Source organism: Carassius auratus, chromosome 31, assembly GCF_003368295.1.
Source record: "Carassius auratus strain Wakin chromosome 31, ASM336829v1, whole genome shotgun sequence".
In the NCBI taxonomy this organism is placed as follows: domain Eukaryota; kingdom Metazoa; phylum Chordata; class Actinopteri; order Cypriniformes; family Cyprinidae; genus Carassius; species Carassius auratus.
In genome coordinates, this window is record NC_039273.1 from 1,495,348 (window position 1) to 1,639,526 (window position 144,179).

The 144,179-nt window shown below is 35.8% G+C and overlaps 9 protein-coding genes and 1 pseudogene across 12 annotated transcripts; 4 read left to right on the top strand and 6 right to left on the bottom strand.

Annotated features, from left to right (window-relative positions):
* Nucleotides 1-39,308: 39,308 nt before the first annotated feature.
* On the bottom strand, nt 39,309-43,862 carry LOC113050167 (hyaluronidase-1-like). The gene is made up of 4 exons (XM_026212900.1): nt 43,711-43,862; nt 41,816-42,752; nt 41,207-41,296; nt 39,309-40,038 (listed from the first exon to the last, which is right to left on the bottom strand). The coding sequence occupies exons 2-4, from the start codon at nt 42,725-42,727 to the stop codon at nt 39,682-39,684; spliced, it is 1,359 nt and encodes a 452-aa protein (XP_026068685.1). The 5' UTR covers nt 42,728-42,752; nt 43,711-43,862; the 3' UTR covers nt 39,309-39,681.
* A 1,418-nt stretch (nt 43,863-45,280) lies between these two features.
* Nucleotides 45,281-50,893, bottom strand: LOC113050165 (hyaluronidase-2-like). 2 transcript variants are annotated; one of them, XM_026212899.1, is made up of 4 exons: nt 50,641-50,893; nt 48,645-49,607; nt 47,538-47,627; nt 45,281-46,315 (listed from the first exon to the last, which is right to left on the bottom strand). In XM_026212899.1, the coding sequence occupies exons 2-4, from the start codon at nt 49,572-49,574 to the stop codon at nt 45,926-45,928; spliced, it is 1,410 nt and encodes a 469-aa protein (XP_026068684.1). In that variant the 5' UTR covers nt 49,575-49,607; nt 50,641-50,893; the 3' UTR covers nt 45,281-45,925. The 2 variants fall into 2 exon arrangements, with proteins under 2 accessions (XP_026068684.1, XP_026068683.1); XM_026212898.1 differs by having other exon boundaries at nt 48,645-49,610.
* A 2,315-nt stretch (nt 50,894-53,208) lies between these two features.
* Nucleotides 53,209-60,352, bottom strand: LOC113050168 (tumor suppressor candidate 2-like). 2 transcript variants are annotated; one of them, XM_026212902.1, is made up of 4 exons: nt 60,333-60,352; nt 56,117-56,328; nt 55,538-55,658; nt 53,209-53,991 (listed from the first exon to the last, which is right to left on the bottom strand). In XM_026212902.1, exons 2-4 carry the CDS (start codon nt 56,263-56,265, stop codon nt 53,926-53,928), a joined length of 336 nt encoding a protein of 111 aa, XP_026068687.1. In that variant the 5' UTR covers nt 56,266-56,328; nt 60,333-60,352; the 3' UTR covers nt 53,209-53,925. The 2 variants fall into 2 exon arrangements, with proteins under 2 accessions (XP_026068687.1, XP_026068686.1); XM_026212901.1 differs by lacking the exon at nt 60,333-60,352 and adding an exon at nt 57,252-57,341.
* LOC113050169 (high mobility group protein HMG-I/HMG-Y-like) lies at nt 58,844-62,105 on the top strand. 2 transcript variants are annotated; one of them, XM_026212905.1, is made up of 5 exons: nt 58,844-59,230; nt 59,719-59,817; nt 60,043-60,120; nt 60,636-60,683; nt 61,453-62,105. In XM_026212905.1, exons 2-5 carry the CDS (start codon nt 59,728-59,730, stop codon nt 61,519-61,521), a joined length of 285 nt encoding a protein of 94 aa, XP_026068690.1. In that variant the 5' UTR covers nt 58,844-59,230; nt 59,719-59,727; the 3' UTR covers nt 61,522-62,105. The 2 variants fall into 2 exon arrangements, with proteins under 2 accessions (XP_026068690.1, XP_026068689.1); XM_026212904.1 differs by having other exon boundaries at nt 58,847-59,240.
* Nucleotides 62,106-64,766: 2,661 nt separating this feature from the next.
* On the top strand, nt 64,767-73,411 carry LOC113050170 (diphosphoinositol polyphosphate phosphohydrolase 1-like). Its single transcript, XM_026212906.1, has 5 exons — nt 64,767-65,059; nt 67,629-67,739; nt 69,355-69,399; nt 69,498-69,582; nt 70,334-73,411. Exons 1-5 carry the CDS (start codon nt 64,961-64,963, stop codon nt 70,504-70,506), a joined length of 513 nt encoding a protein of 170 aa, XP_026068691.1. The 5' UTR covers nt 64,767-64,960; the 3' UTR covers nt 70,507-73,411.
* A 950-nt stretch (nt 73,412-74,361) lies between these two features.
* Nucleotides 74,362-77,196, bottom strand: LOC113050171 (40S ribosomal protein S10). Its single transcript, XM_026212907.1, has 6 exons — nt 77,117-77,196; nt 75,897-76,046; nt 75,639-75,813; nt 74,693-74,770; nt 74,552-74,607; nt 74,362-74,439 (listed from the first exon to the last, which is right to left on the bottom strand). The coding sequence occupies exons 2-6, from the start codon at nt 76,044-76,046 to the stop codon at nt 74,398-74,400; spliced, it is 501 nt and encodes a 166-aa protein (XP_026068692.1). The 5' UTR covers nt 77,117-77,196; the 3' UTR covers nt 74,362-74,397.
* A 2,858-nt stretch (nt 77,197-80,054) lies between these two features.
* On the top strand, nt 80,055-84,270 carry LOC113050172 (uncharacterized). The gene is made up of 2 exons (XM_026212908.1): nt 80,055-80,734; nt 82,340-84,270. The coding sequence occupies exons 1-2, from the start codon at nt 80,107-80,109 to the stop codon at nt 83,683-83,685; spliced, it is 1,974 nt and encodes a 657-aa protein (XP_026068693.1). The 5' UTR covers nt 80,055-80,106; the 3' UTR covers nt 83,686-84,270.
* A 13,906-nt stretch (nt 84,271-98,176) lies between these two features.
* On the top strand, nt 98,177-104,850 carry LOC113050173 (protein kinase C and casein kinase substrate in neurons protein 1-like). The gene is made up of 9 exons (XM_026212909.1): nt 98,177-98,236; nt 99,325-99,481; nt 99,633-99,868; nt 100,364-100,519; nt 101,696-101,871; nt 102,673-102,793; nt 102,878-103,008; nt 103,079-103,257; nt 104,139-104,850. The coding sequence occupies exons 1-9, from the start codon at nt 98,177-98,179 to the stop codon at nt 104,246-104,248; spliced, it is 1,326 nt and encodes a 441-aa protein (XP_026068694.1). The 3' UTR covers nt 104,249-104,850.
* A 12,796-nt stretch (nt 104,851-117,646) lies between these two features.
* Nucleotides 117,647-121,214, bottom strand: LOC113051156 (SAM pointed domain-containing Ets transcription factor-like). The gene is made up of 4 exons (XM_026214749.1): nt 120,770-121,214; nt 118,789-118,986; nt 118,061-118,108; nt 117,647-117,831 (listed from the first exon to the last, which is right to left on the bottom strand). Exons 1-4 carry the CDS (start codon nt 121,212-121,214, stop codon nt 117,647-117,649), a joined length of 876 nt encoding a protein of 291 aa, XP_026070534.1.
* A 16,164-nt stretch (nt 121,215-137,378) lies between these two features.
* Nucleotides 137,379-144,179, bottom strand: part of LOC113050174 (uncharacterized protein C6orf106 homolog) — a 7,019-nt pseudogene continuing 218 nt past the window's right edge.

A 144,179-nucleotide genomic window follows, 5' to 3' on the forward strand; every position in this document is an offset into this window, starting at 1 on the left:
AAGTGCTGAACTTTAAATAAATACAGATTATGGTTATTAGTTAAAGTGAGTAAATCTCACTTTTCCCTGCCAAACTAAAAATTAATAAAATATGGGAATATGTTTCTACATTATGTGAACTAATCAAAAAAAATTTTTTTTTTTTAAGTACCATTTTGTCAATGGTTTGGTTTGTATTTCTGCGGCTCAGTTAGTCCCTGTTCATATGAGATCTCGAAATTTTATGGCAGTTGGGCAGACAAGGCTTATGAATTAGTATTTTAGATAATGAGGGAGAAAGACAGAGTATATACATTTCATAAATCTGAAATCTGCGGATGTAAGACGGCTGCCCTGCAGTCTTTCTGTCATCTCTCTCTCCTCACTGACCTCTGCTGTTTGAGGTTAATCTGGGGTTAATAGCCGAGCCATAATATGCCATAAGGTTAAATAATAGTGACCTCAAATCACACGCAACGAGCACACACATAAAACAAACACACAAACACATAAACAAAGAGATAAAGAACAAAGACAAACACACACACAATTCTCTCTCATCATAAACTTAGTAAATTTCACAACCAATAACAAAGAAACGGCAAGAAACATTTAATTAAACATGAAATGTTAAATATATATATATATATATATATATATATATTTATATAATGGTATAGAAAAAAAATTAATGGTTAGAGATTATATTTAAAACAAAAAAATTGAATTTTACTGAAAAAATATGAATTTATCACACTCGCTGATGGGAGATAAAGTGCACGATGCATGAGTTAACTAATACACAGTCTTTAATAATAATCCACAGAAGAGCAGACAGGAAATCCAGGAAGACAACGCAGTGTACACTGAAACAAACAATAACCGGCCAGAACTGAACAGAAACATGGAGGACTTATACAAAAGCAAGAGGGGGACTAATGACTAAATGAACAGGACACAGGTGAACAGAATAAACTAATCAAGGGAACTAATGAAAACTAGGTCAAAGAACAAAACTAAACAGGAGTCCAGGAAATTAAAGAAACACAAACAAAGTCCATGTATGGAACATAACTTTGACAGAATTATTAATGGTTATTAAAAAAATCTGCAGAATAATAAATACATAAATGACTTAAATTACTAAAAAGATGGCAAAATATAAATGTATACAAATATATGCAATAGTGTAATATTTGTATAAATGTAAGGTGAAATGATATGTTTGTACAGTTATGTTTTAAGTATGAATCACCTTATAATTCATGCAGAAATGGGCATTCAAGTTATTGATTTTGAAATATATTCAAATGGAAATATTACTAGATTTTTGATCATATAGTGGCAGCCTTGGTGAACAGAAGTTTGAAGTATGGATCACCTTATAATTTATGTAGAAATTCAAGTTACTGAATGACATCATATTTAAAAAATAAAATAAAAAGCTTGCATTATGTAGTTCAAGTACATTGGTACGTTCATATTACATCAGTTAATGAGGAATACAGTTATGAACTGTGCACAATGTAGTAATCTCAAATTTAGCATCCCATTCAGTGATGCCTGAAAGTTTAATATAACATTCCGGCAATCACAAGTTCCAGTTTTACAATGAAGGAAAAAAAAAATGTTATACTAATGATTCACATTTAATTTTGTTCTAAACATTTCAAGTCCATCTTTGCTTATGGGAAAAAGAGATAACTCACACACACACATCCAGTCCTTATCATAAAGAAACACACAGCACCTCAACAGCAGCCAAATGAATTGCCCTGTACATGTGTGAACATAACATTCCCTTTTACAAAATATGCATTTATTACCTAGTTTGATGCATTATAATTTTAGAAACTGATATTTGAATCTATACAATCTGGGCAGGTTAGATTACAAACTAAAGTAAATCTCATGAATGAATGCTGTATAATTTGTAGTCAATGTGTATGTCCACACTTAAATGCATGCACAAACATTCAGTAACAAAGCAAAATCAATCCTGTGTTATTGTTGCATGAACTTGTTCTATTAACTGTTTGCAAAAGCTCATTGTCATTTCAGTTCTATAGACACGACTGGAGCCATTAATGAACAGACACACACATTAACACATTCACAGACACATGCACACCAAGTACACAACCTGTAATTTTTTTTGAAAAGAGAGTAGGAGATGCTGGACAGAGTGCAATGGGGTTGAAAATGTTGATTGTTTACACAAAATGATGTTGCAACAAGCAACGCAGTGAAATTCGTACTGTAATGAAAGCCGTCATTGTAAGGTGGAGAACACTAGATACAACGTTTGAATATCTGATGTTCTAGAGATGAATTACGATTCTGCATTCAAAGTAGCTGTTGATATATTCAGTGCAATTTTTAGAGGTCAAACTGTACTAAGCTATACTGAATTTTTAATATATGAATTCTTGAAAGACCTGACAGCAGAGTGTATGGAAGATTTTTGGGCAGCGCTTTGTCTTTTACAGTGATGAAGGAGCCATTATTACATTTCACAAGTGATGAGGAAAGGGGAAGGAAGAAAGAAAAAAAAGGGAAAAAATGAAGCAAGAAAGGAACAATGAATGGACGGTGGATGAATGGATGGAACAAAAGATTGTGGATGGATTGATAGATGGATAGATGCAACAACAGATTGTGGAATGATGGATGGATGGATTAACAGATCATGGTTGGTTGGTTGGTTGGTTGGTTGGTTGGTTGGTTGGATGGATGGATGGATGGATGGATGAAACAACAGATTGTGGATGGATGGATGGATGGAACAACATATCATGGTAGGATGGATGGATGGATGTAAGGAACAACAGATCATGGTTGGATGGATTGATGGAACAACAGATCATGGATGGATGGATGAATTGACAGATTGAACAACAGATAATTGGATAGATGATTGATAGACGGAACAACAGATCAATGGTTGGATGAATGGATGGAACAACAGATCATAGTTGGATGGATGGATTGATAGATGGAACAACAGATCAATGGTTGGATGAATGAATGGAACAACAGATCATGGTTGGATGGATGGATTGATATATGGAGCAGCAGATCATGGTTGGATAGATGGATGGATGTATGGATGTAACAACAGATCATGGTTGGATAGATGGATGGATGTATGGATGTAACAACAGATCATGGTTGGATAGATGGATGGATGGAACAACAGATCATGGTTGGATAGATGGATGGATAGATGGAGCAACAGATCATGATTGCATAGATGGAACAACAGATCATGGATGGATGGAACAACAGATCATGGATGGATGGATGGATGGTTGGAACAACAGATCATGATTGCATAGATGGAACAACAGATCATGGATGGATAGATGGATGGATGGAACAACAGATCATGATTGCATAGATGGAACAACAGATCATGGATGGATAGATGGATGGATGGAACAACAGATCATGATTGCATAGATGGAACAACAGATCATGGATGGATGGATGGATGGAACAACAGATCATGATTGCATAGATGGAACAACAGATCATGGATGGATGGATGGATGGAACAACAGATCATGATTGCATAGATGGAACAACAGATCATGGATGGATGGATGGATGGAACAACAGATCATGGATGGATGGATGGATGGAACAACAGATCATGATTGCATAGATGGAACAACAGATCATGGATGGATGGATGGATGGAACAACAGATCATGAATGGATGGATGGATGGAACAACAGATCAAGGTTGGTTGGATGGATGGATGGAGACGGGCAGATTAATGGAACGTCATATAATGGTTGTTTGGATGTATTGAAAGAGAGACGGACGGATGGATGCATATATAGATAGAGATGGTCGAATGGATAGATAGAATGTCAGATAACATTTGGATGGATGGATGGAAAAAAAGCTCATGGATGGATAGAGACAGATGGATGATGGATGGATGAATTGATGGATGAATGGATGGAACAACAGATTGTGGATGGATGAATAAAAAAACATTGTATAATGATATTACTTTCCAAATCCCCTTAATTATTTTTAAACAAAGAAAATACAAGATACATTTAAACATTCAGTGTTCTTTTTTGCAAACATACTTTGCAAAAAAAATGTCTTTGCAGATATTCTTTACAACTTAAAAGGCTACATAAAGCTCAATCCTGCCCAAACATAAAATACAAAAATACAAAAGAAAACAAATAGACATTCTGAATGTGTGGAAACTCAGCAATCTGAAAGCAGCTCGACGTCATCAGTGAAAAGTTATTCTGTAAGAACATGTACTCTTGTCTGTGTTTGGAGAGTCTGATGCCCATTTGTAAACACCAGTGATCCTCACAAACTTCTCCAAAACTCGGTTCTATGGTGAATGGTAAATGGTAAATGGTAAATGGACTGCATTTATATAGCGCTTTCAACAGACCACATGGCCATCCATGGTGAGCATCCATTATAAAACTGTACACTAATTTTGACCACAATTAGAATTTACTGAACTGTGTTCAAGCAGAAGTATGATGTTATAGTAATCAATGTGCCAAGAGTGCAGACAGACCACACAGTTTATTTGCACATCAATAATAAAAGCCGAGAGCTGTAGTTTGCGTATCACATGCAGCAGTAAGATGTTCTGAGCCGCCGTTCAGTCTGTATATCACACAGCACAAAGAGAAATGCCACTGCGCCCCAGGTTGAGAACCACTGATCAAAATTGGATTAGTTTTCACAAAATGTAACTTAAATACCTTGATATCACATCAAATACTTAAAAAATGAAAAAAAATTCAATGAAATTAAACAAGATATTATTAAAGAAATTAGACAAAAATGATGAATAAAAATATGAATATGCATCTTGAATGTAAGAATTCTATGAGCATTAGTGTGAATTCTGCAGGACTTGCTGTGAACATAAGATCAGTTTCCTCCTTGTGTTTTCTCATTGCCTGAATTGAATTTTTTTTTTTATGAAAATATATATAAAGAAGTAATTTTAAATCAGTTTAACTACGCAAACCCAATTTGATGTAAATGTTTTATGGGATACGTCAATGCAATTCATAAGTCAACTCAAATGTGCATACATTATCATTGTCATTATCATTATTGTCTTCTTCGTTCAAGTTAACTACAGATTGAAAAGAATCTTGCCAAGCAGATTAGTTCAAATTAATTCAACTGTAGGTATGTTTATAGCTAGGTTTACAGCTGTTAACATCAAAACAATGCATACTAAAAACACTAACGAGCTCACTACTTTTCTTGTTCATTTGAAGCTAATTTCTCTCTAATGTTACACAAAGACTATTTGATCAAATGGGAACAGTCAACTGCACAATAGACTAGCATGTGACACAATTTCCCCCCTCCATTCTCTCCTCCCTGGTGTTTGTGTGTTGTAGGTGTGATTGGATTGAATTGCACACATATTTGCTTTTGCAGATGGTTAAAAGGAGAAATTTGATTGCGGTTTTAATTAACAAACATAACAAGCCTTTTCTTTGGCTCTGAGGATTACAGTTACGGCCCACAATGCGGCAGCATCCCTGCTGGTGATTCGGCCGTTTGCTTCGAGACCCAGTGGGACTCTGTGACGGCGAACTGATCTAGAACCAGTTTAACTCAACTCAAGACACAAGCAACTCTTATATAGTGTTTCGTGCGTGTGGTGTTTTTAGGTAGCTTTAATATTCAACCCCAATTCTGGGTTAGTACAACCATTTACTTAAGTTTAAGTGTACTTTTTACATAGCCTGTAAAATGTGCATTTACTACCAATTGCTTATTTGTCCATTTTGAAATTTCAAATTAAAAATGTTATAATTCTGTTTTTTTTATATATACTTTCACCTTTGTGCCATGCAAAATTAAACCCAAAATATGCTTTCAACATGTAGGCATATCAAACTCTTTAGATGAGCTCTTGGACTGATCACTTTTTAAGACTCTACAGCTCCACCTAACTGCAATCTCGTACTGCATCCCACCATTAGAGGCATCCATACTGATAATTCAGCCAAATGAACAAATCTACTTTCTATCATCAGCAGCATTTATTGTATTACAATGCCTGCCAGCTCAAGAGAAATAAATAACCGCTTAGTGCAGACATTTCATCAGCTTTGTGTTTTAAAACTACATATTAGCGTTAATGATACCCTCCGTGATCGCGCTCAAGTGCCGGCACAATAACAACAACAAACAACACTTAATCGCTCGTATGTTTTTAAAATTGAAAGATTTCTGTTTTTGCCCCCACGGGTTATTTCTGGGGTGGGAGTGTAATAATTGTTTCCTCTGACACCAGAGGCAGCAACAAATTGCTGTACAACCCGCGCTTTATCAAACACAGATGCACGCCATCGTCATGCCACCTCACACTAGAGCCGCAGCGTTTATCGGGAACAACACGGTGGTCCTGGGCGGCCGCTATGGGTGGGACTGGGTGGATGTGAGGGGGCAGTTGAGCAGTAACCGTGTCGACAACCTCCTGAGCATAAGATTCATGTTAACTAGGCCTTTCCGTGCCTCTGTCTTATCACCTCTGAGCCGTCGATGCAATTCAATACAAGCCAGCCAAGCATCTGTACGCCTCTCTCTCTTTCTCTATTTGTACCATGCACTCTCTATCTATTGTCCATTTGTTCCTCCACCCATGTTGCACGATCTCTCTTATCTTGCTCTAGGGGTATGGGATGGATGGAGGGAGGGGGTGATGACTTAAGAAAATGGGCCGTGCTGATAAGAGCAGCGTCCGCCTGCTGCACTGTAAAGACAGAGACAGTTGTGATTATCACATCCCTGTGATTAATCTCTCATTATCTCCGTCTGATCCATCACCACTGCTCACTGTATTCACACACACACACGCGCTGCAGGTACGAACTGCTGACAGGTTCAATCATGCACATACTGTACAGTACATTTATTCAAAACATACCATGCAGAGATAAATCAGTCAAAAAATAAAATGTGTTGCCAATATGTCACTACAAAGACATGAGCTCAAAAGGAGATGTTCTGATGAACGTTCACTGCTGCTCTTTTCCATTTTATGAAAGTAGGTGATGGTGATCTGTGGGAATACTTTAAATTATGTCTGCACGATTTGAGGAGTTTCTGATGAGATTTAAAATAAGAAAAAGAATACAATCTTAAATAATTTTATTTTAAATTATAACTGTAAAATTAGAATACTAATTATTATTGTTAATAATAAAATCATGGACAAAATATGCAATATTAAAACATTATTATACAAATTGTATTTATTTTTTTATTTTATTGTTATAGATATTGTTAATACAATCTAATATTAATATTTTATTTTGCACTACAACTGTAGAATTCTATTTAAAATATGATATAATAAATAATGCAATATTATTATAAGCTAAAAATGTCAAGACAGATAATATAATATAAATATTTTTTTTGTGCTTTACAATTTAAATTCTAATTAATTTAATGATTGCAAAAATGTTAAATTTTCACTGTAAAATAAAAAGCTTACTATTAAATTACTATATATTATCTTAATTTTTCTTGACTTTCATTTTGACAAAGAAAAAAAAAAATGTCCTTAAAGAACAACAGCACATATATTCTGAACACCAAAGGTGATGTTAGGGGTTTGCTCCAATCTCTAATTCAGAATATGAGCACTAGCAAGGGTCAAATCTGGTGTCATTTTTCTACACCAAACCCTCAGTTCAACTCCAGGGGACTCTTTCTTTAGTCATTAGCCTCCCTTTTGCTGTCGAATATAAATATTTCAGTATAATTTACATACAGTAGGACAGCAGAGGTCGAAATCAAAGCTGTACAAGGGCATTTATATGAATTATGAGACATGCGTGACATGCAGTGCACATAACTTTCACAGCAATGTGATAATGCACATGGCATGAATGCAGAACACATTCAATTTACAATCTGCACAATATTTTGCATCTGGTATGGATCATGGCCATGATTTAGCGAAAAAGGGAAAATGTATCATTGAAAATAAATTTAGACATTTACAATCACATTAAAAAATATATTTTATGAGACATTTTTATTAAAAACTAGAAATGATGACAAAAAAACTGCATTTATTTATTATTGCAATTGTAAAAAAAATGTCATTTATAATGAATAAACTAAAACAGGTTTATTTTATATAACACAATATGGGGGGGGGGGGGAACTAATAAAATAAATAAAAAAATAATAAAACAACAATTTTTAACAGTTAAAAATTATAAACCCTATACCCATAAAAGATAATGTTAACACAATAAATGTTAACTAGCTTTCTTAGAGTGACTTTTCACACTTGCAGAGTAATATTTAGCAAATATGTATAAATATAACATGCATTTAGTGATTTTAAGATGCATAATAAAATAATATTTAAAAATAAATTTGAATACATTAACAAAAACTACAATAGTATGTCAATAATATCTCAAATAGCCTAACCCTAACATTATCAAACTTTATACAACAATTTGAGATTTAAGAGCTGCACAAATAAATAAATTAAAATTTGTTTCTCATACAAAGCTATCATATGACTTCAGTGCACATGTTGTAAGGACTACTTCTCACCCGCCTTGTTTCTGAGACTGTCAGACGTGTGTATGGTGTGTGTGTGTCTGTGTTTCAGAGGCCCTGGCGTGCGCGCGGGTGTAACGCTGTCACTTATGAGGTCACCCGGAGAGGGGAGGTGGGTTAATTGGGAGGTGCTTGGCAAATCTCAGGATGAATTACGATAACTAAGTCTTCAAGTGTTCAAAATGATAAATATAGCTGTGAGCTGCTCCCAAACCACTCTGCTGCAGATGAAAGAGATTCACCTGCAAGACTGGATCTTACAAAATAAGGTTATGATAGCAGATCTGGTGCAGGATGATAATCTGGACTGAGAACGATAGCTAGCACATGAGAGAGAGTGAATTTAATACACACACTATAACAGATAAGATGTTTTTTCCACTGTTAAAGACAATGTTTCTAAGATGACATGACAGGTTTATAGAAGATGAACAATAATCCAGACTGGAGAGTGATGACAAATACAATCTCAATCCAAACATCATAGACTCTGTTAAAAGAACCATATCATCGCTTATTTTCCTGATTGAATACATAGTTAAATTAGATCAATTTGGAAATACTTTGTTCCTAAACTACCAGACATGCACTAAAAAAAATATACAACTTCAAGAATACTTCAACTTATTTCATTATTGCAATTTATAGTAACATTTAATAATATATATATATATATATATATATATATATATATATATATATATATATATGTATATGTGTGTGTGTTTATATTATATATTATTGTGATTTTAGAATCAGTACGGAGAAAGATTGGAATAACTAACATTTTGCAGAATATAAATTTAATAAATTCAGCAAATTCTCAGTAAAAAAAAAAAAAAAAAAGAAAAACACACAATTATATATAAAAAAAAATAATTACAATAAATAATCCTTGTCACAAAAATGTGATACAAAATAGAAAAAAAAGATAGCAAAAAATTCATGCCATATCCTGTAAAAGAGGAACATTAATTTTAGATTTCCTAAAAGTGCTTTTATCTTTTGAGTACAAATCAATTCAGCCTGTCAGACTCCACAGTACAGTCTCCACTAATGGAACTATTTCAAACAAATATATACACACAGCCCACACAGGCACAAACCTCACTCAAGGTTTTTCCTATTTCAGACACTCTTTGTTGAGTATCTGTTGCTGGTTTGACACCCCAGTACATGTCCCCAGAAAATGGGAAATGTTTACCAAACATTTAGGAAAAGTCATGAATCAAAACAGCGTGCACTGCATACTAGGAACATTTTGAACCATGTTTCTTTAGCATGCATTATAAATTTGGAAAAAATCTGGATTTTTTTTAGTGTGCACTTATTTAGGAACACTTATGGTGCATACAAAGAATGTTTAGCACACACACATTATATACACTAGAAACATTTAGCCAATGCCTTTTATTGCAATGCATTTACCCAACATTCAAATAATTTTTGTTTAGTGTACAGTACATACTATAAACTTTAAGCCAGTGTTCAAAGCATGCATGTCGAGCTTGCACTGCAGGATTAGAATATTTACGGAAAGTATATAGAAAGTTTGCATCACATGCACTATATATACTAATACCAGGAACATTTAGCCAGTGTTTAATATCTTTAATATGCACTGCATTTGAGGAACAATAACTGAACATTCAAAGAATGTTTGTTTAGAATGTAGTATATACTAGGAAAATTCAGCCAGTGTTCAAAGCTTGTCTATGCACTACATGTTTGGAACATTTACACAGACCAGGTATTTATTTCACATGCACAGCATACTAGAGAAAAAAAGTTTTGCTACTGTACAAATACAAGATTATTTGGTGTGTGCTCTATTTACTAGAAAATATAACTTAGTATGCAATGCATGCTAGGAACATTCATACACAACATTGAAAAAAAAAATGTTTTCGCTTGGACTTTATACTGAAATCATGTATCTAAATGTTCAAAGCGTGTATTTTTAGTTTGCACAAATTTTTTTGGAACACAACAGCAAAAGAATAATTTATTTGACATGCAATACACAGTAACATTTAGCCAATGCTCAACGCATGCCTCTTTAGTATGCATCGACTGCTAGGAACATTAACAGTTTAGTGTGCACTACACTATGTACTAGCAACATACAGCCAATGTTCAAATCAGGATCCTTTAGGAAGCATTTCAGTACAGGAACATTTATGAAACATTCAAAAAATGTTTGTTTAGCATGGAATATATACAAATACATATTGCCAACTTTCAGCACACGTCCCTTTAAATTTAAATACAATTTTACATTTTAATTAAATGTATGCATTTAGCAGACGCTTTTATCCTAAGCGACTTACAGTACATGCAGTGCTCTACCAATTGAGCTACAGGAACACTAACCTTTAGTATGCACTGCATGCTTAGAACATTTACAGAAAAATCAAACAGTATTTAAGTGCACCAGCCTATATAACATTTAGCCAATGTCCAAAGCATGTCTCTTTAGTATGCACCGGATGCTAGGAATCTTTACAGAACATTCAAAGAATGTTTTTTTAGTGACCACTACAGTATATACTGGCAACATTTATTTTCAAATCAGGATTTAGTATGCACTGCATGCTCGGAACAATCTAGCATATTTCTCCAGTATGCACTGAATCAAACACCAGTGACCATGTGGCAGCAGATTGCGGTCACTCAAGGTTAAACCCATCTCAATCAGAATTTGAGACAAGGGCTACTTGCACTCCTCTTTCCTCCCTACCAAAAAAAAAAAAAAAAATACTGCATTAAGTTGCTTTAACATAAACTGCTTAAAACACAGATACAACCTTGATCACACAAGCAGACAGAATATGAAAGACAAAGTCACAGCTGTGAAGCACTCACCATATGGCAAAGACTGCTGCTATTACTTTCTACAAAGAGAATAACAGCAACCCACTTTCACAAACATCCAGGCACAATACACATGTATTACCTTCATGCACATTTTTAGGTAAAAAAACAAACAAACCCGCCATTAAAGCTCTCAGCGAGCCAGGAAGATAAGGAGCGCAGAACTCTTGAAAGTAAAAACATACAAAGCATTTGGCCTTGACAATAAATATTGCACATCCTGAAAACATGGATAGATGACTCTTCCATTCAGGATATTTTCAACCTTTTGCTCTCAATGTTTAGAGTGCCAATTTTCCTTGAATCACATTCCCAGTCGAGGAGTCATACCTGAATGATAAGCATGCAGTGACATTTCCATGGTTGAAGCGGTAATAAAGTGTAGACGTGTGATTTTACATAGTTATGGAAAGACTGGCACTTTCTTTCATCTGTGACATGGCTTGTCTAACACAAACCGTATGATACCGTCGTTGTGGTTCTACACTCTCTATTGGAAAGAGCACGAGTTTGGGGGCGGGACTGTGATTGGCTCACCAATGGCAGAAAGACACCTGTTTGAAAAACCATATATATATTATACATATACACACACACACAACACAGAAAATAACATGCAAAATATAAATATATATTTATTGAGGTTAAAATACATGGATTATCCAAATAAAACATCCAATCTTCTTTTCAAATAAAATATTGTCCATGCAAGATAATTTCTTAAAAAGCATTTGCAGTGAATCGTTGAAATCAGATTAAATCTGAACGCTGGTGCTTTTAAATGCTGCTCTCTTACCAGTACCTGTTTGCTTTACCCACTTATGAGTGTTTCCCAGCATGCTGCAACAGCAACCAGACCAAATTCATGATGAAGGCAGGATAATTGAGCTAATCAATCACAATGATGAGAAGGCAGGAGGTGGCGGAACTGACAAAGTAGTGGCACAATAACAATCTGCTGCTGATTGTCAACAAAAACCAATGAGCGCACACAACATTTGAGATGACAGACCTGCTCACTTTAGCATTAGCGCTGATAGTTTACAGTAAAAACTGTTAATGATCTCGAGTTATATCATAAAGCAATAAGCCATGAGAGGTTGTGCAACAGTGATTTTACTACAAATATAATGGGTGTGGATGCTAATATATATTAACTGACCATCTTGTGAATATCATTGGTTTTGTTAAAATAATTGACAATATTCTGTGAAATTGTTGTTTGCATAATGTGTCATTAAGCAATCAATAGTAGAGTAGAAAACAATCACTAACTGTAACTTCAGATGTGTTGTATTTTGCTCCCATAACAGTGAAAGTTTTTGCTACTGCATTAACTCTCTGATTAGCATGAAATGATGTTTAAGGAAGCATGAGATTATTGGCTGGTGTTTAAAATGTAAAATGGTGTTTAAAAATGTAATTTGTGATTAATTCAGCTGACATACCTCCAGTGGATCCAGACAACAAATGTTTTCAAACTAAATTCAGCCCTTTAGATTCTGTAGAGTGACTCCGGTCGTGTGCTTCACTGTGACTGTGAAGTCTGACACAACATGCAGATCATGTGAGCAAACCGTACTAACCAGATTAGAAAAAAAAATCTGATGGCAGAACACACTCACATTTATTTATATAGTGCTTTTAACAAACACAGATTGTGTCAAAGCAGCTTTACAGTATCAAAAATGGGAAATAGTGTGTAAATGCGAAAAGAACAATAGTAGAAAAGTACAATAGAACAATAGAAAAGAACAATAGAAAAGAACAATAGTAAACACTCAATTTTCAGTTAAAGGCAGTTCATCATTGTTATTCAGTGATGTCATTGTACCAGTTTAGTTCAGTTTATCTGTGCGATCACGTCGACGATATCGTTGGAAATGAAGTGTCCCCAACTAAGCAAGACAGAGGCGACAGCGGCAAGGAACCAAAACGCCACTGATGAAAGAATGGAGAGAAAAAAGAAACTTGGGAGAAACCAGGCTCAGTCGGGGGTCCAGTTCTCCTCCGGCCAGACGAGTGTGTTGTTAAGTTGTCCTGAGCAATTTTTGACTGGGCTGCTATCTATTGATAAGATGTTATTGGTACTGCTATTTACATAGTTGCATAGTGTTTTTATTTTGTGTGTGTGTGTTGCTACACAGTGTCTTGCTTCTGGTCTAAGATCTCCTCTTTAATGTAAATCTGGGGGAATTATACACCCCATTACTTGATGTTATAAAAATGGTGTGTAGTGTCATGATTGTGTGATTGGGTCTTTGTAGTTTGGGCTTGACTTTGGGCAGTTCATGATCACTACCTCTCAGATTTGGGCTCCAAATGAATGACTACTAGACAGTTTCGGGCACTGAATGAATCACTTCTTCACCAACTCTGGCTCCAGATGAATCACTACTGTGCAGTTTGAGCTCCAGATTGAGTCAGGATGACAGCAGCCATTTCTGGGATGTTTTGGCTCAACTTTTCTGTAGTTGAATAAAGTACAGTCTCTGGGCAGTGTTGTGCATATGTCAAACGCATCTGTCCATGCTAATCTGCAGTTGAGTACACTTTGTGTATACTTAGCTAACACCACTAATTAAAGGGATAGTTCTCTTTCAGTTGCCATTGACTTGTCTAGAGTTTTTATTTATTTATTTCATACTATGGAAGTCAATGGAGACCAGCAACTAAATGTGAACTATCCCTTTAATACTATTTGGTTAGTAGTTTAATAGTTTTCCTGGACCATTTTAAGAGCAGCCAAGAGTCAATGGCTTTTGTCTCTCATTCCATTCCATCGTCAATACAAACTATTTCTCAAAAACACACAAATGAAGGTCCCCTACCCTCTCCAGCACTCGCCGATAGTGGCACATGTATAATTGCATTGTGCAACAGTGTGCTCCTTAGAGGAAATAATTACCATCATAAAAAGAGCAATTACTAACCTGGCAGAGAGCAGCCGTAAATTTTAATGCATCTGCTCTATGACGGCAGCTCATACAAATCTGTTTGTTTATTTGTCTGAGTTACGGCATTGACAGACATAAAAAAACAAGACAAAAAAAAAAAAAAAACACTTCAAGTCACGCCAAGCAGATGCACCGAATCAAACCAAATGTTTCAAGATGTGCAACGAAGGCACTTCTCTCTCCACGTTTCACTCGTGCTTATAAAGATTTTATTCCAGTGTCAAAAATAGAACTCGTGCACAATGGGAACTATCCATTTTCGATTGAGTCGAGGTCGTTCAATTCATCTCACTGTACTAAAGCTTCTACAAATTGGAAGTCATTGTCACAGGGTAATTCGTTTTCATCTTAAAAACCCCAGCTCGTAATAAAGAATCATTTAAATGATATGAACGCACGACTGAATGGTTTTCAGTAATTTGCATAACAAGCAGAGGCATGGGCCTCGGGTGCCGTGACACAAGCAAATGAAAAGATGCATTAAAGAGAGCGTTAAAGAGAGCACAGAGAGCTCCAGCGCCCGCATCCGGTCAACGACACCCGTTTTGGGGAGGATGATTCTAGCAGATTCTCACTGTCAGAAAATGAATCACAATCTGCTAGCTGTCACTGTCTGAGAAAAAACTCATCAATCACAGTCCTACTCACATTATGATGGCTGGAATACGACTGTCTGCGATTCCAACTCTTTTGAGGATGAAAAATTAAAAACTGATTGAATGTAAGAGGCGGTTATTAAAGGTCATCGTTTGTAATATTCTCAGAGAGCATTAGCATGGTGTCGTCTTTCAGTTGGAATAACAGTTGAGAGGCTGACAAGCTCAAAGAAGAAGTGTTCATTTATTAGGTTTCGCTTTGGAAAAGTAACAGCACTTTTTACAACCTGCCAGTTAATAACAGAAGGGTGGATGGTTTTTTACTTGTCGGGGTGTTTTTTTATTACACAGCTACAGTATGTGTAAAAAAAAAAAAAATATATATATATATATATATATATATATATATGTTTTTTTTTTTTTTTTTTTTCAAGTATATGCTAAATATGTGAACAGCAATTAATTAAAAAATATTTTATTTTAAACTTCAAATGGCAAAATATATTACAAAATAACTGATTAAATATTATTCAAATCGTAAAATTCATTTTGGCTAAACGTTAAATGTTTTTTCTAAAATATTATTCAGACTAAATTATGTGATTTTTTATAAAAATAATTTATTACTGACAATATGTTTATGTATATAATTATGTATGTGTTTATGTTAATATAAACAGTAAAATAGTAAGATAGTAACAGTAAAATAACTGTTACATAATATATAAATAAAAATAAAATATATTTATATAAATATATTGTGTGTGTCTGTGTGTGTGTGTGCATACGTATATATATTAAATCAAATCTAATCAAATCTAGATCTATATTATAATAAACAAATGTATAGCACTGCATTAAACAATGCAGAAACTGCATATCATCGTGGTGTTTTACCTGTTATCCAAAGAATCTGTATTTTTAACTCTTCTTCTTGTACATTTCTTTCTCAGTACAATTCTGTCTGTCTGCCACTGTCAGTCTGTGTTCTCAGGCCACTTTAAATTCACTGCAGCCTCCATCAAATCAAAGCAAACTCCAAAAATGCCTTAGCACAAGCAACACTGTCAATGTAGATTATACTGTTGATTGATGACTGTAAAATATGCTTACAAAACGTGTTACGGCCACGGTGTCGAAAAGAAAACTTGTGCTGTTGAACACAGCTAGATGCACCGAATGCTTTCCCCTTTACAGGGCAACAGCTGTCAATCCCAGCATTCACCGCAGTGAATGCCACTATTGTGTTGCCAATGAGACTGAACTTGATCTGGCACACACTTGCTAACAGCAATGTTTCAATATCATTTATCACTCTCAGCAAAGCAAGCACCGGTGCCTTTATTTGCTTAGATTTACCACACTGTATTAACATCAGTTCCATTATCTTCACATTTAATCTTTGTAAACAGTATAAACAGTCATTTCTTACATCAAAATGTAATTTTGAGTTCACAGTATTAAGCAATTTACAAGTCCAATCACAGGTGTCAGAATAGTATGGTTAGTATATTCGAGTTCTGCTGCAAAAAAAAAAAGCTTTCTCAAGTGACTGCCATTCAAAGTATTAATAAATATTAATATTAATAAAATAGAAAATACTTTGACATCCCCGCTAAGGATAGTCGCTAGTAAAGGACAACTAGCAGGGTCTAACTGATCTAACCAACTAAACATGATACATAGATCCATAAACCAGCAAACCATAAACCAGTCAAATCACTTGTACTTTCCCATCATTAATGTAATGTATACTTTCAGTGCATAGTAATTTGAAATGTTTAACTATTCACCATACAAAGCTTTCGTAGGAAAAAAACTAAAATAATAATAATAACAATAATTAATTAATTTTAAAAATAAAGTATTATGGACTATTTTAATTGCTTTACAGCAACTGGTCTCCCACCCGCTTCTATTGCGTGGACAAGAGCTGCCTGAAATTCATCAATAAAACTATTTTCTTAAGTTGACAGAACGTCATAAAGCATAAATAATGAATCATTTAAAACTATTCCTTTACCATGATTTTGCAATATCACATAAAAATCATTGCAATTAATTAAAAGAAGTTGTTTTACAAGTGAAGGTCACAATTTCAGACACGTCAAACCCATTCTAACAGAGACAGCTGCTGCTCCGCTTTCTTACAGGCTAAGGTCAAACCGCCACAGAAACCAAACAAAAACAAACAAATAATCCCACAGCTATGTCTGCGGTCGGCTGCCATACCCTAAAAGCCTGAGATCTGACAGACTGCAGACAGGTTATGGAGCCATCAGCGTCTCTGGTACTGGCTGGTGTAAGTAACACAATCTGGTGTCTAATTTCCACCAGCTGTTCACCACGCCACCAGAGAGGAGCAGCTAGCGACCGGGGCAGAACACCTTGATGATCCGCGGCCAATGTGATGACAATGAATATTTCATACTGAGCAGATCGCATTAAAGAGAGACATGAGAGCGCTTAGCATGAGGAGGAGAGGAACCCAAACAGATGGATGAGGACAAATACACACAGCCATGGAAATACACACTGCTGGGTGCTGATACATACAGTCACAAACAAACAGCTAAAGAACAAGAGACGTATGAAGGGGCAAACACTTTCAGGCCATTTGAGAAGAAACTGATGGAGTTGTTCCTAGAAGCTTCAGAAATGCATACAGAACTATTGAAAACACTTTAGCAGCACAAACCACCCAAACACCCCAGAAACGGTAAGAGCTGCTGAAATGTTTAGCGAATGATTTGCAGTCGCGTTTGGTACTGCAAGCAGAGAAATTACACACTGCAGTTTTAATAAAAGAAAAGTTTTCTTTCTCCCTCTATTTTCTAAGTGCTGGCACATTAAATGCAGATTGAAAAAGTCAAATGCTGTGTCAGTAGCACAGGTCTGAGTGATTGCTTGTGGAATTGCAGCAGGAGGAAATTGTTTAATGCCCAAGCAAGATTGATAATGAAGCTGTGTGGGTCTGTGCCCTTAAATACTAAGCAGAAGTAATACTGTAGACAGAAAGTGCTCTGTGAAGCTCATCTGAATGTGATATTAGTATGGCAGGAACCTCAGAAACATACTAAAAATAAAAGCCGATTGCGTGTGGCGTACCCAAGTGAGAGTGTTTGTGTGGCTGGGTCCCTTGTTAAGTGTATTTTTCTAAGGGTAAATTGAGTGTATGACACTGTATAATTCAGTCGCTGAGCGGTGGGCCGCCTGCTTGGTCACACCAATTCACTGAAACAGTGACTGCACCAAATCCACTCCGATAAATTTTCCATTTATACAGCAACATATCCCATAAGACCGCATTACCTAGCAACAGTGACAAAATGCACTTATAATAACATTAACATCACGTCGTCTATAAATTGCATACTATAGAATAACGAATTAACACTGTAATTGCAGTAAGAATGTGCAATAGAATACATATATATATATATTTTTATACATTTTTTTTTTTTTTTTTTTTTTTACAAATAAAATGGAAGCAGGACAGTTTGAATAAAAAATAAAGAATTTTAATTGTGTATTATAGTAGAGGTCAGAGATTTAATTCTAGAAATAAATACAAATATGTAAAAATGAATTAAAAAATGAATAAAACTGTGTTCTTAAAAGGTAAAATATTGAAGAGATAAATATTGCTAAGCCACGGCTAGAGGACAGCAGAAAATAGCCAGGAACTAGTGTTCACAATTTAATATATATAATCAGTAATAATAGTTAAAAAATGTATAATGACTAATAATAGCCAATGAAGAAGGCCATGATGTATTATACTGACTAACCTTGCCATATTCACAGCTGGAATATAATATCAAACCCACACAATAACCATGATATCCATTCATATTATGACAAAGGAGGTCTCAGGTCAAAAAACATTAAATGTAATTTGAGAATATTATTTATGGAGGAATAGATAATGCAAACCTCTCATAATCAAATCAAATAGATACAATACCTTTGAATCAAGTAGCCTACATTTGCAGAGTCTTAAACACCTCAATAAATAATCTGTCATTATTGAACAGTTTTTATATTTTCCCATCAATACCTTGAAGGATTCTGAATAACTAATGAGGTTTGAGGGGTCAAAGGTCACCACTAACAGCCACTCTAATGAGTGACAGTGGGATGCCACCTGCAAACCATCTCTCAAACATAAAAAACAGTCTTCACACCATTAAACTGCCCACGGTTTACTGCAGCTGATATCGATTTTGTAAAGGCTACTTAAGCAAAGCAGGAGACTGATGCGCTGTATCACTCTAAATCATGGGGAGATCTGGACGCTTATGAAATTACATGTAGTTATGTTTTACGGATACATGAATATTATATGAACTTATTAATAATTATGTAACATAACATAGGCCTATGTATATTTCATTACATGGTATATCATTGCATTACACAGTTCTGTGGAATACTTGTTTCTGATTGGTCAATCACACCGTCCAGCGGTAAGTTATTCCCAGATAACAACCGCCAAATTGAATAACACACTGCTTATCTGGGTACTACAAGTTATCTTGACCGGTAGGGTTAGTTCGCCCAATTTGCTAAATTATGTCATTAATAACTCACCCTCATGTTGTTCCAAACCCGTAATACCTCAGTTTATTTTTGGAACACAATATATTTTAGATTGACACATCCTTCATAAGATATCAATATTTCTCCAAGTATGCACACTTTTATATTATCAGCCCTAATGAGTGTAGTTCAGTGCAGCTATTGTGAAAACAAATAAACCCCAGCAGACATGACTGAATAAGAATAGGTGCTGTTATTCTATTCAAAATATCATACATTACCGATTGATTCTGCACTCCTGACATAAATTAAGAACTTACTGTCACTGCAATCGAGTTATATCATAACAGTGGTCAAATATCGAAGCAGGAGTCTTTAATCTCTTGAAGTAAGAGTGTGATGTTTTAACGTGCTGTGAAAGTGAAACAGCAATAATCTGAAGCTGCCAGCTAGTGTTTGCAGGTTAAGTTAACAGTTAACGCTCAGTTCATGATGCAGTCTTTAAAATTCATACTGGTTACGTAATTCAAGCTGGTTAATTGTTTGAACCAGTATATCAACCAGCACTTAAGTATATATATATGTCCTGTATACACACACGTACATGCAAACATTTGTCACCACAGAATATTTGCTTTTGCTTGACTGTTTAAAGGTCAACTGTATCATTTACAGTAGTTCTCACCTGAATTTGGTTTACTTGTCATAGATATTATTATTTAAATTATTAGCTAAAAATGTTAAACATGAATAACCGACAATGTTATGGTTTATGGATCAAATACAGTAATTCACGGCACAAAAAACACAACTGACTTGGAGCATTACCTCTGACATCAACAGACATGAGAAGCCTATTTAAAGCTGTGCACAAGTATATGGTTAGATGCATTTTATTATTTACATTAAATGTTGTAGACATACACCCCATGGGTCACTACCCAGCAATTGAAAACCACTTTATTCAATCACCAGATATGACGTGATGGAGCTTTAAATGCCCATCTGAAACCAGTCAGTTAAGTCGGTGTTGCAGCTACTTTGGGTTAGGGCAGAGTCTGCATCTGTGACACACCAGAAAGCTCTGTGTGTGAACAGGTGTATGAGTGGACAAATGACACACATGCTCTATCATCGAGTTTCAAGAGCACTTTTATGCACCAACATCTCTCTGGAGCATATGCCCGGATCCTGTTGCTGCAGATGGATTTACGTGTTTGTTAGCTGACTAATGTCATGGCGAGGACTGTATTGTTTGCTGCGTAGGGTCTAATGACAGGTAATTTGTCACACGCTGACTGAAACTGTCAACTGCGGTCAGGTAGAACGATGTCATGAGGACAATGTTCTTTTTCACCATGGTTACCACTCCCCTCAGTGCATAACACGGGGGTCTGGCAACACAAAGTGTGCTGAAAGTGTTCTCAGATGCTTCAGTAGCTTGGTAAAAAGTCACTTTGGCTGTCTATATTCTGATCACTGAATGTGCAGAAAGCAGAATAAGCAAGCTCAATCCATGCGAAGCAATGCCAAAAATTAACAATTAAGAAAAAACACTTTCAACACAAACAAATTCTGCCTTGTGTCAGAAATGAAAGTCAGAAAATAATCACATTTAATAACATTACAACTACTCTGAAACAACCAAACTATACTATTAACATAAATAGAACAAAATCCAATAAATTCTCTGAAAACAATCACAAAATACTATAAACATAATAAACACTTAAAAATCCAATAAATACTGTGAAAACAATCAATTATACCATACTATAAAAATATTGCTCAGGCTCAGATATAGAAGTCAGAAACATAATTAAACTCCACATTAATAACATTAAAATGACTCTGAAAGCAATCAAATAATTCTAAGCATAAATACACACTCCAAAACGAGCAAAATCGAACAATATTACAAACATAATACTTAAAGGTGCTGTAGGGAACTTTTGTAAAAAAATTTTTTTTTACATATTTATTAAACCTGTCATTATGTCCTGATAGTAGAATATGAGACAGATAATCTGTGAAAAAAATCAAGCTCCTCTGGCTCCTCCCAGTGTCCTATTGCCATTTGCAGAAACTCCATCGCTCCAGGTAAAAAATAACCAATCAGAGCTGCGGTCCGTAACTTTGTTTGTGTTCAAAATGTAGAAAAATGTATATAATAAGCGAGTACACCATGAATCCATTTTACAAACCGTGTTTTTGGCTTGTCCTGAATCACTAGGGTGCACCTATAATAAGTGTTTATATTCGGACTATTTTAGATTGCTTCGGGGGTACCGCGGCGGAGTAACCCAGTACCTTTGTGATTCTTCATAGACATAAACAGAGAGAAGTAGTTCCGGCTACGATGTTCTTCTGCAAGACGCAAGCAGTTCTGTTTATTAACCGCTAGAGCGTCAAAAGTTACCTACCGCAGCTTTAAAAATCACACGCTGAAAGCAATAAATCAATCAATACTATAAACATAATAAATATTCCACAGCTAAAAAATACTACGAAAACTAACAATCAAATGACAGTATAAATACTCTGGAAACAATCAAACAATATTATAAATATAATAAACACTCCAACATGCAGTAAATACTCTGAAAACAACCAAATAGGATAAATACTGTTCCCTACACAGGGGTCACTGTCAGTGTGAGCAGATCAAGGACATTAGGAATGTTTCCACAGAAACATTTCAATCATGGTCTCAACTCTGACTTGTTTTTCCAAGCATGTTAATCTCTACTCTGATTTGTGGGACATTTGGTATCAAATTGAGACAGTAATTAAAAGGGAATGAGTTTAATTGTGTGGAAATGGAGTCACACCTAGTCAGTTCTGAAATATATCACTGCCAGAAATGATGCAGGTATATCTGTAATTCAGAGCGACAGGTGTGTGTGTGTGTGTGTGTGTGTGTATGTTTGAGAGAGAGACCTGACCAAGCCTGACCTTCATCTCTGCATGTACTGTATGTTCATTTTAATTTAGCAAGGATGCGTTAAATTGATCAAAAGTGACAGTAAAGACATTTATAATGTATCGAAAGATTTGTATTTCAAATAAATGCTGTTCTTTTGAGTTCATGATATCTGTGAACAGTACTTCTTTAAGAGCCGATATATTAATGCCAGAACAGTCAACACATTCTGAATACTATACTTTATAATATATAATAATACTTTATTCTGTGCTAAAATATATATATATATATATATATATATATATATATATATTATGAAAAAGTTATCGATTTTTATATAGCACACATAATTCTTTAAATGAAACTTATGAATGCTCTATAACAAAAACACAACAATGGCTCAGAAAAGATGTACTAAGACCTGAAACATCAGAACAATTCAATTGAAAACAAACAACAACAAATGTCAAATTTCAATTGAGATTCTGCAGCAGGATTGTTCATAATGGAATTTTAAAAGGAGAAATGAAAAGAGGCAGATGAATGACAAGGATAATCTCTATTGTCAATGCTTGTTGTCTGTACGGTTGGTTTCTCTTATGTAAAGACACGGCATGACCATCTGTCTCCTTACAGTGAACTCTGTACCACAGATAATGAGAGTTAGCCATGCAGTCAGAGATTATCAATCTGTGTTACATTAAATCATTCCACATTCATCTGAAGCTCTGCTGGGATGTGCTGAAGGGGCAAGAAGGCATTGATGTTAAATTGTAAATGTTAGAAAGAAATGCCAATAACATATTCATATCTTAACTTACATTAGTATGGAGGCAGAATACTATAGTATTATCACACTATTATAATTAGTGTTTTTTTTTTTAATCTATATTAAATACACTTTAAATATATTGATTAATACAATAATAATACAACTACTGTATAATGTCTAAAAAATATATAAAAATATAAAAACATGCCCAAAAGTATAGTACTCTAATGTATTCAAGGTATGCCATGGTAATAGTACTTACTGAACTTACAAAAAAACTACCTAAAGTTAGCATGGTAATAGAGGAATGTACTATAAAATAAACCTAAAGCTAAATAGAAATATATCAAAAAGGAAAAAACTAAAACTTATAAAAATGAAAAAAGCACAAAATTATACTAAAATAACGCTGCACGGCACATGTTCAAAAACATGGTACTATAATGTATTTTAAGCAATTCCTTGGTATAACCATCAAGATAGTGTCTAAAACATGGTATTACCATGGTACTTTTATTTAATGAAAATAAAATTTAAAAAAAAGGTACCAAGTCACTAGAGGTGTGTACCATAGTAGTACCATGGTTTTCTTGGAAGTACATTGGAATTTTTAAGGTACAAGAATTTCAGTAACATGGCATATTTTAAGGTTCCACAGTATGGCCATCTGATACCATCACTATATCTTGGGCGTGTAATGATACCATGTTAGTTTTATGGCATAGCATGGTATTTACATGATGCATATTTAAAAGGACTACCATGGTATTAGCACAGTGCATGTTAAAGATGTAAAGCATAAACTGAAGATGCACCCGTCTGCTGTGTGAGAAGGTATGTGCTGTTGTTGCTCTCCTCTCAGATGGACAGAGCCGTGTCATTAGTCACAAGCCCTCTCCCTCTCATTAACTCGGCCCGTCGCTATGGCAGCCACACAAAGGCCGTCCCCTCCCTGCCTGCACATGGAGGGTGACAGGCCAATTAGAACAGGGCACACTGACACACTGTGATTACCTCTCCACAAGCTGGGGAGAAGCAGACTGCGAAAAACAGGGGTGGCAGAAGGTAGAGGAAGAGGTGGAGGCCGTGAAAGACCAGACACATCTCTCATGTCATCGAGCTTTCGAGTTTGAACACATAAGCTCTGCTTCGAACCCTAGTGAGCGGCCTACCTAGACAGCATTTTAAGGCATCATATGTGAGCTAACCAGGTGCTGTAATGTATCTGTCCACACTCAAAGCTGTCTGTGGTGAACACAAGCTCAATATATTTTCACATTTTATTCTACAAAATAAAATACATCAGCAGTGCAAAGCTTTTGCATGTCTTGTAAAAGGCGTTGCTAACAAGGGTCTACATATAAGACTATAGTGTTTAAATGTTTGTCAGAAGCAACACCATGTCATGTGACCATGGTGTAGTTCGTTTATAGCCCATGTTTAGCTTTATACTTCTAACGACTGTATTTAGGCTCAAGATTCATAAATGTTGTATTCATTCATAATAAACAAAACATGTAAGAAGCATAACGTTTGGGGGTCAAAGAGCTTATTTTCTGCGATAATCCAAATGAAAAATTACATTTGGTGTCGAGTGATACCAGGGTGATGCTCACTTCTGGGTTGGCCTGCAAAAATAACCCTAAAAGAATCCCATAACTCAATGAAACTAGCTAAAATATGTCCAGAATTACACAATATAATATAATTAATTCAGTACCTAGAAGTATTTATTAAATTTGTTCACCCTCATTGAAATCTTTTTTTACTTTATCCTCTTAATAATTGTGCATGCATGCTGTGTATTTTCAATTACCCAAACTATATAATTAATGCAAATTAACAATGATGATTATTCTAATGCATCCTGGACAAAGGGAAAGCACTACCTACTCAACTATAATTAAACTGTTGTGGTATAAAAAGGGTTTTAAACTAGCGTTACATGTGGCTTAAAAATAGTAATTAAAAACAAAACCATCTGGTTGTAATCTTTGGAAAAGTTCACGCAAATGCATGCACATTTTATGCACATTCTTCAGGCAAAATGTTGCATTAATGGTGCAAATAAAAGTCATGAACATTTGACTTTTTTTCACTTTATCAACATGATAGCCTATAAATCTTTCAGTTTTCGGTCACATGACCTAGCGGACAAACATCCATAGAACCACAGCACTGTCCTGTTAATTGTGAGCAGCTTTCCACTTCACAAGATGTTAACCGATGGATTGGAGTGGTGTGGATTATTGTGATGTATTTATCAGCTGTTGGGGCTCTCATTCTGACGGCACCCATTCACTGCAGAGCATCTATTGGGGAGCAAGTGATGGAATGTAAACATTTCTCCAAATCTGTTCTGATGAAGATAAAGACTCATCTACATCTAGGATGTCCTGAGAATAAGCACATTTTCAGCAAATGTTCATTTTTGGGTGAACTGTTTCTTTTAAAATATAAATATGCAACATGTATTTCCCAAAGTTGATTACTTTTATCAACACTACCTAAAAATTAATTGGGGGATTTAAAAATACATTTCAAATCTGAATTTAAGTAGCATTTTAGTAAACTACTTTATATTTGATATATAAAAAAAATTGAGTCATCGTTCTGTGCTTCTTGGTTCTTATAAATAGGCAGATTGGAGTGTATGAGTCTGTAATAGTCTCAGTGTTTTGCTTTCATGTGCTAATATGCAGACTGCCTGTCTGCACATTAAATGACTAAAGAGGGTGAGAAATGAGATATGGAGAGTTCTAGGAGTTCAAAGTGATGAGCAGACACATGCATTATGATAGCATTAGTTGTCAGCTATAATCTACCTTACTCACCGCTGCTGTCCCGGTGGATCTAGCTCATAACAAATGGATGCAATGTTTTGATCTCACAAATACAAAGGCAGCCTACAGGTCAGAGTGTGGATCAAATCAACCAGTAATTATGGTAATATTATCAGACATTCATATCATGTAACTTTTCAAGCTTACACTGTATGAAGTTCAAATACAGAAACCCTTTTAATGTAATCCTGAGAGCAAAAGCAGCCATTATTTAGCTGCAGTACACTATTACAGGTGTAACCCGAATGATTTTAGAAACGTTTAACAATTTGGTTAAACTTTGGTTAAAAATTACATTTTACAACTTTTAAAAGTGACATTTTGTTGATAGATCTCATATGCATACACTCCTAATCTTAGATGCAATGTTAAAACAGTTATATTGTGAAATATTATTAAAATTCAAAATAACTGTTTTTATTTTAATAGATAATCAATTATAATTTATTCCTGTGATCAAAGCTGAATTTTCAGCATCATTACTCCATAGAAATCTTTCTAATATGCTGATTTGCTGTTCGAGAAACATTTGTTGTTATCATCAGTGTTGAAACTGTGATTTATTTTATTCAGGATTTTTTTTTTTTTTAATAGAAAGTTCAAAAGAAAGTTCCTTAAAATATTTAACTCTTTTCTGTCACTTTTAATCAATTAAATGCACCCTTAACCCTTTAACTGCCCCACCAAGAAAAAAGCATTTTTTGTTTGCATTTCTTATCTCCTTATGTCATTAGTTACCACACTCAATGTATTTTTTTTCCAACACGTCCCATAATTATTAAAACATTAGCTTAGCTTTTCTACGTTTACCATAAAGTGACAAATCAACCATTTGGTTGAGCACGTTTTTGAAAAATTATTGAAAACATACTAAAGTTTTTTCATGGCACCACGTAAAATAATTTTGTAAAGTTAGGGCTCTTACAGTGTAATATGTCAAAAAAATATGCTTACCTTGCAAAATTTCACCAAAAACAGTTTACATGGCTCAATCAGCTTGAATTAAGTTAGGTACTCCTCTCAATAAAATATAGTGACTCAAAATGTGCTCAACCATTTGGTCGAGCGGCAGTTAAAGGGTTAAGGAATAAAAGTATTTAATTTAAAATTTTTCTGAAGCTTTGAACAGTAATGTAGATTTGTTTTAAAGTAGACCAGCTACTTATCACAATACAAACATAAAAGCTACAAATAAAAGCTTAAATAAAATATCTGTGGCATCTACTGTATATCAGAGTGGAATAACTTTTGATATAATATGCAAAACAAATCAAACAAGTCTAATTTGCATATTTTATAAATTCTCAGGTGAAAAGTCACAATGCAAAAACAAGTCTTGGTTTACATGATTACATCACATTTTGATTTCCAGCATCAAGAGCCACATCAAGAGCCTAGCTTGGATATTTCACTATAATTCCTGTCATTGCTAAATAACAATGTGTGTAAAATATCAGCGCAAGTAAACAGAAATAACATTTTCAATATTACTCCAGAAAACATTACAAATATCTCCCAAGATTATTTGCATTAGCTCTCAGTCTAATCTCCAATAACCCCATTACACCAATCAATAGCAGCCTGAGAGCGCTGAAATACATGCTGATGCACTTTGACCTTGAGAAAGCTATCAAGTCAGTGTTTCACAGAGTTAGCGAGTTAATTTAATAGAGGAATCCATGCTGGCTGTTACCGACGCCGATGACCTTTTCCAGCATTTCCCAGGGATCCTTCAGTTAGAAGAATAAAAAAAAAAAAGACAACACACTCCACACACAAACTGTCCAATTCCCGGCCTCTCACCGGCCCAAACCCCTGAAGAAATCTCCCCGCTCGCCTTCTCAGTCGACGATCATCTCATCTCGCTGTCTGTAGGGATGCCACTGCGGCTAGTTTGTATATATGATGCTGAAAGTTGCATAAATATAATTAATAAAGATAGATTTATCTTTCTGCGTCACCCAATTATCCACCATCCCACAGAAATCTACAAAACAAAAAGTAATAATTATCAAATAAAAAAAGAAATATTTAACATAAATATAACAATATAATATTAATATTATTAAATTACACGTAATTTAGTCATTCAATTGTTTCATTATTTTCTCAATTTAATTTAAATCAATAGCTTTTTGTGTGGTATTAAAGTTACTTTGAGAATTTAAACCTAATATTGATACTGTACCATCATCAAAAACTGACAAACTAATATTTTGGAACTAGTTTTTAGCTATAAACGCCCTGCACTAAGACTCTAGTAGAATATGACTAACCTTATAACACACAGAGCAGCGAATGACACACAGGAAACAAATGAGGTGAGTTAGCTCATTTTCACAAGGTATATTTGACTTGTGTGTTTGTCTTAGAGAAACTGAGTCAAAGACAGTGAGGCAGAGACAGAACATTGTGTCCAGGCAGACAAAGGCGTTCCCCGTCTGGCTCTCATCTCACTGCTTCTATGGGAACGCTTCACTACCTTTCAATAAATAAATGGAAAAAAAGAGAAACATCCCATGTTCTCCCGGCAATTCTGCTCGATACACATTGACCTCAACAAGTGCAGCACAAACACACCCACACAAAGGAACAAAATCCCCCCCCCCCAAAAAATTCAAACACAAAGACGTATTATTTTCATAATGGTTTTCAGAGGCATTTTGTCCCTGTGGCTGAAGAAGAGATGATGGAAGATCACTGGGGAGAAATGGCTGGGTAATAATTTAATAGCTGATAAATTAAGTGTAAGAAAGCCACACACAGGGTTTTTTTCCTAAAAAAATAAATAAAAGCATTGATCGTTGTGGGTTTTGGTTATTTTGCTGTTTTAGGCTTGTAAGGCCCTTTGAAATAATTTGTTTGAAGTTTTTTGTGCGATAAGATATTGGAGTTCGAATGTATAACTTTACATTCAAGAGATCACAAAGTGATCACTAATTAATAAAAATGTGAATTACACCTGTAGAGGGAGATGACATGAAGCTCTAATATCATTACAATCCTGAAATTCAACATGAAGGTCAGCACATTATTGTAGTTTATTTTTATTGGTCATGGTGTGTGCATGAACGAGCCTGAATTTCTGCTACGCTGCTTATTCCGAACACTTATAATGGGCACGTTTTGCATTTAAATTGGCTTATGCTGACTGTTGACATTGAAAATTATGCATGTGTTTTTTAGAAGCTTTATCTTGAAATTCGTTGATTACCGTTTTGACCGAGTCTGGCTGCATTTTTGGTAATTCTCTTTAATGTATTTGCCCTAATTTGATCCGTTTTACTGGTATAAATATATATATTTCCAAATCAAATGATGATGATCAAGCAACCAAGCTAACATTTAATGTTTTAGCATAACAGAAACATTTATGACTTCTGCACTTTAAGATCTATTTTATATGCTACGTATTAAAGTAAATGGGGTCCATTTGGAGCTCATGTTCTTGCTCCATTAAATCTCATTTCAGTCTAGGAGAAGCATTCGAGACATTACGTGAGATCTCATTTGTGATTTGTCTCTTTCCTATGGGAAGAACTAGTGATTAAGAAAAACACAGAGAGAGAGGAGACTGCATCAGGTGACTTGGCCAGACCTGAACTGATGGTGGGAAGACTAGAATAGGAGGAAGAAAAAGACATTAGAAAAAGAGCAGATTGGGTGAGTGGGGTGGAGGGCAGAGGGGTTACAGATTTGTGCAGGCAGCATGGCGGTATAAAAGAAGAGCACACGGCACACAGAAGCTGTTAGTCGGAGAGCGGCATGGCATAATCGATTGTGAACACCGCCACCCAACGCAGCCAATCACAGAGCTTCACACAGACTTCTCTGGTTTAGAACACTTGCACTCGGGGAGGGGGGTAAAATGAACAAAAGAGCAGTGATGGAAAAGAGGGAGGAAGATAAACAGACTCTGAAGATGGGATGGAGAGCACAGCAGACAGCCGAAGATTGGCGGGGTGCAGATTTTTTAGCGAGCCGCTCTGATGGAGTGACCTTGAGACGATAAAGAGTGTTTTATGCCTAATCTGAGATGCACATGCTCTCGAGGAATCACAATCACACATGACAAGATGGTAATTCACAATGCGTCCAAGATGAAATCATCTCATTTCGGACTGTTTAATACCCAAATGCATCTGAAGGGCTTTCTACAAAAGCATCTGTCGTCTAAATGCACACAACCCGAAAAGGTTACCAGAGGATGACATTTCTTTAATCTCCTTATCTCAGCCTGATGGAGATCAAAGCCTGCAACACAGCTTTTAAAATCACATCTAACCTGAACAAATAAAGTTAACACTAGTTTGTAGTAACCCACGCACACAGTAGACAGTTGAGATGTTGCCACTGAAAATCTTTCGTTTTCAATCATCCTTAGCCACCAACTATCTTAACCAGCCAGTTTAAACAAAAGACAATGCTAGTCAACCAATGTAAAGTTTCCTGACAATATAAACTCCCTAAGTCTGCTGGTATTGGATCAGTGTTTTACTCCACACTCAGGGTCACAGCGATGCTGAAGAGATAGCTGTAAGACACTTCATCTATCTGTAATAAAAGTGGAAACAACCAATTAACCAGTCCTCTCCCTGTGACAGGCACCATCTTCATTAATTTCCCATTTAGGTTTTTTTTTTTTTTCCTGCTGAAAGAAAATGGCAGAGGTCGCTTAATAATGCTGGAAAAAGAGCGGAGAGAGAGTCGGCGAGAGTGAGAGAGATCCCATTCGTCACGCTTGACAGACATCACCTGTTCAGAAAAACCATCTCAATTATGAACAGGCATTAAAAGATGGGCTGCCAGATTAAGCCGGCCTCCTCCGCCGATAATGCGAGGCTCGGACGCACCGTCACTGGACTGGCACCGAGAATAAATAAAAACAGCAGAGAAGAAGGCAATGTTCTGTGTACAGATGCTCAGCAGGTGAAGAGAGAGCAAAGAAGGGCAAAAAAATACATGTTGACCGAAACTGAGATGACAAAAAACAGATAGAGCACAGGTATATCACCATATAGCTCACCATACACTCATAAATCAATGACTTTATAAATATCACAATAATAAATAACTATATAACCTCAATAAAACCTATGAATATCACTTAAAGGGATAGTTCACCCAAAAATGAGAATTCTGTCATCATTTACTCACCCTCAAGTTGTTCCAAACCTGTACGAGTTTTTCTTCTGTTGTGCACAAAACATATTTTGAAGAATGTTAGTAACCAAACAGTTGCCGGTAGCCATTGACTTCCATAGTATGGAAAATATATTCATATAAAATTGCACATAATTCAGTTTTTTAATTAACTTCTAAATTATAACATTTATATTTGTTGTTGACATAAGGATTTAATTTTGTCATACATTAAATAAAGACATCACTATCAGTTTTTAAGTAAAATATAATATTTAGTCTAATGTCCGACATGTATCTAGACTTCATTTCTCTAGTGATCTAACAAGCTGTGCACCCTGATGACTTGCCTGAAGTAAATGTGACATTTTGTTTACAAGCGGTTTTATTGATGTGTTTCCAAGGCTGAAACTCTGATTGAGCAATTACAGGAGGAATGCGATGATAAAGTAAAGAGCAAGGGATGATCACGCTCCACGCTGACATTTGAACTGCCACATTTGTGGAGAATTTGTGATATTGTTGTCGCATGCACACAATGAGCACTCTTTGTGATAAATTCCTGCAGCTGCTTCAGAGTTGCTTCAGAGAGGCCTCTTGGTCGCCTCTATGACCAGTTTCCTCAGTCGCTTTGATCCAGATTGGAGCGATGTCCTGATCCAGGAAGGGTCTGTGTTGTACCAAATCCCTTCCACTTCTTAATAATAAACTTCACTGTGTTTCTAGCCATTGATGAAGCATTTGAATGTCTTTTTGTCTCCATCTCCTGCTTTTCTTTGTCCACAACTTCATCCCAGAGATCTTCTGACACTGACATCCCACCCATAGTTTATTGTTTGCTTCAGTTGCTCCAAGGACTGAAATGCTCCAGGAAAGCTCTTTTCATGCTGAGCAAATCAAAGTGACCACAGCTGACCGCAGTTGAAAGTCAAATGGCTTTGAGTCCCATTGAGAAGATGATTAGCGACACCTGATTGAGTTCACAAGTCATTTTTAGAAAAGGGTGATCCTTTTTCCAACTCAGTGATTCTTGATTTTTATTAACTTTTTTTTTCCGACATCTGGATATTTTTTCATATAGCTGGATAAAACAAAAACTGTGTCCGTCTTCATTTCAGGCTGCAAAGCAAAATGTAATTATTTTAAAGGGGGGGGGGGGGGTTCTTATACCCACTGTGTGTGTGTAATATATGTCTATGTACACACACACACACACACACACTAAATTGCTTCCATTGTAATGACTGAATCTGGCCTTCACTTAGACTGAAAACTGATTTGTCTACATGAATGTTATACAACGCAGATGTCCTAAAGTGTAAATCACATTACACACCACATAAGCTATAACATCAGCTGACCGAACCGTAAGCATGTCCACCTTTTGATTATCGATTCTGTTGACTGCAGTAAACAACGTCAGTAAGACTTACCAGTGACCGAGCAAATGCGCTTAGCAAAGCTGTTTTACTGCTTTCCCCAGTGCATGTTGAGCCCTATACAGCCAGATAAAGATGCACAAAGACAGATAGCAACATTTGAAGATCTCTCCATGGGGTCACATGTGTGTGCGCATGCGTAAAGCCATGTATCTGCACTGCTGAACTGTGAAGGGGAGAGCGCCTCAGGGCCAGACGCTGATGGGGACCTTTCAAATCCCATTGCGTTGTCTCCGTCCTTCATTTTCCCATTGCATTGCCATGAAGGCAGATAACATGCTCGAGTAAAGGTTACAACGCACGCTGACATTTCTGCTGAAACCAACAACTACTAGATTCTTAATAATAGTGGCCTACTTTGTACGTGTGTGTGTGGCCATGTCTGTGTGAGGAGAAAGAATAGAAGGAATGAAGAGAGAGGCTTTCTTTGCAGTACTTTAGAGCTGTGTGACACAAAAATGGGAATTAGTTGTGTTCTGATGAACTAAAATGTCTGATGTAATCTGATAAAACAAATAAATAAATAGGCTTGTAATTCCCAAATGTCCCCCGCCCCCATATGCTTAATATATTAAAGAAATTAAACTCATCTACTAAGAACAATAAGGCAACTCATGTATTCCAAAAGTGTTCAGACGTGACTATATTTACAATACAGCACCGCTTCAAATGCCTAAAGATACATTAGAAAAGTTAATTCACTACTCCTCAAAATAAAAAGCACATATTTCTAAGGCCTGTATAAGTTAATTAAAAGAAAGCCTTGCTCAGTAGCCCACAATGCATTGGGGTGAGTGATAAGAGCGTACAGGCTAATTTGACTGAAACTGGGATAACAAAATGATGTGCAGAAAAAAAAGAGCTCTAATCAAGCCCAGTCCTGTTGTTTGTGCACGTGTGGTTTGTGTTCAGGAGGCTTTAGGTTTGTACTTCAGATTCTGTCAGACCACAGACCTCAACCCCTGTGCCACAAGATGATCACAGATGCTTCTCTCATATCTAGAAAGATTCATCTTACACACACTGGTGTGTAAAGTGTATGAATTGTCATTATTATCTTTCACTCATGCAATATAATTATGCTTCTCATTCCAAATACACAAACTGTTTTTGCACGAAAAACTGAAATGAATTCAGCTTGACCATTTAAGGGTCATTATACCAGAAGAACAGCAACCAAGAATGTAAAATTCTCATTACTTGATCAGATTGTATGTAACATTTACACACACACACACATTAAAAAAAATAAATAAATTTGGTTATTCATATTTTTGTTCAAAATAACTATTTCAGTATTAAATGAAACATATTTATATTTATAATTAAGGTACTATATATATATAATATGTATTTATATAAAAATATTAAATTGTGTAAATTTATATAAAAAATTTATATTAAATCCAAATCCAAAGGATATGCAATTTGTAACATGTTTATATCATATGTACGTACTATTTCTTGCATACACACACCATTTAATTGATTTATTATTTTGTTTTTTTAAAAAGTTATTATGCATTTGCCTGCTTTGATTAGACACCATTGATTTTCTTAAAAATATAGTTTGTAAAACAATATGCAGTATTCTATGATAATCTTTTCAAACATATACATAAACATATTCAAACATATATATGTATATAATTTTCTGTTTATTTAAAAAAAAATCACATTTACTTCCTATGATTGTTGGACGCTGAATTAAATATGCATTGCAGTATGGTCATGTAACAAATGTAGCATACAACTGTTTGAAGACATATATTTAGTAGTATGCAATAAATAATGAGTAAAATGCTTTAATCAATATTCAATTCCCATTCAAAACATAAGTATTGTCAAAGAGCAATAAAACAAACTGCATGCTATTATTACTCGAGCAGTACATAAATAAGCATAGAAATAAAATATATGAATGACTAAGATGAAAAGCGATATACCATCCCTAATCTATAAATACAGAGGCGGTGTGGATTAAATACCAGGCTACACACACCAAATAACCAATGCCTGTGATGAAAAACCTCTCTGGACGTTGATTAGAGAGTGTCTCTAAATTGTAATCCTTCAAACACACAAAAATGTGTGGTTGCCACTTTTGCAAGAGCAATCATCACACAGTTTCAAATAAGTGACCATGGTGTCACTCCAATTCTGAGGCAAGGCATCCCGATGGGCAGTGAAGCAACACAGCACCAATAGCAAACACATCGCTCCTGCTGCGCTATCCAATTTATTAGCCAGATTAGCATAGAGAAAGAGACATGTTTATTCAAAACGGGTAGCGAGTAAATGCTGAAAGATAAAACAAACAAACCAAAAAAATAATAATCTGGATCATGGGAATGCCCAGCAGAAATCTTATTGAAATGAATTATAAAAACAGTAGAGGTTTTACTAATGAAATGCTAATAAATTTGGCTGAGGGGGCAAATTGGTTATTATGCCGGCATGTGTCCGCATATTAATGTATAAATGACTGTTATGTGCAAATTGTATATTTGACTGCAATACCTGTTTTTCATCATTTATTGGTTGGCATATATGCTAAGGTCTGATGATATCAAATCTGACAAACGCTTTATATTCTTTTGGGCCTTCAAGGTCCTTCTAAATGTGTGCATTTGATGGTACAGGTAAAAACTCGGAAGATTTTATACTGTTTTGAGTTCTAAGGAACTATAGTTTCGAGTGACTACATACAAAACTTTGTCATCAGTTCAATCCCATTTCAAAAGAAATATATGCATCTCTGAAAATTAAGTTTGTTGTATCAAAAAAAATAAAGTTTTCATAAAATCCCAAAATCTGTCACTTCAAACTCTCCTGTGGAGCAATTTATAACTATGACGGGATGCATGTTTACCTTTTGTTTCGTGGGGGAAAAATACATTTGTTGGTTAAGTCCACATTTTCTTCTCTTTTTTTCTACTAACTGACAGAGAAAGGAACGTTTTAACAACTAAGCAAAACTCAGAGGATGCACTTTAGTTCTATAAATGCTGCTTATGAATTTCATCGTGTTGTTTTTTTCCCACTCCAACATCCCCTGCCTATTTCTGGAAAATAACAGTAACTTCTGGCAATATTTATAGCTAATCTTCTTCAAAAGAACAAAATATATTTCTAAACAAAACTGTGCGGTCAATATTTACAGCAAACACTTTTTTTAAATATGATTATTTAAATATCATCCAATAGCTACAAAAAAGCTAATCAACTATGCCATGTTTTTTTTTTTTTTTTGGGGGGGGGGGTGCAGTTTCTCATCCGTTTCACTATGATTGACAAATATGCATTACTACATTTTTTTAGTTAGTTTGTTTAAAACCGTCTAACCCAAATTGATGGAAATTGTATATGCAACTCAAATACATAAATCTCTAACTTAGGTATAAATTTAAGTGTATATACCAGGTCTTCTGAAGCCATACTATAACTCAGTGTGAGGAACTGGCTGAAATTCAAGTCATTATTCAATATTCGTTTACAAGATACACTGGAATCAACAGCATCAAACCTGTTTCTTTTATATATATCTTAACATAATGGACCACTGAGGAGAAGTACAAACATTAAATGTCATGCAAACACATTATCCAAAGACTATTTTCTCTTTAAACTATCACCAAAAGGTCTACAACTACAAACCTCACAAAGCAAAGCAAGTGGGCGGCCCTGAAGTCCTCTCACATGCGATCCGTGTGCCCACTCTTTCTGAAGGACAGAGGCTGTGCGTGACGAAGCGCTTATTAAAAAGTGGTGAGTGAGAGAGAGATGCGCCGGCGCTCGCCAGACCACCAAACAGCAGGGGAATGGAAAGCATGACCAAGGACGGGACTCGGGTCACGACACCAAAGAAAATAGATGAGAGGAACAGAAACAGAAAAACAGAGCTGGGTGTCTGGAAACGGTTAGATGGGTATCTGAAACCTACAGTTTTATAATGCTGTTGAACTCTAAACGTAATCATTGCTTTCAAACAGGTCCATCAGACACCATTTTTTATCTTTTCATAAAACACTAAACTTCCATGCACAAGTCTCTGCTCATCAAGCATGCATTTATTTTATTAAAAATATAATTAAAAACAGTAATATTAAAAATGACCAATTTAAATTTGAATGCATTTTGAAATGTTCTTTATTCCTGTGAGGCAAAGCTGTATTTTTAGCATCATTACTCCAATCATCCTTCAGAAATCATTCAATACTGATTTGCTGCTCAGCTTTCAGAAATTATTGTTGTTGGGCAATTAATGAAGGTTCTTCTACTTGATCTACTTGATATTTTGATACATTTTGTAATTATATGACTGATAAAAACTGACGAATGAGATGAAGAGATCTTCACAGATATAATGTTACTAACTTTGTAAAAGCAGCATTTTTCAGATGTTGGACACATGCACTCGCTGTCTCTCAAACTGTGGTGAATTGTCTTAAGGGACTGCTGTTCCAGGTTGGAGACCGATAAAACACAAAACGTTGCAAAGGGACGTCTATTATCATCCTCTGCGGCTGCTTATCTGTCTAAAAGTGTGACTTTGGGTCAATGCAATCATTTCTGGGGGAATGGAAGTGAGCCTAAATTTAACGGCCTTTGTTTACCTTATCTCATGAGCGCGAGTAATTCTCTCACCGTCGTCACAGACCAGAATGACCCAGATGTAAAGTTTCTCTTCTATTAATCAGTGATCCGGCCATTTTTGTAGGTTTTGTCTGATGTGATTTTTACTGGCAATCAACCAAGAAAAGGACATTTGGATTTGGAAGTTCAACTAAATAATGGTCTCATTTGAGTCTGACTACATGTAAATGAACATCGTCTATGGATGGGTTGCAATGGATGATTTGATTATAAATGTCCATTAACTTAGATTCAAATAAACCTGAAGGCAGATTTCCAAACAATTAGTCAACTAGTCATACAGATTACAAATGTTATATTTCTGAAATGCACACTGAAATTGGTGTAGGGTTTACGTTGAAACCATTTTCACGCAGAAACTACTAGTAAATTTCACGATTTCTACAATGAAATTGTTAACACGTTGAATTAAATGTGAAATTTGTTTTGAAGCTGAAAGAGTGAAATAGTATTTTCTTTTTTATCGTGCACAGTTTTGGACATCTCTTTGTACCAAACATGAAACATCAAAAATGCCATAAAAAAATCATTTTTGAGTAGATATATATTATTGGTTGATTAATTTGTGGATTTTTTTTTTTTCACCATTACTGAATCAACATTTACATTTTGTTATATCCTTGTTACAATCCAATTTCCTGAGATCTGGACCCCAAATTCTAAATAATTAAATTATTTTGATCAAATTGCTTATTGAATTCATCTTCTGCAACCTATTTCAAATGGAAAATACCCCTTGATGGTGTGCTAGGTCTCTTTGACCCCTACAAAGGTCAAACCCAAACATCTTAAAACTATGTCCATTTTCACACACAAAAAAAAGATAAATTAAAAAATAACGATGATCTTTTTCCACTTTCTAAGTCCATGTCATTGGAATTGATTTTTATAATTTCAGTGGAATGATCAACCGTATGATTAATATGACTATTCGTAGAGCAAGTTTTAATTCATGAGACACTGACAGACTATTTCTATTGAACGAATTGAAGTATTACACAAAACTAAAGACCAACATAAAGCAAAAAAAAACAGCTAGAACTCTAGCAACAGCATAGCAACATGCTGAAACCAAGCTAAACACCTTAGCAAACCAACACATCCACATTTGATCAAAGCAATCATGATTCATGCTAGTTTCACTGAGTTACCCGAGTGTTTTTAGCCCAAGCAATTTTCTGTTATCTACATATTACACAAAGGGTTTTGAACTGGATGTTGCAAAGTCATTTAAGTACACTTGACAGTGTGCTTCTACTGTCATCTAGTGGCCCTACAAAGTGATTTCTATAACATGGTGAACAGCATCTGTCAAACGAAACCATCATACAAGGCTGCACTGCGTTGACTTTCCTCAAATGTTTTTTTATTCCTCACAGTTTTTTGCAGTTAATATGTTTTTCTTCCTTTAGTGGAGTTATTTCTTACTGGAATAACACGTTTGAGCAGCATCGAAGGCCTCATTATTAATTTTTTTAAACCCTGAACTATGATTTGATGAAATTGACTTTTATGACTAGTCTTGAAGAAAAGAAATTAGATGACTAATGTGTAAAACTAGTTTAAGCAGTTTATAGTGCAACTAGGGATTAGGGGCGTGGCAAGCTAAATCTAGAGTGCTTTATTGGACAAAATTATGCCTGACTGATATTTGAATCCTAAATTGTAATATTTTTGCGTACCAAACTGTGATTTTGTTTCTTGCATGCAGTTATTAATCTAGTCAATTTGGACTACAAAGATAGAGTCGGATACAGCTGATCTGAAAGATGCATGCATAGTGTGGAAGGCAACAAAGCGGCTCTATTGTGGCAAAAATACAACCTGATTTTCACACTATTGTTTCTGCCTCAAAGGCTTTTCTATATTTTACAGTAACCTAAATAATTCTGAACCATGCATGCATTTGTATAACAGACTTTTTAGGCAAGCAATTATATAAAAATGCAATTATAATGAAAAAAAAGTAGACAATTTGTCAAAATAGTTTATTCCATATATTCCATGAGATTTCAGTGATTTGATTTTTGATGCTGTTTATGGATACGTTTAATTAATATCAATAAAATCAACAGTAGTTTGCATTCTCAGGGTTAAACTGTGCTTGATGTAAACAAACACTCAAAATTAAACTGCATCTTGATTTTTACAAAATCATCATATTTTATAAAGATAAACTAGCAAGCATGGAGCACATAGTCATTTAGCACATGCTTTATCTAAAATGACTTCAAGCACGTTTGTTAAAGACACAGTCACCATGTAATGTCAAGTCCACAATGGTAATGTGTTGTTCCTTGTATTTGTTAACCCAACCTGAGCTTCAGTCTTCTAGTCATTTCTGTCATGTAGAAGGTTCTTCAGGTATGGGTTTCTGACACTGTTCTCCTTCCCAGCCTGGGAAACACTGGCACCTAAAGCTGGCCGCGAATCCACTTGTTTCTCCTTCAACCGTCCTGAACCTCCTGTGAGCTACATAAGACGGACCCCCAGTAACAGTCCCGGGCAGCTTAGCTCTGGGAACGATGGACCATTCAGCTGGGTCCAGATGCAGGTAGGCCGTGCCGCTCGGGTCTCTCCTGATACAACGGCCCCTGGACGAGCACACGGTCTTGCTGCACAGAAACGCAGCCTCTGTCACGTTCACAATGTAGTGGCCGAGCGTGTCATCGAGGTACTCCTGAACCGCTAGACAGGCATCCTGCAAAGAGGAGACGAGACGAGAGGTTGGAAGTTAATATTATATAAACGATAAAGAGTTTTAAATATTGCACTAGTTTAATACAAATAATTTATTCATTTATTTATATTTAAATTCTAATTTCATGTCATTTATAATTTAATTGTATACTAATGGTTGGTAGAGAGCTGGAGTGCATTATGCAATGACAAGCGGTTCAGATCTAAAAAATGACTCATATGGAAACATCTACTGTAGATCATTCCACCAACTCATGCTCATGTGAATGCATGAAAGTGGGTGCACAAGCACGTATTCTTTTACTGTACTTGAAAAATATGTTTCACTGAAATAATTGTTTAAGTTGGACTACTTAGATTATTAAAACTGAAAGAAGCAAAACAGAAATATTAGCTTAAAATAAAAGCTAATTCACAAAATGAATAAATATTATAATAGTACATAAATATTACCCTAAAAAAAACAATGTTAAGAGAGACATTTATTATTATCAGTAAAATTTATAATTCATAATTTTTACAAAACTTTTTGCTAATTTATTTGTATCTGATAAATATTTAGATATTGAAATTGTTTAAAAAATGTATGATTACTAGACAATGGAATGAATAATTATACTAATTATAATTATCGTAATATTTTTTAATTCATATCAAGCACTAATTTGAAGCATCCACATAAGTTCATGTATTTTTGGGAAATAGACTTCCTATGATGTAACATGTCCATAGTCCAACTAAAGCTGTTTTTTATAAAAACAATTTGTTTGCTTGTTGTTTTATAATTATTAAGCTTGACTAAATAGTACCGTATTTTCCGTACTATAAGTCGCACTTTTTTTCATAGTTTGGCAAGTCCTGCGACTTAAAGTCAGGTGCAACTTATTTATCAAAATTAATTTGACATGAACCGAGAGAAATGTATCAAGAGAAATGAACCAATAGAAAATATTACCATCTACAGCCGCCAGAGGGCGCTTTATGCTGCTCTGTGCTCCTGTAGCCTACACTGAAGACAAAGAGCGCCCTGGACTGATGCGATTTATACTCAGGTGCAACTTATAGTGCGAAAAATACGGTAATTGAATGTAAATTGTATTTAAAATTAAATAATCTAAATGATCAGAGATGTATGAGTGCATTTGTGTAATAATCTAAAGCTCTCCAACCTTTGTTTGGGAGTAGTTTCCATCTCCCCACAGCACGACACCAGCAGCTCCGAGAGCCATGCTCTCACCGATGGTGTGCACCAAGTCCTCCTGAAAACACACACAAGTCACACATGGACCATTTTTATTCAATTATATATTTTAACCTTTTAATTTTGATCCATAATTGTATTTTTGGAATCTCTCTCAGAACATTTTTTTTTTTTTTTAAGCTGACGAACAATAAAAACATTGACAGCCAATCAGAATCCAGAGTTTTAAAAGCGTAAGCATTTAGAGCAGCATGTGACCAAACTAACTTTAGCACTCTCTATTCTATGTGTGGGTGTGTGTGTGTGTGTGTGTGTGTGTGTGTATATATATATATATATATATATATATATTATTTATTTATTTTTATTTTTTCAGTTTTAGTTATTTTTGTTCATTTAAACTAAAGTGAGAAATGTTGCCTTGAAAAATAATTAAAGTTAAAACTTACATTTTATTTTATTTCAAGGAACAACAACGTTTTTTAATGGTTTTAATTTCAGTTTCAGATTTAGTTAACTATGACAGTAACCTTGGAGAGAATTAAAGAGAAGAAAGCGAACAGGCCTTTGTGCTGACCTGTGAGAGAAACTCCATGGAGTAAGTGTAGGCGATCCTGGCGTAGGGGAAGACAGATGGCGGCCGATGGGTGGTCAGTTCCCTCACCCTCATGGCCTCCAGGATCCGATGCCGGCTGTACAGCAAGATATCCTGACCGCGGCCCCGGAGCCCGAGATCCAGATAGATATCAGGGTACAGAGCTGAGCTGATGTTCCACAGCCAGGTCAGTTTATCATTCCTCTTCATCTCCAGAGCAGGACACTCACCGGTGTATGTCTCGTTCTTCTTGTACTGATAATTATAGCAGCAGGGGAAGCCATAGAACCCCCACAGCCCTCCAGGACGCTCTCTACGCCCCAGTTTTAAAGTCTCCTCCATAAAGGCCCGCGAAGCGTTCTCAAATTCCCTCACAGCTTCATCTTCGATCTGCTTCGGATTCCAAGTAGGATGTTTGGCTTTCACTAAAGCCCTGGAGCCATTCCAGTAGATTTCCTTAGCGTCCCAGTTCCGTTCCCACAGTGGCCTCCACTTTTCCCAGTCAATGACAGCAAGCCCGTGAAATCCCAGATCTGGGATGTCAGTCATCAAGTCGCCCTCGGCCTTCCGGAGGTGCTGTTTCAGGCTGGCATTTTGAGGAACACCTCCATACACTGGTTCATGACCTCTACCATAGTAAGGATACTCGCCTAACTTATCCGAGTAGAAGATAGTGATATTGTCGCCCATGAAGGACTGGTTGCTGTTGAGCACGATGTCGAAGACGCTCAAGTCCAGTTTGACCCCAAATCGAGACATGCAGCGCTCCGTTGGCGCGTTCCATACGGAAAAAAATGGGAGATGGGTGAGAAGGGAGGATGGACGGCCGAGAACAGACACAAAACAGATGGCAAACACCACCAGAGACCACGTCCCACGTCCAAGTCTGTCCATCCCTGGAAAAGGTGACACGTTGGACCTGCAATGATGAGAAGGCAGAGCGTTTAGCATCCAGCTCCACATCTGATGTCACGTGAGCCGAGCCAATTTAAATGGAAATGAAGCCGAGGAGCTACAGTCTAATTTCAAAAGCTAATTTCAATGATGAGAGGCAATTTTTTTGAACAAAGGTATACTTTATCCTGAACAACTCATTATCCATAATAGTCATCCACTTCAGGAAACACAACATTAAGTGTGTGTGTGTAATACAGAAGCAGGCAGAGATGAGATGGTAACTATGCAATTACTTACTTTTATGTAAATGTAAATGTAAAACTTACAAAATTAAAATTGTTAACATTATTATTTAACATTACTAACATATTGGGCATGTTACCACTGTAAAACCATGGTGTTTTGGACACTATCATAATGCCATTTTCATAATATCCTTAGAGTATCATATTAATTTCATGACATATGCGTTGATACTATTATACAGTAAATGTAATATTGTGATACAAAGTATCCTAATAAAAACAGAAGTACAAAAAAGTACACTTTTACCTCCATCTTTTTACATTAATTGTTGTACCAATGCATTTTTCAAAGTAACATAGTATTACGATCAGTTCTTTTTTGTAAGGGCAGTGTACCACAGCAACATGGCAGGCAAAAAAAAAAAAAAAAAAACACCACCTTGGTATTACCATAGTACTTTTATGTTAGTGTTGGACACCATGGTAATTTTACGCAAAACTTGCAGTTAAATAGACCCATTACACTGTCAAGATCTGACATGAAAAGTTTAGATGTTTATTATTATTAAAATAATTATCGAGAAATACATTTAGTTTTTTATTTCTCGGAAGGGCTAAAAGAGGAACTGTGACTTTATGCAAGAAAACCGACAGACACCGAGAATGTAGACAACTCACGCCGTTTACGTGATGAAACACACGCGTTCATATAATCTGAACATAAATCGTACTTACTTGACCAGTAAATCTTTTCGAACCACTCACGAAATAAAATGTTTCAACTTCACTCGTGACCCTCTCCTGTTAAAAAACAGAAGCAGAACAACTTCTCCTGTCTAACCAATGGAGGAGGGGGCGGAGTCTAAGGAGGTGCGTAAGGACGTTAGCACAGGACGCAAGAACGTACGTGGAGTTTAATATATAGATTTTTTTTCTTTTCTTTTTTTAATATGTTATTTATCACGTTTCTTACATATGCATATTTCATGTAGAACATTATGACATGAACAATGACATTATTCAACATTATTCAATTTTAGCTGATTCAACAAAATGCTTGCTTTTAAAACTCCCTTTAAAAAAAGACCACAGCAATATCATATTTTTGCACATGTTTGGTTATATATTTGACATATCATTGTAAATGCGATGCCACATCAATATGGTAATAATTTAGTGTCATGGTATTCATTTTATTATTATGTTCTTATACCATTACTATGTTTTAACTGTTCTTTCCATGTCTTGTCATTTATGGTCATGTGGGTAACAACATTTCAAGATCATGACTTTAATTCTCAAAAACAAGGAAGCAATTTTAAAATCAATTCATAGTTAGAAAACATCCTTTTTACATGCAAAGGCTAAAATTAACAAACGAAGAACTGAAAATTAGATTTGTGGATAACAACATAAAACACTGAACCTGAATGCAAAGCAACTAAAGTCATTTATAGAGTGGTTAAAGATTAACAAACACACCATGTGTCACATTGCTTCGATTCTATTTGGAGTAAAAGCTCACAGAGTCCAAAGCAACAAAAATAACTTCTTGGTTTGTAAACCCTGTAATTTGGGCTGGTCCGTTTGCTGGGCAGATCCAAGGTTTGTAGTCTCATACGTTTCCTCCATTTAGTTAGTTCTTATTTCCTCAGAAAAAACTTCCACTAACTGAGAAGCACTAAATGGTTACTGGACAAAATAAATTTGAGACAAGAAATGTGAAAAGAAAGGAAAAAATTTAAAATGAACAAACAAGGTTATGAGTAAAAAAAAAATTAATCAAACACAGAAATAATTTTGATTAAATATAAAATGATTTTTTTGTGCATCACAATTTCAGAAAATCTATGTTACAATTGTGTTGACAATTTAAAGACGTAATGCAAATGCTTCTCTCACAGTCCAGTGCCTTTTTCACACGAATACAAGCGCTGTCACATTACTCTCATAACAATAACAATCACTGTTATAATGCTGACGGAGACGCTGAACCAAGCAAAAAATGTGCATTCAAATATGCTGATTTGGCAACATTATATTGCTCCAAGAAACAGTCAAAATAAATAGAAGATATAGTCCAAACAACAGTATATAAACAACAGGGTATAAATAACTGTCTGTTCTTTAGTGGCATCTTTTATATTTTCTTTCTTTTTTTATTTTATTTTATTGGGGGGGGGGGGGGTTATTTTTGGACTTGGAGAAATCTAGCATTTCATCACTTGCTCATCCATGGATCCACTGCAGTAAATGGGTACCGTCAGAATCAGAGTCCAAACAGCTGATGAAAACATTGATCACCTTTTTTTTTTTGTGATGCTGGGAACCTTAAAGCACTTTCATCATATATGTAGTTTAATGTTTGTGGTGTCTGTAAAATATGGAAGATGTGAGAACTCATACCACCGCACCCCTAGTTTACCTAAGGGTACAAATAAAGTGAACTTGAACCTATTCATCTAGTTCCACCTATTCAAATCATACATGTGTATTCGCTCAACTATACATTTGACACTTGCAACCTACATTGTAGTTTAAGATACAAAACTTCTTTATAGAGTCATCTCAAACCTACACTCAAACCAAAGCCACTTAAAACCAAATGTCCACCGATTCAAATTGTTTTAACAAGGACTCGAGTCGAGACTTCTCCTTAATGAATCCACTCATCAGCTAGTCATACATTTTCATTAGATTTCCCAGTTGCACAATATCCTACATCTGGTTCGAATGTTGTGAGAGTAACGTGTGACAACAAACAAAAGTGCTTATTTAAACTCCAAGGAACTCGGGAGTTTCCTGTTTCTACATATAAATTTCAATTTCAAGGTCAATCACATGACTTCATGAAAGCGAAGGACCTTTTCACAACAGCATTTGGAGCGCACTGACCAGCCAAACATTTCATAAGCGAGAAAATGAGTTTTTGAGTCTCTATGGTTTGTGCTCAGGTCAGTAAATGCAGCAGCAATGGAGTGAGAAGGTACATCCATAATGCTTTCAGTGCATGTCCGTCTCCTCGCTGCTGAAGCGGGTCCTTGAGGTCACATCTCTCACCCTGATACCCACTAAAGCACTGGCACTGGAAGTCTTGGCTCATCCGCTGCTGCTCTTCCACACTCACATCTCCCTTCACGCGCAGTTCGCTCCCCTGGCCTTCTATCGTGTGTGTCTGTGGGTCAAGATGGAGATACGTGTCTGTGTCCGGATGTCTGCGCAGACAGCGTCCGTGAGAGCTGCACACGAAGCGACTGCACAGCTCAGCTGCTGTGGAAACATTGAGGAGGTAACGGCCCAGTGGACCCTGCAAGTACTGGTTTAAACTGGAACAAGTGTCCTGAATGAAAGATAAACAGATAAAGCGAGGAAATAGCATCAAGTAAAAACTGTTTTAGGTGGTTGCCAGGGCATTGCTTACATATTGCAGGCATTTTAGTGTGTTACTATGCAGTTTCTTGGGGTTGTGGACATATTAGTGTGTTGTGATGAAGTTTCTAGGGTGTTGTGGGTGGTTTCCAGAGCATTGCTAAGATGTTGTAGCCATTTAAGTGTGTTAGCATGCAGTTGTTAGGGTGTTGTGTGTTGCTATAAATTTATGCATTTAGCAGATGCTTTTATCCAAAGCGACTTACAGTGCATTCAGGCTAACATTTTTTACCTAATGTGTTCCCTGGGATCAAACCCACAACCTTGCGCTGCTAACGCAATGCTCTACCACTAAGATGTTGTAGCCATTTTAGTGTGTCACTATGCATTTGTTAGGGTGTTGTAGACACTTTAGTATGTAACTATGTAGCTGCTAAGGTGTTCAGGTGTTTTTAAAGTGTCTGACATGAAATAATAGTAAAAAAAAATTGTTGTTATAAATATATACTTTTTCAGACCTTATTTATAGGGTCAAAAACTAAGACGAAGTTTTGATAGCTTGTAAAGTCACTTGTTGAGATTGATATAACAGTATAGCAGATACTTACAAAATGCATGTAAATATAAGCTGTCACTTAAGTAAGATGATATATAAATGCTTAGTTTTATGAACAAAGCTCTGTGGTTTTAAAACATATATCGCAGTGCAATACAATGATCAGATGCCTGATGATCACTTACATTTTAACATGATTTTATAGAAAATTATGTATTAAATCACTAAGATGCTTCAGTCCAGTAAATGTTCATCTTGAAATATTACCAAAAATATAATAGTCATTCTTACATTTAGTTTCTAAAAATCAGCCAATATTTAAAAGCAAACAGACACATGAATTATGAGCTGAAGGTGGACATTTGTACAACTAAACTAAAAACCTGCTACAAAAAGTATAATCTATAAATCAGATGAATGTAGTAGATTGTGAAAATCAGGTTATTCAGCAAAGTTTTAGTGCAGCAAATATGATACTGTGTCATATATGATACAGTAGGCTTTATAGAGTTAACGTGATCAATAGAAGCACCACTAGCAAAATAATAATAATTATAAACACTAGCATCAATTAAAACCTATTAACAAGCACTATTTCTGATTTAAATCAGATATAATGTGATGTATGAGTGCTTACATTGCTGCCGGCATAAGCAGCATCACCGAAGAGAATGACACCAGCTGCTCCCAGAGCCACACTTTCTCCAATGGTGGACACCAAATCCATCTGAACAGACACAAATAAACAAATCAGTGACTAGTTCCTGAATCTTATTTTTTTTTTTTTTTACAAATAAGCGTTCATTTATCTCATTTTGAAAGCTATGTGTTAAGGTCACAGATATTGAATGGGGGCAGTTTTGTTACAACAACTTAAACAGTGGAAATAAAATCAGCTGGTGTGGTGTGGTGTGGTGGGTGGTGGCACTGAATGTGTGACCAGCACCCTTCCTGGTCTCCTGCACACACACACACACACACACAAACAGACAAAGAGCAGATATGAAGGTTATGCAGGAAAAGTTTTGTGATTAACCACCCAAAGGACATATACACAATACACTCGCTTTAATCTTCACTAAAATTGCAGAGCCCACCGTCAGGATGGTTGAATAATGTTATGAATGGATTTCTGAATGAATCATATAGTTAAATCTGGGACAAAGAAAAGTATTTAAATAGAAAAGACAAAAGTATGCAGTTCACCTTTAAGTCCTATACCTTAAAATCTTCATGAATATATCTCGTTTTGAATATGATTTTGTTTTGTTTTTTGCTGGGCAACCTTTGTCATCCACAACACTCAATCTGTGTCTTTTGATAGTTTTAAATGTGCTTTCACAGAAATTATCACAAAACTGTGGTAAAATGTTGTTCCCATGAACTTTTACACACTGTTAGAACAAAAATAGATCCGCCTACATTTAAATATATTTAACTACTAAATGTAAATATTTTCAATATAATAATATCTATAGGTTTTTAAAATAATAATAATAATAATAACCATAAAAGTAATACATTTAAATTAGTTAAATAAATGTTTTTATAAATGTAAAAATTACTAAATGATTAGTTTATTTGCGAATTGATTCAGATTGTTGAAGACCATAGCCTAAAGCTCTTTAAAGAGTAATTTAAAAATACTATTCCATCCTACACATAGTAATAGAAAACTAGTAGCCAATAAGCTGAAATATAGTTTTTTGTCACTGCAGATCAAGCTCATTTTTCACAAACTCACCTCTGTCAGCAGCTCCAGCTCATTGGCATAGGTAGGGCGGCTGTAGACAAAAACAGGACGTGCCAATCCCTCTCCCACCGATGCCAATCTCATTCCCTCCTTCACCCGGCTTCGGACAAACTGGCGACCGGAGGATGTCGAACGCAACACCGAGCTCATATACACGGATGGAAACAGGGCCGTGCTTTCAGTCCACAGCCACTTCAGCTGGTCGTTCCTGGCCACCTCCGCATCCGGGCAGCGTCCTGTGTAGTTCTCCAGACTGTTGCGGTAGTCGTGGTTGTAGCAGTCAGGAAAGAGGTAGAAGCCCCAAAGCTGGTTAGGACGCAAGCTTTTGGCTAGCCGCAACGTCTCTAACATGAATTTACGGCAGGACATCTCGAACTCCTGCTGAGCTACTTTGTAAATCTGGGTTGAAGTCCAGCCCGGGTTTTTCTGGGCCACTAAGCGCTGCGACTGGTTCTTGTAAATGTCTTTGGCATCCAAATTCCGTTTCCAAATTGGATGCCATTCCTCCCAGTCGATCACGGCCAGGCCTCGCGCCGATTGGTCATGAATGTACTTTGCGATCCCCTCCGGCATCGTCTCTCTGTGGTGCGTGAGGCTGGCGATCTGTGGTAGTCCACCATTGACAGCCACACCTTCATGAAAGTGCGGATAAAGGCCCAGGTGCTCTTTGTAGAATATGGTGAGGTTCTGCTTGGCAAAGCCTTTATTCGGAGATGCCACGATCTGAAATTGATCGAGCTGGAAGTGGACCTTGTGCCGAAGACTGCAGTCTTCTGTTGGGGCGTTCCAGACCAGAACCACAGGCTTCTGAGGGTAAAGAGGCCATCTGGTGGGCTTCAGATCATCAGCAAGAGCGAGATGATCCAGAGCCAGTGGAACCAACAACCAGATTCTCCAACGAAACTGGATCCAGTAAGCCATGACTTCAGTCACTCACAACACAGGCATTCAGTTCTGCTGGAACAAAAAGCCACAAAATTTGTTATAATGCATTATGATCATAATTATGATACCTGATTTATTCAAAAAGGAAACAATGTGGCACAAATCTTTCATGAAGGGAACATCATCCAGTTGACATTCTTCATAGTGCAACAATCAGGAAAACAAAATAACTTTTTAATGAAATATCTCACCTTTGATAATTAATAAATCAAAGATATTTTGACTTGGAGGGGAGTTTTTATTCGAAATAATATATTTGGTTATTATTATATAATTACATAACAAATATCCCAGTGTTACAGTTATTCCCCAATTATTGAATTAATATCATATTTAAATATTTTTAATTTAATTATAAAATTAAATAAATATTTAATTGTAAAAATACATAATATTATTGTATTATGCAAATAAATATTTGCAAGGAAGACTAATAATCTGTTAAATGCTACTTTTATGTAACATCGTTTCAAGCAACATTTTTACACAATTGTACAATTCATAGAAAGACACATGATGGTATTCCAGTTTAAGACAGAATGACCTCATTCTAATGACTTTATTAGACATTGATCTTACTGACCCAAGGACAGAAAAACTGGAATTAAATTAAGAGAAAATTAAAAGTTTTGTTAAAATACAGTCAAGATTTTTAATCTGCAATCAAAAGTCAGAGATCTCAATAACTCAACACATTTTCCATATCTAATTTTCTGATCCACGCTATCCACATAAATCTTAAAACTCCATATTCTTACTTTGTTGACATTTATGTCTATTTTTTTAAATGTTCTACGGAACTGTATTATGATGTTTAATTAAAACGTATCTGAGAATTAAAGATCAAGCAATAAAATGTAGCACCATGATACTGAAATTCATGTATAGCGCTATTTACATACTACGTTACTTTAAAGAGCATCGTGGTCGTCCCATGGTACATTCACCAATATGAGCGTAAAAAGTGTTTAAAACAATTAAACATCAGCCTGTTCACATCATTCACAGAGCACCTAAAGAACTTTTTATGGAAACAACTCACCTTTGACATTAAAAACAGTAATTTCCAGATAAATACTTCCATCCTATCGTTGCGATGTAAATCATTGCTGTTACCACGTTCTCTGTTGCCTCCTAAAGAGAGACTTTGGCGAGTTTTCCTCCTTTCATAAAGACTCGAGGCCAGGCGGAGTGATGTCTGATCTGTCGATCATCTCACATTCTTAATCTGAGACGCTTTTATCTTTGCGGCAGAGAAACAACTTCAAAGCGCCGCTTTCATAAGTTTCATTGATTCGGTGCAGGGGGCGTGGTTTTATTACCAGATCAATGGGGGCGTGTCTTCCTTTATGCAAATGAGTATAACGTGTTCACTGCGGGTCCAAAAAATATCATACATGCACGTTTTTTATTCAAATCTAAATATTAAACACTATACAATTATGTATATATTAACAAAACTGCAAAAGAACTACAAAAATAATCAAAAAAAAAATTAAAAGAAAGAAAGATAGTAGTAACATGGTAATGCTACAATATATTTTTGACATTTATTTGATTCTTAAAAACTAACACACACACACACACACACACACACACACACACACACACACATATATATATAAAGACCCAATTTACCAAAAATACGTGGTGTTTTGTACATAATTTTAATAAATATGTTTCATTTATTTTATTAGAATACATTTTTTTTTTTTTTTTTACATTTCTTTATTTTTATTTCAATTCCTCTTCCATCATATCACTGTAATATGAATGTGAGGTTTAATTAAATTTAAATATTTCGCCATATTAGGTAGCCTATTAGCTTTGGTCTATGAAACTGTTTAAGCAATAATATCTGTAATAGTAATGTAATATGTTATAATATGGATAAATTGAAAACTCTTCTGACATTTGAGGATGCTAATAATGGACATGAAATCAAAGGAGCATCAGGTGGCTTTCAAGTGGTTCCTTTCTGACAATGACCTGTAGAGATCCGGTTCCACCGTTTCGGCATATTCTGCTGACTCCTGTGTCGCCTCCGTCAGTCTATGTGTATGTTCATGTAAAAGAGAGGTCAACTTCCTTCCTCTCGCCTTTTCCTTTTCTCCCCAATCTTGGGGTTTTACATCACCATTTCTTCCAACTAGGCAGCGCCAGGAAGCTTTAACAATATGAGAGGAACTGGACACACACACACCCATCACGACTGCCTCCCGAAAATGGCAAACTCACATCCTTGAGTGCTAGGAGAGATCAGAGACGGATCAGAGGTGATCCCCTGCTTTATCACTCCATCTCTACCCCTATAAGACACCATAGTAAAGGTCAAAGGTCAACCGGAAACTTTGTTTGTTGAAAATTCTTAGGTAAGATATTCAAATAACAGGCAAAAACTGAGGAATAGCTCTATCATGTACCAAGGATGTCAAACATGTCTCTTATATAATGAACACATAAATACATACTATGTATGTCTTCTTCTAGTTGTAATAATTTTGAACTTTTTGAAAATATTTGTAAATATGCACACAAGCAGGGTGAGTTGACGATAAAAGCATTGTAATTATTTGGGTGATCTGTTCCTTTAACAGTACTTTCACACATGCACTGAGGGCCTGTAACCTTCACATGTCTCATCAAGCATTCTCTCATAAACCCTCCAAGCATTTATTCTCGCTTATCAGTGTCAGTGATTGTGTGCAGACATGCCATCCTGTAACAGCTTCCTGTATTTCATTCATGTGGGTGGGAAAAACATTCCTGGTGAAGTCTTTTACATCGGGACAGATGCACGTTTCTAATGAAACATATAGCTTTGAGGGCCTGGCCGGCTCTGACAGTGCGTCTATCGCATGTCGATGGAAATCAAGCCACTATACAGGAGTGAAAGCCTCCCAGAGGTGAACTACAGTGAAAGAGAGGAAGTATTGAAAACAGCTTAACTTCTGACATTTCACCATGTTCCACGCCCAGATCTCAGTTGCCAGGAAACCTACAGAACCGACAGCCAAAATAAACTAATTATGGGAGAAGAACTGCGTTTTCAATTCAAGACAAAGAGAAAAAGTGTCCTGAAGAAGTAATAATTTTTTTTTTTTTACCAATTTATTAAATATTTTAAAAATCAGTTTCTATCGGATCTATCTATAACTACATTTTGTTGACCCAATAGTGAAATTACGATAATTGTTTTAATCTCAAGGACAAAAACTAATAAATAGCATAGATTCTATACTATTAAATGAATGAATAATAAATATAAATTAATAATAATTATTATGAATGTCCATAATTTAGTTTTAATTAAAAACTAAATGCTAAAAACATGTGTATTGTCAGGGTAGCAACTAAAACCACACACACAAAAAAAAGTTTACTTGAAAATAAATAATAATAAAAATAAAACTTATTTCAGTTTCAACATTTCTCATTTTGTTTAGTGCAAGTTGGTTTACTATATATACATTAAAGACACTAATACAAATGACAAAAACACAACAAAAGTACTAAAACTTCAACTAAAATGAAATTGGAAACAGAAAATATACAAATAAAATATAAATAAAAATATAATCAAAAACTGTGTTCACAACATTCTAATGTACTGTTTAAAAATAAATATTTATTTCGAAATTTGCTAAAGATTGTATTTAACAGTGTTAAATATCCACAATGAAATATCCAGTATCAGCTTATACAGATGTATTAAATTATCCTAATATCGACTAATAACTGATATGGTGCCGACAAATTGTAAATCATTTAATAAACATCCTTATTCTCCAATTTCCTTTTTAGCACTTTTAGTCTTTTCTCACTGAATATTTTGTTTCACTTTTTGACTTTCTGTGACTGTAATTTCATTTACACCGGCTTACATAATTACTAATCTACTAAACCTTTTATTCAAGTATATCAACTCATAATTTATTGTACAATAAATGAGAAAAAAAGTGCAGATGTGGGACGCAGCCCAAAAAACAGAATCAGACTTTGATACAACAGAATATTATAAAATATAATATGACATAAACACACACTGCAGTTGATCGACATCAACAAACATGAGTGATTTCTGTACAATCCCTGCATTGCTTTAGGCTCCATGCTTACACGCTCTCACTGCACATGCATTACTTACTGTACATCACAGAAGACAAGACGTCATATGTCTACTGTCTATATACGTAAATCAGAAAATATGATTCGTGTTTTTGGTCGAAGCCATGTGAAGGGCAGAATTCCCTCGCTTTCGAAACAGAGAGCCACGGCATCCTTTCAAAAGAACACCGACGGTGGAAGGAAGTCTTGAGTGATTGTGTTATATTTCACACAGGATGACAGGGAAGTCGACGTGGATTCGAGGGTGATCCAACTTAATGATTCCCTGTAGAAATTAAATATAAAAAAAAAAACTTAAAAAAAAGTTTATATATATAAAAAAGAGCTATAAAACTAGATTATATGATTTAAGGTAAGTGAAATGTTTACATAAGACACCATGAACAAACAAACAAACAAGAAAGATGTGCTGAGATAGGAGACCAGGGGCCTGTACCATGAAGCTGGATTAGGTGGCTAGCCAGCTATGTTTCAGCTTAGTTTCCACCAACCCTGGGTTTTAGGTACTATGACTGCACGGCTACATAACCTGCTCCTGGATTCAAGATCTCAAACTGAAGGTGAACCAATCAGATGTGAGAGAAGTGACACATGTCTGACACAAAGTCACTCCGGTTTATCTTGCTCCAAGTTAAAGGTCGCTTATGCTTAAAAAAAATAAAATAATAGAAGTCTGGCTTAATGATAATAACTGAGTCATTTTATGATTTATATAATTATTGTGATTCATATTATTATTTATCTCTTACAAGCAATTTTAGTTTAACAGTTATTATCATTATTTTTAATAAATATTAATGTATACAGATCATGTGATATAAATAAGCTGTATTATCAAAAGATTGAACTATTTTAACAAATCTGAACTTACATGTTCAAGTCTCTATAACTATATATTTTCAAATGTATAACTAAGTTAACAAGTTCCACTTGTGACTACACTGATGGAGCAAGATAATTTATTTTATTAATCCTCCTTCATTTTTCATATGACATTTAAATTTGTCTCATTATTCAATCTCTAAACCTTTAGCAAAACCTTTAACCTTTAGTTTTTGAATCTCGCTGGGTCTCTCGCTAGAAGTAAATCAAACTTGCTTTGTGTTGCAAGGCTCGTGATTGGCTGTTCGCCAGTGATGTCACACTTTCATGTGCACGCGCTCCAGAAACTCAGGATCAAAGCCTGAGTTGACAAAGAAAGTTGATGAACAGCATCATGGTACCAACAAAGCCAGATTGGAGAGGTTTGGTTTTGTCAACCCAAAACTAATCCTGTAACTCTGAATTTGTTCAGCTACCATCATGGTACAGGCCCCAGGATCAAATATCAAACAAACAAATAAATAAATAGAAAAATAAATAAATGAATAAATGTTTAACCATAAATTAATGAATGAAGGTTAAATAAATGTTTAAATAAGAGAACAATACATAAATAATACATTAAATAAAAAATTATAATTTTAAATTGGCTTGTAGGTTTTTTAGGTTATGTTATGTTATATGTTTGTTTTTTTAAGCATATACACATTTAAAAATGATGTGGTGTCTTTCTATTATGGAAAAAAAGACCAAAATATGTAATAATAAATTATAAATTTAATATGCAACTGACAAATATCAAGTAGCAAATCACAAAAAATTACAAGCCATTGAATAAATCAAATCTAGCGTCAGCTTTTAGATTCATTTTAGAGTTTAATCATCATAATTTGTAATTATTTTGTTTAAATTTGACATGATGTCTTGAGCTGATCCTGTTGATTTGTACTAAATCTGGTTATGTAACTGATTGGATCAGTATCTCTCACCTGAGGTATAAGGTTTTTCTGGATCTTCTTCAGTTTAGATTTCTTTCTGCCGTTCTTGGTCACCACAGTCTCCTCATAAAATTCATGAGCCAGATCTCCATCTTCATCGAAATACAAGGAACTGTAACAACAAATGGCATCTGGATGAATATCACAAAAACACATGCACGTCTCACTTCACCCCAATTTTTTTTTTGAAATGTGCACAGAATGTGAAGTCTTTATTTATTATTTTATTTCATTAATCTTTATTAAATTAAATATTGATAGTTGCATATTTAAAATTGAGCAGATTTTTCAGCAAATTACTACTTTTGTTGTTTTGGTCAATACAATATTTCTTATTGGTAGTGAATGGTGACAGTTAGATTTGAGTTCAATTATTAAGAATTATGCAAATAATGTATCTTTCTATAAACAAAATATAGCTTCTTATTATTTTTTCATGGTTTTGAGGTGAAAAGTGACATGTTCCTGACATGAGAATGACTTCACATTGCACAAACCACCAACTGCATAGCTTTCAGATCTTACAAGTGCTTGACCTGGATGATCAGGTTTTTTTTTTTTCATTTTTACCTTCTCCTTGTAAAGACAAACGGTGTTGCGTTCTTGGAGCCTCGTAGACGTGCTAAACACTGTTCATTGACCTCACCAGGAGCTTCTCCTCCAGCTCCTGAGCTGCTAAAAGGCCAGACTCCTTTGGGTTTGGATCCGCTGCCTCCCATTTTTACTGAAAACGCATTACTGTAGAGGAGGCGGATCGGGCAGCAGATCACATCGGTTCAGTCCTGAAAAATAGAGAGCATGTTACACACTTCTGCCTTAAAAGCAACATCTGGGCACGTGTGGCTTGTGGTGTGGCTTCAAAGCACTGCTGTGGCTGAACTAGCTCTCTGAACTCTGAGCAAGAAACTGTGGTCAGGCTTTTTATAGTCTGTAATACCTGGAGGCAAGGTCCAAAATGAACACTCATTAAGCACTAGAGGAGAGTAAAAACTGGCTTTGGTGGATGGTAAATTTTATCAGAAATGCAGCATACCACCTTACATGTGTAGTTTTATTTTTGGGGGCTAAAATAAATAAATAAACATATCAATAATAATTATAAAAAATGAATATCCATGATTTAAAAGGTTATTTGTGACAGGAAGAGTTAACACCTGTCTGCTTAAATTGGTTCAATGATTATATGACAAAAATAAAGATATTAGAAAGACTGTATATTGATCACTATACCAGCGTGAGGAAGGCAAAGCTATCCATCTATCAGAAAATTAATTAGTCATTACTTCAAGTATTTTACACAATCATACATACACATATTTAACAAAGTATTTGACCATTTTAGTAAATACACCATCTTTCTCAACCGTCTCCAAACACAGATCCGCTGGTTAAAACTGTAATCCCAGTTAGTTAGCAGGCTAGCTTTAACCAACCCTATTCTCACAACTAACCACTACTTTACAAGTCTTTGATATCCAATACGTTTGCGGTACGAATGCACGTGTTTTTTGTATACTAATGTTACTGACTCGCTCTAATAAGGCTGAATATTATTGAGTTGTTTGCAAGGTAAACAAGACAGGAGCCATTCACAGCCGTTCAACACGCAACAAAACGCGACTATCACGCGTTTCAGTTCATCGGTTCGGTTCGGTTTACTTCAAGGATACATTCAAATAAAAGATCATTTGAAACGCATACATACAGATCATGTAAATCTCATTGTTTTGGTTTTTCCAGTCTGCTGTCTTCAAGCACAATGACGTAGTTTCACAACGTCACATTTACGCGCCCAGTCACGGAAACGAAACCGACAAACTAGAGCCCCTTGCTGCAGTCACATATTATTATTTATTCTTTTTTCATATATATACTTTTTTTTCTTTTTACGTTTCTTTTTTGTTATAAAATGTAATAATATTACAAGTAGAATTTGTATTATATTAGATATTTAAAAAAGCTTTAAGTTTTTATTTGATTAATTTTGCTCTTTATTTTATTATTTATTTATTATATTATATATTTAAGTAATATATTATTTAAAGAAGCTCGAAGACAATCTATGTTATAAATATTTATTTTTATTGTGAAGCTAATTGTATATATTACTTTACATTATATTATATTATAAGCTTGACGAGTTATTTATTTTGTGTAGTTTAGGCTTTGAGTTTTTATTTATTTTAAAAGTAATTTGTTTGATTTTATTTTCATTGAAGACGTTCTATCTATCTATCTATCTATCTATCTATCTATCTATCTATCTATCTATCTATCTATCTATCTATCTATCTATCTATCTATCTATCTATCTATCTATTTAGGCCAGTGGTTTTCAACCTGTGGGTCATGGTATCGCAGGTGGGCCACCAAATTCTATTCAAGATTCAAGATTTATATTCGAAAATATACATTAATATAGGTATGAACGAATGAAATAAAACTAAACAATAAAAATATAAGAATAAAATATAAAAAAGATGTATACTGTAGAATTAAATATAGAATTCAAATAATGTGCATGGAAAGTACACTGCATTCTTAAATATTAAGATCCCCAGGGATGTACAAGAGGCAATGTGCATGCATGCACAGGGATGTACAACAATAATTTATCTTATTTTTGCTGCATATGCTACAGAACAACAGCAGTTGTGCCAAGCGGTGGCAGCCCGAGTTATTTTCTGTTCATTGCCAGTTCATTCAATAAAGACAGTTAACAATCTAGATTCTGAGTACTAAGTTATTAACCCAACAAAAGTGACCGGGGTCAGTTAATTTTTTTGCAGTGGGCCGCGGAAAAATATGTGTTTGGTTGTGTGGGCCGGAAGTTGAAAAAGGTTGGGAACCACTGATCTAGGCATATGCATATGTATTTTTATTGTGAAACCATTTGTATTTCATATTATATTGTTTAATAAGCTTGACGACTTATTTAGTTTATTCTTTATATTAAAAGTACAAGTTATTGGTTATTATTTGATTTTATACTTTTATTATTTTTGAATATTCTTGGTTGGTATAAGTAGCCTAATTTGCATGGAATCATGAAATATCTATCTATCTATCTATCTATCTATCTATCTATCTATCTATCTATCTATCTATCTATCTATCTATCTATCTATCTATCTATCTATCTATCTATCTATCTATCTTCTAGATAATTTCAATATTTATTTATATATTATTTAATGTGTAGGCCTATAGCATATTATATTTTATTATATTATTTAAAAAAGCTTGAATATTTACTTATTTTATTTTATTTAATTTCTCTCTCTCTCTCTCTCTCTCTCTCTCTCTCTCTCTCTCTTTCTCTCTTTCTTTCTTGAAGTTGATTTTGTCTTTGGCGCCAGTAATGTGTCACAGACATTATATGCAGCATATGGCGCGTGAGATCCGCCTCTCCTCCATCAACCTGCGGCTCATCCCGCTTTTCCATTGGCCTTTTATTCCACTGCCAGGAACTCGCTTTAATCGCATCTTTTCCGCGTCTCCCTCGACACGATCGGAAGCGACAGAGTTAAATCCGCTCTTTCCCACACGCAGACGTCTGTTCAGCTCGGAATTAGACCGTGGTTTATTGGTAGACGGTCGGTTGCGCTCTAATTCAATCAGCAGAGATCGTGCTGGAGGTGGGGCCAGCGAGCAACACAGCGCGCACCACAACATTATTTTCCTGTAAGTGCATGTAAGTAAAGGTTTCGTTCTATTTTGAATGGTTGCACGAGCGCTCATTTACACGTCCGTCTCAAAAGTGCAGCGCGCGCTATATGGCTTCCATACAGATTTATCGTTGCATAACCTACTGAGCGCCTCGCCTTTGCACCAGTTATTTACCAAACTATCCAGAAGGGTTACAGACATGAATGCAGTTAATAAACTTAATGAGACTGAAAGTGGATTTTTTTTAATGTACCACGGAACCTCAAAGCTTTGTGCATAAAATGATCACGGTATATCTTCCTTTTAAACTTAATCATTGCATTCATGCATATTTAGACTTTTTATAGAATTGGACAATCAGTTTATTACCAGCTAATGCATTCAATACAACTAGTAAACTTCTAAGTCATATTAGTTAGTAATCAGTTAAGCAATGAATTCAAATAGCATCTCTTTTGGATATAAAATCAGCTGTTTAATTAATTTAATTTCTATTTAAACAGTCAAGAAACATGAGTGATTCAGAGAAACAAACAGTCTCCCGTAAAGACAAGGATGGAGTGGAGAAAAGGGGACGAGGAAGACCAAGGAAACATCCAAAGGTATAAAATGAATGAAAATTTGAGTTATTAGTGAACAATTATTATAGTGATCAAGTAAACATGTTTACTTTCAAAAAGAAAATACTAATGCATGGGGCTTTTTTTTCAATGATGCAATAACAGCATAGATGGTGTTTTTGTTATATAAATACCCTATAACCCCAGTTTTGGTAACATTACAATGTTGTATTAAGACGACATTTTAATAAACATGTTTTCTTCCAGGAATCGAGTGGGTCGCCAACTGCAAAAAGACCAAGAGGACGGCCGAAGGGCAGCAAAAACAAAGGCCCATCCAAGAGAGTAAGCCTTCTTTTTTTAATTAACTTACACTATGAATAATTAGTCCCCTTGTGTGATTATGGCATAGCCGGTTGCATAGATTTAAATATAGACACTATTTTTCTCTCTATTGCAGTTGTACAACACAGCTGTCTCCGGTTTGCAAACACACAGAGATATATATGCATTACTAATTATGAATAGTGTATGCCGGATTTTCATTGACAGCTCACCAACCAAATGCAGGTGACCCGCTGTTAGCCACTTAGCCCTGAGCAATGCACTGTCAGCTCCTGCCTCGAGTCCACAATGAACTCAATGCCCCCTCCATCTGCTGTCACGTGCAGAAACAGGCTCCCTCTACTGGTGTACATGCCATTCATTGCCACATTAGCCTGTTAAAATGCTTTGAAAAAACAGAAGTGCCCTTGGATTTATCCAATAGTTTAGCATGGGAGGGACTATTGCATAAAACTAAGTGACTGATTATTTAACACATGAATAATTGTTTGTTAATTTCATTTTCTGTTCAATAGAAATCCTCGGCTCCTGGCAGCAAACTGAAGGGAAAGCCGAAGAAAGGGGTAAATATTAAAATAATAGTTTGTGTTCTGTTGAACACTGCTTATTTTAAAAGTTATTTCATGTTTTTTTCTGTTTATTTATTTATTGTGAAGCTATTATATGTATATTACTATTGTTTTGCGGCATATATTGACTATTGCCAAAAATCCGTACTTTTTGCTAGTATGCAGATGTGAATGCTTGGCCAATGCATTAAAAGCACTGGGTCCTGTTTGAAATGAACTTAACATGCATTTTTGCAGCATCAAGTTTTGTGCATAAAATACATGGAAGAAAGAAAATCATAAAGGCATGCGAGTAAATGTTCAGTAATTGTACACGTCTAGCCAAAAGTTTTTAAAATAAAATAAATGAGTGTTTTTTTTTGAAAAAAAGTATCTTTTGTTCACCAAGGCTGCATTTATTTGATTACAAATACTGTAAAAACAGTAACATTGTGAAATAGTATTACAGTTCAAAACAATAGATTTATATTTGAATATGTATTCAAATGTAATTTATTCCCGTGATGCAAAGCTGAATTTTCAGTATTATTACTCATTAAAGCATTCCAATTTAATAATAGCCATTAGTGTATTTTTTGGTGAACTGTGTCTTTAAATGTTATATTTCATTTCAAGTTACACAGAATTGATGTGCAAATTTAAAGGTCAAACTATCTTGCTAAACCTATTTAAAATGGCAATGTAAATGCCGAATATAGCATTCAAGAGAGAAGCTTTGCTTCCAAGCATTTCATCCCCAAATGTTTGATTTCGTTCCAAATAGGAAAAGGAAAAACCTCAGGACTCATCTGAGGACCCTGAGGAAGATGATGAAAGAGGAGCAGTAACATAACTACCTCATACCCAACCAAACGAAAAAACCAACCGTCTTCTCTCCAACCTGTGAATAACATGGAATGTCATTCACATCTTTCTACAACCACAAAAGGACAGTAATAGATGTAATATTCTGCATAATACATGAGTTTATGTCACTAGATCAAATATACTGTAGAAACCAGAATCACATTGCATACAAATGTCATGTGTTCCTGTTACTTTTATTATATATATCTATTGGACTGAGGTGCTTTTCTACATACGCTTTGTCTGTAGTTCTGTTTAGTCATTTTTGTGTCCATATTGTAGACTAGATTTAGATCAAGGTATAATTTAATGTGTAACATCATGGGCTTAATAGTTCTAATAGAATGCATTCATTTTGTATATAGCTGTTAACAGTTTATCTAGATTTTTGTTAGTGAATAATAATGTGCAGCCATCAGTGAATATTTGTTTCAAGGCAGGTTCTTATATTTTGTAATAAAATATAAGTTACTCAGGCCAGATGTTGAGGGAGCACATATTTAGTTTAAATAAATAGTTCACCCAAAAATCTAAATTTGCTGGATGTTTACTCGCACTCAGGCCATCCAAGATGTAGATAGTTTTTTTTTTTTTCTTAATCAGAACGTATTTGGAGAAATGTATTATTACATCAGTGGCTCACCAGTGGATCCTCTGCAGTGAATGGGTGCCGTCAGAATAAGAGTCCAAACAACTGATAAAAACATCACAAGCAATCCACTCCACTCCGGTACATAAGTTAATGTTTAGAGAAAAGATATATGCTTCTAGGAAACAAATCATACTTGATACATTTTTTTTTAATAATCAAAAAAATAAAACTAATAATGCATGCACTGAATGCACTGTAAGTCGCTTTAGATAAAAGTGTCTGCCAAATGCATAAGTGTAAATGCAAGCTTTTTTTTATATTTGCTCAAGTGAAAAAGTTATCTCATCTGAATCAGGAGAGAACTATGCACAGAGAAAGCACCGTTTACAAGCAAAAACAGTATAAAACAGATCTAAACAAATATGTTGGTGGATTTTGATTAGAAGTGATGGTTTGAATCAAACATCCAACTTTTTACTTCACAAGATGTTAATTGATGGACTGGAGTGGTGTGGATTACTTTTGGATTGTTGCGTTGTTTTTATCAGCTGTTTGGACTCTCATTCTGATGGCACCCATTCACTGCAAGTGAGCAAGTGATGAAATGCAAAATTTCTCCAGATCTGTTCAGACGAAGAAACAAACTCATCTGCATCGAGGAAGAGTACATTTTCAGCACCTTTTCATTTTTGAATGAACTGTTCCTTTAACAGCAGCTCATAATGTGATGTTTTCCACTAGAATTCCCAGGAATCAGCTTTGAGCATATAGCAAAGATTTGTATTTGGATATATATGTCTGTGTTTGTTTGTGATTGTTTGTCACTATAGAAATTTATGGGAGCATTGTTAAATTTTGAAGCCATCATTTACTCCAACGTTGCGGGTACAAATTGCCATATGAAACTGATTGGCAGAAAACAGACGTCTTAGCTGGTGTCTTGTATTAGAAGACATTCCATCTTATTGTACAAATTCCTAATGGACAATGAATTTGGCACAGCACTTTGTGATTCTTAAATGGTTCAAAAGAAATGTAAGGATATAAACTTAATTGTGAAGAAAGAAATAATGCATCAATTTAAATATTTCCCTAATATACACTTTGATAGAAGTGCTTCTCAGGTGGTTTTGCTTCAGGACGCCATCAAGTGGTGACTCAAGGTACCAAAATGTAAATAAATAAACATAAATCCTTAAAAAAAGAACATTGAAATGTATTAATATTATCAATAATAACATAACATACACAAACCACCTTCTTACAACATTTCCTTGCAGGACTGTTTGCATTACAGCTATCAGCTCAAGGTTCTCCACACCCAAGTGCTTTTGGATTATTTATTTTTAAATTATTTATTTTAATAATCTAGCTGTGAATCAGAACAGTGACAATAAGCTATGGGTCTCAAGGATTCAGATTTGTTCTTTCAGGGTCCCTAAAAATTTTTAATTTTACACCCCCATGAACTATTGAGTTATAAGATGCATATATTGAGCAAAAGTGTACTCTAAATTATAGCCCGTGTTAATGTTCCTTCAAAAATATTGACTGTATTTTATACATTCAAGTCCTCATAACTTCTGAAATATTCACCTCAGGTATTACAGTGTCATGAACAGACAGCAAAAGCCCAAGATAATGTCAATCCCTTCAGCAGTATATCCTTTATTCTGCAGCGATTGTCTGTGTAGCAGTAAACAGCACATATAGTGTGTGACATTTTATTAATACAATATTAGAGTTATAAAATGTGTATTAGATTTATAGAATTTATTTGTATGTAGAGTGTGTTGATCTTAATAAAAATACTTTTTCAAATTGTTTGTGCATTTGCATATTTTACAATACTAATTATTACTGTTATATTTTAATATATTTTATTAATACATTACATGTGTATTAATGAAATTAATGAAATATGTTATTACTATATAATTACCATTAATTAATAATATAATTTAAATACTAAATAACCTGCAAAGGTAAAAATGTAAACGATTCAAATAATTATAAACATAAATCCTTATAAGGAGATTTTTATGTTTACTTTTTAATCGTTTAAATTGTTTATAAATGTTTATATCAACTTCATTATAAATACTAAATTTAGTGAGGTATTGATATATTTATTTTATATTTTTTAGTATTCGAGGAATCTATATTTTATAGCGATTTGTAATCGTTTTATGTGAATATTAATTGGTCATAGGGATTTTACAAATAATTTTAATTGTAGGCTATGTTGCATGTTAGTATTTACATAGTATTATTAATCAAATAAATATTTAATTAAAATATACCTTACTGTAATTTGTCTTGGAGTTTGTGAAGTAATACTATGACAAACAGGGTTAATATAACACTAATATAATAAAGTCACAATAATACCTTAATACAAATGAATATTGTATATTCTGTGGAAAACTGTATTTTTAATAAATACTGATTAAATCAATTTAATAATAAAAAAAAATGTCGATACCACAAGAATCATTAGCAGTTAATAAAACAAATTATTATTAATAATAACAATTATATTAACGTGTGTATAAAATGAACGGATTGTTATGCGGAATTTCATATCCGCAGGCCGTATTCTCTAAAATCAACAGCGTGCTTTTTGTCCGTATGCGCCGTGCAGGCAACGCACATCACGTAGCGGATTCGATAATGGCGCCTGACTCCGAGATGCGCTCGGCTTTGGAAAAATGAAGCGTAGAAGAGCTTATTTCCAGTGATTGACGCGGGGCTTATTTCAGTTCGCGGACTTTGGCTCTCTTGCCGCGCGGCAGGTTCAGGTTGCGATCTCAGTCGCGACTCCCAGCCGGAGATGATGAAGCTGAAGTCGAACCAAACGCGCACCTATGATGGAGACGGGTTCAAGAAACGGGCCGCCTGCCTGTGCTTCAGGAACGACACCGAGCAGGAGGTGAGTCGCGCCGCGCCGCTGGGAGACCGCGCGATGCGTGCGTCCCTCGACGCATCAGCTGCTGGATCTCGAAGCCTTTGGCAGCGTGCTATCAGTGCTTAGCTCTGGACTAACGTTAGTTAGCGGAGTCGGCCTAAGGTTAACTCGATAAGCGCTCATCAATAATGACAGCTTGATTGATTTAGTGATTGGGTTAAATTGCATCAAATGCAATGAATTACTGTGGTTTATCTTGATGCATCCAAATGGTAGTACTGACAGCATTGTGTCCAAAACACCATGCTATTGATTTCGTTTGATCCCCACTGACAAGATGCACCATAGTATTTTCTGAAGATGTCTGGAAGGCCATTCTTAACAAATGAAAAAGTAACATACTGTGAAGATACTATGGAACAATGATGGTGTGGTAATACTTAGAGATGTTCCGATAACGTTACCCTTTTTCTCTTCCCGATACCGATTCCGATACCTGGGCTCAGGGTATCGGCCGATACCGAGTACTGATGCGATACCTGGGTGTATATCTGTATATACAGCTGTATATACTACTAGCCCTGTGTAAATTGCTAGAATTTTTTTATGGTGTGCTTCAGACAGATCCCTCAATAAAACATGAACAAATACATGGTGAACTACTGTATTTATTACAGTATTTTTATTATCTAACATGAATTTGACAGTATTATTTATTTTCTTATGCAAAAAAGAACTTCAAATGCAGCCAAAAATCTAACACCGCAAACTAAAAAAGGTATTTAAGTTTTACAATATAACTGTATAAAAAAACTGCAACAAAAAAGATCTATTAATCAGATAATCTCTTTACAACAAAACAAGTAAAAAACAAGCAACCATCTAGGCATAATTATTATTATTATAGAGACGTATTATTATTACTGTAGGCTACAACAGTAGCTTTATATATTGTCAATTTACTCATGTAAACCAAACATTTATTTTAATGAGCTGCCATGAAGATCTTTGAGTGTCTGTGTTTATGATATGACAGTATTCTCAAATGAAACGGTAAATTCTCATGAAGTGACGGTTTATGCGTTCGTGTCCTCATGACACACAGCAGAGACTACAAAACAGCGAGCTCTCGCGCATCTGTGCCAGTCACCCACAGAGATGTAGATTTTGCGGGAGTAATATTTAAATAGTATTTTGCAGTTTAATATTCACAGACACTAGTATATATTCGGCTACTGTCTGGAGCCCTGCGTTTTGACTTACACGGAAGCGACTGAACGCAGTTGCCGGTACTGAATATACTCGAGAGTCTGTAACTACCGGTACTACAGAGACATACTGCTAACCACTGATCTATAATAAAGTAGCGGCTTCACTGTGTTTTGGCAGTTTAGAATGTGATGAGTGATCCAGTCATATAAAGATAAGGGCTGCTAACGCGTTTTCATTTCTTCTTCGCTGCTCTAAACAGGGGTTGCTTGTGGCAACACAGCACGACTTCCTGTGTTTTCAATGCATTTTGAGCAGCGAAGAAGAACCGTGCAGCGGTTAGGCAAAGCTTGCGGTCATAACTAGGTCTTTTTTAAGAAAATGGTATCGGATCGGTATATGGGTTCATGTACTCGCCGATGCCGATGCCAGAATTTGTTGTGGTATCGGAGATATTTCCGATACTAGTATCGGAATCGGAACAACTCTAGTAATACTACAGTCCTTTGACGTGTACCATGGTAATGAAATGTATATATATGGACAACCATTTGGTACATTTGGCACCACTAACAGGAAGTAGCATGGTTTTCTTTGGAGATAATTGGATTGCATAATTTACAAAAAAGTACTGTGTCAGTACCATGGTACAGTGACGGTATCAGGTAATAGGCCTACTGTGGCTATTAGAAATATACCTGGTAAAATTTCTTCAATGTGCTTTATTAAATCGTTTGAAAGTATAAGTTAAATAAAATGGGGTTTTCAGAAGTAACCAAAATAATGCCAACATTTAGATTATACAATTGTATTCCAGAAAAAAATCATTTATAAAACATGTTTGATCCTGAATGCCATTGATTTCATTCTATGTCAAAAGTGAGGAATGAATGTATAACTGATCATTATAATTTAATTCATAAAGCCAGAAACCGATATGAAAATGTTTTCAAGCATGTCATTTATACATTAATATTACTATATGTGAAAAAATTTTTTATATTTTAATGGCTTTGTGATTATTACATTACCAAAATTAATTAAATTGCTTAAAAATTAGGGGTTTATTAACAGGGAAAATTTTTCCAGACGTTTTATAAATTGTTCATGGTAACATTTCTAAAACAGTTCACTTTTTAAAAAACGAGGCCCCAGATGTTCACAAACATGACTACTGAAATTACTACTTTTCTAGCAAATAGTGACCCAAAATGAGTTTTGACGGGAGATTTTGAACTGACACAAGGGACGCATAACTTCTGTTGAAGAGCAGTGGTGGTTATTTCACAGAGGCACATTATTGATCGTCCAGAAAGATATATTGTCCTATAACTGACTTTCAGCCAGTCCTCCAGACTGAAGACATGAATATGTGTCCACACAGGTGTTATTAGTAAGCAGCAGCCGATATCCAGACAAATGGATCGTACCCGGAGGAGGAATGGAGCCGGAGGAAGAGCCCAACGTCGCTGCTGCCCGAGAAGTCTGTGAAGAGGTCTGGCTTTCATCTCTAGGATTATGCATGAAATCCATTATTTATAATCAGCTGTCCATTACAAAGACTGTCTATGATGGTCAAAGCTTCTTGAAGGAGATCTCAATCATTTGTTCAGTATTTATTTTTTTTGACTGCTATTAATGTGGATAAAATATACACACAATTTCCAATTTAAATGCACACTGATTTTAATCAGCAGATCCAAAATCAGTACATTTTGGTGACCAGTGGATGTGATCGTTTTAATATGGCCAAGTATCAACTGATTAATCAGCTGATGTGTTAGTGTCTCCTCTCCTAACAGTAAATTATGTTTTAAGCATATATTTTCGACTCATGCATTGTCCATACATGGAAACTTTAGGTTTTCTCTCTGCTGACTCTTAACCTATGGGGTTTCTCATAAAGAGAAGTGATAATGTTCCATCAGCTGAGATCCGCCATATGCTCTTACTTCCGCTGGCCATCTGACAGATGTCAAACATGTCCCTCGATCCACCGGCATGATCGCCTTACAGTTTTAAAGGGCATTACACTCAGATTAAGAGCTGCTCTTCACACCTTCACCGCCAAGAGCGGCCATCCACTATAAACGTACCATGACACCATGTCATCAGCGTTTGACGGGATCGCATATATTTGGGATTGTTCTGAAGTCTGAGAGCATAGCGGAAAGTTTTTAGATTTTGAAGTCTGAATCTCATCATGTTACAATGTTAAAATATTAAGGAATATTCTGCATTGTTGATCATATGACTCTTGGTCAGATGTTTTTGAAGCTCATGATGCTCTCTGGAACATAAATCATGCTGAAGAAAATGATCATCAGTTCACTGAAGCAAAAGAAAGCAAGTCTGATAATGTAATATAAAAAAATAAATTTTTATTAATTTTTTTTTTTAAAGAGAGAGAAATTAAATAATACTTTTAAGTTAGCAGGGTTGCATTGAATTGATTAATGTTACAAGTAATTTAATTAGCAAATCAGCATATTAGATGTTTTCTGAAGATCATGTGACCATGAAGACTTGAGTAATGATGCTGAAATTCAGCTTTACATCCAGGAATAAAAAAAAATAATAAAAAATTACAATAGAAAGCTGTTATTTTAAATCGTAGCATTCTTTCATATTATAACTGCTTTTTTTTATCCAATAAATGCAACCTCAAAGAGCAGAAGAAACAAAACAATTGAAAATCTCACAGATACCACACTTTTAAACGGTAGTGTGTATGAAATTGAGAAACTTCACTGGTGGTCTCAGACTTTTAGACCAGCACTATAAAGCAGGACTAAATTTAGACCATGTTTGACGACAATCAGCTACTCAAGCTGAGGTCACCGCCATGTTGTGTACAAGACATTTGGCTTAAACAGCGTCCTGATGGATCGCTATCACTCAGGACGAGTGTAGACCGTTACAGGCTGAAGAATGCCCTCATGTTCCTGTTGATGTGCTGTCCTGCTTGATTTCACCAGTAGATCAAAACAAATCCATATCTTCTTGACCCCCGAAAATAGGTCTCTGATCATGAAATAATGAGAAGACACACACACACACACACACACACACACAAACTGTTTCAGTTTCATGTATCCATTGTTTTATAGGCTGGTGTTAAGGGCACTTTAGGAAGACTAGTAGGAATATTTGAGGTAAGAAATGGTTTTCATAAAAGCATTTAAACTTGTGCATTTAAAGTGTTGTTCTGCTTGTCTTAACTGTTTTGAATAACATTTTGTTTTATACACAGAATCGAGATAGGAAACACAGAACGTATGTCTATGTTCTCATCGTAACCGAAGTTCTGGAAGATTGGGAGGATTCAGTCAACATTGGTTTGTATTTTTGAATAATACAATACATTTCAAAAGTGTGTTTTTTTAAATGTTTGTAGTTATCATTGGAAATCTAGTAAAAAACGTAATATTGGGAAATATTATTACCATTTGAAATAACTGGTTTCTAGTTGAATATATTGTAAAATGTAATTTATTCCTGTGATGCGCAGCTGAATTTCGTTCATCATTCCTCCAGTCTTCAGTTTCACATGATCCTTCAGAAATCATTCTGATATGCTGATCTACTGAATCATTTCTGATTATTATCAATGTTGAAAACAGTTGTGCTGCTTTATATTTTTGTAGAAACTGTGATAAATACAAATTTTCAGGATTCTTTAATGAATGTTCAAAAGAACAGCATTTATTTTAAATATTTGAAATTTTCTAACTTTCTAAATGTCTTTACTGTCACTTTTGATTTATTTAATGTGCTTTAAAAAACAACCACGTAACTAACACCAACTTTTCTAAACAATATAAAAGAATATTTCTTTACAGTGTATATACTAAATAAAGTGCATACATTCTCAGGCATGTAGCAATGTCAACGCTATCATGATTTATCCCATCAAAATATGACCAAATTCTTATCGATATCAGAATATTCTTGTCAGAGCCACTCTGGGACTTACAAGCGTGTAAAAGGTCAAAAAAAAACAAAGTCAACATACAGTTAGCTGTCTTCTGTTGACCAATATCAACCTATTTGGTTCATAACACCTGCTTATCTTTTTTGTTTTGACAGGGAGAAAAAGGGATTGGTTCAAAATTGAAGATGCCATAGAAGTGTTGCAGTGTCACAAACCAGTACAGGCCACTTACTTCGAGGCCCTGCAGGAAGGATGTCTGAACAGTAACGGGACGCCGCTGGTGGCCACCTACAGCATTAATCAGAGCTCGGTCTCTGATGTCAGATAACTAATGAAGAACACAGACACTCTGGACGCTTCCACCGCTCTTCCTCTTACTTTCATTACTCTGTTCTTTTGATTCCTTTTCTTTAAAAACACACAAAAACAACGGTTTGCCAAGGCCTTAGAGCACCGAGAAGGTGGAGCAGACATCAAGTGTTGGCTGAATATCCGAAACAATGTTTTGTAAATGTAACACTTTAGCTTTTTCCTGTTTAATGCTCCTTTCATGCGGACTGTTGCATGAAACCCACGTCCTTTTAGCGGCCCAAGTGTGAGATGAAACAAAAGCAAGAACTACTTTTTACTGTTGTGATGAAAAAATGTACACATGGTGCGTCAGCATGTGGCTTTCATCATTTTTACACATTAGATTTCCTCTGTGTGCGCAAGTGTGAACGCTTTTTCTTTGTGTGAACCACTTTCGGTGGTTGTGCGAGAGAACATTTAGTCATCTGAATGGTGGAACTGTAAGAAATGAATAGTTTTGCATGAACACTGGTATTTATTTGTCTAAGGAGTTTGCGTGATGCGATGAATGTTTAACTTGTACTTCGTGTTCAATTGTTGCCCTTAACTTGCCCGTTTGTTTGTTTTTCGTCTTGCCATCTTGTAAATAACTTATGGGCCTGCAGAAACTTATTTAATTTATACTATTACCTGATTAGACTGGAGTGCAATTCTACAAGCACACTTTATTTGAATCCAGTTCATTTTTCCAACCCGCTGATGTTTGAAGGACTTTGAATTTACATTGAATGCAAACATTACAATGAATCTTGTGTGTAATTTGTGCCACAAGCAACACCAATTCATTGTAGATTAATTGTTCTTACATTATGTTTGCAATTCTGTTGGGTGCCGCTAGTGATGAAGAAACGAAACAGTTCCCCTTTAAGAAGACTGTGATATAGCGGTGGTATGGTTTGGCTGTTTGTTGTTTTCTGTAGCACTTTTTAAAATCAACATGAAAACAAAATGGACTCAATTTACTTTTTAACCTATTTTCCCAGTTTCATTTATGCCCCATATTTTACAACTGCCATCCTATTATGGTATGAAACACTCACTTTTCACGATGCAATCACTTCCAGATGGATAAAAGTGTTGTTTCGTTTCTTCCTCACAATACGTTACACATTTTAAAGAAGTAAAATGGGTTGCACATACCGTGTTGAATTTAAGTGTCACAGTAGAGAATAATGGACAGATAAATCAAGAAGTGGCTTGGAAACCCTCACTTTGATTTTCAAAGCTAAACAAAAAAACTATTATAATGTTATCTGGACGTTTCGAAAATGGATGCTTTTGACTTTCTTACTTTCATGTTGTTTCAGAGGGGAAATGGCATTAATAATGAGCAGTTGATATTGGCTTTTTATTTAGTTTTTTTTGAATATGGTGAAATACACTGATTTAGTACACCCAAAAATGTAAATTCTGTCACTATTCACTCAAGTTTTTCCAACCTGTATGAGTTTATTATATGATATTTTGAAGAATGTTTGTAATCTTACAGTTCACTTTCACACTGACTTAAGTAGTATTTTTTTCCATTCTATTTTTATGTATTTTGTGAGTAAATAATGACAGAATTTTCTTTTTTTAATGCAACTTTATCTTTAAGGAATTAAAATGGGTTTCATGTTAATTTTAGCTGTTAGAAGATTTACATTTCATTAATACCGTAATGACACCTAAAGAGCTATTTCAATGGAACTGTTCAAGTTTTTTTTTTTTTTTTTTGCATAAAACTATAGTCTGCACTAGGGCAGTTTTCACAACATTTCTGAGGGCACACATTTCTCCATCTTCCCTTAGTAGATTTGGCCATTAATATTCTTCTGACATCAGTTGCATGAAAGTGTTCTCTGCCCTTCTGTTTTCTCGGGACTTCAAACCCAGCTGATGAGGTTTTTGGTTGTTTTAACCTCTCGCCCTTTTTAGAAACGACCATATCTTAATCTAGAAAACATGTACATGTCTTCTCTTCTTTTGAAATGTCAAATGCGTCTACAGCCGAATTGCACACACAGCAGCAGTTGGCGCAATACTGTGAATCTTGAGCCACTGTAGTTAGCGAGATGTTCGGTGTCTTTTAATTGCTCAGATCAAAACCTCAAATTCAAGTGCTTGTTATGTTGTATGGATATGGTACACTTTAGGTTAGTATAAAGTGCATTTATGATGCAAGATGCTTGTAAAGTACATTTTTAATTCAAGACTTATTTTTATTGTTAGTCTAACTGCAACTTGAGTATTGATGAACCCAAGATCTAAAAAGTGGGTGAACATACTTTTATCAGTTTTTTTGTGTTTACATGCCTTTGGTTAATATGTATCAACACTAATGTCGTCGAATTTACAGTTGATTGCAAGTCTTACTCTTCCACTTCTAGTGTAGCATGTAATCGCCCATCTGGACTGTTTTCTGGATTGAAATATGTGATGGCCATCCCAATGTACCCCTCATTTTCAGTAGAACAGCAGCATATAACCTTTTGACTTGTGTAGGAAGTGGATCATGGCTGTGAATTGTCTTTAAGCAGTGTCCTACAGATCAAGGATGTGAAACCTAAACTGCTGCATTTGAAGTGCATCACAGATCCATCTGAAAAACCCATATCCTTAATCAACATCTCATGGAAAGCACCTTAAATTTTGCCCTGCTTGTGACTTGGAATGTAAACTATTGTGACGTAAATGAGAGGTCAGCCTGGTAAACATGATGTCATTGGTTTAAATGGGATGCTGGAAACGTGACAGAACACCCGAAACAAAAGCTGAGAGACTTCAGTTTCACAGCTACACCCTTCACTGGATTGTTTAGCTTTTTCATTTTGGGCTTGTGAAATCAACCAGTATAAGAATGTGATATAAATGTGCCAACTAATAAACACCAGTATTTCATCTCAAGGTTTCAGTGACTTTCTCCCAGAAGAGTCAAAATGTTGATACTTCTGAAAATGCCAAATATTCATATTAATTAGCATTGTGTTTGTACTTCATGGCTTTTCAAGCAAACCATACATGCTAGTGTAACATTAAAATGTCTTAAAACTATACACTTTTTTTTCTTTTCACAAGATTTACAGGTTTGTTTGTTTTTTCAGGATGATTGACCAAAATTGAACACAGAAAGAAAATTAAAACATCTTTGGATATTTAGTTCAACTACCGGTAAAAATGAAAATTGGCTGAAAAATTACTCAACTTCAACATTTACAAAATGTAGATTAGATTTTATTTATCTGCAGTGAATGGGTGCCATCAGAATGACAGCTAAAACATTTGATAAAATAATCCACACTATTCCATTCAATAAGTTATAATCTTGGAAAGCGAAAAGCTTGTGTTCGTAAGAAACAAATCCATCAAGACATTCAAATTACCCATTTATTTATATTTTCAAGCCAAAATAAGTCCATAATCCATTATTAGACTAACTCCAGTGGGGGAAAAAAGTCCATATTCTGTTGTCTCTCACATCAAAATCCACAAATTTGTTTTGTAAATGGTGCTTGATCTGTGCAGATTTCCATCCTGATACACTGAAGCAAGTAATATTATGGATAGTGGACTCATATTTCAGTCTGAAGCAAAGGTTTGAGGATAGAAACATCTTAATGATGGATTTGTTTCTTAAGGACACACAGCTCTTCTCTAACAATTTTTAAATGTTATTTCATGAACTGGAGCGGTGAGGATTATAGTGATGTTTTTATCAGCACTTTAAACTCTTCAGCAAGTTTTTCAGCAAATTCCCATTTTTGGACGAATGACTCCTTTAAGGCAACAAATAACACAACGAATGCATTCATAAGTACCTGAAACCAATATATGAACAAGTAGGACACAGAAGTACTTTTAAACCTTTATTGTACAGATAATGTGGAAACTATTGTGGCTGTTGTCCTCGGCCACGGCCAAAACCACCTCTCTGAAAACACAAGAGAATGCATGCAAATGGTAAGCATCACAATATCCTATTTCCTAGAAGGATGATTTATGTAATTACTGAATAAAAATAACATTAAAAGAGAAGTACTTACAAACTGGAATTCAGTGGCTGCACCTGCACCAGCTTCAGCCTTCTTGTCTGCACCAGCTGTGAGATCAACCGTTTTTAGTTTAACACAATGCCACACAGAGGATGCTGATTAAGAATAAGCGAGGATGTATTGTATACGTACGCGGAGCTGCAGATCGTCTATAAGCATCTCTGTCTCCCTCGCCACGGGCCAGACGAGCCGGTCTCTCTCCCTCAAGACCTGCAGAACACCACATTTAGATTTAGTCAAGCTCTTTGAAAGGGACTGTGACACATTATGAATGACATTTTGCACTCATATATAACTATTTTTCAGTCATGCATAAAAAAAAAAAAAAAAAAGTAAAAAAAAATTTTTTTTTTTTTTCAGTATGAACATCATCGCAAAAAGCTGTGTGGATTTTCATATAAATATGTTGCATGGAAAATCATGACAGCGATCGACTCGTTTTGAAAAGCTCTTTGGAAGAGGACGATGAGCCTCTTAAAAACTATAGATATACAAAGACGGTTCACTCTAGGGATGCACAATATTGGATTTTGGCCGATATTCGATATGCCGATATTTTCAAAATAATTTTGGCCGATGCCGATATATATAAAAAATTTCGCCTGATACATTTAAACTTTCATTTTACTGAAGAGAAATCCATGTATCTCTTCTGTACTGATTCTACCATAAATGTATTATTTTACAAATGTAGACAGAGATTCACATCTGAAAAACAGGTCAATTATTTCACTTGGAGAATATCGGTTTGGCTCATCGGCAGAAATATTCATGGTCAATAAATGATGTTCATTTTAAGCTTTTATCGGCCGATACCGATGTTGTGCCGATATTATCGTGCATCCCTAGTTCACTCCTATCACTTATGAACAGGAGAAACTGCTACATGCAATATTGCGCACTATTTCCCGCTTTCTGAACGAAACAGCCAATGGCTGACTGTTAAAGTCACTGCATCATTGCAGCGGACTTCATGATCCAGTTCCTGTAGAAACCCAAGAATGAAAACGCTGCCTAGAGGCATTGCAAATACGGGTGCAGAGTAAACACTTTCCCTTGAAAAGGACTTTGCTCTTACCCTTGGGACGGGGTCTGGCGGTCTCTGGGCGTGTCTGCCGGCGGAGGGTGGCGGGCACGATCTCTGGCGGCAGGTGGAGGAAGTCCCGAAGGTACTGGATGCCCTCATTGGTGAGGTACCAGTAGAAATGGCGCCAAGCAAACTGCTCTTTAACATACCCGCATGACTTCAGAGACTGTGAAGGTAAGAGGGATTTTAATACACATTCACATCATTGACTGGTTCAAGTGCATGCTGTTCATGATGATCAGGACTCACCTGCATGGCCTTCATCACGTGAAGGTTGGGTACATTTTTGTCAGCGAGCTCTGGATGTTTCGCAAGATGCACGTCTTTTTTGGCCACCATGACGCCCTCTTTGAATAGGAGCTCATAGATAGCAATGCGGTTCTTCTTGGGCATCAACATCTACAGAAAGAGTAATACAATCATTTAAGTTTGTATCTTCAAGTTCGGTCCTCTGTAAAGGACATTATATTTTAGTTAGACCCTACACGCCACAGTTTTAAGTCTGGATGTCCTGTAAAGAGCACATTCAGGGCTTTTCAGAGATATCAAATTGACAATGATCACATTTAGCACTCTTAGGGATATGATTATATTTTGTAATTATCTAAATCTGACTAATTTTCAAATAGTTCAAAATGTTATGCTTTTTAATGAGTTATTACTCCCATAATGACACTTCTTTTTCATTAGTTGTCCCTAAGAACACATTAATATGCAAAGTAGATGCAATGCATAGATAAACTGAATAGTGTTCCTGTAGCTCAACTGGTAGAGCACTGTGTAAGCAAGCAAGCGCAAGGTTGGGGGTTCGATTCCCCGGGAACACATGATATGTAAAAATTGATAGCCTGAATGCACTTTAAGTCGCTTTGGATAAAAGCGTCTGCTAAATACATAAATACAAATACATAAACTGAATAAAATGGGAATATCAGTAACGTTATATTTAATTTTTTCGCACATACTGCATAAGGTACAGCAACATCAAATCATTGATTGCATCTTTCATTACATAGTTGAGAATCATCAGGTGCTGCTGTAGTTTCTCGGTAGTGATGATAACACCATGGTATTAATGGTACATTAATAAATTAGTCATTCTAGTACTATGGCAAGAAAAAAACCATGGCAATTTTTATCAGCGCGCTTAACGCGTTTATAAATTAATAACAGTTTCAATGAAATTTTTGTACTTTAATAACTTACTTTCCTGAACAACAATAAATAGCTTATTTAATGTTAATTTCTTATTTGATTTTACTTTACTGACTTTATACAAGCCGCAACGCTCTCTCGCGACACAGCGCATTTCCTGTCTTATATCTAGTCTTTCTCGTCTGCATATTTTCTCGAGACTAGGATATATTTGTTATTAGGAATTTATCTAAACAGGGTTTGATTGAAGAAACACATAAACTAGTAAGATGATGAAGATTTTGCACGGATTTTCGGCTCTTATTTCGGCCTACCTTTACTCTTGATGAGAGACCGGAGCCGGAAAGAACGTCCTCAGCTGTACTTCCGGTATTATTTCGCTGCGCTTTATAGAGCCACGGTGAAGCGCGCAGCGCCAACTAGTGACGTGGAGGTATTTTTAATTTGTCACTGCTTGGCTTGAAAGAAATAATAATTAAAAAATACAAATAAAATAAACACACACACACACGCGCACATATATATATACGTGCTAGGAACTATGTAACTATATATGTGTATGTGAAAGAGGGCAAGAGAGATACAGAGAGAGAGAGGGGGAAACATGTGCTTATTAAAATAAAAGGACATTTAAAATTTTTATTCGTTCCTTTTCAAATAATTTATTGAATTCTAGAATTTTTTCTAGAATTTTCAGAAATTCTCTGTACATTTTGTAAATGTTCTATGTATTTAAAAAAATCATTGTAACTGCATGTAAAATAGTGACCAGTATGATTCAGACATTGACTGTTTTGAATATAAATACAGTCCTGTTGTGACATCAAATACAGTCACAGCCACTCATTCAGTAGTCTTTTTTTCTGGATGGACAGTGTTGAATGCTGAGCAATCGAAGCATGAAATTTTAGTATAAAGGTTGAGTGTACATATTTAGAAGAATATGTATGGCATGTGACCTCTTATTCTTAATTATTGCATTTTATGGATCTGTGCAATGAACTCAAAGTAAGTGTGTATTGACTACTATTCCTAAATGTTTTCTAAACCTGATTTTAGAGTTAATGGCTCTTTGGTTGTGTGTGTGTGTGTGTGTGTGTGTGTGTGTGTGTGTGTGTGTGTGTGTGTGTGTGTGTTTGTGTGCTGTTATGTGTTTTAAACTCTTTTAAAATGTTTCTTGAAGTTTCAGTTTTGGAATCAGATCTGGGAACATTTCAATAGCTATTGCACAATTCAGTACCAAACTAAACCTCTTCAGTGGATGCTTGAACAAGAAATGTGTTTGTTAATATTTCAGCGCTCAGCTCATTTCTCTGGCAGTTTGTGTTTGGCAGCAAGCAGTGTTTTCCTGTTTCCATCTATGTTGTGAGGCGGTGATGTGTTGAGTGCCTGAGGCTTGTGGATTTTTGGGAATGAACCATACAGGAGCTTTGATTGTTGTTTCACCTGGGCCAACAAACTGAGAAATTAACATTGCAACACCTCCATCTGCTTTCATACACGGACCACCTGTGCCGCACTGACTTTGCAAATTCCTTTCATATAATATAACATTTAGGAGCAGATTTGATAACTGGTTACTATCAGCGGTATACTTCAGTATCATTGAGATAACAGGACAACACTGGCTGTTGTGTATTCATTCGATAACTTTCTGTTTTACTGATATTCGATTCGCGAATGAATTGTTCGTTTGAACCGATTCACTTGAACTATTTCACAATGTTTTTGTAAACTGCGTCACTGTAACTAAAATGTATGGTTACACAATATAAATGAGCAATCCATGTTCAACAAAATATGTATGGAAATACTTACTTGATTACATGAAACTGTTCGCTTCTATGAAGTGTGAACAGATTCGCTAAAACGAGTTCGCCGAGCGAACCGATTCCCTTAAACCGAATCAGATGGCTCACCGTTATTGTGTTTAACTAGAGTGGAGGATCGTGTGCATCACAGAGAAGCCGGATTGTCGTCCATCTGTGTTTGGTATGTCTTAACGCATGGTTTTATTCTCATTTAGCTGCAGAAATGAGTTTGCGTGTAGATATATACAGACAAACGTGTCTTCTTGCTGCTTTTCATTTATTTCTAAACGCTTGCGCAGTCATTTTAAAGAACGTTGTGGTTCTTCGCAGTGCTGAACACTGAGCGCTGTGTGCACCTGAATTAATATGCATGTGTCGAATGAACTTGAATTACAGGAATAAATTAGACTTTTGTGCATCATTATAGACAACCATACTGTTTTGCATGCGTTTAGCAAAATCTGACGTATTTGTAACAAAAAAATAAACTACTTAAAAGCTATAAAGCTAACTATTAATACTATCCAACAATGCATATTTTAAAGTAATGTTACAAAAAGAGGATTTTTTTTTATACTTATAGAATGTACTTATTCATTATTTTTTATTAGTTTTAGAATATGCTGTTCAAAAGTTATGCACATATATAATATATATGAATGCTATAGCTCATTAATTTGACTTAAACATTCATCCTGCTAAAATGAGTTAGGAACTTTTAGTTAATTAACAGTTTTTGTCTTTAAAAAGATTAGTACTAACAGATAAAAAAAAATAAATAAAAGAAAATAAACGCAGTATGGTTTTTGGACTATTTAAGTACACTGGAGTGGCATGTGAATTAGGAAGCAAATTTAGGGTAATTGTTATCCTAGTCCTCTATTCTGAGATCCAGACCATTTTAGTAAATGCAATCTCTGTTGCTCCCCAAGGATACTTTACTGTCTTCTTGCATGATAAACTTAAAAGTGCTGCTTTAATAAATCAATAGCAGTTCTCGCAGCTATAATGAAGATGAATCATTACAACAGTGTAATTTGATTAGTAAATGTCTCTGTTGTCATTTAGTTTGATATTACTGCTGATCCCATCTGTCTCCACCAACAGTAAATAGATGCATGTGAGTGTGTGTCTAAAGTGAAGTGCTGGTTCACAGACACCAGATGTCTTTGAAGTCAAAGGTGAAATCCTCCCGACGGAGGGTCTTGAACTGTCCAAGGTCCTGAATTTTCCCTTAACTCTATAGCTATGGGTCAGTTAGTATTTGTTCTGCCAGGGAAAGCTTCTGATATATGTGCAGTTTTATGGGATTTTGGCATTTCTTATAGATTCTATGTAGTGCTTAGCATTTATTATAAATATATATATATATATATATATATATATATGAAGAGCTCTTTTCCAAAACGCGATAAACGCCAAATTTACAAAAAATGACTTCGTCATGCCATTATGCCGTGTACTGAACCTATTCTCTGCTCCATCAATGTTTCATGCTAAATTGCTATATTTCCTTGTTTAAAATGTACTGCAAGATGCAGTTTTTTTTCCAAAACGCTATAAGCGCCAAACCTGTTTTTAGTCTAAATGCGATATATCCTATCGACCAATCAGAATTCGGCGAGCGATTGACGCAATCTTGGCGGCGCTCTGAATCGGGATCTTGTTTGTGTTGCTCAGTCTTCAAAATGAGTGCTAATAACACTTTTGATGGTCTGGATGAGCCAGTGAGACCTACACCTGGCGGCAGAAAACGCCGATTGGACAAAGAAAATCACAAAAAACAACAAAAAAAGAAGCTTCGCCACTCAGGCGGCGCGTTAATACCCACTGTGGGATGTCATCACAAGGCTGAAGCGACCGGTTTCTGTCAGGCAGAGAAGCTGTCACCGGACGACCTGATGATGAATTTCAGTAAGTTTTATGAAAGACCAAACAAGGTTGACCAGGACAGGACCATTCTTAATCTCCTGGACATAACGCGTGTGAAAAGGCAGCGTCTGAAAGTCCTGGACGTCAACAAACGAAAAGACCGGAACATTTCTGTCAAGTACAATCTTTTGTGCGGCAATCACCCGGAGAAGGTGCCCGTTTGCAAGGCGACCTTCATTAAAGTGTTCGGTAAGTACAATTTTCATTTTAGATTTGCCTAGTTTAATACCGTTTTGTAGGTTTCTCCCTTGTGACAAAGATTTTTTGCTGTAAACAAGCATGCTAACGTGACATGGAAAGTAACTTACTGATAATAATACTAGCCTACTGATGCAAAAGAGGTTCCTGACCCCTGCCAGGGCTGTGCAAAATTCAGAATTTAATTCAGTTCAGTTAATGAATTTGAATGGACTTCACCTTACAGGATGTTGAATTGAATTGGAATTGCGAAATTCACTTGAAAAAGTGGAACTGAATTCATAACAATTCAGAGAAATTTCTTATCAAATATAAGTGAGAATGTGATGCGTTACTTTTAACATAGATTTTTCTTTCTAATTGAAGTACAGACACTAACATTAAGCATATATTCACTTAATGTAGAATAATTAGCAATATCTTAATTTCAAAGTAATCAAATTAAACAATTTTTGGTATTACAATTTTAATAATCTGTTTTATAGAGTATGTTTTAATGTTAATTTGTGTGTAAAGTTTATACAATAATAACTTTATGAAATTCATGTTGTAATCATATGTTATACAGTGGGGCTCTAAAGTTTGGGCACCCATTGCAGAATCTGTGAAAATGCGAGTAATTTTCAAAAAATAAGAGAGATCATACTAAATGAATGTTATATTTTATTTAGTACTGTCCTGAGTAAGATATTGTACATAAAAGATATTAATATTTAGTCCACAAGACAAAAAAATTGCTGAAATTATTAAAATAACCCCACTCAAAAGTTTGGGAACCCTTGGTTCTTAGTACTGTGTTCTGTTACCTGATGATCCCCACAACTATTAAAAAAGATGCATTAAGAGCTGGGGGGTGAAAACTTTCAGAAAGTTTTCACCCCCTAGCTCTTAATGCATCTTGTTTCCTTCTGGAGCATCAGTGAATGTTTGAATCTTTTTAAATAGTTGTGTTTGAGTCCCTCAAATGTCCTCAGTGTGATAAGATGTAACTCAAAATCATAAAGTCACTGCTGGAAAGGGATCAAATATGCAAAGATGCTGGAAAACTGAAGAATCTGCAGGACCTTAAAGATTTTTCTGAAGAACGCTGCTCAGTTTAACTGTTCAGAACAAACAAGGGACTCATGCACAACCATCACAAAACAGAAAGACAGTCGAGGATCATCAGGTAACAGAACACAGTACTAAGAACCAAGGGTTCCCAAACTTTTGAGTGGGGTTATTTTAATAATTTCAGCATTTTTTCTGTCTTGTGGAATAAATGTTAATATCTTTTATGTACAATATCTTACTCAGGACAGTACTAAATAAAATATAACATGCATTTAGTATGATCTCTCTTATTTTTTGAAAATTACTCACATTTACACAGATTTTGCAAAGGGTGCCCAAACTTTCGAGCCCCACTGTATATATTGGAAAGCTTCATTGCTAAATGCACCTTAATTAATTATTATGAATTTATTTGAATTTTATGGAATTCAAATTCTACTTCGGATTCAGCTTCCTGTTTGCAATCTTAATTCAAATTCAAGGATAATAGCAAGTTAGTTGTGTGTAATTCTTTATTTCAATCTTAACTATTTACTTTCACAGGCATCAGCAAAGACCGTGTGTCCCGGGTGGCTAAATATTATGCTGAGACTGCTGAGGCTCGCCCAGAGAGAAGAGGTGGTGCACGGCACAGTGAGGAGCACAACAGGAGAAGGCAACTCATTGTTGAGCACATCCAGTCTTTTACCTGCAGGGCCAGCCATTATGGTCGGAGAGGAGCACCAGGCCGCAAGTATGTCCCCAGTGACTTGAATGTGCACAAGATGCATGAGCTCTTTGAGGCTCAGAACCATGCTCAGACCAGCTACTCCCTCTATTACTCTGTGTTCTCCAAGGATTTCAATCTTGGCTTCGGTCACCCAGCTACAGATGCATGCTCTGATTGTGTCAAGTACAAGATCACGATTACAGATCCAAACCTAACTGAGACAGAGAAGAAGATGGAATCTGCATCATTCATCTTGCATCGTCGCAGAGCTCGCATGTTTTATGACCTGTTAGGCAGGGTTGCTGAAGGTCATGTGACCCTCAGTTTTGATATGATGCAAAACATGGTCCTTCCAAAAACCCCAATAGGACAGGCCTATTACTCACGGCAGATGTATCTGTACCTGTTTGGTGTTGTTGTACATCATGGTGAGAACAGCCAACAGGAAAAAGATGATGTCCATCTCTATGTGTGGCAGGAGAATGAGAATAGCAAAGACAGCAATATGATTGCTTCTGCACTGAGTGACTGCCTCAAGGTTCGACTTCAGGACAAAGTCAGCAGATCCAGGGGACTTCGGCTATTCAGTGACTCTTGTTTTGGGCAAAACAAAAACATGAACATGGTGTCCATGCTCATGGAATTTCGTCAGCTTTTTCCTAACCTTGGCATAGAGCATACCTTTCCAGTAAGGGGCCACAGTTTTCTCCCAGCAGACCGAGTCTTTGGCAGAATTGAGCAGAAGATCAGGAAAATTGACACAATTCTGCTACCACAGGAATACCATGCCATCCTGCAGCAATTCGGCCATGTTCACATTTATGGCACAGACTGGGAGGCATTTGATTATAGGTCAGCCTCAAAAGAGTGCGTTAAGGCTCAGAAGAGCTTTAAAATCAGTGAAGCACGCATGCTTGACTTGAGTACCAACAAGGTTGGTTTGAAGACTACTTACAATGGGGAGTATTGTTTTCATAGTGTATTAAAGCGGGGCAAGCGGTGGGCTGACCTTAAACCTGAGTTACTTCCAAAGCGAACTTCTGTGAAGGCAGCAAAGAAGCGCGATGTGCTGGCACTATTAGGAGCAGTAGGTGTGTCTGATGTAGTGAGGGCTTTTTATGATGATGCACTGTATCATGTGACTGACAACGCAGGCCATAGTGATGAAGATGCAGAGTGATCTATACTCACTCACTCACTCTCACTCACTAACTCTCTGTCATACACACTCTCTCTCTCTCTCTCTCTCTCTCTCTCTCTCTGTCCTCTCACACACTCAAAGCACATTTCACACACTATGTGGTTAGTTTTATGTATAGCGGACAATGGTCCTTCTGTTTACGAGTTTGACACTTTACTGAATACCAATGTATTATTGAATGACTTGCCTATGAATATTGTTATCATTATTAGTTAGTTTTTCATGCATATATAGTGGACAAATTGTTCTACTTGTTACAGGTTTGACACTTTACAAAAAAAAAGGCTTTGAATGTATTTCTAAATTACTTGCCTATTGAGGATTGTTATCATTACTATCATTACTTTTTACAGGTTCGGCACTGAATGACTATTAAAATGTGTTACTAAATTATTTGAATGTAATGTTAACATTGTTGTAGGTTTATTTAATTGGTAGTATATGTATGCGTGTTATTTTTAAATTATTTGTTTTATGTGGTGGACAAATATTTATTTTATTTACATTTTATTATTTATTTGGCTGCTATTTATTTCATGAATTTGCTTTTATTTTATTTATATTAATTTATAGTATGAGTCCCTGTTGTCATATGTTGTGTGTTCTTTTGTTGTTGTTGTTGTTTTTTTATAAAAAAGACATAAAACCAACAATTAAAAAAAATGGATTTGTAGCATTTTGGAAAAAAAATATGGATTTGTAGCGTTTTGAGAAAAAATAAATAAACTTTGAATTTGTAATCAAAAATATTGTTGTTTCATTTAGCAATCTTTTTTTTAACATGTTCAGACTGAGCCAATATACCTTTTTAAAAGGATGAATTAAATATTAACAAAATGTATGGGTCTAGGTAAAAAAAAAGTCATTTTCATGAAAATGATTAAAATGGATTTATAGCGTTTTGGAAAAGAGCTCCTCATATATATATATATATATATATATATATATATGACCCTGGACCACAAATGCAGTCTTAAGTTGCTGGGGTATATGTTTAAGCACTAGCCAAAAAAAACATTGTATGGTTCAAAATTACAGATTCGTTTTTTTGTGCCAAAAATTAAGTAAAGTTCATGTTCAATGAAGATATTTTGTAAATTTCCTACCATAAATGTATCAAAACCTATTTATTTTTTTATTCGTTATATCTGTTTTTTCTTCTCAGTTGTATGGAAGCTTGTTTTCACCACAGAATAAAAAACAAAAAAGGTAATTGCAACTTTTAAATGTAACCCCCCCCCCCCCCTCCCCCAATCCTTTCACCTGATGAAGTCAAAGCCATAAAGTATACTCTAGCTCTTTAACTGGATTGTGTTGGAGGACTCATTAACCCTGATGCTATACTGTTGAAATCTCGTTCTGAATCTGTCTTTCAGGCTCTTGTGGCTTCAGATGGTGTCCTTAGAGGCTTTTAACTGAAGGTACAATACAAGGTCCTTGCAGTCTGAACACATATCAGTGGTGTGTAAAACTCTCAGTGCATCACAAGGTATTCTTCAGTTTCAAACTCAGCTGAAATTCCTTTAGCCTAATATATCACAGCATGCTGTTCAGTCTATGCACACTACTGTTCCATTCTGAATGATGAATAATGCTTGGTTGCATAACCCAAAATGAATCTTCTGTTTTTTATCATGCAAGGAAAGTTCATGCACCTCATAATCACTTTAGGATTTTATTAATAAAATACATTTTTAGTTTAGGAGTAAAAAGCAATTTCGTATTATTAATATATTTATTTAGCAATTTATTTATAAAATTAATTTGTTAGTTTATTTCTGTTATTTTGTTTGTTATAAATACAATTCATTTAGTATTATATTTATAAAATAAAAGTATGTGCTATTCTTTTGTTATTATTTATATGATTCAAATCAGTATGTGGTTTCATTATAGGACTTTATAAAATGTAGATTTTGATCTTTCTGATATTTTTATTTAGATTATGTAGGATGAACAGAAAATTAATTTTCTAGAAAGAAATATGATTGAATTTGAACCTGAGCTACCGTGAAGAGCATGTAGAGAGCATTTTATGAGTCCAGGTCTGTACGAGGTATTTTATAGGATAAATTACGCAGTTCTCTGAAGCCATAGGAAATCCATGCAACATGATTTCAGCTGCTGCAGCTCTCCAGGTCATATTACCTGGAGGCTGGCTTGCTTCTTGACAGATTCTCATGTGTGTCTGAGCCGGTGTGGATATCAGCTGCGCTGTGACCTTGCCTTACCACACGAACATGTGCAAATCCGCTCAGATGCTCTTCTACCTGCATTGATCTCTCTCTGCAGTCTTGCCCAAGTTTCTGTCTGTTTGTGTGATGGACAGAGATAGAGAGAAACTAACTGAAGAGGTGGATGGTGAGACGTATCGATTGAGACTAAATGCTTGAGAGAAGAAGACACCAAAGAGATGCTCAGGAGAGATGCAAGATTTATGCTTTGAACATTGCCAAGCAGCAAGTCTGCAACGATCCGATATAAATGATCCGTTTCTCAGTTTCTAAACGCCTCTGAAGATGTTAACTTGTGCCTCACGAATGCTAAAAAGATATGGGAGTAAGAGCTTACTTATTGCTTAGTGCAGTTCGTTAAATATTTCCACAACCCCACCCCACATGAATGAGATCTCTATAAAAACTCTATTGTTTCTCCTAGACATCTTTTTACTGAGAAAACTGGCCAAGATTGAGAGAAAATCTTGTATAATTCAGTCTCTTAAAGGAATAACCCATAGGAACAGATTTGGAAAAATGTAGCATTACATCAGTTGCTTAGCAATTGATGCTTTGCAGTAAATGGGTGCCGTCAGAATGAGAGTCCAAACAGCTGATATAAACATTACAAAAATCCACAAGTAACCCACACTGCATGTTTGTAAGAAACAAATCCATTAAGGCATTTTTAACTTTAATCCATTGCTTCTGGCCAAAATATGGTTCCATATTCATAATAACACTTCCTCCAGTGAAAACCCCCTTTTGAATCCTTTATTTTTAAGTGTTTTTTGTTCAGTTATATTTCAGAGCCTCAGTGGTGGTGCTTTTCCAGGGTGTGACTGTCATTGTTGTTAACAGTTATGCAATCCATCCAACACATTAAGACACACATGCACGAGAGAGATAAAGGGAGTGTGCATCGCTCTCTTGAGTATTCTGTGAATCACTCTCAGTTTATGACTCTATTTCTACACAAAGCATCACCTGTGATGTTCAAATCCAAACACAGCTGTGGAGCTTTTGTATTTCACTAACACTAACATATCTCTTGATTTCCATTAATCAGAGGTGTTTATTGCTGGCAGGAATTGCTGTAATTGCTCATACTTGGCTGTACTGTTATTGTTCACTGAAACTGAAACGATTAATGATTGATTGAAATAAAGCTAAAATAAATATAGATAAAATTGAAATGAAAATAAAAACTGAAAATATACTTATTAAAGCTAAAATATGAATAAATACTAATAGTATCTAAAAACCTGATTTAAACCATCTTTGCCAAATGCATGAATGAACAAATTCATAATCTATTGCAATTGTCTTGCATAAATAATATAACTTTCATGGCTGCTATGGGAATGTTAATCCTGCCTTTTAGCTAAAAAAGCCAATTAGCTTACTGATCATGCATATGCATTACCTGGACCTGAAAATTTGTGCTAAAGTGGCATTTTTTTACGTCTTTGCTTACACTCATATTTAAGAGTGTCAATGCTTTTGTCATTCTTTAATGGAATATTTGACCCAAAGTTGAAAATTAGTTCATATGTCATAACCCTCAGGCCATCCAAGATGTAGTTCAGAACAGATTTAGAGAAATGTAGCATTACATCACTTGCTCACTCATGGATCATCTGCAGTGAATGGGTGCCGTCAGAATGAGAGTCCAAAAGATAATCCATGGATTATCTTGTGCACAAGTAATCCATTCCACATGACTCCAGACCATCACTTAACATCTTGAGAAGTGAAAACTGATGTTTTTAACGTTAATCTGTTGCTTTTGGCTAAAACATGAGTCCATAATCCATAATGATGCTTCCGTCCCCTGTTGTCCTCTCACATTAACATCCACAGACGTATTTTTTAAGAACTGTTTTGACATGTGAACAATGCTTGATCTATGCATATTTCTCTCCTGATTCAGATAAGATGACATTTTCAGTGGTTAAAGCGACATTATGGATAGGTGACCGTGTGTGTGTGTGTGTGTGTGTGTGTGTGTGTGTGTGTGTGTGTGTGTGTGAATGCAGTGTTGGTAATTGATGCTCTGTGCTGCCTCAGACTCTGTATTTCACACTTGAATGCACTGAATAGGAGCCAAGCAATGTGTGGTAGATATTTATTTTTATTGTGTTTAGAGACACAAGCATGAGGACGAGAGAGGCATGTAAGGGTCTATTATATGCACAGAAACTTTGAAATAATGTAATGGCCTAAAAACGTATTTGTTGGTAGCTGCTGACTGCTCATTTTAGTCTTTATGGTTCATTTATGTGGCTTTCATTAGTTTCTTAGATTGGGTTTCATGCTGAGGCACAGCCTGAACATTAATATAGTTATTTAGGCACAGAATAGAAGGGCACCCTTTGAATTTTCCTTTGGGTCGTGGAGAAAATTGGACTTGTGAAGATGAAGAAAAGGCCATTGTCAGTGTGAACTGGGTTTGAACTCATGTTAAATTGGAAAGGCATTAGCAGAGTGAATCTTTGAGGCTCATCTTCTGTAAAATTAGCCAATGCTATTAACCTGACTTGAGGTTCTGAGCAGGCTAAAGACGAGAGAGATACCCATCAAACTCTGAGGTTCAGTATAATCACACTGCAGAATAGAACAGAACACTATAGCCTTGCTACACACACACACACACACACACACAGACACACACACACACAATTTTTACATTTTCTGGCAGTGTAATTTTAAGTTTAATAATATACTATACATTATTATATATTATTTATTATATATTTGTATGAGCTTTCTTTTTTTTTCATTTGATTTTTATTTAAAGTTTTAGTAATTGTTTTGTGTTGTTGTGTCATTTCTATTAATTTTTAATGTCTATATTGTTGTTTAAAGTAATTTATGTTATTTACAATTATTATTTTTTTATTTATTTCTGATTTAGTCATTTTAACTTATTTATTTCAGCTTACTAGGGTGTTTTTATCATTGCTAGGGTGTCGCTATGTGACTGCTTTGATGTTCCAGGTGTTTGTAAGGGTGTAGTTTCTTGCTTTTGTTATTTTTGTTGGGTTTTGATTTATTTTTAAGCATTTCTATACAGTTTTAATTTTAGTAATTTTAGTACTTTAGCTAGGGCATTGCTATATGGTTGCTTCTGTTTTCTAGAGTGTTGCTGTGGGGTCTGATTTAAAAAAGCACATTTCACAGCAAACAAACCACACGATCTGAGGCATCATTAGTGTCTGTAGCACAAACAGTACAGGACATTAACGCAATTTACAGAACCATTTGAAATGGTTAAAGTTATGGGTTTGTTTAAACCATCATCCCTCATTGCATGAGCAATAGCCTAGCTTATAGCAAGCTCTGCTATCATTAGCCGTTTAGTTATAATCTCAGCTATTGATATCTGCTGGTCTCAGTCTGCCCTGATCAATGGTATTGACTGGTTCCTGTGGGGGGTAAGATCCAGTCCACTGTCGGCTGAACAGCTTTTATTTTTTCTATTCTCTTATTTTGAAATATTCTCTCACCTACTTTTTGGGACATTAATGATGTTGGTGTCTGGCTGCGTGGCTTGACTTACTATTACTAGTATGCACTAAACTGTACAGTATGTACTAAAAAAGGGAAATGCACATTCAGGTGTGTGCATAATGTTATAAAATAACGTTCCATCGATGAAGACTTGACTTGAAATATGAGTTTTATAAAAAGCATTATTATTGCTCTTGTTTTATTTTAGGTTGTGTCTGTCCTTTTAAGACTCCGTGTGTGGTAATGTTGACCCGTCATTCCTCTGGCTAATCATTGATCGTCTGGCGTCTTGCTGGGTGCGGTTGTCAAAGTTCACTTTAATGCATGATTGTGCGTCAGAGCAAATGTCTCTATATGGATATTTATATATACATACGTATTGTGTGTGTGTGTGTGTATCTGTAATAGAGAGTGCAAGTGTGAAGTTACGACGCATCCACTGGTCTGATGTCAGGAGTATCTAGTGTCACTCGCAGGTCCTGGAACATCTTATTCTTTTCGGCTGGATTTACCAGGTGAGAGATTGTCTTTAACAAAACAAATATTCAAAGTCTAAATCAAATACTGAAAGTCTGAATTATGAACGAGTCACGAAACCTGTCAAGAATATTTCCAGTGAATATAAGAGGCAGTATATATTTTTCTGTGATATGTGATTACCAATTCGTGAAAAATAATGTATATTATAATTTATTTATTGTCATAATTTATTTTTAAACAATTTTTCATGATATTTAGATTTTTGATTAATTAAATGATATTATAATAAAAAATTGCATTCCAATTCTGTTTTTTATGTAATAGACTAACTTTATTAATGGTATAAAATCTACTGCAAATCTATATATAATTTATGTGTTTCCATTTATAATTTGTTTAAATTTTAAGGGTGAAATGTAATTTATTGGAAAGATGACAAAAGCTGAAAAATGCATTATAATGAAAGATTAGGAATGAATGAAATTCATTAATGCAAATATGCCTGTAGGGTCACATTATTCATGTGACAGCATGCTTTATGATTGTCAGCTTTCATTTCCAGCCCTTGTTGCTGTAACGTGAAGCTTGTCTGTCAGGATAACAAATGTGTTTGAGGATGTGCTGAAGTTTTCCCTCTCAGCTCAGGAAATTACGTCTTCTCTTATTTCGGTATCATCACCTCTCATGACTGCTCTAATCAACTCGATGTGGAGCCGATTGTGTTGACTTGTGCAGGGAAGCTTGTGAGCGACAGCCTCAGTGTGTGCAAACATCCGGCCTGTTTCTGTTGGCTGTGTGAAGAGCTTTTGGGAGAGAGGTGTTTGGTTTCAGTGCAGGGTGCTGCTTGAATATGCTTTATTTATAGCAGCAGACAGCAGAGAGAAGCCGGTCACTTGCTGAGGAGGAAAATAATGGATAGAAAATCACTCTTTATATGCAGAAAAATGCATATTTGTGTACGGTTTACTTGGAAAAATATGTAAAAAAATTCAAAATGTTAATTTTTTTTAACTGCATTAGGTTAAGTCTGATCAGATCTGCACATTTATAAAAAGTATAATGAAATTCAAAAAAATTTATTCATAAAAATAATATAAATTCAGACATTTCTAGCACTGTACTAATAATTACAAAGAAATGTTTATCATTTTTACTGCGTCTATACATTTATATTAAAATATTGGAAATATGGAAATATGGAAACTAGAGGATTTTTGACTGGGGGTCTCATATTTTGGACCCTAGTAATAATAATAAAATAATTTCTGATTTGATGTGATGGCAGACATAATGTATTATAACTATTCAAGAATTATCTGAAAACTATGTTTGGAGTAGTTTTACATGGATAACAGTGTATTTACATGTCACAGTGTTGGACATCAGAAATGTAAAGTTGTTCATCAGAAAAGATGAGCGCATAGCATCTTAGGAGGTTTTGCAAGAACCTGGAGTGGTCTTGTGTGAGGAAATCAGCATCATGAGCTGTGACATCAGATCTGGAGTCACATCACACACGCATGATGAAGCATTTCAGCCGACCGAGAGAAATACAGCCTTCATGGCTCAAGTTATATGAGCTTTGACGTATGTGGGTACACAGGGACTCTAGAAACGGTTGCCGCTGTGATCCGTTAACTGAAAGCAATGAATTATTCATCATCAGTCCTGTGTTCAGAAGAACAGCTGATCATAATACTGACACTCTTGCATTTTCAGAAATGGCAAACGTTTCAGTAGATGAACATACAAGGCTATGTGTTTCAATGAATGAATCTAATATATAAATTAACAACTTTTTTTTATTATTATTCATTATTTTTTTTAGAATTATATATTTTTTAATTTTTTTAAATTGTATGTATATATATGCATTATATATTGTATATATATGCATTATATATATATATATTTATTTTTATTTTTTTTGCTATTTATTACAACTGAATCAATCTGACTACATTAGGTTACATCTGCTTCTCTAAGGTTACATCTGAAATATTTTAACAAATGGATAGAAAACAGCAGAATACTATTTATACAAATAGTTATAAAACTGAAATTATAAAAATAAAGTTATTTTGTATTATCTTATACTATAAAAATAGTATAAAATAACATTTCTAAATTAAATTATATATTATATTATTTTATTTATTTTATTTACTTAGTATTAGTCTTACTCAGTCATAAGGGTAAAAAAATGTTTTATACCTCTTGTGAAAGCTCAATAAATAATCTTTCCATGTTAGGACAAGACTATGTTTGGCCGAGATACAACTATTTGATAATCTGGAATCTGAGGGTGCAAAAAAATCTAAATATTGAGAAAATCCCCTTTAAAGTTGTCCAGATGAAGTTCTTAAAAATGCATATTACTAATCAAAAATTTAGTTTTAATATATTTACGGTAGGAAATGTAAAAAATATCTTCAAAATAACATGATTTTTACTTAACGTCCTAATGATTTTGAAAATAAATAAAATGCAATAAAAAAAAATACAATAAAAATCTATCATTTTGACCCATACAATGTATTTTTGGCTATTGCTACAAATATACCCCAGAGACGTAGGACTGCTTTTGTGCTCCAGGATCAAGTATGTAGGATTGGTGCCATTTAACATTGTTTAACATGTTGTTCTCACATTTTATAAAAGCAATAATCCACTTGAGCTGATGTATTAAAATGATTTAAGGAAAAACAAACATATCTGTAACTTATCTCTACCTTTATATAATTTTCATTTTCTTAGCTTGGTTTCTCTTTAGCTGTGATAGAGTCTGACGTTTTTGAGGGCTTTTGACATGTTACACATGTAACCGTACTATATCTTCAGACTTTGAACAGTAGTCGAGCCGCTTCAGATAAGTTATCTGAACACAGCCGTAGCAGCATTCCTTTGAGCATCCGTGACAATATCAGACTCCATTCATCACTGTTCATTTGATTTCTGATTTTACAAAATAGCTACAGAAATTGGTCATCCAAAACTAGTGGTTAAGTATGACATGATGGATAGTAAATTATATAAGAGGTGTCATTTTTGGGTGAACTGTCCTATTAAATTGCTCTGTCTCATTGAACAAGGATGCATTAAATGGATCAGAAGTCCAGATCAATACTTTTATAATGAAACAAAAGATTTCTGCTTCAAATAAATGTGGTTATTTTGAACTTTCTGGTCATTGAGGAATCCCGAAAAATCATGATGTCCACAAGAATATGAAGCTGCTTAAAAGTATGCAGCTTTATTATTTTTTAATGATCAGAAATGTTTCTTGAGCAGCAATTCAGTATATTAGTCTGATTTCTGAAGATCATGCGACACTGAAGACTGGAGGAATGATGCTGGAAATACAGCTTTGATCACAGGAATAAATTACATTACAACATGTTCAAATATTTTAATTGTAATGTTATTTCACAACATTATTGATTGTACTGCATTCTTGATCAAATAAATGACGCCTTAGCGAACATAAGAGACTTCTTTCAAACATCTTACTGACTCCATGCCTTTGAAAGGTATATATATATATAGAATAAATACATATTTTGCTTACTTTTTCAGTATTGCCAAATGCAAATGAACCAGTTGGACTATTTTTACCTCTTAAAGCTCAGCTGCATTAATGGCCTGATGAGAAATGAGAAATGTATGTTGGTTGTTAACAGTCATCAACATGTCAGTGGACATTGTCATGTATTCCATGTCTTTTTATAACACAGAAACTCATTCATCAATCATTAACATTGCTGTATTTAATACTCACCTGTCATGGAAAAATGTCTGGAAATGTTCCAGCTGTTCTGTCATTCCTGGCCTTTGTTTATCACTTTCATGTGTGTTGCTTATTGTGTTTTAAGTATCACATAACTGTTGAGCATCATTTCTGGTTTTATAATACTATTGCTTTATAAATGATATACAGCTATCATCATGAAGGAAATCCATTGAAAATAATATCATTAAATATGGTCTTCAGTGTTGTTTTTGTTAAAAACAATTTTTTAAATAGAAGCCTTTAAGCTGTATTCCAATTCAAGACCCTCCATAAATTAAATATAAATTATTTAATTTAATTTTGATATTATTTTATTATAAAAAGAGAAATATATTATAAAAAAGATAAAATTGATAAAATAATACTTGTAAAAATACAAAATGCTATAAAACTATTTTTAAAAAATCTATTGAAAATGGCACCAAATATTGTGTCTTTTAACATTGTTTTTGTCTAAATTAAAATCCCCACCCAACCTCACTCTGACAGAATAATTCAAGTCAAATGTGATTAGTCTCTCCCTCTCTCTCTCTCTCTCTCTCTCTCTCTCTCTCTCTCTCTCTCTCTCTCTCTCTCTCACACACACACACACCCACACACACACACACAGTGCTGCACTTGTGATCACCCACTTTGTTAACCAAGAAGTGTTTTTAACTGGCAGAGATACAGTGAGTTTGACTGAATATTCAGTTACTCTAAAGCCTAACACTTAACCCATGAAGAAAGAGGCAAAATTGAACGAAAGGGTTTAGTGGAGCAGCGGTTGGGTTGGTTTTAGGGGCGGAGGGTCCCACGTGCTTGGGATCTGAAGGCAGCCTGTGCCACGGCAGAATGTGGGGGATCGGTGAGCGTGGGGTTTTGTTTTTGACTCTTATTTACATTCATGCAATTGTTAGATGCATTTATGCTGCTTGCATTGCATTCAAAGTATATATTTAATTGTGATTTGTTGAGATTATCAGAGTAAATTTCACAAACATTCTCATATGCAGCTGTGTTTTTGTGTGTATTTTAGTGCATTCATGCATGCATTGACCTTCGTTCTCTTGGTGTGTGTAGATTGTATTTGACTGCTTGAATAATTTAATATTGTCTCATATAATTTGAAATGAGATAAAGATAGTGTTAAATGCCAAGATAAGGTTATATCTTACCTATTTGATGACATTTTTAATGTGATCTAAATAGAAAGTGGTTGAAATTAATGATTTTAAATAATGTTGTATGTTTTATGTGTTTGCGATGCAGAGTTTTGAGTGTTGCTGTAAAGTCGATCAATAGTTAGGATTGCCAACCACTTTAGAGTTATTTTGTCTAACGGTCCAAATAGTCATGTGTAATGATTAAAACATCATCCCACTGCCACCCCATCAATTTGAATGGATTAACTGAACATGCTGCCCAAATTGAGGTCATTTTGCCAAATAGTTTTCAAGCAACTCACAAAACTTAATTTCTTTAACCTCGTGAAGCCTAATTTATGCCATAAAAGTCAGAATATATATATTTTTTAATGTAAATTTTTTGAAACTTTGGACATAATATATTTTTAGAGTTGCATATATGTGTGTTTGTTTTTTTGAGTGTTATATTTGATGCATCAAGCTTTCATGGCTCATACAGTATGATGTAGTGAAAATATGGAGCTCAAACTTATGGATCTCAGTTTTATTCAGAGGCCCAAACAAAAACATGAAATACTGATATTTATATGGTCAAAAAGTTAGATGAAATTCTGATTCATAAAATGCATATAAATATCACTTGTTACTCTATATCTCTCAATAATGTATTTTATTTAGATTATATTTAAATGCTTAGTTTTAATGATCAAAGCTCTGTAGTTTTAAATCATATAATGCAATGCAATACAATGATGATTGAGAGATGAATAAATAAGCGTTTCTCAAATTCCTGATGATCATATTTGATATTCACATTTGAACATGATTTTTCAAAAAAAAAAAAAAGGAAAAATGTACGGATAATCAAGTAAACCAAAGCTGCTTCAGTTGGACACAGTGTCCATCTTGAAATATTACTAACAATATTCTTAAGTTATTTTTATGTCTACTTTATAAAATTTAGTAAAGATTTCACAGCACAAAGACAAGTGAACCACAATTTTTTTTTTATAAGCATTTTACATGCTAAAAAAATTTTTTTGTGTTTTTTTGGGGAAGTTGTGGCCTAATGGGGAAGTCGTGGCCTAATGGTTAGAGAGTCGGACTCCCAATCGAAGGGTTGTGGGTTCTAGTCTCGGGCCGGACGGAATTGTGGGTGGGGTTAGTGCATGAACAGTTCTCTCTCCACCTTCAATACCACGACTTAGGTGCCCTTGAGCAAGGCATCGAACCCCCAACTGCTCCCCGGGTGCCGCAGCATAAATGGCTGCCCACTGCTCCGGGTGTGTGCTCACAGTGTGTGTGTGTGTGTTCACTGCTCTGTGTGTGTGCATTTCGGATGGGTTAAATGCAGAGCACAAATTCTGAGTATGGGTCACCATACTTGGCTGAATGTCACTTCACTTCACTTTACTTAAAAAAATTATAAACTATCAATCAGATGACAGAAGGGATTTAGTAGACATTTCTATCAAAATTATGATATGTTGTTAATTCAGAGTCCTTAGAAATGTGCATATCAAATATGACACAGTAGGCTTTATAAGGTTATGATTTTATGGTTTTCACACATTTCATTTTACCCAAATATTATTCAGCCTCCCTTTGAGTGTCCTATTTAATAGCTGAAGGCCCTTAAATCAGAACAACTCATCTTGTCAGATCTGAATAATGGCATGATGTCATAATGGCTCGCCTACAATTTTATTATCATTGCGAACACTCAGAAGTCACTTGAGTCATTTGTCAATGTCATTTTTGTTAGTTTTGCTAGCATGCTTTTAGCAAGCCATTGTGTGGCATTCATAAATTTTCTTCCAAGGTTATATTAGATGTCATCAGATGTTATTGTGCATTCAGGTCATATTTGTGTGATATTGTGACATTGAATTTGTCTTTTCTCTATAGGTTCTCATTCATTTCCTTCAGTGTTTACACTTTGACGAGACAGTTTGGCAATCACTGAAAGAGAATTAAATTGGCCAGATTAAAGTGGCAGTGTGATTGAATCATACTGAATCATTTGTGTAGTCTGGTCAGATGACACCTTGTGTTCAAAGTCTGGCCTTTTGGTGACTTTTCTTTAAGTTAGAATATAATAAATAGAATACCAGAATATAGACGTACTGTATAAATACAGAAGAATATACACATATATATATCTCACTGATCTCTGCATTACTAATTTGTCACATTAGGGTGTTATTGAATGTATAGTACAGGCAAAGATAACATTTGATTTAGTTTACTCCGACAGATAAACACAAAACAACATAACTTAAAAGCCATAACTGTATGCTTTGTCAGACAGCGTCTCTCTTTTGATTCACCTGAACTGGCGTTTTTTGTCTGCTCACAGTAATATTGGGATAATGGAGGAGCTATATTGGTTTAAAATAACCTTACTGATCCATCTGAGAGCGTGCATGTCCAGAACAGCAGATCTAGTTTCCACATGATTGCTAAAAGAGTCCCCCAGGGCTCTGTTTTGGGCTCCACTTTTTTTTTTATTTTGTCAATGATTTAGCAAAAGGCCTGCAACCAAATTACATTTTTTTAATTGTAAAGGCTTTCTGGGTTGGTAATCACTCTGCAGTTGTTATGGACCTCTCTGCAAGTTTATAAATGCTCAGAAAGCAAAATGTATGCCTAATACAAAACAAATGACAGCATGAATTGACTTTTCTTGCTTTTCAGATTATTTAAAAGGTCGTCTGAAAAGCATGAAGGCCATCCAAAATGTAAATAAGTTTCTATCTTCATCATCAGATTTTGAGAAATGCATTACATCACTTGCTCACCAATGGATCCTCTGCAGTGAATGGGTGCCGTTCAGAATGAGAGTCCAAACTGAGTCCAAAGTGACAGTTTGAAGTTAAAAACATGCATATTACAAGGTATTAATTTATTGACTGGAGCGGTGTGGATTACCTGTGGATTATTGTGCTATTTTTATCAGTTGTGTGGTTTCTCATTCTGACGGCACCCATTCACTGCAGAGGATCCATTGGAGAGCAAGTGATCTAATGCTCAATTTCTCCAAATCTGATAATTAAGAAACAAAGTAATCTACATCTTGGATGGCCTGAAGGTGAGTAAATGATCAGAGATGCATAGTACAACTTGACATTTTGGTGGTTTAAATGAATTTAGAAATGGAGCATCATTTTCATGTAAGAGGTCCTGTTAGGTTGGTATTGTGGGTAAAATACTTTGTTGTTTTTCTTTGTTAGTTTTTGCACCATACTGCTTATGTTCTCATCACTTTCGTCATTTTCTCTTTTCTGCAGTACACGGTGAATTTCATTTGTTAGCTTCAGTCCTGCTCTGCCGAATCTCACAGCATGTCGGGTGCCTACGATGAGTCCTCCATGTCCGACGAGACCACGGACAGTTTCTGGGAGGTCAGGCTCAAAATCTTACTAAATTATGTTTTTTTATATTATTAATGACACATGTACTGTATGTTAAATATCTAAATTTTGCAAGCAACCACAGCTGTCTAGCTCTGGTGGATGATTAGATGCCATGCTGCTGTCATGTGATGTATCATATTGACTAATTGACTTTGAATGCTGTAGAAGTGTGTCATTCATCCAAAGGGCAAACAAACATTATATTGATCATCGTGATATTAACATAGCATTAGAAGTAAAACTGTGTCATTGTTGATTTATCTGTCATATTTTATAGAGCAGACTGTAGTAGGATCCCATACATTTTCTCCACAGAGAAATAGACTTCAACAGATAATACAATTATTATATTAACAGATATTAAAATAATTAATAAAAATTTATAAAATAAATAAATACACCTAAAATTATATATATAATTTTTGGTATATTGAGAATTAATTTAATATACTATTTTTCTATGTAATATATAATATATATTCTATATGTATATATATATTGTTTAGGAAGATGGGCTATGTCTGGAAAAGCATACTATTATACGACTGTTATATAGTATGTATATGGCACACACTGTGCAATTTTATATTTGTAATTTTTATGCCAATGCAATTTTTATATTAGTTATATAATTTTTATATCATATATATATATATATATATATATATATATATATATATATATATATATATATATATATATATATATATATAATATATATTTTATTCATTGTTAAATAATTGATTGAGATAAGAATTTCTTTTAAAATAACTATTTTTATTACAAAACAATGTAGAAAATAATTATATAAACACACGCACACATATACATACATGAATACACACATTCTAAATTTGTAAAATTACAAAATATACAAAATTTGTTACATTTGTAAAATTGGTTGTTTTATTAATTAATTCTTTTAATATGGTTTTGGATTAGATTCAATTTGTGTTTTGTTTGTTTGTTTTTAAATCCCTGTGGAGAAAATGAATAAGAGAAATAATGTCAGAGCCAAGGACACTGAAAAAGTGGACTGTGACTGTTTTCTATTGAACTGTTTTCTTGTTTCTCAGGTTGGGAACTACAAGCGTACAGTAAAGCGAATAGAGGATGGCCATCGACTCTGCAATGACATGATGAGTTGCATCCAGGAGCGTGCCAAGATCGAGAAGGCCTATGCGCAGCAGCTCACCGACTGGTCCAAGAGGTGGAGGCAGCTGGTGGAGAGAGGTATACTGCATGATTGATGATGTGCTCATGGAGAATCCTTCAATAGATTTAAAGTGACAATCTTGAAAGTAAAATGTTTTGTTGCGTTTTAAGCTCAATAAATAAGCTTCTCTTTTGCCCTCAGTTTTAATGTGTTGTTTATTGCTCACAGGGCCGCAGTACGGGACTTTGGAGAGAGCCTGGGTCGCTCTGATGACAGAAGCAGAAAAAGTGAGCGAGTTACACCAGGAGGTGAAAAATAACCTAATGAACGAGGACTTGGAGAAGGTGAAGAACTGGCAGAAAGAGGTCTACCACAAACAAATGATGGGTGGCTTCAAAGAAACCAAAGAAGCGGAGGAGGGTTTCCGGAAAGCCCAGAAACCTTGGGCCAAAAAGATGAAAGAGGTGAAGATACAGAGCCTTGTGACACATTTCCAATAAATTATCACTATATTTTATGTTCTTATAAAGGTGCACCAAGTCATTTTTCTATTTTAAATAAATGCTGTTCTTTTGAACTTTCTAGTCATCAAAATATATGAAAAAAAATATGAGGCAGCACAACTGTTTTCTGAAGCATCATGTGACACTGAAGACTGGAGGAATGATGCTGAAAATTCAGCTTTGATCACAGAAATATATTACATTTTACAATATATTCAAATAAAATATTATTGAAATTATAATAATATTTCACAATATTACTGTTTTTTTATTGTATTTTTGATCAAACAAATGCAGCTTTGGTGAGCAAAAGAGACTTATCTAAAAAAAAAAAAAAAATTTGAACATTAGGATACACATTTATAATTTACAGACTTTTAAAGGTAATTTCCCCACTCAAAAACTGTGTCCTAAAGTGCTAATGCTTATCAAGATCAACTTATCTTCAATCTGCAGTTGGAAACAGCGAAGAAAACATACCATATGGCCTGCAAAGAAGAAAAACTTGCGTCTATGAGGGAGGCCAATAGCAAAGGAGAGGCGTCAGTCACATCAGATCAGCAAAAGAAACTCCAGGAGAAACTGGACAAGTGCAAAAATGACGTTCAGAAGGTCAGGCAAGAATTATGCACAACATGCATTTTAATAACAATATCATAGCATAAACAAACCAAATTTTTGTTTGTGGTCATGCTCATACATTGGAACAACTGGATCATTCTTTTAAATTGTATGCATGGCATAGATTATATTCAATATCTAATTTTGTATTTTAGCATTATCCATAAAAAGTTGACCTGGAACGCAGCATATTTCTGAACCAGTTTCATTTTTGATAATGTATTTTATGTAAAGTTCATGTTGTAGAGTTCAAGCTTTTAAAGATTTTGATAATGTATTTTATGTAAAGTTCATGTTGTAGAGTTCAAGCTTTTAAAGATTTTGATAATGTATTTTATGTAAAGTTCATGTTGTAAAGTTCAAGCTTTTAAAGATCAACAAAATAGAAGCAACATATGGCAGTGAATGCAAATATCCTCAAGCAATTCCATCCGCTATTCATTATACCATACTCCCCAGAGCTTCCTTTCACTTTTCTACTCTACCTTTGGACCACTTAATGGGAAACAACACAGGGATGTTAAATTAATTTCCCGCTAACGCAGTGTACATCCAGTTTATTAGCCTTTAAAGGCCTTTGCAGGTGTTTTGAGTTAATCTGATTAGAGTGTGGCACCAGCTGTCTTCAAAATTGAACCTTTTCACAATATTCAAATTTTCTGAGATACTGAATTTGGAATTTTCCTTAGTTGTCAGTTATAATCATCAAAATTAAAAGAAATAAACATATAAATATATCAGTCTGTGTGTAATTAATGAATATAATATACAAGTTTCACTTTTTGATTGGAATTAGTGAAATAAACTTTTTGATGATATTCTGACCAGCACCTGTACACACACACACACACACACACACACACACACACATATTTATATATACATATATATAGAGTGACGCTTTTTTCATGACAATTTTCCCAAATTCTCAAAGTTGTAATACATATATATATTTGAAATGTGAAGAGATGAGACAATCATAACAGAGAGTATTTGCATAAAGTTCGAAAACTTCATTTCTGACCCAGTTCAAGGGCCAGAGAGGATGGAAATAATTCTTTATGCAAATACTCTCTGTTATGATTGGCTCATTTGCATGAATGAGGCATCTCACATTGTATGCAAAACATTCCAAGGATTAAAGATGCCATTTGTTTTGTGTTTCAGGCTAAAGAGAAATACGAGAAGAGTCTTGATGAACTCAGCATGTGTACGCCGCAGTACATGGAGAACATGGAGGTGGTGTTTGAGCAGTGGCAGCAGTTTGAGGAGAAGAGGCTGAACTTCCTCCGGGAGGTGTTTCTGGACATCAAACGCCATCTCAACCTCACCGAGAGCCAAAGGTCAGCTTGAAATCATAATCCTGTTCTCATTAACCTGGTGGTCTTTTTTATGAAAATAATGCATTCATAAGCATATTTAGTTTTTGGCTTTCCATGACTTTTATGGTCATCTATATACTAGTGTCCTGTTGACAGATGTAAGCAGATTCAAAAGTTTGGGGACAGTAAGTTTATTATATTTTTAGTCATCAAGAATGCATTCAATTGAATAGTGACAGTAAATACAATTGTAATGCAACAAAATATTTATATATTTTAATAAACATTTTATTTGTTAAACAATCCTGAAACAGATGTGGCATGGTTTCTATAAATATATGAAGCAAAAATGTGAACTAAGAAATGTTTCTTGAGCAGCAAATCATCATATTCGAATGATTTCTGAAGATCATGTGACACTGAAGACTGGAGGAATGATGCTGAAAATACAGCTTTACATCACAGGAATAAATTGCATTTTACAGTATATTCAAATTTAAAACTGTTCTATTAAATTTTAATAATATTTAACGATATGACTGTTTTTACGGTATTTTTTGATAAATTAAATGCAGCCTTGATGAGCAGAAGAGAGTTTTTTCAAAAACAGAAAAAAATCACACCAACCCCAAACTATATAATTGATCAGTTACAGTCTTTCTCAAGATTTATATGCTGGTACATATAAAATATCCACAAATTATAAACTTGTCAATTAAGACGAACCCTAAAATGTCAAGTTCCAATTTCCTTTTTGAACAGGAAATACATGAATATACAATACAATTGCATTTACCAATCTCTGTAATTCAATCTGTACAGCTATGCTGCAGTCTACAGGGAACTAGAGCGAAGCATCGCCTCAGCCAGTGCTCAAGAAGACCTCAAGTGGTTCAGCAGCGTCCACGGACCAGGCATGCACATGAACTGGCCGCAGTTTGAGGTAAAGTTTGCATGTGGGATCTGTGAAGATGTGCAACACATATCTGGTGCTTGTTAGAGAATATCTCTCTTATCTATGTATCAGGAGTTCAACCCAGAGCTGAGCCACTCCATTAATAAGAAAGAGAAGATGAAGAGGAGCTATGATGGAGTCACGCTGACTCAAATCACACATGGTGTAGATCAGGGCACAGCGCAGACTGCAAACCGGGGCAGGTACTGATGCTTTTATGCTTTGTTATGAAGGAACTATCTTGAGCTTCTCTCATCTGGTTGTTCTCCTCAGTGTGAGCAGTTATGAGAAGAACCATCAGAGTTCTGCCGAATGGTCCGATGACGAGCAGCCGCCTGCCAGCGAAACAAACGGTGGTGAAAATCCGTTCAAAGAGGAGAGTAAAGGAGTGCGTGTGAGAGCGCTGTATGACTACGAGGGCCAAGAACAAGATGAGCTCACATTTAAAACAGGTGAGAATCACCAATCAAAACCTGGGAGATCCATACTGCCCTCCTGAAGTTTGGGACTAGTAAGATGTTTTTAAATAATATGGTGAAATATTATTACAGCTTTAAATAACAGCTTTCTATATGAATATAATATAATATGTAATTTAGTCCTGTGATGCGCAGCTGTATTTTCAGCATCATTCCTCCAGTCTTCAGTGTCACATGATCTTCAGAAATCATTCTAATATGATTATTTGCTGCTTTTATTATCATCATCATTGTTGAAATTAGTTGTGCTGCTTAATATTTTTGTGAAAACCAGCTTTAATTAATAGAAAATTCAAAAGAACAGGATTCATTTTAAATAGAAACCTTTTGTAATGTTAAAAATGTTTTGGTTTTGGTTCTGGGAATGTTAAACTGTATCTGTTTTCTTTCTGTAAAATATTATTTAAAAATGCTCTCAAAACATTTTTTTTATATTCAAATAGTGAGTCGTGTTTTTAATGTATATAAGAGTTCAAATCAGATTTATATTATAAAGTACACTTGCCAAAACAAATAAATAAATGAACATTAAAGGAAATATTATAATTTTATTATGTGAGAAGAAACCTTTCAAACAGATTGATCCTTAAAATATAGGTCTAAGTCTCTACTCTTTTTTTTATGAATATAAAGCATTCATAAACATAATTAGATTCTGTTTTTCATGCATTTTGAGGTGATCTATATGCTTTTTTTATAAGAATAAAACACTTATTTAGTGAACTGCTGATGAACTAAACTTTTAGCAGAAGTGATATAAGAATGAGTGTTTTATTCTCATAAAAACATAAATGCATGAAAAAACGTAGCATTTTATCAGCTCATATTAACTGCAGATCTGTATGCTTTGGCAGGAGACGTGCTGATCCAACTGGAGGATGAGGACGAGCAGGGTTGGTGCAAAGGCCGGTTGGAGAGCGGTCGGCGTGGCTTGTTCCCGGCTAACTACGTCGAGTCCATTTAGATGCAGTGAAGAAGGCCTTAAAAACTTTAACCCACACTGCTCAAATCCCAGATTTTGGAGAAACAATGTCCTTGCCCGATTGACTTGCTGAGAAGCTTTACGCAGCATTTCCTTAATACCGTAACAAAAAACCCTACAATATCCAAAACACATATCGTACCCCAGCAAGAGCAGGGGATGATTCTGTGCATCTATGTAACCATGTTCAGTATGAATTATTGTGCTGCTGACATGTGTTCACGTATGGTCTCCTGTAACAGTATTAATGTAATGACGTCCATGAAGCCTAGCATAGCGAGAATCAGCTATGCAATGTGTATACTAGACTTTTATTTTGAAGTGGAGGTTTTGTGTTAAACTTAGTGGCCCTTTCTCATGTATCAACATGAAACATCCATTTTCAGTCCATTTTACTTACATAATCTGATGTATCTTCAATGAGAAAAAAATGTAGGGCAGGACTTGATTTTATGCTCTTTTGATCATGAAAAGTAGGAATTACATAATGGAAAGGATCCATGTGGTTGATATTAGGGGCTTAAATATTAAAGGGCTCGATGACATCATTCAGCAAGGAGATTCATTCCAGAAGCAGAGCATTTTTATTTTTAAATGTATTTTTTTTGATGAATTGTACACAATAAGACCAGAAACGTGTAAATGGGGTTTTGCTTTAATTAATTTTTTTCCAAGTGCAAATGATGCCTTAAAAAAAATTAAATTCACTTTTCCTTATGTGTGTGTGTGTGTGTTTTCTCTCATTTTTATCCTTTTTTACAAATTCAGAAAAGTTGATTCAGGATATTAGTTATGATTTCATGACCATTGAACTGTGGGATTCACAGTGATATCTGGGCACATGCTACTGAAAACTGTTCAAATGCTTTTTCTTTTGCCTTTTGCCTGTTTGTGAGACTGGGAATGTCTTTTAACATGCAATCTATTACTGATTCAGTGAGCAAAACCCTTACTGAAGTGCAACAATATTAATAATCAAATGTAATTGATTTTTAGAACCTTGCGTCATTTGCCACATGTTTTTAACACTGTAGCCTCGTTTTTAGCCTGAGAGCTTCACTCAGGCTCAGCAGTTATGAATAGTGGATGAGGAGGTGATGTGTGTGTGTGTATATATATATATATATATATATATATATATATATATATATATATATATATATATATATTGCATGTTTAGACTGGATTGATGTGTTTTAATCTTCGTGTCAGTGTAGTATCTGTTCCATTCAAGTTCACAATAGAAAAAGCTTCTTTTTTTTCTTTTTCTTTTTTCCTTTGGGTCACCACTAGAGGTCAGGATTGCAGAAATCCTTTGCTAATCTGTTTATGGAGTCCAATAACCCAAAGTAAATCAGTCATATTTCACCTCAAAATCAATAGATAAAAATAAGAAGTAATATTTTTCTTAAAGAAAATATTTTAAATATATATATATATATATTGTAATTACTATTATTTTCCCAAAAATATTATAATAAAATAATTTAAATAAAAATAAGTATTATTAGAATAAAAAATCGGAATAATGAATATTTAATGAAAGTTATTACCTTAATTATCTTAAAAAAAAACCCTGCACGTAACAAATTCAAAAGTAAAACTTTGCATAAAAATATAAATAAAATAAAATAATTACTATAAGAATAAAATAATGAAATGATATGTATATATTATGAAAATTATTATTATCTTAATTCTATTTACACTTTAAAAAAAACTCAAAAGTAAAATATATGGATGCATCATGGTATTGAAGATTTATATGCAACTTTAACTGTCATGAAAGTTGTCAAATGTATCGCAAAATAAATATTATTTTATTTCTTAAATTTCTCTTTTTTTAATGAGATTCTCCTATATGCTTTTACAACAACAAAAAATACCACGGTAAAACAATGGTACACATTTTTTTATCTTATTAATTCTACATTATTAAAATGATTGTGTGATTATACTACTGTAAAAGATCGAGTGAAATATCCAGGACACTGTGAAATGAAAAAGAATATTTAATAAAGAAATTGAGGCAAAATGCACAAGCAACAAAAACTGAATAGGCTATACATGAAAAATTACCGTTCAGCTTTGATATAACTGTATAAGTACGGATAATATTTCATAATGCCGAAACAACTCCAGTGTCTTTCAGAGACTTCACAACGGAGATGTACAAAAATACAAGCGCCACAATAGAATCCAAACCTCCCTCAGGCTCAAAATGAGTTACTGTCCTAAACTCGGACTTCCTGTCTGAAACCTGTCAATTTACAGCGCACGTGACAAATGCATCCACAGCGCAGGTAAGCCCTCGTGCGCATCAGTGTGAAACGTGACGTGAGCAGGGAGGTGCATGCGAAGGTGGCCGATTATTGAAGAACCTGGAGAAAGTTCACATGGGCAGACTTGAAAGGTTCGCAGTGCAATTAATCACAAACCAGAAAAAAAGGGATGTTTGTTGGTTGGCAGCCAGAGATTAACACAAACTCCAGTCTTTCCACTGCAAATCATGGGCAGGGAAACCAAGGTTTGCTCAGAGACACGCTGACAGGCAGACCTTGCGAGTAACCTGTAACATACTTCAAAGAATATCTACTAAATCACTTATTTTAACCTTAGTGCTTCTGTTAAACATCATAGTTTATTTGACAGGCTTTTTTTAAGTAACAGAAAGTAGCAGTGCAAAGCTGATACTACGTTTCAACAGACACACAAGTGGTTTTTAAAAGAGTGCATGTACAAATTTCGAAGCACAATTATATTTTAAACATAGAAAGTGGCTGAAATCTTGAAATCTTGGTTTCACTGTCATGCAAAACCCAGAAATAGTCTCAGGAAATGTGTAGTCAGTTCATAAAGTTCTCGTCTCAGTGGTTGAGTTCACTATACATCGCTCTTATACCGGATGGACGAACTGATAGACAAGTCTTTGCGAGACATCTGGCTTGCGGATGATGCCCTTTTTATAGTACTGCCGAATAGAGCGGCTGAGTTTGTCATAGTTCATAGCAGGACGGTTCTTCCTCAAACCCCAGAGACGTGCCACGTGAGCCGAATCTTCGATTTTGAAGATCCCTGTGAAGACACGCATCCAAGACACATCGGTAATGGCATAGGTAAGTACTGCAATGTTTTTGGACATGTGCACATTTTAATAATATCAAGAACATTTTCCCATTACACATTTTTAAAAAAAATAAAGGTTCCAAAAAGTTAAAAAATATATAGTGGAACCATTGGTGTGAACAGTTCTTAAAATAACCATTTTTTATTAGATTAAAGAAGAAAAAAAATCCACCTTAAAGGAACATTCCACTTTTTTTTTTTATATATATAGCTTCATTTTCCAACTCCCCTAGAGTTATGCCACATTCCAGACAACCCGTAACCCGTGTTTTTCCAACTTTAAACACGTTAAAGTGCACTAGAAAAGCAGTCAAACTTGTACTAGATCGATGTGTAGCCCAGTGGTAAACTTGGGCATATAGTGTAACGGAGACAGGGAGGGTTATGATTAATCTCTCTTACTCTCAAAAACGAGTCACATGACTATTAAAAAAGTAAATGTTTATTTACTTTAAATAATAGGGGACATCTGATTTCTAAATAAGGAAATATCAGTTCATTTTACATAATTAAAAGGAAATAAACATTTGGTGATTTTATTTCATGACAGTAATTAAAACTAAAGTTTATATTATTTAGCTGAATAATATTTCCAAAGGTTTTATGCAGTTAGCCTTTTATTATTTTATTTTTACTGTTTTTATGTGACCATTTTTATTGGTCATTTGGGTATTCACGCTGTATAGTCAATGGTGTTTGGCTGCAGGTATGTAAAAAGTAATTTACACGTGACCTGGTGAGAGACACGTGAGAAAGTGCTGGAAGTTTTTTTCCGGTCTTCCCCCGTACTCGTGTGGAGCGCGGGACGCGGGCACGTTGAGAAGAAAAAGAACGCTAGAAAGTGCGAGTAAAGTTGATTAATCTGAGCGGGAGGCGCACAGAAGAGCACCGCGGACTCGGGATGTTTGTGAGCCGCGAGACTGAGTGAAAAACGAAGCCGGAGACCCGTCTGACGGAGCGGGAGAGAAGAAGTGGAAGCCGTGAACGCAGATAGCCGAGATAGTTAGCCACGGTGGGCGTATGCTGGGCGGAACTGTCGTTTAATCGCACCGCACCTGATCATCCGGACCAACGTCTTTCAACGCTCTCAATTTTTTGCAAGTGTCCGTTCAGCGCACTCAATGTTTTGCAAGACCAAAACAGGCCTGCAACGTTTTTTTTCTTCGTTCAAAATGATACCGTGAGTAAACTGGAACATGTGTGAATGTGTGTGTGAGTGGGCCCACCACAGCATTTGCTAAGACTTGTTTCAGGACACTTGGCGTGTTTTTTTTGTTATTGTAAAGCTCTATGTGTATTTCAGATTGTTAGGAAAGAGTTAAGGGGAGGGGACTTTTGAACCACTTATTCAGTTGTAACAAGTGTGATTGAAACTACTGGTGTTTAAGCTAAATTTTAAAGGAGTAAATATTTAAGTGTTTGGGGAATATTTTGGTTATTTTTTTTTGTATATTCATTAATATTGAATTTTGGGGAAAGCTTTTATATTCTGTTTGCCAAATTATTTTATTTAATTAAACAAGAGCGTTACCCATTTTTTGCTAAACTAAAAACCATCTCTGGGTCTCATTATTTTTTATATTTTATTGTCAAAAGGTTTTAAACCTCATTAGACACTTATTAGGTGCACCTTCGTGGTATCCACCTGAACTACACCGAACCCAAGCACCCCCATTCTCACGTAAGTAACTCACAGAGTGGTTGTACGGGTGCTACATAAATAAAATGGAGGCACCGCTGGGATGAAATGCAGTTTATAAGTAGTTTTAGCAGCTCTAATTTTAGTTTGACCCAGAGATTTAAATAGTTTGTTTAAAAAGTAGGCCTAGTTTAGAACCAAAACAGTAGTTAACCTACATGTAAAATCACATTAAAGATTACCTATTGTGAAAACTCTAAAACTGCCAGACTAGAGTTTTACTAAGCATCCTAAGTCAAAAATAAAAACACAGATTAAGCTTTATCTGTGTTAAAATACAACCAAAACCTACCAAATTCAGTTCTGACAAGTGATCACTGTATGTGCACAACCCGTGGGGATGGCTCAGTTGAAGAACTGGTGTGTTGGAGAAGGCATAGACCCGGTGAAAGCCTTGCTGGTTAAAGATGTACCGCCGGAAACTGAAGTTGGGTTCATTGAAGAAACGCTGCACACTGTCAAAGCACTCGGGAGAGTCAAGGTGAGAGGAAGAATGTATGACCCTCAGTCTCAAAGTTTAACTGTGCTATGTGAGTGCAGGGAGAAGGTGAATACAAAGGCCATTCCTCTTGATGTTGTTCCTGAGGGGTTTGCTATGACCTGGAGAATCTTTGGACCTTCTGAGCAGGAGGAAGAACCCCAAGCTCAGGCAGCAGGTGATGGCCACAATGTGCCACTGCCAGATTCCAGTTTTTTCTCCCCACTTCAAGCGTCCACTCCTGAAGCTATCATTCGAGCAGTTGGTGATGTCCTGCAAATGACAAGCAAGCACACTCATGGTGACAACAATCTTTACAGAAGACTGCGCACTTTCTCAGGGGTCATGCCCACACCCCCAGGAGAAGAACAGTTGGAAAGCTGGGTTGAACAAGCCAGACTTATGATTGAAGAATATGATCGCCCTGAAAGAGAAAAGAAAATGAGAATAATGGAAAGTGTAAAGGGTCCTGCACTCGAAATCCTTCAAGCTATCCGATTCAACAACCCATCTGCATCCTCTATGGACTACATTGACATTCTCGAGACCACCTTTGGCAACCCCGAGAGTGGTGAAGAACTTTACTTTGCCTTCAGAATGTTGTGTCAGCATCCCAACGAGAAACTCTCTGAGTTCCTGAGACGCCTTGAGAGAGTCCTAAATAAAGTTGTCCAAAAGGGTGGACTCCAGTCATCGGCGGCAGACAAAGCACGTCTTGACCAACTCATTAAAGGGGCCATCAGGTCTGACATTATGATCCTAAATCTCAGATTAAGAGACCGCAGAGACAGTCCTCCCACTTTTCTCGATCTGCTGAATGAGATACGCCTGGAGGAAGAGCATGAAGTTTCACGTCGCAGACTCCATCCACCCAAAGCAGTCTACGCCAAAAGTGCTACTGTGACCTCTGACACAGAGTTAAAAGATTTGAAAGCTGAAATACACCAACTCAGAGCACAAGTAAGTGAACTCGCTGCCCCCACCGCCATGTCAAGTCATGTTTCGAAGAGCACATTGCTTTCAGTCACTCCAGCAGCAGAGAACTCAGAAGACAAGAACGTTCAAGCTTTAAAGAAAGAAGTTGTCAAGCTCCGAAAGCAAGTCTCTGTCTTGTCAGTCAAGCCTAAGTATAGTTCTGCTACTGAGCCCTGCCCACAAGAGACCCAGTCACGACCCTGGCAGCCAAGACCTTCAACAGCCAGAGACCCAAGTGATTTTTTCTGCTATCGCTGCGGTGAAGACGGGCACTTTGCCAACAAGTGTGCCTTTCCCGAGAACTACCCCAAAGTTATTCAGAAACTGCTGCAAGCTCAAAGAAAGTCCAAGCAGAACAGCAAATCTGATAATGAAGCAAGAACCAAGACCACAAATGCAAGTGTCAAGAGAAGCTCGGTAAATGTACAGCCCAACAGTTTGCCCGAGGGACTCGTGGGACCGCCCTCCACTGCTCAGGTCAGGATCAATGGCAACCCCTGCACCGCGCTGATGGACAGTGGATCTCAAGTTACCATCATCTTCGACAGCTGGTATGCCAAACACCTGTCACACATCCAGTTAAACTCTGTGACCGGTCTAGCCATATGGGGCCTAAGTGAGTCAGAGAGCAGTTACCCGTACAAAGGTTACATCCAGGTTGAGTTGGAGCTGCCACAAAAATCTAAGTCCAACAAAGTCAAGTCTGTTACTGTTCTGGCCCTGGTGTGCCCTGATCCACGTTGCTCCGAGACTATACCTGTCCTGATCGGCACAAACGTCAGGGGGGTTCAGCCTTTCAAGTCCCAGCCTAAAAAGAAAGAAGACCTGGAGAATGTCAACTCTGTCAAAATCCAAGTTCAAGAGACAAAACATTTACCCGCTTCTGGAGGGATGTCCATAAAAGGCAACAAAGACTTGCCTGTGGCTGAAGTAAAGTGGTCTGGGCCTGGTCCTCTCAGCATCCCTCCTGGAACTGAATACGTTGCTATCTGCAAAGTTACAGAGAAACAAGAAATCGGAGACAGCATACTCATCATTGAACGAGCCCACTCACCTTCTCTTCCTCCAAGTGTACTTGTCCAGCCAACTGTGTTGTTCTCCAAGATGCTAGATCCAAACAACTTCCTGGTGCTCCTGCGTAATGAGTCTCTAAAGCAAACTGCGATTCCAATGGGCACAGTGATCGCTCACCTTCACATCGCTGACATTGTGACAGATGCACCAAACCCTAAGGCCGAATCTGTTCCAGCTATGGATCCTTCTCTGTTTGACTTCAGTGAGTCACCCATCAGCAAAGAGTGGAAAGAGAGGCTGAGTCAAAAGCTTGCTAAACACTCCCGTGTGTTCTCTATAGAAGAGTGGGATGTTGGTTTGGCTAAAGGGGTAGAACATCACATCCGCTTGAACGATAACACCCCCTTCAGAGAGAGATCTCGACGTATTGCCCCTGCTGATTTGGATGATCTTCGGCGTCACCTGCAAGGTTTGTTGGCGGCTGGGATCATAAAAGAATCAAGAAGCCCATATGCTTCACCGATTGTACTTGCACGTAAAAAGAATGGTCAACTTCGTATGTGCATCGACTACCGCACCCTGAATCGGAGAACTATCCCAGATCAGTACACTGTACCTCGTATTGACGACGCTCTTGATTGCTTGTCCGGCAGTAAGTGGTTTTCAGTGCTGGATCTGCGCAGTGGCTACTATCAAATCCCAATGGCTGATGAGGACAAAGAGAAAACCGCTTTTATCTGTCCACTGGGATTCTTTCAATTTGAGCGGATGCCGCAGGGGATCACAGGGGCCCCTGCAACATTTCAACGACTCATGGAGAAGGCAGTCGGTGACATGCACATGCTTGAAGTCATAGTATATCTTGATGACCTCATTGTTTTTGGCAAGACTCTGGGGGAGCATGAGCAAAGACTCCTCAAGGTCATCGCTCGTCTTGAAGAAGCTGGACTCAAGTTGTCCCTCGACAAGTGCCAGTTCTGTCGCTCACAAGTCACCTATGTCGGGCACATTGTCTCTGAGCACGGTATTGCCACAGACCCAGACAAAGTGGAAGCAGTGACACGGTGGAAGCAGCCAACAGACCTTCCTTCTCTGCAGTCATTCCTGGGGTTCTGCGGCTACTACCGCAGGTTTATAAAAAACTACTCCATCATCGTCCGACCACTTACAGAGCTGTGCAAAGGGTATCCTCCCACCCAAAAGAAGCGAAAGTCTACCTCTTCATCAGACAAGACCTATTACAAAGTCAGTGAACCTTTTGGTGACCGGTGGGACCAGTCATGTTCAGAGGCATTCCAAAAGATCATCCACTGCCTCACAAGTGCACCTGTGCTGGCATTCTCAGACCCCACCAAGCCTTACATACTTCACATTGATGCCAGTTTTCATGGGCTTGGCGCTGTCCTCAACCAAGAGTACCCCGAGGGCTTGAGACCTGTTGCTTTCGCAAGCCGCAAGCTGAGTGCCTCTGAAAAGAACTATCCAGTGCACCAGCTCGAGTTTTTGGCACTTAAGTGGGCAGTGGTGGACAAGTTCCACGACTACTTGTATGGCGCACAGTTTACCGTGAGAACTGATAACAACCCCCTAACTTATATCCTCACGACTGCCAAACTCAATGCGACAGGTCACCGCTGGCTCTCAGCACTCGCCACATACAATTTCACATTGCAGTACAGGCCTGGCAGCAGCAACATCGATGCCGATGCCCTGTCACGCAACCCTCTTCCAACCACAGAAGAATTCTGGCAAACCATACCGACTGAAAGTGTTCAAGCTCTGTGTAAACAGATCAAGTGCCCTGAAACTCTGACAGAGCCCACAACTATTGCTGAGTCACTCGTAGTGTCACCTGACGGTATACCAGAGTGTTTTGTCTCCCCAGTTCGGTTGGATCTCGGTTCTCTGAGTCAGCTTAGTCACAAAGACCTGGTAACTGCTCAAGATGAGGACTCTCCTATCGCTCCAGTCAAGCAGTCAATTCATGGTGGTTCATCATTCACCAGCCCCGACAATCCAACTTCTGTTCTGTTGCACAAAGAATCAAGCAAGCTGTTCATCCAAAACAATCTGCTCTACAGAAAGGTTGAGAAAAATGGATCTGAGGTAAAGCAGCTGGTACTGCCCAGAGAGTATGTCCCGATGGTCCTGAAATCTCTGCATGATGAGTCCGGTCACTTGGGCATGGACAAGACCATCGAACTTATCCGAAATCGGTTCTATTGGCCGAAAATGGGAGTTGAGGTTGAGCAGTACATCAAGAACTGCGGTAGATGCATCACTCGCAAAGCCCTTCCCCAGAGAGCTGCTCCCTTAAAACAGATCACCAGCCAAGGCCCTCTAGACCTTGTTTGTATAGATTTTCTGTCACTTGAGCCAGACTCTCAAGGTTTTGCCAACATCCTTGTAGTGACAGACCACTTTACTCGATACGCCCAAGCTTTTCCATCCAAAGATCAGAAGGCGGCCACCGTTGCTAAGATACTGTGTGAGCGCTACTTTGTACACTACGGACTCCCTGCACGCATACATTCGGATCAAGGCCGTGATTTTGAAAGCAAACTGATCCAAGACCTTCTGATGATGTTGGGTATTCGTAAATCAAGAACAACACCTTACCACCCTCAGGGAGATCCGCAACCTGAAAGATTCAACCGTACGCTCTTATCAATGCTTGGCACACTCGATCCAAAGCAAAAACAAAAATGGAGTCAAAAGATCAGTCAGTTGGTCCACGCCTACAACTGTTCTCAAAACGATGCAACTGGTTATTCGCCTTACCTGCTTATGTTCGGCAGAGAAGCTCGCTTACCGGTAGACATCTGCTTTGGCGTGACTGAGGACGACCAAAAGACAAAATCCTATCATCAGTATGTTGTTAAGCTCAAGAAAGATCTCCAAAGAGCCTACAGTCTTGCAACAGAATCATCAGACAAGAACCACCAAAGAAACAAAAAAGCACACGACCGGCACGTCAAAGAACAAGTCCTTGACAAAGGCGACAGGGTGCTGCTGAGAAACTTTGGGGTCACAGGCAAGCAAAAATTGAAATGCAAGTGGCGATCCTCACCATATATTGTTATGGAGAAGCTACCCAACTTACCTGTCTACAAGATCAAGCCAGAGAGAGGCATGGGAGCAGAAAAGACTATTCATCGTAATCACCTGTTACCCATTGGTTATCTTGTGAGAATCCCTGTTGACGAAAGGGAAGTGGGGCCACAACAAAGACCTGTGACTAGAGCATTTCAGCAAAAGACAAAAGAATTGGTACAAACAAACTACCATGATGAAGACGTGTCCTCAGATTTAGAGTACGACGAAGTATACCCGCAAAGCCCCGTTGAGTTAGACTGGGATAAGTTGTTGACATGTTCAGAACTTTCCACAAAGCAATCCAAGCCAATCGTCACCGAGCCTGAAAGACAAACTCAAGACCTGGCTGAGATAGAGTCAGTGGTCAGTGATCTTCCCAACCTGCCTCTCAACGCTGATCCAGAAGTCAACGTTCTAGAAGAGGGAGGAGCCATCAACCCCTGTCCGGACACTAACTCTGGGATTGAACAAGTTGATCGTCCCAAAAGAGTCACCCGTCCAGTGGTCAAGCTGAGCTACGATGAACTTGGCAAGCCTCGTGATTACCCTGTGACAATCCTAAGCCATGGAGTGTTGGTGGGAAGTGGACTCTACGGAGACTCCAGAAGCAGTCGATGTCACACTCTCTGGTGCCACCCCATGGCGTTGTGTTTCACTTGTTCTAATCTGGCCTCTACCCTTGACTTTAAGACTATTAGAGTCCTCTAAGGTTTATTTTGATGAGGGCATCAAAACGGTCTAGAAGGGGGAGGGTGTAGCCCAGTGGTAAACTTGGGCATATAGTGTAACGGAGACAGGGAGGGTTATGATTAATCTCTCTTACTCTCAAAAACGAGTCACATGACTATTAAAAAAGTAAATGTTTATTTACTTTAAATAATAGGGGACATCTGATTTCTAAATAAGGAAATATCAGTTCATTTTACATAATTAAAAGGAAATAAACATTTGGTGATTTTATTTCATGACAGTAATTAAAACTAAAGTTTATATTATTTAGCTGAATAATATTTCCAAAGGTTTTATGCAGTTAGCCTTTTATTATTTTATTTTTACTGTTTTTATGTGACCATTTTTATTGGTCATTTGGGTATTCACGCTGTATAGTCAATGGTGTTTGGCTGCAGGTATGTAAAAAGTAATTTACACGTGACCTGGTGAGAGACACGTGAGAAAGTGCTGGAAGTTTTTTTCCGGTCTTCCCCCGTACTCGTGTGGAGCGCGGGACGCGGGCACGTTGAGAAGAAAAAGAACGCTAGAAAGTGCGAGTAAAGTTGATTAATCTGAGCGGGAGGCGCACAGAAGAGCACCGCGGACTCGGGATGTTTGTGAGCCGCGAGACTGAGTGAAAAACGAAGCCGGAGACCCGTCTGACGGAGCGGGAGAGAAGAAGTGGAAGCCGTGAACGCAGATAGCCGAGATAGTTAGCCACGGTGGGCGTATGCTGGGCGGAACTGTCGTTTAATCGCACCGCACCTGATCATCCGGACCAACGTCTTTCAACGCTCTCAATTTTTTGCAAGTGTCCGTTCAGCGCACTCAATGTTTTGCAAGACCAAAACAGGCCTGCAACGTTTTTTTTCTTCGTTCAAAATGATACCGTGAGTAAACTGGAACATGTGTGAATGTGTGTGTGAGTGGGCCCACCACAGCATTTGCTAAGACTTGTTTCAGGACACTTGGCGTGTTTTTTTTGTTATTGTAAAGCTCTATGTGTATTTCAGATTGTTAGGAAAGAGTTAAGGGGAGGGGACTTTTGAACCACTTATTCAGTTGTAACAAGTGTGATTGAAACTACTGGTGTTTAAGCTAAATTTTAAAGGAGTAAATATTTAAGTGTTTGGGGAATATTTTGGTTATTTTTTTTTGTATATTCATTAATATTGAATTTTGGGGAAAGCTTTTATATTCTGTTTGCCAAATTATTTTATTTAATTAAACAAGAGCGTTACCCATTTTTTGCTAAACTAAAAACCATCTCTGGGTCTCATTATTTTTTATATTTTATTGTCAAAAGGTTTTAAACCTCATTAGACACTTATTAGGTGCACCTTCGTGGTATCCACCTGAACTACACCGAACCCAAGCACCCCCATTCTCACGTAAGTAACTCACAGAGTGGTTGTACGGGTGCTACAGATGCACTCCCAGTTACGAGTTCTGACATCACACAGCATGTGAAACAACACTGGCAGCCCCTACGAATAATATTGCCTATGGATGCAGTGTTTATGTAAGTGGTATACATAGAAAAAACGATTAACGTTAAATAAAATTAATAATCTAGCTACAATTCCTTGTGCTCAGGAAATTTGGCGTGACTTGCCTGAAACGGTACAAAGTCGTTAATCGTGGTTTGAAATCGTGCCAAAAACCTGCCTGGAACGCAGCATTAGACAGTTGAATTTTACCATTTTCTTATCCATTCAGCTGATCTCCAGGTCTGGCGAAACTTGACTCTTTTGTAGTTGCATCGTGTAACGTCCATCGGTCTTAGTATGTAACTACAGAAGAGTTGAGTTTTAAATAGGAGAAATAAAGAAACTCTTTGGTCATTTTTGAGCCAGATGCTAACGGTCTAATCAGGTTCAATGATCTATACGAAGCTAAGCTAAAAGTATTAGCACCAGACCTGTAGATCAGCTGAATAGATTAGAAAATGGTAAAACTCAACTGTTTAACTCTAGGGGAGTTGGAAAATTTGGCTATTTTCAAAAACAGTGGAATGTTCCTTTAAAGAACCTTTTGGGCAATGGAAAGGTTCCACGGATATTAAAGGTTCTTTATGGAACCATCAATGCATATAACAAACCTTTATTTTTAAGAGTGTTAAAAACTTTGGAGAGGTTCCAATGATGTTAATGGTTCTTCAAGGAACCAGAGCCAAAGAACTGTTATTTTTCAGGATGCATCATGGTATTCTTGGAAATACCTTGGAGTAGCATCATTAAAAGCATCATGGAAACAAGTCTATCCCATTTTTGCGGACCCATCAGCATCTATTATTGCCATTACTTTGCAGAAGAGTTGTTGTGTCCTCACCTTTCTCTTTATTCAGCCAGCGGATGCAGCGTCCATAACTGTGAGGTTTGAGCAGAAGTTCTCTGAGGAACTGCCACAGATGGATCGGCTGACCAGAACAAGACGAATCAGCTTCAGACCACAGCTCTTCACCTTCTGTGAGATAACATGCACACATATAGCATTATAGGTACATTTTAGTAATTTGTTTTTGGCATTAATCGATCTGATCTGAGCTAAAAAGGCTAATCATTACATGACAGACAGTGCTTTTCTTTCACTTGTACTATGGTCTGTCTGTGGTATGTTTTTAAGGTAATGGCATGGTTTTTTCTGTATATTGATTATCATCTGTGTAGTTTATTGTGGTGTTTCTGTGACGTACCTCTCATCCTGGTCTCTCCACCTGAACATCTTTCCTTCATCCAGGCAGCTGAATGCACAAAAAAGAGAAAAGCAGCATGCAAAAATTCAGTCTACAGAACTTACAGAGTTAAAGATGTCTTATTTAGTACAGTTTCTGAATGTATGGTTTCAAACAGGTTGCAAATTGCCATGTGAATTTGAATAAAAGGAAGTAGATTTAAAATGGAATGGAACCGAATAAAAGAGAAAAATAGCTGCTGACAGTTGTTTTTAATAATAAATAATTTGTTTTTCACTATGAATTACCTGTAAACATAACATTAATAATCTATGTTCATGTTTTTACAGTATTTCTTAACTTAAAAGAATGGCTCTTAAAAAAATAAGATGCATTGTAAATAAAGTATAGGAGAATAAATAGTCAAAACATTTCTAATTTTCATTTCATTTTTGGAAGTATAAGTTTATAATCTTTAACTTTTTAAGTTGAACTTTTCTTACCCTTTAATGAAAACAATATGAAATAGTTTTAGCTTTAGTTAACAATAACAACACTCACTATGCTCTATTTCTTTGAATTGAATTTTAGAACGTTTCCTGCCATTCAAACTCTGATTCAACTTCCTGTGCGGCTAATTCATTTCAAATTCACACTGATTAAATGAAAGGGAGTGAACTCTTACATTCAGAATATTTTTCACAATCCTGAATTCAAACAGTCTAAGTACTTTTTATCAAGTATTTCACCTGATTTCCATATATCCAGATGTGCGTGTAAAGTCTCGCTGCACTGTGGTGAACGCTGTCGGAAATCTTCCTCGCTCATGGAGCATAAATCTTTGCCATCCAGCTCTTGGAAGGCCTTTCCCACCTGCGGGAGCCTGTAGAGATGCTCCGTCCACAACAGCCACTTCTGAACGTTCCCACAATTCCACTCCATCGGGTCTGAAAGATCAGATCAGATCAGACCAGCCATCTCTGACAAAGCACACTGATGGGATTCAGAGCTGTTTGCACGGGTTTTGAAACGTCTTAGTGAAAAAGAGAGCCATTCAGAAGAGCAAACAGTGAGGATGGGTGTTTACGTAAGGTGGAGTGACTTATTTTAATACGTTTAACACGAATTGCATAAACTTGCTCTTAAAAAAAAAATACAGACAACTCGATAAATCAGTTGCAATGTGAGATGCCACTGACAATTTTGAGCTATTTTTTTCGATGCACAGATATTTTTCAAAACTATATCTGCGCGACCTCTTTGAACGTTTGCTTGTTCGTCATCGTTATACGGGAGGGGTTTGAATATCCTTAAGGAAAGTGAGTGTGACAAAGCTCTCAGCACATTAGTGAAACTCCGGAGGATTAGGCAGATCCTGGTCTGTATGCCTTCAGCTGCCTTCAGGGCTGCTGGAGTCAAAGGCCTTTTCTAACAGTTTCATTATGACTGTTTGCTCGGCTCAATCGTAACTCAGAGCTGTCCGTCACTCACATTAAACATGAGTGATGAATGGCGAGACGTTCATTTGAATAAGTGTCATGATTATATCAGCATGTTGTGTTTTACTGCAGCGGCTGTGAGCCAGATGCATCATGGCTGTGTTACGGTATTTCATGTTGAAGTATTTTTCTATTAGGCCATATATTTATATACATATTCTGAAGGCATTTTTAAGAAATATAATGTGAACAAAATCTGAATTTGTTGTTTAATGTTGTTTAAATGCATTGTCTGGCATCAATATATGACTTATCATATCTTTGTTATATATAACTATAGCTCAAAAATATTTTAAATAAAACCCTAGTCTTGATATCGTATTTAGCAACTTTTTTTTATTAATATCTGACCTTTATTGTTTCGCTAACACATGATTGGCATTGATTGGCATGTGCATATAATCATACAATTTTACTGTGAATTCATAGTATATAGATATGTTTTAAATTGTACATCAGACTCTCCTTATAATTTTCTTGCATGCTTAATTGAACAGTTTTATTGCAACATGCATGGAACCACAGTCTGAATCTAATCTTAATTTAGCCTAAATTCAGTGTTCACACTGTAAACTGAATCGCGTTACTCTTTCTTGAAAGCCAAGGGATATTTAAGAATAACGTTAAACACATTAAAATACATGAAATTAAAGTTTTGGAAGCAAGGCCTGTCAAAAATGTTGTGCACATTGTACAAAATTTTTTGCACCAAAGCGACTTACATTTATATATAAAATACATGATTATTTAAATTATACTAATATTACTTGTGTGTCTATGTATAAACACACACACACACATATATATATTTATATAATTTTATATATATATATATATATATATATATATATATATATATATATATATATATATATATATACAAACATCTTTATTTTTTATTGATAAAATAATATTTAAATAATTTTGATATTTTCTTTCAAAAAATTATTCTGATTATTTGTATTATTTAAATTTTATTAAATTTAATTTTATTTAATTAAAATTAAATTCATTTTTATTAGTAATCATTTACTTGGATTATTAATATTATAATTAATAACTATAATTGTAATATTTCTATTTAATATTTATATATATATATATATATATATATATATATATATATATATATAATTATTATTATTATTTTTTTTTTTTATTATTATTTTTTTTTTTTTATTGGAATATTTCTGATGCTTTTTGAACCAACAGCAAATGAATATTATCTTACCTGGTGTGATGTTGAGAAGTTTGCAAGCGGTCTCAATGTCCTTCAGAACTTCTCCCACTACCAGGCTTTGCACCTGTTCTAAAGATCGCTCCTCCACCTGTTCCTCCAGAGTAGGAGACAGCGGCGAGGCTCCCAGCCCGGGGCTGTCGATCACCGGACACTGCTCCGGCTCCTGACACGGCTCCAGTCTGGGCCCGACGCCTGTGGATGTGGACGAATCCGACACCCTCACCAGCCAGGCAGCATCCTCGGTGAACAGCATGTCAAAACAGGACAGATAGACTCCCGGATGTCCTCGGTCCGAGACGTCAAGACGGGGTTTGTGGTCGACCATATCCAAGCCATCTTCTCGCTTAAGAAGGGCCAGCGAGCTCTCGGTGAAGCCTGTGGAGTGCAGTGGCTGGAGAACAGCGCTGTCTGACTGGATTCGGACAGGACTGGCCATTGTCTCCTGCAGAAATGAAAGAAAACTTTATTGAACCATACAACTCAATAAATATTGTCCAGTTTTATGACTATATAGTGTGTAAAAGAGCAGCTGTACACCAGAGCATTCAGCAAACTGCTTGTTCTTGAACGTGTTGGTGATCCATATCCATTAGCTCATCCCATCCAAAGAAAGCTCTGAGCCTAAGTGATGCTGTTTCTGTTTTTAAGGCTTCCAGGACGAATGGCAATGAACACAGAAAGTCATTGCAGCATATAGGGAGGACAACTGGATTTGACTGAGTCACTTACTCATGGGTCACTTATGCAGAATAACGGGTGACACGGGAGCAAAGCAGCAGTTTAGACGACTGCTTTCAAGGTGCATTCCCCGGTCTCCTGTCTCCTGTCTCCTGTGTCAGCATGAGTTTTTAATCAAATTGCAAAGAGGAAAACATGCCTCAGATGTAGGATGACAGCAGAGGAGGGGCTGGAGATGATATCGATCTCCAGTGGCCGGGAGGTAAAGATACAAAGGTGGGAAGATTGCATGAAGGAAAGAGCAGATCAGGTTACAAGTTTATGCTTCAGAAGCAATAATAGCCTTCGAGAAACGCCTTTTTAAACTGCCGGTTAAAAAGCAAGAGTTTCCTAAAAAACAGTTAGTCCTCAAACAGTCATGTTTTGAAAATATGCCTTAAAGTCAAAAGAGAGGGGATATTGCAAACAAAAGAAAAAAAAACATGCAAAAGAACAAAGACAACAAGCTGTTCGGAAACTATAGGTCACAGCAACACATATGGCTGTCAAAATACTGATGGATATCAATATAAACCAGGGTAAAACTTAAAAATAGTTTGCAGTTTCTGAAATAAAGATTTAATAAAATAAAATCCAAATAATAGATGAAACAATTCTATGTTATATATACTTTAGTTTTAATAAATATAAAAACAATATTTTAATATATAATGCATAATTATCTATTAATATAACATAAAAATAATGAGAAATTTAAAAATGCAAACTGAATAAATAGCTAAATTAAATTATTAATAAATCATATAATAGTATATAAAGTAACACTGGTGCAAACTAGATTTTTACATATTCTGATTAAAATATTAGTGGTTCTTTTCTATGCAAATGTCCTTTCCTAAAAATATAAGTTCCTGGAATAAAGGGGCATCTAAGAAACCGCTCTGAGGAATGCAAAAAAGCTGTAAAATATATGATGTGACAGAAACAAGGAACATCATAAATCATGAAGGTCTTTTCAGGGCCTCCACATTATATGAAAAACATTGCAGGCAGCCAATGAGATGCTGTCGGCACGAACAAAGCCTGCTTCGGTCAGGCGAGTACAACTGTAATTCATACATGCTTAATATTCAAATGTCATAGTTGCAGTTTAAAATCGAATGCTCTTCTGCTTTTGTGTTTTGCAGAAGTTTTGCAGAAATCCCTTTAATGTGGGTCATGCAAGCAACCACATCTCTGGATCATCCTGCATTGACATTTTCCTCTTTGCACTGCTTTGGATTTCATGTTTTATTGATTGCCATAAAAGTAGTTTATATAGATCCTGTGAGGGTATTTGTTGGGCAGCCTCCTCTCTTCATAAGTAAATATGCGTCCATAATTGTTTGATTTAAAGTTGAGAGCACAGATGGAGAGTAAGACGTGTTTGTCAGTAATCTGTTGTCATTAGAGCGCATGTCTACAGGACATTCACCATCTACCACATGTTCTCAAACAACCTCCGTTTGTTTGGACGCACCATTACCGTCATTCATAAAATGGTGAGATTGCTCCACACCCAGCGATAGCAGAGGAAAAGAGGTATAAAAAGAAAACAATCATTCAGGTTTTAAAGGATGGATTATTATGGCTTAAACCTTTTATTGTGTCTCTCAGTTGACTTTTCCCTCATTTATAAAAAACTTTCAAAAGTTTTTCACTTGTCTCTTGACCTTTTAAATTCACCTCTATAATAAATGTATAATGTTTAATATCATTAAAAAAAAAAATTTGTCTTTCAAATAGCCCTCTGCAACCCCCCCCCCCCCATGCTTTTAAACATTAATTAATAAAAATGTAACTGTTGATTGTTAGTTTGTCTTAGCTCAGGTTCATTCAAAATAATATTAACAGATCTAACTTTTAATAATGCATTAGTAATTAATAAATGTTGAAATTAATATATTTTTCACTGTAGGTTCATGTTAACAAATGAAACAATATTTTAACAATTATTATTATTATTTATTTTTATTAATTTTTATGTTATTATTTTATAAATGTTAACAATTTGTCATTTTTATATTAATTTAAAAAAGAAATGGCTTAATTAACATCATGTTAAATATTGAAAACAAACTAGTTTTTATAAAGTAAATTCATTTATTTAGTTTTATGGAAAATTAGATGAAAGTCTAAAATATTATTTGATCAGATCTTTATTCCAGGACATAAGACAAGGATCATTTCCAAGCGTTTCATTCGTCAACACTTAAAGGAGTAAAAAGTGTCGAAACTGTGCTGCTGCTGCATGCATCACGTAGGATGCAGCGATGGAATGGTCACAGGTCAAACCATTTGTCTCTCACTCTTTCACATCTCAGTATGCAAACACAAATGGAGGCCTGTGTCTTTGAAGCTGGCCTGGAGTAAACCCTAGCGGAAATGAAGTTATCCTTCCTGGAATCCTTGTTCTCATCTCCAAACGACTGCTGCTTTCACATCCCCCTCACTCTCCTCTCCAAGGAAAAAGCTGGAACGTGCTTTTGGGGCCGGCTTAGTCTCAAGTCTGTAACCTAGTGTCCACTCTTGCTCACAACAGCTTGTGATAAGCCCATTAGACAGGCACATTTAGTCATATTGACTATGGCCATGGGAGAAAAAGCAGCGGCGAGGAGATGCAAACACACTCCCCAGGCGCGGGATTAGACCTGTGACTGATCCTTAAATGAGTTTGGTGAAATACTCAAAAACTCATTTTGGAAGGGTTAAGAGCCGCTCCATTTGTCAGGTCAGCAGCATTCAGTGCTAAATAACCACTGTTTATACATGCTGTATACATGAATGGTGCACTACTTTAAAAGCCCATAGGAAAGAAAGTAAAAGATAAGAATGTTTTTGCATATTACATAATTTTCTTAATTAAATATACTACCAAAATAAGCTTCATTGTCTTCTAGTTCTTCTAATTTTCTAGTTTCTCTAATATGTTTACTCTGTGTTGGAATCTGTCCCATCATAGCAACCAGCACAGCTCAGTTCAATAGCAAAACATTACCTATTAATACTGAGTCTCACTGCTCAATGAGTCTGTTAGGTTGTGTAGCAGTGTGCACATGCCGTGCTCACACCAAACATCTCTTACTGGACAAAATGCTCCGTCGACTGCAGGGTTTCAATAACAGCTGTGCAATACTCAGACTGTTCACATCATAAGGACATAAAAGATTTGGCAATCATTACAAGCAATTAGTGCAGTGGCTCCCCACCATATGACTGAGCTCCAGTGATGTGTCACACAACAACTGGCTGATTCTTAAAAACCATCAACAGAACCAATAAAAACACTCTCCAAGGTCAAAATGCTTGCTATTTGTGCTTATATATATATATGTATAGAGACCCCAAAAAGTATTCCGAGTCTTATATACCACACTTAAAATAGACTGAATATAATTAGATAATGAAATATGGCTTTTCAGACTGAGCATAAACCTGGGAAACCATGCTTATAACCCCATCTTTATGAAAATGAACCTTGGCTTTACTTAAAAAAAAACAGTGGTTATTGTTCCATGTTAGGCAAAAATTAGCCATGTTTTGCTATACTTACCATAGTTTAAACATGGTATTAAAACCATAGTAAAACTGTGTTATGGTAAGCAATCCTTCAAAAAAAAACAAAAAAAAAAACTTGGTACTATACTTTTACTAAAATAAAACCATGGTTAGTTTTCGAAAGGGCAGGCACTTAACATAGTTAACCCTGGGTCATTTAAAACCTTGTCAGTTTTAATGTTGGTTAAACTCATGGTTCACACTGCTCTTTTACCCTGGGTCAAAAACTAATATTTATAAGATTAAGTTTCACACTGTACACTACTAAACTCCGGGTTAACCTTCTTATTTGCGGTATCAATGTCACATTTAGCGGTGGGCATCCTCATACTACTGCTGACTGTACGATCAAGTTTTCCTTGTATAGACATCTCGGAAGTCCTTTTTGGCTGGGGTTAAACATGAGGTTTAGAATGACGATGATTTAGGGTTAAGTGCAGTTTGAAAGCCCTAGAACTGGGGTTAGGACAGTTAGCGGGACTTTGTTAACCCAATATTGCAAATAGGGATAACTGCAGGCTGGTGCAGTGGGCGTCGTGAAAGGTAGGTTTGGGTTCACCCTTTCGGCATGCCTGTTACTCCAAGCTGCAGCTACCGCTTTCGAAACTACACAACGTTGAACGTTATGGTTAGATGCTTAGCAACCAACAGCCAATTGCGTGCCATTTATGCTGCGGCGCCCGGGGATCAGTTGGGGGTTCAATGCCTTGCTCAAGGACACCTAAGTCATGGTATTGCCGGCCCGAGATTCGAACTCACAACCCCAGGATTAGGAGTCAAACTCTCTAACTACTAGGCCATGACTTCCCCTTACCCAGACATGCAACTGTACATTTAAATGCTAACCCTATTGTAACTATTTAAGCTAAAATTAGCCAGCTAGCAATGCTATCATGTAAACGACATCATAACAGTAGTCTTGATACTGATAACCTTCATAGACATAAATTGCTAACTTGGTTGATAACTTTGGTTGCCTGACTGGACTTAGATTGGTTAAAGTTGTGCAGTAAAATTCACTTCAAATATCAAACTGCCAAAAAACGTGTCTTCTGGTGTTAAATAAAGACTTTTTAAGATGAATATGACATTAAATTATCATTAAAACCAGTAGATGGCAGCCAGGGATCACTCATTAGCTCAGTTGCCATTTCAACTTCCTTTTTCCACTTCTTGCTTTTGGATTCATCATAAAAGGACTATTGTCCTTTTTTTTGTACTTTTACTATTTTGAAGTATAAAGTATAGCAAGTGCAGAAAGTCACAAAGTCGCATGCATTTAAAAAAATAAAACACCAAGACAACAAGTCTAGAAGAGTCAATTATTTAAATACTTAAAAAATTAAATAAGTTAATTATTAATGGTATAACAATTAAATAATGATGCAATAAATATGTGTACATATTTTTACATTTAATTAACAAATTACATTTGTTTTAAATTGTTTTCTTTTACTGTAGAAGCTGATAAATACTTCCAGCCAACACATACTTGCTTCGGCAGTTTCGCTACTCTGAATCACTTAATGCACAGGTTTATTTTTGAAATTGTCAGATAGTTTCTTCCGTCGATTGCTAAAGTCATCAATGTCAATCTTAACAATGAATCGCGAAACAATTTAGCGGATTCACTCGCACACTCACATCTGTCATTCCTGAAACACTATAGTATATATAGTATACAGTATGGTCCTCTTAGAGAAACATTACTGTAAACAGGTCGCATGGTGCGTCCATCCAGCCAGTGATACTTTTAAGTGCGTTTTAGGGGGATTCATTAATAGCCAAAATATTATTAAAATAACATATTTCATATGTAAACATGAATTTTAATGTTTCAATAAAGAGCAAACTTATTCACAAATGATCTGTGATTGGTCCACAATAGTAAGTAAATTGCGGTTTTAAAGATCAGAGGTTCACTGATTTTAAATGAAAATGCAAATTTGTTGCATGGCTCTGTGACATTATAAGACAATCATCTATCATAAGACTGTAAAAACTTAGAATTCTGCCGTAATTTCTTGACAAACACAACCCACCCAGCTGTTTGAACAAAAACTGGCATGGCATGGTAATATGCAAAGTGCCATATTCAGTCACTCAACCACTGACAGCCACCTTTGATAAGTATCTCTGATTCATTCTGGAAGCTTTAAGCTCAATTGAAATTGTACAGGGGATTTCTTCATTACTCAACATCATATTTATTCTCCTCTGTTAACGTGTTTGTTCTACTTCCTTGACCTCCAGAGCAGGTTTGATGTACCTGTGCCAGGTTATCTAATTGTCATCTCATTTGACATCATTTGATGCTGTGAACCAAAGTGTGAAACGAAATATGCCATTTTTAAAAGAATAGCTCACTTAAAATTTTTGATTCTGTCATTTGCTTGTGTTATCCCAAACTGTAATTTTGTAGAGTGTATAAACAACTGTTTTCCATATAATGAAACCAAACTGTGATTTTTACCATCAAGCTTCAAAAATGACAAAAATATCATACAAAATAAAAAAATTTAAGTTGACATTTGATGTAAACTAACTCAACACAACTCAATAATCAGTTTAGTCCTATTGTATAGTCACAATGTAACACTTAGCCATAGTGGAAATCAATAGAAACTTTGCATTTGCCTTTGGGAATTGAGCTCTTTTCTTCTTCTGAAGGATTTGGACGTCAGCCAGAGCACAAGTCACTTGCACTTTTCCCTTCAGGGGAAAAAAACAGTCATTTGTTGTTTGCTGGGGGTGTTCTGGAGGCCAGCCAAATTACTCTTGAAAACCTTTACTTTTAATGACATTTGAAAGCTTTACACCTTGTAATTTTCAAGACATGTTCCCTTTATCTTTCTAAATAAGGACACATCGCATGTGAACAACAGGTGAACTGTGTCAGCTTGAGAACAGGTGCATTCAGAACCACCCGAGTTCATATCAACCTCTATCAATGATATGAGCTGGTGATAAGGCTGATTGCTCGGTTGCCAAGAGAACTTAAAATATGCATATTCACAAATGCATTTATGTGTTTTGCTGCACAAAAACGGCATTACCAGACAAATGTTGACACACCCCTAATTCTTTATTATAATCAAATTCCAACTATCCAAATTATAGCTTCTTCCCAACTTCATGAGGTGCATCCTGGGATAGTTTTTAGCACTATAGTGAAAGACGAATGTGTGCAATGTTGCTTTTCTTTACTATCTGCAATTTTAATTGTTTCACAATTTTACAAATTTTAGTTTTGTAAACAATTACATCCACAATTTAGGTGATGCCAAATCTTTTTTAAGCATTTACAAAAATGTGTTCTGAGAACGTTGTGTTAAGGTTCCCATTAGGTTATGAAAAGTTATTTCTGTATGTTATGTGAATTTTAATAACAAAGTTCAGGGGGAACGCTGGATTGTATTTTTTGCAAACATTACGGGAACGTTACTTTTGAATTTTCTCTAAAGCTTCACAGACAAAGTACAACTAAATTATTTCAGATTTTTTTTTTAGAAAGTTCTGACTTTGAATTAATGTTCTATTGTCATTACTGGAAGAATATTTGTTCATAACATTCAGAGAACTTTGCCAGAATGTACAATATGTCTAAAACTGTTAACTAGTCATATAAACTACAAACTACAAAAAAATTGCTTTTCCCATCTTACATACAGATAAAATACACTAAGCAGTAATATATTGTTTCCCATGAAAGTGAATTGATAGGAGGTATCCAGTCAGACTTACCTGTCCAGGTGAAGACAGTGTTGGAGGTCCGATCAGGAAGGCCTCTGCTTGTTTCCTTTGGTTTCTGCTCATTTCTCTAATTCTAGGCCTACTACAGACTCAACAGGGAACACGACAAGCTGGAATTGTGGAGTGCCACATTACTAACCTCAATGACTAATACTGCTTGTGACAAGTGTGTGTGTGTGTGTGAGAGAGAGAGAGAGTGAGTGCACCTGATGTGGGTGTGCGCAAGACTTCAAGTAAGAGTTGCTGAAGGAAAGCTTGCTTCATTGACTCCCATTGCACCTTTATACACAGGCCTTATTAAACTGTGTAAACATTGTCTCAGTGCTTCATTCCCAGCCTGAAGGCGTTTGACATGCCAGTCTGTTGTTGTGGACAGCTTACCCCCACCCTCACAGAAAGAAAGACACAGTTACTAGAGGAACTGTCTGATTAAATGTCCGACATCCAGTTTTGAATCTTAAATGACAACAGTTTTGAGAAATATGAGAGGGCAAGCTGGCTTAGTTGTCTTGCAAATTTTTATTCAGTTTCAGTCTGTAGTTTTTATTTTAATGTGGTATGTGCAAAATATCATATAACCAAAGGAAATTAATTATTTAAATTATAATCATTTTATAGAATAAGTTGCTAAATAAATTCAGATTATATACAAATTGTCTAAAATAAAAAATGTCACCTCACAAAAAAAAGGAAACACACACACACACACACACACACACACACACACACACACACACAATAATGCTTCTTTATGATAAATATAGTTACTTTTAATGGTAATTAAAATCATGGAATTCAACCAATAACTAAATGAACAGAAACACAGTTTTTGCATTAAATAAATAAACTAAAAATAAAACATGTTAAGAAGATTCACATGTATAAAAATACATGGCTTCTTTTATTTTTATATTTATCTATGTGCAGATGTTATGATACAGATATATCCCTGTTCAATGCGTTTCTCTTGGTAACAAACTATGATGCAAACACAAGTTAATTTCCAGATATTTCTGAGAGTTTGTGCGTCAATGTACTGATGATACGTCTGCAAGCACACAGCATGCCAAAATGTTTGCACAGTAAAACAGACACACCAATGCAAACCACACACGCACACAAACTTAATATGGACTTTATTGATAATAGAAAATAATGATGACGAGTGTGCCAAAGAAAGACTGGATATCAGACCATCATTTTACATGCTGTTCCACAGACTTCTTCAGAAAAACCTGATAATTTGTCCTTATATTTTATATTGTAAAAAATGTTTCTGTGAAGAAACCTCCAAATGCATCAAGATAAAATAAACTTACACTGTAAATGTATACTGTTTAAAGGATGTTTAGGTACTTTTTAAAAAACAATAATATAATTTTTATGATGATTCCAAATGCTGCATAATATCATCCCTGAATATCTATAACATTTCAACACAGGTTTGGCAACTGCTAAGATAAGTTGTGGAATGTCTTGCTCCAAACAAAGGTTTACTTTGCGCTCCTTCTCTGTATTTTTGTTTGTCTAGCACATTTCCCAGAGGGGGTTCATTTGCATGGCAGTTAGAAAAACCACAGGTTTAAGATGCACTCTTTTCACCATCTTACTTTGAAACAACTTTCTCATGCACAATATAACCATTTACGGACAGAAAGGTTACTGCCAAAGGTGTCCGTTTATGATGAAGTTCAGTTGAGCCATTTGTCAGAACGTGCACACCTAGAACTCACTCGATGCTGTCAATGGCTCATTGTGAAAGAGACTGTGCACATGAAACCCAGAGTTTGAGTTGGGTTCAATCCATAATCCATCAGCCTTCTCCATGATGGATGTTGAAAGCATTAGGAATAGTGCCTTTTGGGCATAAGTTTATTCATGTTTAGATGTACCCTCCTAAAAGGCTGTCAATTAGGAAGTGTTGATTAGTACAAATATTCTTTGAAACCTAAAATTAGCAAACCAAAGGTGTTATGAGACGAACAAAATGCTGTAGTGACGTTGCGCAAAGTGCAAGTTAGTAATGACAAGAGTTTATTTTCTAGTGAAGTGAAGAAGCTAAAAGAAAATTAAGAGTTCTGCTGCAAGTAATGAAGAATATCTGTTGTGGTATTTATTCTGGATTTTTCCAGGAAGACATTTTGTAACGACTAAACTCTCAAAATGTGACAATGACTATACGATTAAAATGTGAGGATGACAAATATGCTAGAAAATATTTGTGTAGATTCGTTTTTTCCCCCATTTAATTTTAATCCAGTATTTCACTAGAAATTTACTTTATGGGCAGATTTCAAAAACAAATTACAGTCATGGACAAAAATATTGGCACCCTTGGTAAATATAATCGAAGAAGGCTGTGAAAATTAATCTGCATTGTTAATCCTTTTGATCTTTTATTAAACAAATTCACAAAACTCTAACCCTTTCATTTGATAATAAGAATTTAAAATGGGGAGAAAAAATCATTATGAAATAAATGTTTTTCTCTAATTACACATTGGCCACAATTAACAGCACCCTTTTAATCAATACTTTTTGAAACCTTCATTTGTCAGTTTAACAGCTCTAAATGTTCTCCTATAATGCCTGATGAGGTTAGAAAACACCTGATAAGAGATCAGAGACCATTCCTTCATCCAGAATCACTCCAGACCCTTTAGATTCCCAGCTCCATGTTGGTGCTTCTCCTCTTCAGTTCACTCCTCTTATTTTCTATAGGGTTCAGGTCAGAGGACTGGAATGTAGCAGAAGCTTGGTTTTGTGCCCAGTGACCCATTTTTGTGTTGTTTTTGAGGTTTGTGTTATAGGATTGTTGTACGGTTGGAAGATCTAAACATGGCCCATTATACGATTTCTAACAGAGCAAGTCACTTTTTGATTCTTTTATCTATTGGTTTTTGATAGAATATATTTGATAGAATAGGATAATTTTTCTTATAAACCTTCCAAACAACATGTGTCGATGTAGATTCTGTTTGACCAAGGTTTTCTGACCCCAAGATTAAACTATTTTCTGCAGTTCTCCAGCTGTGATCCTTGGAGAGTCTTTAGCCAGTCAAACTCTCCTTCTCACCGTGCATTAAGACGATATAGACACACGTTCTCTTCCAGGCAGTTTCATAACATTTTCTGTTGATTGGAAATTATTAATTATCTTTTGCTGCACCTCAGAAATATATTCTTTGTTTTTTCTCATTGTGATGGATGATTAAGGGAACTTGGGCTTTGTTTTACCTCCTCTTTATATTTCTGTGAAACAGGAAGCCATGGCTAGATAATTTCATGTTCATAATCACCCTGGAGTGCTCAAAATTGTGAATATGAATGGGAATATACTTCAGAAATATGTTACTCAGAAGAATTTCTAGGTGTGCCAATAACTGTGTCCAACGTTAATTGAGAAAAACATTCATTTCATAATGATATTTCCCCCCATTTTAAATTCTTAATATCCAATGGAAGTTTAGATTTTTGTGAATTTTTTTTTTAATTTTTATAAAAGAGAATTAACAATGCAGATTAATTTTCACAGCCTCCTATGAACATATTTACCAAGGGTGCCGATATTTTTGGCCATGACTGTATATACTGACAAACATCAGGGTAAGACTTGACTGTGAACTTTATCAGGGACCAGGGTAGTTTCCTTTCTTGGTTTTCCTGGATTTCTACATTGATTTCAGGAGGAAACATTAATGTTTACTGAAAAATTATAGGCATGATTAAACAATTTTCTAGTTTTTAATGTGTTTGATCATCCTTGACCTTCATCTGAGCATTCAGTTAGTTCAAAAAGGCAAGAAACTTTATGATTATTAAACATTGTGCAGATGTTATCACTAGCATACAAGGCACTTTGCACGTTGTTGCTATAACTACGCAAATTATAATATTGGATTGAAAAGCAAACACATTAGCCTGCCTAATTAAAATAACAGATAATTATAAAATGTTTCCTAGGTAGAGGGTTAAACGAAACTAAAACGGGCTGCTACAGATACTTACGTGAGTCATGCACAATAATGGGATCACCTGAGGTGAGGAGGAACTATCTGGAAGTGGTTGGCCTAAATGTAAAAACTTTAGAAGATGCACTATAATATATAGCAAAATAAACTAAAAAATATTAGATTACGTAGCCTACGTCAGAACGCGTAACAGTAACCACTCGAGTGCTTTCCATGGTTATCTCTATTAGACATTTTATCACAAGACATAAATGCATTCATTGATAATTTATTACTTTATTCTAAATGTACATAAGTTCATAAAACTAGTTTGTAAAACTATGCTAGGATTTAAAACCTAACAAACTGTAGATTCTTTTAAAAGCGTCATAGGATGCCCATTTTCCACAAGTTGATATGATTCTTTAGGGTTTTAATGGAATGTCTATAACATAGTTTGGTTAAAATTTCTCAATGGAAGTGTGAAAAAATTTTTTTTTTTACCCCATCAACAACAGCTCTTTTCAGTGCAAGCCGTTTTGTAGCATTTTCCTTTAAATGTTAATGAGCTCTGCTGACCCCGCCCCTCTCTTCTGAGCAGCTCTCTGAGAGACTGTTTACTTTAGCCACATCATGAAACTTGCAAATTATTAGGAAAGGCAATTTGCAAAGGTTCATTACACAAAAAAGGGGGGGGGGGGGGGGTATTCCCTTCAGAAACAAATGTAATCCACTGCGTCTTCAGTGACTCAGGTGTTGGGAGTAAATGAAGACTGAAATGTTCATTATTACATCTAACAATAGAACACCTCAATCGCTTAGGAGACATTATTGCCTACACCTGCTCCAGAAACAATGGCAGACTGATGACAGTCACTCAGTCCAGTCTGTGCTGAAACGCTACTGTCAATCAAACTATAGTGGGAGGGGATTGTCTGTGTTCATACAGACCCTCTCATAGTACTTTATTAAGACAATCTCTGCTAAAACTATTAGATGCCATTTTGGAATTCAACACAGGTGAAAACAAAACGCGTCAAGCAGTTTTTATAGTGTCCTAAAGATCCTAGATTGCTTTCATTTTCACAATTTGCACGTTTCAAACCTGTTTTACATAATTTTTATCTACTTTTTTTCAGTCATTTCAGAAAGCCGGTTGAATGACGTTCATCAGCTGACCAGTCACCTGACTATGGTCTATACAAGTAAAGTGGGACACTTAAGCATTGACCTACCGCGCTGATGATGGGTATTGTTCATCATGCTAGTATTTTTAAAAACAACCCCATAAAGGTTCCAGTTTTACCGGTATTTGTCTTACCTACAGGTATCTTAAAATGTATAGATCTGCACTCAAGCAGCCCATGGAAAAGTCTTTGCAGTCGGTTAGAAATGGTCACAGTCCAGTGCTGATATCAGTGTAATCAAACTGCTATTGCACACAGACACAATTTTAAACCCAAACCAGCATGTAAACGACTAAACTGACCATCATATAACCGTAAAGTCACCTGGCTTGTATAATTTATCAGCCTTTTCTGTATCACTATACACTCAGCTCTTAGGAATAAGATATTAGCCCTTCGAAACTGCCTGACAGGTTTACTTACCATACCAACAAACTATTACACCCAACTGTGTAAATACCAAGTCTAAATTTGTTGTTTACCCCTCGCACTACAGAAGCATTATGAAAATGCACAGTCCTGGATGGTATATACCCTGCAGTGTTAAAGTAAGTTGTTCTGGTGAAATACACTGATGACAATACCCTGTAGTCTGAAGTCTGAAACTTCCTTGTTTGCAGTTGTCACCTTGGTACATGAGGTTTAAGTGACACCAGGAAAAATTGGAAATAGGGGGTTAGGGAAATGGCATAAAATCTATTAAAACTTTTCCACACCAGGAAACACTTGCTGATAGTTAAACAAAATGCTCAAGGCTCATTTGACTTAAATCAGTGTTTTTATACAAGACCCCATTAACATCAGCTTAATACCACAGAATTTGCCTGCCGCTTTAACTCCCACAGCCCACACAAGTACTTGTGAGTTTTGGGGAAGAGCAGCTGTCAAATCAAGAGGAAATACTTTGCATTTATTTAAGGTCCTTCTATGATCTTACATGTTTGTCAGGTGGGTAATAATATAATAGTGCCGAGGCAAGTTGCACAAGACCTGAGATGTGAGCAAATATTTGCCTAGATATGGTCTCCTCAGCGCAGATCAACACATCCATCTATGTGTAATTAGTTTAAACAAGGTTATATTGTTCCTGAAAGGCCATAGAACATCGGGCTTGTGCTGGAATTCAGTTTATGATGAGAAATAGACATGATTTTGGTCGTAAAAATATACTCTTCACTAGTGAAATTCAGTTGCATTCATTTGCATTTACTGGAGAGTCTTTAAATGAGTTGAAGTCAGTTAAAGATGTCAGAACCTCGTGGTTTATCATATCAAAATATTCCAAGTGGTTATTTTAAATAGCACATTTTAAGCAAAATGCTTCACAAAATAAGTTTGATTGATTTTACGGTATTGTGACTCAGTAGTTGTAAAAGTTAGTTTGAACATGTCCAGAGTTAATGCGCTGAACAACACATGTGGTTTCTGTAGTAGGACACCTGGGTGAACCTGAGGAAAACTGACTTCATATTTCCTTTGAAAATCACCAGAATTTAAGTGGATTAAAAATACAGAGACTCCAAATGTGATGAAGAAAAGTGAAGCTAGTTGCACAGACAAATATCCTGCATTTGAGCACAGGTATTGACATTCATACTTTTGGTGCCAGTACTCAAGTTCTTTGCAGTGAATGGGTGCCGTCAGAATGAGAGTCCAAACAGCTTGTAAAAACATCACAATAATCCACACTACTCCAGTTGATCAATTAACAACTTTGTGAAAATAAAACAAGTTTTAACCATCGCTTCTGGCAAAAATTTGAGTGCATAATATCACTTAATAATATCCCTTATCCAAGTAAAAAAAGTCACCTTGCCTCAGGAGAGAAATATGCACACATCAAGCATGGTTTACTAGCCAAAATATTCAGACACAGTTCTAAACAAAGAAATTTGATTTCTGAATTTTGATTTGGGAGGACAACAGGAGACACTGGAAGAAACATTATTACGAGCTATTATGGCCAGAAGTAGTTTAAATTTAAAATGCACTGATGGATTTGATTATTACAAATATGCATAAGAAAAAAAATAAACAAATACTTCACAAGATGTTAATTGATGGACTGGAGTGGTGTGGATTATTGTGATGTTTTTATCAGCTGTTTGGATCCTCATTCTGACGGCACCCATTCACTGTAGTGTAGAGGATCCACTGGTGAGCAAGTGATGGGATGCTACATAATCTATTCCCACGAAGACACAAACTCATCTACATCTTGCATGGTTAGAGTTTTAGCAAATGTTCTTTTTTGGGTGAACTATTCCTTTAAATGTTGAAGGTCAACAAAAATGTTGAAGGTCATATTTCAAGGTAAAAGGTTAACAAAAGGCCAGATGCTTATGATTTTCTCTGGGAACTGAATTAACAAATCACACTGCTCATGTATACTTCATGCAAAACACAAGATGACAGAACTGTTTGTTTCAGTGTTAATTTAATCATACAAATGTTCAATTATACATACAGGAAAAGTCTTTTCATATTTTCTCTTATTCACTGTGCTATCATAGGACTCAGCAAACTCTCCACTCAATCATACACCATGACACGGTGCAGAAAAACCTAACACATCTAACAGAAAAAAAAAAATCAGAAAAAAGACAATAATTCAAGAATGAATCAATCACACTTCTTACATGCATAAGCAACACCAAAAAAACAAAAAAACAGTGTAATTATAAATCGGAAGGAGGCTGTGATGAGGACATTCACTAAGAACAGCTCAAAGGAAGACCTGACCGATGAAGCGATGGCATCATCCAATGAGCTGTTTATTGGCCGAGCACTAGGCGAAATGTCAGTTTACTTCTGTCCTAACGTCAACATAAAACAGCGACCAGTTTCAGAACATGAACGTCTTTTATGCTTCAACTGTGAGTGCAACTTTTTGGAATATGGAAGGGACTGTCCCTTAAAACACTGCATAGATCATTTGCAATGTAAAACTGAAGCCACAGCATTTCTAAAACGCAATGTTGGTATCGTTAATGGCGAAATTTTCAAGCTGCATAGAACTGGGGGAAACGGAAAAGAATTGCCTGACGTGTTAAATTTAACAAGACATGCTGACACTAATCTCTATTGTCTTGACATAAAGGTCAATTTGGGCTCCTTGATTTGCATACTGCTTGAGGATAGCAGCTAATTTGTTTAAACGCTTTCATCTTCACGACCTAATGTTTATCTCAGTAAATACACCAATAGAGAAAAACATTATAGGAGACTTATTAATGTTTTGTTTTGTTTATGTCTTATAAATTGCCAAACCATTGCAGCAAAACAGAAAATAGTGAGCATTTCAGATATATTTAGCGAGATATAAACATCCAAGAGGCTTTCCATCATACCAAACACAGAGGCACGATTATTTTCAAATCAAATCAATTCTACAAAACTCTTTTATGCATTAAAATATTACTTGGAGCGTTCCAGCTTGAAATCTGCCATTTAAACATTTAGCAACAACTCAAGAATACAAATTAAAAAGGATATTTTTGGTTAAATGCAAATGCTACCAAAGAAAATAAATGGTATCTTATTAAGAAAAAAAAACAAAAAAAACAAGTGTTTAGGGAAATGCCATTACAATGGAAGTAGTGCACTTGCCACAGACTTCAATTCTAGGCACATACATGTCGATACATTTTCAGGTAGAGAGGTACAAATCCAAATTATTTCCTGTTACAGATGACATACACTTGCATTTAACCCAAAATATTCCTTTAAAATGAACTCATTCTCACACTTTCCCCTCATTAAACCACCCTCGGCTCATTTAAAACAGCTTAATACCATCGTAGGTCTAGGTGAATGACATATGTATGGTTGGGAAACTCTATCAGTGACGTGCTTGTGAACTTTTAAGTCAGTAAACGAGGGAACCAAAGCCACATCTGCTTGCTATCATCTCTGATGGACCGAGTCATTATGAGTGGAAACCAACATCAGCACTCAGGAACTGCAGGACAACATCAATGTAAACGAATAAGATAACAGCAACAAGATCTCTGACGACAGCTAGGACTTGACCTGTGGTGGCAGTACAGATGCATAATTCAATATAATGAGACCTAATGTGCTCATGTACGCTGTACAGGTTGCTGAGCTTTTTTTCTCTCTTTTTGACTGAATCCAGAGAACAGTTTTGTATTAACAATTACAAGTGGCTGGCAGAGGACCATATGAAAGCAATTACACAATTTAAAGTATGCACACTGACCTTTTTCCTCAAAACTGTTCAGTTTATGAAGAAAAAGTCAGAGAACATTGATGAAAAATTATAAAACTACTTGACAGGCATTAATTCTTTGTTGATGGCTTTTGTGCATGGCTGAAACACTCAGTTGCACACATACTGAGGTGACCACTGCAACACCTGTCAAGAATAAACCCCAGTAATATTTCACTGCAAAACCAAAAGGAAATATACTTTGCGTAAAGGAAAGAAAGCCAGTTTTTAGGACTTTGATTTCCTTTGTTGTGATATTTTTATGGTAATTAATAATTTGATGCAAAGTGAAATCTATTTTTTGCCATATGTTAATTGGTTGCATTTAAATTAGGCTTACAAAAAAATTGTGCAATTGTAAAATTCTATACAAAAATGTAAACAATGTGAGAACATTGAATCTGAAAAGTTAAATGCCCAGTTTTATTACAGTAATGAAAATGAATAGGGAAAATGTGCTTAATTATCATGAGGCAAAATATCAACAAAAAAAAATCCAAAAAACATACTCTTTTCTTTACGCAAAATATACATTTCTTCTGCTTTCCTATTGATTTTGGTGTGAAACATGACATTCATCTATCAGTCTTGCCTCAGTTTCTCTTGTGCAGTCGTGCACTCACTCACACATCTGAATTTCCTGCTGTAATGTGAAGTTACGGATCAAAAAACGGTGTATTTTTCATTAGATCTCTGTAGAATTTCTAGCACTCATCTAAATCTAGCATTCACACATGCTTAACTCAGGTGTTGGTTCAATATTGATTTGGAGCCAAACAGATTTGTCCACACATTGATGTGATGTTGTGATGCGTCGGGGGAGAGGGAGGGTCACCAAGTCTTTAGAGTAAATCTCTTCCTCCTCTCACTGAACCCTAGCAAAGGGCAAAAGCAGCAGCTCTGATGAGCTACTCGACGGTTTCTGTATCTTAAGACTGTCCAAACGGGAAGGGTCCATTAATGCCCTGGGAAGAAACAGAAACAACGAGATAAAACTCTAATGTTGAAGACCACTTGTAAATATACGTCCTGAAGAAAACGTAAATGGTGCTTGACCATTCAAAACTTATTTTAAGTGATTGCATATACCCTTAATATAAATATCTCCAAGTTTCTGGCTCAAGTCCCTCCTTCAGTGTAAGTCTTTGTGATTCATATTATTATTGCCACATTGATTAATTAAGGGTTATTTCAAATATTAGCAATGAATGAGTAACAACTGTATCAACACCCAATTTTATACAAATATTTGGCCTGCAGGTGTTGTTAAAGAAAATATTCTGTAACTTAATGTTACACTGGAAATATATTTACACTATGGGTTTACGGTTAGCAGTCTGAGATTTCAACAATGACTTCATTAACTGGTTAATAACATTTAGCTCACATGCTAGCATGGAACTCCATCTTGTGGCCGAGAGGCAAAGTTTAACTCAGTTAAGGGCATATTAAACAGCCTCTAGATTGAGATACACAAACGCAAACCCTGACGTTAACATGAACACATCAAAGCCAAATTCAGAATGAAACTTCTACATGGGGCAGGGAGATAAAATGCCTTTTCTTTATTTTTTTTTAGCCTTTTGACATATACATCTCAATAGCAGTTTATTAAATAGTTTAAAGGGTGTTTTTGTAAATCAGAAAACAAACCAAACAGCCAATGTGTAGATGAGTTTGTTTCATTATTGGAATCGATTCATCACTTCATCACCAGTGGATCCTCTGCAGTGAATGGCTGAAGCATCATGGACTCACATTTGGGCAGAGGAACACCTTAATGATGGATCTGTTTCTTATAAACACACAGCTTTTCATTTCACAAGATGTTAACTGGTGGACCGGAGGGGTGTGGATTACTTGTGGTTGTACTTGTGCTGTTTGGACATTCATTCTGACGGCACCCATTCACTGCAGAGGATCCATTGCGGAGTAAGAGGTATAATGCTACATTTCTCCAAATCCATTCCTATAAACAAAAACTCATCTACATTTTGGATGGCCTGAGGATGAGTAAATAATAATCAGCAAATTTTCATTTCTGTATGATCTATTCCTTTAACTATTTTGATGCATTAGAAACAAAGTTATAATAATATAGTTCTAATTCAACCACACAGGTCACAAGTCAGCAATAATGTGCATGGAATCTGCATGGAAATTTAGTACAGGTTTTTCCAGTATTGCAAAATGCTGTTGTGAGGGTTTAGGAACTATTCTATTTCAATCAATCAATTCTTAAGAATCGTCTGTGCATAATCACTCAAAAATGTTGTGGAATTCATCACTCGAATGAATATTGCTATTTATTACCATATTAGTGCATATAAAGAAAACTAAAACAGATAACTAATTCATTAAACGTTGCATATGCTTACAGGCTTTTGAGTCAAAATAATGTATAAAATAAAAATAAAAAAAGATATTTATTGAATCATCAGAAGGCTGAAACTCTTTTAGCTGTATCTCCCAGCCCCAGCTGTATCACGTGTGTGGAATGAGGAAAGGTGTAACCAAACACAGCGAGTCATCACAATGTGCTTTTCTTTGGTCAAATGTCACAAAACAGGACAGAGAAAAAAGGTGACGCACTTTTGTAATGTGACCTTCACGTGAGCACATTGAGAAGTTTCCAGTGTAGACTTCTTGCATGAAAGGAAGATTTTCAGAAAGTATTGAAAAGACCTGCGGAGTTCTTGGTTTTCTAAACCTCTTCACTTACCTTTGGAAAAAGCCCCTCAATCATGAACATTTGTATTAGGATCACAGATCTTGACTTGTCACCACAGTAGTCAAAATGTTTTTAAGTCTCGGTTACACTTTAGTTATCATTTGTTATTATCATGCTAATCTTCTTTCAACTCAATGAAATACTCCAAATGGCATACATACCTGGCTGTAAGTCACTACTGAAAAGTTGTTTTGGAGACCATTTGGTGTAATATTTACAGAGGTGTGATTGAGTCCATTTTGATCTTGCTGAATGGAGTCCAGAGGGGCCTCCCAGTGGCCCCCGGGGTCTTTTAGATGATCCTCATTGGTGTCCTGCTTGTTCTTCTGTGGTGAGGCGAAAGGGTTGAAGTCTCCCTCCAGACTGCGGTGGGGTTGCGTGTTGAACTCTGTCTCGAAGGAGGATAACTGCTGTGTGACGCCCAGCAGGCCTCCTTCTTCCACACTCAAGATCACCCAGATCACATCTGCACAGCAAGGGGAAAGAGGTGAGCCACGTGTCCTCCATTCACAAAAGTTGGTTGCAGAACTCAGAACATGCAGAACTAATGGCATACTACTATACTAACTGTACTATTTTAGTATGCAGTAGGGAGGAAGAAAATTATGTGTGGTTGGATTAACTTCAGGATTTGTAAATGACCAAAGTTATAATTTTTGAGTGAACTATTTCTTTAAAATATTTGTCATTGCATAACGTTTTGCATATTAATATTTATTGAACTAATTACTAGTACTAATACTAATTTGCTTCATTTTTACTCACCTTTACATCGGACCAGAGTTGTAGAAATGTAGCACTGCATCACTTGCTCACTGATGGATCCTCTGCAGTGAATGGGTGCCATCAGAAAGAGAGTTCAAACAGCTGATAAAAACATCACTACAATCCACAGTCCAACACTTAATGCTATGTGAGATGAAAAGAATCATCTTTGTTAGAAACAAATCCATCATTATGGCGTTTTAACTTTAAACCATTGCATCTGGATAAATTTGAGTCGATAATCCATAATAACACTTTCTCCGGTGAAAAGATAATCCCCTGTTGTCTCCTCAAATCAAAATACACAGACATATTTGTTTAGAACAGTTTTCGCTTGATAACAGTGCTTGATTTGTGCATATATCTCTCCTGATTCAGACGAGACAACTTTTTCACTGGAGAAAGCAACTTTATAGACTAAGAACTAAACCATAACATCAACTTATTATAAACAAAAACTTTTGGCTTCACAAGATGTTAACTGATGGACTGGAGTGGTGTGGATTATTGTGATGTTTTTATCAGCTGTTTGGACTCTCTTTCTGATGGCACCCATTCACTGCAGGGGAACCACTGGTTAGCAAATGATGTAATGCTACATTTCTTCAAATCTGCTCTGATGAAGAAAAAAACTCATCTACTTCATGAATGACCTGAGGGTAAGTACATTTTCAGCTATTTTTATTTTAATCCTTTTATATAGTTATTTCATAGCCTAATTTCTTGAAAACATTGACCGGTACTTCATCGCTTGCGTCTCACCTCCGTAGAAGAGTCCAGTGGCAGTGCACATTCTCCACTGGCCCTGGTACATGCCAGGAATGGCTGGACTGCGCATCTGCACGCTCACGTCTGAGATCTCCTGTGGATCCAGGGACCGCACCATCACCATGTTCACATGGCCAAACTGATCCCCGCCAACATACTTCAAACACACACCTGGGGGCCATGACTCTGCACCTGTAATAACAACAGAAACAACACTGAAGTTTGACCGAACAAGGGATTTAATGTGATGTGGCTAGATCCTCAATCCTTAAGAGAAGCAAAACTATTATTGACATTCTGATATCAGTAAGTTTTAGGAAATATAACTCTATAATGCATATCATTGTGAATAACAATCTGTTAGAGCATCAGCCTCTTCATATTTACAATCAGAGTGAGAAAACATTCACCTGTGTTCTGTATCCTCCACGTCTTTGTGAACTGTGTGTCAGGAGGAACAGACTCCCCCTCTCCAATCGTCACATCTTCCACAAAAGACATTGACGGCGTGTTGATGTTTGGACTCTCAAAGTCATAATATGCACCAATAGCTGCTTGTAGGTTCCTGATAAGACAAGAAATGTATGAAAAGCAGATTAAACATCAGTCAATAGTTAATATGAAATTGATGCCAACAAACATGTAGCTTACATTTATGCATTTGGCAAACTTTATCCAGTGACTTTACAACAGAGGAACATAAGCAATCTGTCACAGAGCTAACAAGATTCATGATGACCAACAGGTTTATTATAAAGCTAAACTAGAAGCCTGACATACAGTTTGTGTCAATCCTAAATCTTAAAAATAACATAATGCATCACAGTACTAATTATATACTCATTTTTTTTTTGGCATATATAACATATAAATGGTTCATATTACGCTCAGAAATAAATAGACAATATAAATAACTCTCTCTCACACAAAATAATAACAGTACATTTAAAATGGTTTAGAGTTCCACCTTTCCATCTTTGTTTTAAAATATTTAAGTTTATACATACAAAAAAAAAAAAGGTTTGAAATGCATTAAGCAAATAAACAGCCCAGAAATTAAAGTAATGTTCAATAGAAAAGAAGAGAGGGATAAGCTTCTCGGATGAAAGTACACTGGTGCATTACGTAACTCTGAAGAAAACTTTACACTAGTCATCACGTCAAAAAAAAAATAAAAAAAAAAAAAAAAATAGTATGCTGTTTATTACAAATAAAACTAATCTATTTCTATCGTTAGGCAACATAGCATTTTTGAAGAGTCGTGACTGAACAGCATTGAACACTCACTGCCTGTGTCTCAAAACATTTGCGAGCCCCTACGTAGACAGCATTTTGAATCCACGATCCGAGTTCGCAGCATTTCGAGTTAGAAAACCTCCAAAATGCTGCTTAGATAGGGAACGTAAAAGGTTTTGAAACACAACCACTACTATAGCAAGTCACTAGCACAAAACAAGCTAACGTTAACATGTTTGATAACTGACATAAATAAGACAGACCGAGTTGTTTAAAAACATGTTTTAGAAAAAGTAAATGTATTGCTTTAATTGCTTGAATGTCTAAAATACTACTTTCTGTAGGTCATGTGAGCCGAAACGTTACAGTGGCTGTCTATGTAAACAGCCAATTAGCTATAGCTTGTTGTGTTATTCGCTTCAGATCCAATTGAACTCCACTGGGCTCATGACAGCTGTCCTAGCGATGTTATTTTTAACATGCAAGATATTTTAAAGCAAGAAAT

What these genes read in the sequence shown, in the direction of transcription:
- LOC113050167 (XM_026212900.1), bottom strand. Translation starts at nt 42,727, where the DNA reads ATGGACAGACTTGGACGTGGGACGTGGTCTCTGGTGGTGTTTGCCATC. An exon ending in CCATGGAGTTTCTCTCACAG is followed by an intron (nt 41,297 to 41,815) that starts GTCAGCACAAAG and finishes GTGTGTTTTCAG; the next exon opens with GAGGACTTGGTGCACACCAT. An exon ending in GAAACTACTCCCAAACAAAG is followed by an intron (nt 40,039 to 41,206) that starts GTTGGAGAGCTT and finishes TCCTCTTTGCAG; the next exon opens with GATGCCTGTCTAGCGGTTCA.
- LOC113050165 (XM_026212899.1), bottom strand. Translation starts at nt 49,574, where the DNA reads ATGGCTTACTGGATCCAGTTTCGTTGGAGAATCTGGTTGTTGGTTCCA. An exon ending in AGCTGGAGCTGCTGACAGAG is followed by an intron (nt 47,628 to 48,644) that starts GTGAGTTTGTGA and finishes GTGTCTGTTCAG; the next exon opens with ATGGATTTGGTGTCCACCAT. An exon ending in CTGCTTATGCCGGCAGCAAT is followed by an intron (nt 46,316 to 47,537) that starts GTAAGCACTCAT and finishes TCTTTCATTCAG; the next exon opens with GACACTTGTTCCAGTTTAAA.
- LOC113050168 (XM_026212902.1), bottom strand. Translation starts at nt 56,265, where the DNA reads ATGGGAGGCAGCGGATCCAAACCCAAAGGAGTCTGGCCTTTTAGCAGC. An exon ending in TTTGTCTTTACAAGGAGAAG is followed by an intron (nt 55,659 to 56,116) that starts GTAAAAATGAAA and finishes TTGTTGTTACAG; the next exon opens with TTCCTTGTATTTCGATGAAG. An exon ending in AGAAAAACCTTATACCTCAG is followed by an intron (nt 53,992 to 55,537) that starts GTGAGAGATACT and finishes TAATTTCTACAG; the next exon opens with GGAATCATTAAGTTGGATCA.
- LOC113050169 (XM_026212905.1), top strand. Translation starts at nt 59,728, where the DNA reads ATGAGTGATTCAGAGAAACAAACAGTCTCCCGTAAAGACAAGGATGGA. An exon ending in GACCAAGGAAACATCCAAAG is followed by an intron (nt 59,818 to 60,042) that starts GTATAAAATGAA and finishes GTTTTCTTCCAG; the next exon opens with GAATCGAGTGGGTCGCCAAC. An exon ending in AGGGAAAGCCGAAGAAAGGG is followed by an intron (nt 60,684 to 61,452) that starts GTAAATATTAAA and finishes CGTTCCAAATAG; the next exon opens with GAAAAGGAAAAACCTCAGGA.
- LOC113050170 (XM_026212906.1), top strand. Translation starts at nt 64,961, where the DNA reads ATGATGAAGCTGAAGTCGAACCAAACGCGCACCTATGATGGAGACGGG. An exon ending in GGAACGACACCGAGCAGGAG is followed by an intron (nt 65,060 to 67,628) that starts GTGAGTCGCGCC and finishes GTGTCCACACAG; the next exon opens with GTGTTATTAGTAAGCAGCAG. An exon ending in GGAGGATTCAGTCAACATTG is followed by an intron (nt 69,583 to 70,333) that starts GTTTGTATTTTT and finishes TTGTTTTGACAG; the next exon opens with GGAGAAAAAGGGATTGGTTC.
- LOC113050171 (XM_026212907.1), bottom strand. Translation starts at nt 76,046, where the DNA reads ATGTTGATGCCCAAGAAGAACCGCATTGCTATCTATGAGCTCCTATTC. An exon ending in TAGACGATCTGCAGCTCCGC is followed by an intron (nt 74,608 to 74,692) that starts GTACGTATACAA and finishes TTGATCTCACAG; the next exon opens with CTGGTGCAGACAAGAAGGCT. An exon ending in CAGCCACTGAATTCCAGTTT is followed by an intron (nt 74,440 to 74,551) that starts GTAAGTACTTCT and finishes TTGTGTTTTCAG; the next exon opens with AGAGGTGGTTTTGGCCGTGG.
- LOC113050172 (XM_026212908.1), top strand. Translation starts at nt 80,107, where the DNA reads ATGCTAAATTGCTATATTTCCTTGTTTAAAATGTACTGCAAGATGCAG. An exon ending in GACCTTCATTAAAGTGTTCG is followed by an intron (nt 80,735 to 82,339) that starts GTAAGTACAATT and finishes TTACTTTCACAG; the next exon opens with GCATCAGCAAAGACCGTGTG.
- LOC113050173 (XM_026212909.1), top strand. Translation starts at nt 98,177, where the DNA reads ATGTCGGGTGCCTACGATGAGTCCTCCATGTCCGACGAGACCACGGAC. An exon ending in GGGCCAAAAAGATGAAAGAG is followed by an intron (nt 99,869 to 100,363) that starts GTGAAGATACAG and finishes TTCAATCTGCAG; the next exon opens with TTGGAAACAGCGAAGAAAAC. An exon ending in TGAGCTCACATTTAAAACAG is followed by an intron (nt 103,258 to 104,138) that starts GTGAGAATCACC and finishes ATGCTTTGGCAG; the next exon opens with GAGACGTGCTGATCCAACTG.
- LOC113051156 (XM_026214749.1), bottom strand. Translation starts at nt 121,214, where the DNA reads ATGGCCAGTCCTGTCCGAATCCAGTCAGACAGCGCTGTTCTCCAGCCA. An exon ending in ACTTCTCAACATCACACCAG is followed by an intron (nt 118,987 to 120,769) that starts GTAAGATAATAT and finishes CTGATCTTTCAG; the next exon opens with ACCCGATGGAGTGGAATTGT. An exon ending in TCTGGATATATGGAAATCAG is followed by an intron (nt 118,109 to 118,788) that starts GTGAAATACTTG and finishes TTGTGCATTCAG; the next exon opens with CTGCCTGGATGAAGGAAAGA.